Source organism: Nothobranchius furzeri, chromosome 5, assembly GCF_043380555.1.
Source record: "Nothobranchius furzeri strain GRZ-AD chromosome 5, NfurGRZ-RIMD1, whole genome shotgun sequence".
In the NCBI taxonomy this organism is placed as follows: domain Eukaryota; kingdom Metazoa; phylum Chordata; class Actinopteri; order Cyprinodontiformes; family Nothobranchiidae; genus Nothobranchius; species Nothobranchius furzeri.
The window spans coordinates 70578138-70722316 of record NC_091745.1 but is presented as its reverse complement, the minus strand read 5'-3'; the positions used below and the strand labels follow the sequence as shown (position 1 = coordinate 70722316).

The window sequence follows — 144179 nt, the reverse complement described above, 5'->3', positions numbered from 1 at the left end:
ACAGCCATTGTAATATACTCTTTGATGACTTGATTATTATTGTTATTCTGAGCTACTACAGCAATCAATTTCCCTCTGGGATCAATAAAGTATTTTTGAATTTGAAATAAGGCCAAGGATGATGAATGCATCGCTCATCCAAACCTGCAGCATTTCTCAGGCCACTGTCGTCATCCATGTTGTTAGTTAGTGTTGTAAATGCTGTTAAAATGTTCTGTGTAGATGTAATGATGTAGGTGACTGATTATAATAAGTTACATAATTTCATGAATATACAGTTGTGTTGAAATGTCTATTTGAAATGTACATGTGTAAGGTGTAAGAGCTAGTGTCTCGCGAGAATACCCTTAACGAGAGTACACGAGACTTTTTCATGGACTGTGAGGAAGCAGATGTCTCTCATGAAGCGATTTTAAGCTAAAGGTTTACTAAAGGAAAGGGCAACACAAGGACTTAAGGACCTCTTCTCAGGACAAGCAGCCAACGAGGTATTTGTCATTTGAGAAATGTTTTATTCGTGTTTGGACTTAATATGTGTACTGTAAAGTTGCTAATTGGTTTGTATTGTTCACTCGTGATCAGTTCTCATGGCTCATTGGTGTAATGGTGAAGCCAAGGAGCCCAAGTAATAAATGCCCGTTTCAATTCAATTCAATTCAAAAATACTTTATTAATCCCAGAGGGAAATTGAAAGAACCGACCTGTGTCTGTGTTGTCGTGAAGAGAGCTACACGTGTTGTTCTGAGTCTCAAACCGCGCTTCCACTGGACTCCTTCTCGCCACACCGTTGATTTTCCCTCTGTTTTGTTCCGACAGTTACGTATAGACGTCATCAACATACATGTAATACGTGCAGTACGTGAGGTAAATGTCGAAGTAACGAGACCATTTTGAAAATGTAAAGAGTAGAAAGTACAGATATTTGGGCTCAAATGTAGGGAGTAAAAGTAAAAAGTTGTCAGAAAAAAAATACTCAAGTAAAACACAGATACCTAAAAAAACTACTCAAGTACAGTAACGAAGTATTTGTACTTCGTTACTTCCCACCTCTGCCGTACAGAGGAAGTAGCGGCGACGACGGTAGTTTTGACTGCTCCCACAAAAATCTTTCAACATCCGTCTGGCAACATTTTTGTTTCGGTCGCTGCTGCTGACTTCTGCCGGCCGCTACCCGCTGTTCCCGCTTCAACATTTTGAGTCATCCTCCATTTCCTCAATCTCTCTTCTTGTTACAGTTCGTAGCGCAGCATTTCAAAGGAACATGAACATCGGCGATCTACACACATCTTTCTTTTTTTAAAAGCCTAATATATTGACACAGGCAAAATTACGTTGGTAATAGAAATACATTTTGGTACTGGTAAAATTTCGGAATATCACCCACCTCTACATTCAAGCAAGCTACTTTGTGAAAATACACAATTCTAAGGTCCAACCCCCTTTCTTCAGGCCCCTCCCCTTAGCTGTGTCACCAGAATACAGGAACATGTCGTGCTTGTGGGATGCGATGAGTATTTCAAGCAAAAATGCTCCAGAAAAAGATCTTGCACACCACTTTTAATTAAAAAGACATGTCTCAGTGTTCACTTACAGGGCAGCGATCGTTCACGACGGTGGGTTTACAGGACTGCAGCAGCAACTCCGTCCAGAAGTCCATCGTTTCCTGTTTGGGAGATTTCACTTCAGGCAGCTTCGCAAACTGACGGTACAAGATGAACGTCTCCATAATGGACACCAAATACCTACAGGACACACAATGAAATTCACCACATACAGCCATAAACGTATCATCTCTAATTTTCTAGATTCTGGTGAGGAGAATAAATCTGCTGCAGACCTAAATCCTAACTGCAGATGTGTGCACATAACGTGAACCAAAAAAAAAAGGTGTCAAATCTCACCAAACTGGGGCTTTTAGTCTGTAGAGCTTCTCTGAGGCATCGATTACTTTCCTGTGATCGTTGGAAAGGATGTTTGCTCCGAAATAGAAACCTACATCCCAGTAGTCATTCATCTTCTCCAAACTGCCCTTTCTACCAAGCAGCGTGTTTATCGTCACACCTAGACATGAACGTAATCACAAAGAGAAGATCTCATTACTGGATGAACAGATAAGGACGCTGTGCACAGCCATAGAGCCAGAAGGACAAATCCAGATATCCGTATTGAATGGTGGTGCCCAAGCTTCATGCCAACATAATACTGTATGTGTGCACCAACATGGGCTTAGAATAGCTGCCACTTCTTTTAGAAGCAAAATCTCAAACTTTATTGCACAAGAAGGTTTAAAGTTAAAGTTCAAGTCCCATCAGTTGTCACACACACTGATGTGTGTGCAAAATTTGTTCTCCGCATTTGACCCATCCCCTGGGGGAGCGGTGAGCTGCAGACAAGCCACGCACTGGAACCATTTGGTGGTTTAACCCCCCAGTCCAACCTCTAAATGCTGAATGTTGAGCAGGGAGGCATTGGGTCCCATTTTTTCAAAGTATTTGGTATGATCCGACATGGAATTGAACCCTGATCTCCCAGTCTCAGGGCGGACACTCTACCACTAGGCCACTGAGCTGGTTTATAGGAGTTCTGAGCAGAAACACTTCTGAACACTCATCTCTGATGGATAGAAGTCAGTTTCATTTGAGAAAAATCCATGCCAGGTTGTACCCATCCACCATGAACAATTTTTTAAAGCAAAACGAGTACTTGGGAGTACTTTTCTGGCATAGCTTTCTAAATATCCTCATAAATTCTACAATGTTTGAAGAGTATTTGTATACTTACATAACCAACCTGGATTCATATAGAAACATATCTGACCCCTAAACTAGCTGAAACATTCTTGACTAGAAGAACTGTAGTCAAGCTTTTATGATGACTGATAAAAAGTCTCAGACACACTGGAAAGTTTTTCAGTTTGAATGACCTTTATTAAGGTCAAAGGTCAGAAATTCTCCTTCAGGATTTTCTTGTAGAGACTAGAGTAGGGTACTGGTGGGAGTTGGACTCTGCCAAGGCTGCTCTTTGTGACCGATTCCGTTCACTTTTATGGACTGGATTTCTAGGAGCAGCAGTTAGGAGCAGAGTGTGACCCCAGATAAGCGAACAATAATGGATGGATGGGATGGAGGACACTTCATGACCTTCATGACCACCAGGATGTATTTTTTTGCAAACATGAGTCAGAACTTTGTTTCCCTCTTAGAACGTTGCTGCGATGCCATTTTTGCCCCAGTCTCTTTCAACCTGCTGATTCATCACCTCTGAAAATAACTTTAACCAAGCAAGGACAGCAGTGGTTTAGATGTTATTCCGGCATTTTTTCTAAACTCTTGAATTTGTTGAGATAGATGTATGATATGTTAGCCTAGGAATCTAGACCAACAGTAGCAAGAGTAAAAAGAATTTGCTCTACAGATACATCTAGCCAAGCTCTACTGCAGCCTCAGCAGGTCTATCATTGGCTTAGCTAAGTTTAAGTTGGGCCAATCACCAGAGGTGTGACCAAGTTACTGCTTTGCAACTCACAAGTAAGTCACAAGTCTTTCCAGTCAAGTCTCGAGTCAAGTCCAAGTCAAACAAGTCCAAGTCGAGTCCATAGTCAATGAAGTGGAAGTCCAAGTCAAGTCCAAGTCCTTAACTTTGAATTTTCAAGTCATAATCAATCCATCTGTCAAACTTCAATTTAATGACAATGATTATAAATAAATTCCAGAAATAAAGCTTCTTATAGCTTCATTTATTTGCTCAAACAAGCAGAAAGTGCAACTGAAGTTTATTCCAAACAAAGAGCTGCTGCATTCAGCAGTAAATCAAACCCAGAACCAAGAATGACTTATGATTTTTGTCCATGTTGTGCCACTTTTGTGCTAAAATATCAAATATGCTCAAGTCATCATCATGTCCACAGATGCATGTCAATTCAAGTCGCAAGTCAATGGCGTTCAAGTCCGAGTCAAGTCGTAAGTTTTTGTAGATTTTATCAAGTCAAGTCAGAAGTCATTAAAATAATGACTCAAGTCAGCGCCTTGGGCTTCCCGGCAGGGTTGCGGAAGGCGCTTTATAAATAAAGCATTGATTGATTGATTGATTGATTGATTGACTCAAGTCCAAGTTGTGTGACTCGAGTCCACACCTCTGCCAATCACAATGATCTACATTTGTTGGGTGGGCTTAGCACCAAGAAAAACGACAAGATGGCGTTGACTCGGGAGCGGCACTCGTTTGAAACAGCTTTGGCATCACATTTGGATGATTTAGACTTGAGCTGGTCTAAGGCTACCTTCACACTGCAGGCAAAAGAGCATCAAATCCGCTTCTGCACATGCCGCTTTTGTGCCGTGAAGCGTTCACACTGGAGAGTTTGATGTTGCATTTCAATCATAGTGTGAACAGCCACACACACACACACAAAAAATCAGATTTACTCAAAAAATCGGAATTGAGCATTTTTCTTTTTTAGGATTTTGTTTCTTGCACCTATTTTGCGCATCTCAATAGAAGTCTCAAAGTCATGCCCAGCTGCCATCAGGAGGACCATGACGTTGATGCCCGAGTGGAGAGTCGGCTCTGCCTCAAAAGCTTTTCCATACCTAAAAGAAAAAAAAAGAAAAGAAATTTCACTCTTGACAATTTAGGCGTAAATGACCACCTCTGAAATTCAGATTTGAATGTTGTGTGGTAGAACGACCCAAAAAAGCACATTTCATTTGGTTTGTTTACAACACTGCTTGTACCAATAGCAGGACTGCTCTCTGCTGAGTGTGTCGGAGAACTTCGAGCTCATAAACAAATCTTTGAAGATCCGTCCACACAGGCAGTAGAAGTCTGACGCCACTTTCTCTCCTGACTGGACAATCGGAAGAATCTCTTTCAAAGCCTTGTCACGATCTTCGCCGTGATTTCTCCTGATGTGGAACAATGAGATCATTAAGTACATGAAACGTCAACAAACGCCCTTTGTACTTTGCAATCAATGCAAATTAACGGTACAAAGCACACGACCCCATGTTGACCGTACAGTGGACATAGCAGCAGGAGCACCGGTACCTGTTCAAAGCAAATATGTAGTGAAACTTGATATTCTGATGCTTTGCCACCTGACACATCTGCAGCTTATTCAGATTTTCCACCAGTTTGATCATGGCGTCGTAGTCCTGAAAAAGACAACCACATGAACTGAATCACGTAGTTGAGGTCAGATTTATCATACTTTATTGTGAACTACCGTAAATCCTCTAATACAGGCCTGTATTCAATTAATGGCCGGGTCTCATATTTTGGCCGGTGTCGGAGTCGGCGGAGGTGAATAATGGCCGGTTTCTTATTGTGGCCGGGTGAAATGTGGTAACAAGCAAGTACGGGGGTCGGTTGTGTCATCCGTCTCACTTTTGATTTGCCAGTGATTTGCCAGCGAGGGTAACTTTAACCGTGCGGAGACGAAGAGGAGGCGAAAATTTGATATCAAGTTCAAAGAGAACGTGCGCTGCAGAACACTGGGGAGCAGTAGCAGGGGTTGTATGAACTAGTCGACTTCAGTGCCTTTTTATGCCTGTCATCAATTAGTCGCTGTCACATGATAATGACCGGCAAGATGCAGCCCTCGGAAAAGACAGCAGCCTGCTGTCAGCAGGTGACAAGCTCCTGCGCGTCGGGGGGGCAACGCGCTGTGCCAGAGCGTCGGTACTGACACGCGATCGTTCATGTCGGCTCATTTCCTTTAATGTTTTCTGTCTTTTATTTGCACCTGATGCGTTTCGCTGTGGAGCGGGGCGCATCACCTTGTCCTCCGGTGACGCACCGATCACTGATGCGGCCGCCAAGCAGGGAGCACTCCGCTGTTTTTGCGGTCGGTAGATCTTTTAGAACTGCAGTTCAAAGGTAACTCATAAGGTGAATATATATGAACCCAGGTAGCAGTTTTCCTTTAGGATTGAGAGGAGATGCAGGAAGATAATAAACAGAGACAGGACAGAAAAATAGTCAAATAAAAACAAGTTAGTTTTTGTACCTGCTGGTTGCAACAAACAGACACCATTGAAGGTAATCAGAAGTGAGGAACAGAAAATGAAATAATTATTTTAATGTTTAGAGCAGCAGGAACTCCGAGAGGCTGCAGGCGCATCAGTGAGTTTGCGGCCGCTGCGCAGGGGGAGGGGGGAGAGGGCTGAAGCAGGGGGAGGGGGGAGAAAGGCTGAAGCAGGGGGAGGGGGGAGATGGCTGAAGCAGGGGGAGGGGGGAGATGGCTGAAGCAGGGGGAGGGGGGAGAAAGGCTGAAGCAGGGGGAGGGGGGAGATGGCTGAAGCAGGGGGAGGGGGGAGAGGGCTGAAGCAGAAACTACCGTTGTTAAAAGAAATGTGTTTAACTTTGAAAATGTGGGCGCAATTTTAATTGTCAAAAACTCCAGCGAACCATTTGTTCATTTTGCTCAAATAGAAATAGAGGCCTGCCTCAAATTCTGGTCCTCCTTCCAATAAAGGCCTGGAGCTTGATGAGCTCGAGTCAAATACAGGCCCGGGACTGTATTAGAGGATTTACGGTAATTAAAATCAAAGTATCATTGCTAAAATTAATTTGCTCACACGTTACAAAATGATGTAAAAACATAAACACGCACCTGAACGTCCCTGTAGGACAAGAGCAGGTTCATGACTATATCAGGTGTGAGCAGGTCCACGCTATCCAGGCGTTCCTGGATGCGGCCCAGCTCCTCTCTCAGTGCGTCTCCACTGAACCGCTCCCGTGCCAAACGGATCTCATGCCTGACTGTCTCCCGAAAATACTCGCTGTCAGACAAAAGCAGCCGAGTGAAACCTGAACTTTAGACGACGTGGGTTTGAACACGAAAGACACAATGATGATGGCGTCAACGCGAGGCTCACCTGGACTGAACGTGGACACTGCTCAGCAGATGCACCAGTCTCTCCACCAGCGGGGTGAGAATGGGCTCCAGCTGGATGCTGGGCTGCATCAGCTCTTGGATCCCAGACATCATGGTGGCATCACAAGCAAACACTTTGCCGTGAGGTGACACCAAGTAAGGGATGAAGGTGTAACTCCCACATTGCTCCTGGAGGAAAACAACACATGCAGGGCTGTAATGGATCTGTGGCGCGTTTACTGGCCCTAAAGCACCAGAGCATACCTGTGAGGCTGTAAAGCATAGAATAATGTCTGGATTACACCATGGTTCCAATTTTTACAAATATGTTTATGTGAGACGTGTACTGTAATATTCTGTATGGGACATAGATTTTAAATACCCAAATTAAATAAAAATTTGGGTTGTTTTAAAGTTTATTTATTAGGAATTTAAGGTGATGCATTCAATTAACACATATGAAAAATAATAAATGCTTTAAAAACTGTATATTCTAAAATTAATAATTAATAAATAATATTTTATTTAGTATTTCTATTTTCTCTGTTAATTTAACCTTTTACAATAATTTTGAACCAAACAATATATGTTAATTACGCATCTATTTTTACTTCTGTAAAAATTTTGTCTTTCCCTTTTAACCCCACAAGCTCGTTTATTTCCATTTCCTTTTTACATTCCTTTTTACATTCCATGCATGCATTTCTGCTGTGTAAGAAGTGTTTTTCTATGGCGTGTTGTCAGCATTAATTTAAAACCTTTGGTTTTGCTAACGTAGTGCATCTTTCTAACATTTTTCTCACTTAATAACTTGCCAAAATATAAAAATGTGGACAAAACTATTGGTGCCCTTCAGTCAGCGGCACTCCATCCAATAGAAAGTTTTTATGTGGCCATCCGCCACTTGCATTTGAGTACCTCTGGTCTAAAAATCTTTAGCCGGTCACACAGTGCGACGTAATCGGCAGACTCGGGTCCTTGAGCTAATCTGGCACCCTGATCTCATCTGGTACCTACAACGTCTCATCTCATCCTGGAAGGCACTGAACACTTCAGGAATTAAGCTGCTGAAAACTAGCTGGCAAGCCATCCTTTATTAGTGAATTTACTGTCAGGTCCATAAATATTGGGACATCAACACAATGCTAACATTTTTGGCTCTATACACCACCACAATGGATATCAAATGAAACGAACAAGATGTGCTTTAACTGCAGACTGTCAGCTTTTATTTGAGGGTATTTAAATCCAAATCAGGTGAACGGTGTAGGAATTACAACAGTTTGCATTTGTGCCTCCCACTTGTTAAGGGACCAAAAGTAATGGGACAGAATAAGAACCATAAATCAAACTTATACATTTCAATACTTGGCTGCAAATCCTTTGCAGTCAATTACAGCCTGAAGTCTGGAACACATATGGGCCATTCCCATCTGTACCGGGTCGGACCGGGCCGGGTAGCAGGTTGTTTACATATCTGGGTGGCCTGGTATTTTTCCGGGCCAACCAAGGCTCATTCTCAGCCCTCTTCTCGAGGGGGTCTGCTTCAGGCCGACCAGGGCCAACACACCCACTGCTGACAGCAAATTCACACCTTCCATTAGAGCTAGCCTCTGATTGGTGGGTAGAATCAGCCCACATGGGCTTAAGACAAGGATGTGTGGAATCAACCGGGCCAGGCTGGGGCCGACCGGGGCTACCCAGCCCGGGCCGACCCGGTACAGATGGGAATGGCCCAATAGGCATCACCAGATGTTGGATTTCATCCCTGGTGATGCTCTGCCAGGCCTCTACTGCAACAGTCTTCAGTTCCTGCTTGTTCCTGGAGCATTTTCCCTTCAGTTTTGTCTTCAGCAAGTGAAATGCACGCTCAATCGGATTCAGGTCAGGTGATTGACTTGGCCATTTCAAAAGAGTCCACTTCTTTCCCTTCAAAAACTCTTTGGCTGCTTTTACAGTATGCTTTGGGTCATTGTCCATCTGCACTGTGAAGCGCCGTCCAATGAGTCCAAGCAAACTGTTGTGAAGGGTGTTTTCTGAGGCATTTGGCTGAATATGAGCAGATAATATTGCCTGAAACACGTCAGAATTCATCGTGCTGCTTTTGTCAGCAGTCACATCATCAATAAATACAAGAGAACCAGATCCACTGGCAGCCATACATGCCCACGCCATGACACTTCCACCACCATGCTTCACTGATGAGGTGGTATGCTTAGGATCATGAGCAGTTCCTCTCCGTCTCCAGACTCTTCTCTTCCCATCACTCTGGCACAAGTTGATCTTGGTCTCATCTGTCCATAGGATGTTGTTCCAGGACTGTGTGAAGGCTTTTTTAGATGTTGTTTGGCAAACTCTAATCTGGCCTTCCTGTTTTTGGGGCTCACCAATGGTTTACATCTTGTGGTGAACCCTCTGTATTCACACTGGTGGAGTCTTCTCTTGATTGTTGACTTTGACACAGATACGCCTGCCTCCTGGAGAGTGTTCTTGATCTGCGGGGTCAGCGGCCTAAGCAGGGAGGCCCAGACTTCCCTCTCCCCAGGCGCTTGGGCAGTTCCTCCAGGGGAATCCCAAGGTGTTTCCCGGCCAGCTGAGAGACGTAGTCCCTCCAGCATGTCCTGGGTCTTCCTATAGGTCTCCTCCCGGTTGGATGTGCCTGGAAAATCTCAGTCTGGCTAGCATGGCTAGACCCACCTGCGGAGCAAAATCATTTTGCTGCTACAGTCCGTCTAGATTTCCAGGCTAGCTGAAATCCACCTTTATTGGGGTGATTTTGTGCAAAGAACTTAATGAACATGTTTGTACCGACCATATAATAACTTGAAAAGTCAAGTCCCCTTAAATCTCTCAAAATAAATGTAGTGGTGACAGCAGTTATGTGCATTTTGTACTATTTTACATCATTTAGTCAGATCCTTGATGTGCATCTTAAAGTCTGAACTCCACCCAGTCAGTGATCCATCCATCAGATGGCGTTTACCTTGACAGCCTGCAGGTCACTCTCTGGCTTGAACCCATACAGGATGATGTTGTTCGTCATGCTGCTGAAGCCCTCTCTCACTGCCAGGTGGTAGAAGAGGGACGGCTGGCAGAAGGAGTCACTCATCTCCACCACTGCGACATCTGCACACACAGTAAACAATGAGAAGTTCCAGAGAACTCCTAAAGTTGCCTCCAGCCGGCCGGCGTGCCCGCACTTGCCTGCGTTATAGAAACAATCCAGGATGTCTGTGGTTCCTACTGATATCTTATCGAATGAAATGGTCTTTAGAGTCGCGTGCGCGTCCGCGCAGGCTTCCTTTAAACATTTCAGCGACAAGTTCTCCTCCGTCTGCGGCACCGACGCGTCTTCGTTGACGATGTAAGCCACGGTCCGACTGCGTGGAGAGACGAGTTGTTTACCGGAGCCGTTGCAGGCGCTGAGCTCCAGCGCCAGCGCGTCCTGCCAAAAACTTCCAGCGGACACCCGGATGGGATCCCTCCTCTTCGACTGGCGCAGGCTCACGCGCCTACGCTCCGTGGTGTACATTTTATTATTTTTTATTGAATTCTGTGAAGATTCAACACATGAGCCCCATTTAGGAGTTTGGTTAGATAAAGAAGGCACCACGGTAGCTCTGGTCGCTAGGTGCGGCACCGCCTCCGCTCATTCCACACCTCCATAAAACTCCCAACCAGAACTCCCCTCGACCCGCCCTCGTCCCCTCTCCCTCACGCTGACGTCACTTGTTCCAACGCATTATGTAAAAAAAAAAATCCCCAAAGTTGTAAAAAATAGCCTGTTTTAGACTCTTAGAATAACCGAGAGCGATGGAAAACTCCAAATTTGGGGTTGAAAGCACCTTATTTTCCAGAAACAGCCTTAAAAACCGTTTATAATTAAAATAAATAAATAAAAATTAGGCAAAAACTGGGATTATGCGGAAACCCCCAAAATACAAAAATAACTTAAATTTTTCAAAAATTGATAGAAAGTAAGTGTAAATGTTCTATAAAAAAGAAGGGTGGAGTTTTATTATTCTCTTCCTTCTCTAACAAAAAGTTTTATTTCCCCTATTTTACAAGTGGTGTTCTGCATGGATCAGTCCTTGGACTCCTGTTTGTTGCCTTTTATACATTTCATAAAGACTAAAAGATTGTTTGTTTAATGTCTTAAATGTGAAAAAATACTGCAAAGTAAAGTACTTGTGGTTTTTAAACTTTATTTTTTATTCAACTATGAAACTTTTTGGGCCCGACAGCTGTGGGCCCTTAGAATCTTCCTAATCTTTCACCGCTTTACGGCGCCCCTGATTAGATGAAAAAGGGAGGAGGGCATTTTTTTTTCAAGGAGGCGAGCGGCTCAGAGCGCTAAAACGTGTCAAATCAGCAGAGGAGTGGCTGAGCCAGGTGGAGGTGCAGCTGCCTCACCTGGAGACCAGTGTGGTACAGCCACATAGCACTTTGCTGAGAACGTCTCGTTTTTCAGCTTAGCCATCAGCCACAGCTGGTTCTACATAAATGTGGAGCAGAGGTTTTAACCAAAAGATGGAGATATAATTATGGTTTTGGGCTGAAGTATCAAATTTTAAGTAAGACGCACTAAACTGCTAACCTAGTGAACTAGACCAAATTCTTGCTTTGCAAAGTAAATAATACATTTATTTAGTCTGGCTTGCCAGGCTACTAAACTGCCACATTAATGATTACACGTGTGTACAGCCCCATTAGACACTCATCTGTGCAAGTTATCAGCACAAAAAAAAATAGTTAATTTAGGCGTTACTTGCTCTTTAATAACAATCACAGAGATTTTTTTTAATAATCTATATTTTAATTTACAGTAGAAAAATGAACTCTTACTATCAATACACCTGAACTGACAAAATCAAACAGGGAAGTTTTTGTATAAATGATGCAGAAACACATAGCATCAAGTATTTCCCCTCCACTACAAAAAAAAGCAAAAAATAAAAATACAATTATTATATTCTGTGTATTTATGTTCATTAAGTCAATAAGAAATGCTTTCCTAAACATAAGGTTGGTTTTCCAATGATGTACCCTGACATAACACATGAGATCAGCCATGCATTAATCCTGAGAAAGGAGGTCTACTTGGAGACAGGTGTGGCAGGTTTAAGCAAGAGTTCAATATTTACACAATATACATAACAATCCAACCACGTGGTGTGAATTCCCACGCACAAGATACATCGCTCCACTTTCTAACATTCTCATTGGTCTTATCCATCATAAATGAATTTAGGCACAAACACATTGGGAGTAATTTACTCAAGACCCTCGTCTTCTTCTTCTTCCTGCTTTGCATCAACTTCGCTCGTGTCGGAGAATTCGTGCAATAGGACGTATTCGCGGCTGCTAAAGCCAAACTTGAGAACGTCTTTTTCTTTGAGCTCGTAGTAGCGCTGAGACTCGATCCGCTGGTTGTTCAGGTAGGTACCGTTGCCAGAAGCGAGGTCGATGATATAAGGCCTTACCCTGCGGCCAGTGGTGCCGTCTTTTCGAGTGTACTCCACTAACCTGCAGAATAAACAGAATCCTTAGTTGTATATTTTCCCCACAAATCTAATTAATCACACAGTGAAAACATTTACATACAACATACCTGTATTGGAATACTGCATGTTGCTTGGAGCAGGATGGGTGGTCGATGGGGATATCAGCGATCTTTCTTTGCCGCCCCAACAAATAGGCACTCTGTCTGTGAATGTACATGACAGGAAGGGGTTCATCATTCTTGAAAGGGTACAATCGCCACCTGCGCTTTGGAATTCGAGCTTCCTGTGGCTCGTTGTACTTGATCACCACCCCACGGAACGTGTTGGTGTCCTCTGTGAGAGCCCCTGACAATTCAAAGTTGGGCTTCTCTTTATCAGCAGGCGGTGCCCCCGAGTCGCTGCCGTCTCCCTCAGCTTGTCCAAACTCCTGTTCTTGATTTTCTTCACGCCGCCGCCGATTTTCCCTACGCCGCTCATCGTGCTGCCGCCGCTCAGCTTGCTGAGTCACTTGGGAGTTTCGCTCACGATGCCTCTCTCCATCCCGGTCCCCGGACCTGTTATGTTCCCACCTGCTTCGTCTTTCATCTGGCTGCTCGTTCCTCCTCCTCCGCTCATCGCCGCTAGATCTATGCTCATCACGCTCCTAAAACAAAAACACAAAACCTTCATGACTACAAGTTGAGACAAGTCAGTTTCAGTTTAGAATTTTATAATCACCCTCTTTATTCTAGAGTCACTGCTACAATGAGGGCTGTGATTTCTCTTGTTTCTGGGAGATCTGCTGTTTCGTCTAACAGGAGAGGTCTCCCTTCTGCCTGGTGAGCGGTCTCTTGTCCTCACGGGTGACCTGTGTGAGGAGCACAAAAGAGAAAACACTCTTAAGCCACTCGTATCAGTTAGGCAGCATTTACAAACTAAAATAGTAATAAAGTCATCTTTCAGTGTTAGAGATTGTAAGAGATCAGGTGTGGGAATTAAACAAGATTAATCAATACTTTGACTTTGCATTAAATATCCAAAATGTGTGTAGAGGATCTAAGATGTTAGTTTTTGATACCAATTAATAAAGTTTTGATTAGCTAAAACGCATGTTTTAGCTAATTGCCATTGGATTTTAGAATATTACTACACATTATAAGAAATTTAAATAAATGTAGCTATATAAACTATATATTTAGATGCTTTTGATTGTTTCTTGATTTGTACTCATTCGAGTAAGACAGGAGCTTGGTTAATAATCTAACTGACGTACTATAGGCACTTGAAGCTGAACGTGATATAGTTGTAAATACACGTGTTAATAACAATCTACTTACTGTGATATAAAGAAATAACGTAAATTATCTGAACTTTTTTTTTCTAAAAAGCATTTCCTTTGAAGATGTGTCAACTTAAGTCACATTTAAATTCAGTTATTAGAAAATAAAGAACATCAGATCTGAATATTATCACCTTGGTGGTGCTCAAAGGGCGACAAACGCGTGTTTACCTGCTGGTTCTTCTCCTCTGTGGACTGGAGTTGTCTGTGGATCTCGACCTCGAGCGGCGTGATTTCTGCGGCCTACTCGGACTCAATTTCTCCTGTTTTACTTTCACTTCCGGCTCTCGCGTGGGAGAATCTCTTCTCTTGTGTCGCTTCTCTTTGGCCATTTTTGAACAAAATCCGTCAACTTTTTGTGGCTACGCAAGCATAGTTAGCCACAGAAGCAAACAAACGCAAAACCCACCAAACGGTTGCTAAAGTTGCGTTCCGTTTCCGTTTGGCGCGCTGACAATTTCTTCCGACGTGGTATATGTGCTTTCAACTAAACGTTCCGCTATGATGACTTCCGTTCCGTTTAAAGATAACACGGATTAAATCATGAAAACTACAGATATTTTTATGAAGCCGTAAATTCAACTCCAAGTGGATTTGAGCTATTTTTCTTTTTTAAATTGCGCTTAGATCTTTTTTTTTCTGTTTTCCGGCAAACGCCCGAACGTTACCATGACAACATAAACAGCTATTTCTGTACATAAAGGCGTCAGGATGATTGAATTAGACGATTCTCTCTTGAAATATGACGATCCCGTTTTGGTTAAGAGGACAGCCTCAAGCTCAACCAAAGTAAGTCGGACAAACCCTAAAGGTGTGGATTGAAGGGGTACCATTAACGGAAGTTGTTGGAAGAAACACAGAGCAAAGAGATCCAGACTTTTTGTGCCCTACATTTTATTTATTTATTTCTACTCTGTACGGAAAAGGGAATAGAGCCACTGACAAGGGAAAAAACAACAACTGCTGCCCATCTCACAAACCAGAGCGGAAAAAAGCACATCGGCTTAAATTATACAGATGGGAAATAACGCCAGTTAATTACTTAAGTGTTGTTTGTGTGCTTGTTGTTCAGTAGCTAATGCTATAATTAATATAATCTGGCTTTTTTCATAAACCCCACACACTGTGCGTGATGCGCTTTTGGCAAGGCCGGATTATAATATGGGCAAACTGGGCACAGGCCCAGGGGCCCACAGCCACAAGGGGGCCCACGCAAGCAGCAGTCTTTTTTTTTGTGTGTGTGCAGCAGTCTCACTCGCCCCCACTGTCCCACAGATTGACAACATTTTTGTTAGTACAGACAGAAGAGAAGACAGGAGTGCTGTGAGGAAGAGAGACAGAAAAAGAGGAGAAAAGAGAGAGGACAGAGGAAGAAAGACACATGAGTGAGGCACAACAGGAAAATCATCAGGCATGAGTGTTAAGGGCTCAACACACGGGAGGCGACATCACCTCTCCTCCATTCATTTTCAATGAGACATGCGCGACAAAGCGATAATCGGGGGTCTCTCTCCTACTAAGCGAAACGCGAAAAACGTGCGTGTGAAATTTTGCACTCGTGCACGTGTCGTGCACGGACGACCCAGCGACGCGATCCCAGAAAGTTGAAACATTTTCAACTTTTCATCGCTGTCGCTCAGACGAGGACCAATCAACGGAGGTTTCATTCACTGACCAATGAGCGGACAGGATGCTCTATACACCTCCGAGCAAACATGAAGGAGAAGTTGATTATTATTATGTTTTATAGTAAAATCACAAGTAAGATTTCACATAACTCTAGCAACAACTTGTGAAACATCATATCTACCGCTTTATTAACTCTGAACTGCTTAAATAACCTTAATTACCTCCAACCTGACACAGCCAAACAAAACAACGGAAGTTTCGATTTCGCCATGGAACAGAACGCGTAGACGGCTTTGCCGCTGGCCGCAGATCGCCTCCCGTGTGACAGGTCATAAAAGCGACAGCGACAAATTTCACTGATCGCGGTCGTTTGTCGCCTCCCGTGTGTCGAGCCCATTAGTGATTAGGTTATATAACTATTTTGACCTGGAGGTAAATGCTTTTGTATCAACATAAGTAAGCGATTTTTAATTTTGACAATGTTATGAAATGTCTAAAAAGTGCTTCTGGGTAACACTAATGTTGGGGGAGGCCGGGTGGGTTGGGTGGCCCTAAGCACATTGTGCCCAGGGGCCCCTGCAATGATAATCCGGCCCTGGCGTTTGGGGAGCACAGGCGCTAGTTTAGCGTGAGAGCTTGGAGGTGAAGTGTGAGTGCATGTGAAGAGGGTCAAATGCGTGTGTTGGCAGCCCTGTTTACCCTCCTCTGTTAAATAAATGCAAACTAAAAGTTTATGTCTAATAAAGTTTTTCACATTTGAATGTTTAATATAAAGCACATGTCATACCAGGGTCGCCATTTAAGACTGAGCCCTCAGCAGTCTATTGACTCTGCTCCAACTCCACCACCACCCAGATCAACATCCACCTCATTCCAGGCCAAGCAGGAAAACGGCATCCTGATCACCTTTCCACCAAGGTACAGACTTCCTCTAACGGGGTGGTTCCTCGAGAGCCGCCCACATTGATTACAAACTTTATACGGAGTTCTGATTGATACTGGGTACAATGTCGGGATTTTGCAAGTGTAGTGTTTACAAATCTTGGTAATAGCCACATTTTGGTAGCCTGGCAAGCCAGACTAAATAAATGTATTATTTTGTCTGGCCATGCTCCATTGACGGCTCTCGGTTGTGGGGCGGGTTCTACCGTTGTCTTTCAAATGATCTCCGCATTCCACTGGACAATGAATGTGACATACTCTTGTTTCACTCTGTTGCATCATCCCACCCACCAGGCATATAGAGTGCCCTGATTGGCCCACAAAGCGGATAAAGCTCTGTGATTTGTTCACTAAGCAGATAGAGCACTATGATTGGCCCACCATTATGGACCAATCACAGCTCTTTATGTGTTTGAACCCCCTCTAGAGAGCTGTGATTGGCTAGCCAGAGTCCTAGTAGGAGCTGCTGAGGTTCCAATAGAGCTCCGGACCCCACGTGACTCTCAGTTAGTGGACGCCATTTTGGCATGCAAAAAAGGTAAACAAACACAGATGTAACCATGAACATGAACGGGATCCGCTTGGATTTTACTTCGTCGGAGTTTACTTCACACTTTAAAACAGAAGAAATCGTTTTATATAGTCAGACATTAAATAGACTAAACATCTCCGACCCTTACCGTGCCCCTGGGATACTTTTTAAAAACGCCAGAAACTGTCGGAGCAGACTTCTTTGCAAAGCAAGAATTTGGTCTAGTTGACTAGGCTAACATTTTGGGGGTTCCCCCTGCAATTTCTTGTGACCCCCCTTGGGGGTTGTGGACCCCAGATTGGGAACCACTACTTCAGGCTGCCTAACCTCTCATAATGCAGGAAATGGGACAATGGGAATCAGCTGTGGGTGCAGCAGGTATCCAGGGCTCCCTCTGGCAGGGCAGATGTTCAGCAGCTGGTGAAACTTCTGGACACAAAGCTGCAGCAGAGACAAGCCAAACCCACGGGAATCTGTCCTCTTCGCAGAGAGCTTTATTCTCAGTGTTTTGGTAAGGAGAAGCATAGATCACAGCTGGAGTTGAATGGTTATCATCTTAACTCTACTGCCCTTTTCTCCATTTTTTAAGATGAAGTCATCAGACAGGTAGACAACAACTGTGCTGTGAGGGCTCTGCTGCTGGCAGAAGTTAGATATGAGATGAATAGGATTATTGCCATCTACAAGGTGCAGTACGAGGACGGCCTTGCTTTTGGGATAAGGAAGGCTCTGCAGGCTGAGGATGAAGAAAACGATATGGAACAAAGAGTAAGGACGTACCGTTATTACGCACGAGGACAAGCCACGTTTTTAAAATGGCTGTTCATTGATTCACTAAAGTTTAGGAAACAGTTAAGCTGCACTTTGGTTTTTCATCCAGCAAAGAGTGCAATTTATTTAGTTTACGAAAGAGACTTGTGCCTTACAACTGCTTTTGTTAAAATCACAACCACAGATTTCAGAGCTGGAGGAGGAGATCGAGACCCGGAGAAAGCTACTTAACAAAGAAAAAGCTCATAATGATGAAAATAAACAGAGACAGGCTGATGAGACACGAGTGGAACAACAGAACCTCAGTGAAGAGATCCAGTGTTTGAAGGAGATCCATCAACAATACCAGGTAATGCTGTTTAAAGACAGACCGGGAGATGGAACCATTCACTGTTTGGTGGATAATTTAAAATTTATTTTGTTTTTGTCTTTTTTAGGCGCTGCTGGAAAGTCTACTGACACCAAAGTAAAAACTGGAGGCATCGTGTCTGTTTTACCAGCTCCTATAAAAAAAGCTACCCCCCACCCCCCCACCCCCACCCACCCACCCACCCATTTCATCATCAATACAAGCTTCTGCCCACATTTCATTTTATTTTTGTAAGAAGTATATTTCAAACATGAACATCAAGGAAGTGAAGCACTTGCGAAAGATGGAAACAGTTCTGGGTTGGAAAGAAACAAAATGACCGAGACACCGAGTCAAGCTGAGGCACCCGACAAAAACTATTCAATATTCAGCTTTTCTGGTTTTGTCAAATCAATAAAATGTGTGTATTTGGTTAATTTTAAAATTGTGTGTGTAAGTTCAGCCTAGTGCTTTGATCTTTTAGCCCTCTGACCCTCTGTGACGGTCGCTGGGATTTTTCTGTTCTTATTCTTGTTCTTAACGTTATGCGTTTCATAGTAACGCGAGCCAACTTTCTTCACTCTGTTCGCCCGCTCCAACGCTCTTTTCTGTGGAGAAAAACAAAAAACAAAGACAAGCTTTTCAGCATTAAATAATCAGAAGACGTTTATAGTCCAACTCAGGCAGACAAACCTGTTTAGATGTAAGTCTGGGAGCCTCCGTGGACTCTTCATCCTTAGCTTTTCTCTTCTTGCTCTTCTGGTTTACATCTAGATTTGAAGACACATGAATAAACTCAACTGACAGAAGCTTTCCTCCACATCAAATCTCATAACCAGAAATGGACGAACCTGCTGATGGACTCCCTCGCTTCTGTGCTTGTTTACCAGCTCCTTGTTTTGCCTTCAAGTTGGTGAACACCTTATCAGAGAGCGCCTTAGGTATTCTGTTCAAGAGATAATAACGCCACTGAGCAATCTACTCATTCTGAAATATTCTGTCAAACTAAACGGGACTGACCCGGCCGTTCCGCTGGATGCATAAGCAGCTGCGTAGTAGTGATGTAATAATGATGAGTTTGTTGTGATGAAATGTTTAGAAAGAGACGCAGCTTTATCTCAGATATTAGCTTGAATACTTTAATAAACCACTGCTAATGACAAATTGCTGATCTGACTCTTTAATGCAGCAGAAATGTTAGATTATGAAATTATCTCATCACGTGTTTCTCCTCCAGCGTCCTTAAATCTTCTGGTGCCCAGATCCATTTACTGGAGTTTGTTTTAAACGAGTGAGGCTGTAGCATACTGGTGGCCGTTTCTTACCAGAAATAGTACTTATGTTAGTAATATTACTGGTGGTGTTTACTCTGAACTCAACTCCAAAACAAAACAAAAAAACACGCCCAGCCTCGGGAAAAATCTATAAAGGTAAATCTGCTAAAGTCCCTGACTGAAAACTCTTATTTAGTGGTGATTTTGTTCTGGTTGATGAACTTTAAGGTCAAAACCGCCGCGAGACGTTGTAGCGACAGCACTCACACTCACTCCGAGTGCCGCTCTGCCTCATCGTCTGCAGCGTGCTGTCTCTGACTGTGATTGGTCAAATGACATGTGACTAACACACTGGAACAAAGATTGTATGTGAACAGGAATCCCCTCTCCTTTCTCTGATTGATTTCCAAAAGAGTGACTGAAACCAAACATAAGACCCCCTCCCCCCTTAAAGAAAGAAAAAAACTCTGGATCTACACGATTCACGTCAACGCTACATTTGGCTTCTAAAACGGCGATTTTTGCTGAAAAGCGACAAGTTTGCAGGTATGGTAATTGGAGCGTTTTACCCACAAGCGCAGTGACACGTCCCTACCCACAGGTGGCATTCACAGGGTATCTGCAGGTTTAGGGGAGCCAAATTTAAGACATTTTAAGACCCTTTTTAAGGCCACTTTGACCAAATTTAAGCTATTTTTAAAATTAAATTTAAGCTATAATTTCCAGCTATTGCCTGGAACCGGTGCTAACCACGTCGCGAACGTGGGATCAACCATCCAGTTACCATTAACCTTCCCCATGGCTCAAGCTCCCACTAGCTTAACCAGCTAATGTGCTCATCTAAACATAGCCCCCTTTCACAACCAGCTGAATGTGTACGGTTCCGCTTACACCAACATCACACACAAAAAATCCTGCACTAACTAGAAATTCATGAAAATTTTATAGAAATAAAAGAATCTTGTTTATTGGGTCTTTGTTAATTTAAGACCTTTGGAAACTGTATTTAAGGATTATTTGTCATTTTTAAGGATTTTTAAGGCCTTAAATTTGGAAAAGCTAATTTAAGACTTTTAAGGACCCGCGGATACCCTGGTTTCAAGACAGTCTCGCAAGATCACAAAATCACCAAAGAATTGAAAAAACTTTGCGTGATTTCTGTAGCTTACGAGATGACACGCAGATTTAAACGTATCCAAAAAGGTCCGTGGGACTTTGGCTACAACGGTCTCACGGGTGATGACAGACGAATTTTTTTAACAAGTTAAGCAGCTGGAAATCTTTTATTTTTCCAAGTTTCTGGATGTTTGACACTGCTCTTGTGTTTGAATGGACACATTAGCAAGTAAAATGTAGACTCCAAAACGCGCCGCTTCACAGCTGGTAGAAAAAACACCCATCCACCTTTGAAGCGGCTGACTCCTGCAGACTACGCTTCACCGACGCGTCCAGTGGAAAGGCTCGGTTAAGCAAATTTAAAAGCTGTCGTCTGCTGGACAAGACATGCGTGTTAGAAACTGACCTCTGACGAGCTAAAACGCCACTCCTGAATCGGTGTGCACAGATCACCTCCTTTGCACCGCCTGCCATCTTACTGCCAGATCAACTAAAGAGGGGTGGTGTGCAGACTGACACGTAGGATAACATAAGAACTCACCGAATTGCAGAGAAGCGCTTGGATTTAGCTTGGTCCAGGAACTGCTTATACTTGGCGATTTTCTCATCAAGCTCCCGTATGACCTCTCGTGAACTCTTTTTGACTTGTGCTCTATCAGTCTGAGAAGTCACAGCCTCAGAGACCCCCTCCTCTTCATCAGCTGGCTTTGCGATGGCTTCATCTTCCTCTCCATCACCTTCGTCAGCATCAGAGCCAGAGAAGTCGGACACGTCCAGGTCAGGCATGTCCACTGGAATCAGGTCTTCCTCGCTGAACTCCGGAGCTACGTTGATCTTGCCAAAGTTTTGTCGGACGTTAGCGAGGATCTTCTGGACCTGCTCTTTCTGTCTCTGCTGCTGTTCTGACTGTTCCTCAGAGACGGTGTCCAGATTTTCTGGCTGCTCTTCCTGCACCTTCTCCACTACAGCAGTAGGTGCTTCAACTGGCAACGGTTTTCCATCCTAAAGAAGTCCGATACAAAAGAATCAAATAAAAGCAACAGGCTGCTGATGAGACCAAATACACATTAAAGTTTTAACTCCGTTAACTCTTACTTCTTCTTCTCCCTCAGGACCCGGCGGCTTCACAAAAAAGGGAATTCGTCCCCTCTGCCAGTCATTTAACACCATTTTGGAGACCGTGCTGAGATCAGGCTCACCCCTCTGCATGACACAAACAAAACAATGTTTCTGTTAATAAATGCATGCTGCACACATAAATAACAAACACACACACTGCATTAAAACAGATTCAGCACTAAACCAAACTGAAATCTTGCACAACGAGACACAGAAAATGAAAAAACCAATGGGCGACCTTGAGAAGTTTGCCCGTGCGAAACGCCAGCTTCTCCAGGAAGTCTTGAGCAGATGTCCATGCAGGGACACGGTAGGTCTTCTGAATGTACTCGGGCTTGGCTCGCTCCAGCACCGCCCCTATATGGTCCTCTGGGTTCTTGATCTTCTCCACCTGAACCTTTGTGACAAAGAGGAAAAAAAAATTAAATCTACAATAACTTCGTTGTGAGTTACAGCGACTACAGTGATCCTCTGAATTAGGGGTCAGATTTATCGGTCTGGCCAACCCGAAATGGTGCAAGTACTCAAAAAGGCCCGCTACTCTTGTAGAGCTTGTAGTTAAAGTTGAAGTTGAAGTCCAGTCAGTTGTCACACACACAGATGTGTGTGCGAAATTTGTTCTTCACATTTGACCCCCCCGGGGGGAGCGGTGAGCTGCAGACACAGCTGCACTTGGGAACCATTTGGTGGTTTAACCCCCCAATCCAACCCTTAATGCTGAGTGTCCTGCAGGGAGGCATTGGGTCCCATTTTTTCTAAGTCTTTAGTATGACCCGACCAGGAATCGAACCCTGATCTCCCAGTCTCAGGGCGGACACTCTACCACTAGGCCGCTGAGCTGGGTAACTCATGCTGATTGGTTGCAACTCAGTAGGAAATGGCCTCAGCAGATGTCGCCAAACAATTTTTGCAAATTCGGAACTGCTGGTGAAGAAGAATGTAACGTAAATAAACAATATTCACTCTGCTTTTAAATCGCCGTGGCCTCAGTGGCCTAGTGGTAGAGTGTCTGCCCTGAGATCGGGAGATCAGGGGTTCGATTCCTGGTCGGGTCATACCAAAGACTTTGAAAAAAATGGGACCCAATGCCTCCCTGCTTGACACGCAGCATTAAGGGGTTGGATTGGGGGGTTAAACCACCAAATAGTTCCCGAGCGCGGCTTGTCTGCAGCTCACCGCTCCCCCAGGGGATGGGTCAAATGCGGAGAATAAATTTCACCACACACCTGTGTGTGTGACGACTAAATGGGACTTAAAAAAAAAAAACAGCAGAAACCCCCCAGAAAAATTTAATTAACAACAGAAAACGGCGCTTCTTCTGGTCACTGAACGCTTTTAACGTCACGCAGCCACTCTTCCATCCTCCGACCGGATGAAATTATGACGCACGTTGACAGAAAAAGACTGCTGAATTTGCGGTGGCCTCTAGCAGGAATGAATGTCTTGTAAGAGCTCAGGTGCGACAGTTTCTGCGTGGAGAATTCAGCCAGGGGAGAAAGTAACGTCAGACGGCAGGATCTGAGTCTTATTTCCTGATATTTGGACATCTCGCCTCGGACTGTATAACAGCAACGCAACTCCACCACTGATTTGCAACGTGGATGCTTATATGCACAAATATCACAAGCCTGGTGGAATACTGCTGTGTGGTGGCATTGCTAATGCTAACGGTTAGCTTCTACTAGTCGAGGCATTCTCTGCTGTTTCCTGGATGCTAAACCAACAATGGCCTTCCCCATCGTGAGTCAAGATGGGTGAGTCCAAACTCAGAGAGACCGATCATTTTCAAAAATAATAAATAAACAATGGTTTCTCGGCGAAGGCTCTTTAATGGTATTAATGTTCGTGGATGTCTTGTGGTGCTGGGGCCGGCGAGATTTCTGTGGCTTACTCGGAGACGACAGCTGAAAGTACCGAGCCATCACATCTCTTGGCCACTTTTCTCCCTCCCAGAAATGTCCTAGAACTCCTTCAGTGGGAACGGCTTGAGTTGAACAAAAGACCTGGCAGTTCTGGCTTGCTTTTAGCACCCCCTAGTGTCCGTTTAGTAAAACCAGAAGCAAAAGTTATCTCCTAGCTGGGGCTGGGTGATATTAGCCCAGCCTGCCAGGCTTGTCCCCTGTCTGTTCTACACAGAGGATGAGTCTGGATACTGAGCGCCCAGTGAGGGGCGGGACTAGCCAGCTCAAAAATAACCAATCAGTAAAAAGGCGGAAATGACAACTGCATCGCGCTATACTGTAGTTTTTTAGCTGTAGTCAAAGATGGAGTCTGGTGATGGCACAAACAAATTTCTTTACAAGAAAGGCTTTTAGCGCTTCATCTTATGGTTTTAAAGACACGTCCAAGTGGGATCCTCACTGTAACGTACCAAAAGGGCCAATTTTCACCTAGACATTGATCAACATAATAACCTTTCATCTACAGAAATAAATCCAATTTCTATTTGGCCTTCCAGAACCAGAAGGTTCTGCTTAGTGTGTGTTGACATTCCATCAAGACAAAACATTCAAACATTCTCACCCAAGGTTCTTACGCTCTCTGTGTGAACGCCAGACATCAACATTCTTCACTCTGAATGAGTGAAGACTCCATGATTTTACAGTTATAAGTTAAATAATCATATGTGATGAATGAACAAGAAGGCGTGGCTTTCTCAGGGATGTCTTGGTAAAGCCTTCCAGTCATGGCACATTCTGATTTGCCAGAATACGCCAGAAATTATAAATAATGAGTTTATTAAAACGAGAATTACTTCCCGAGTAATTCAGATTCCAGCTGACCCCCCGATTCGGCCAAATCGGGAAAGAAGCCTCTTCTGAAACAAATGTGTTTGGCCTTAAGTCAAAACCTTTCTGCAACGCTGCAAGTGATTAAAGACACAACAGCTCTTTTCAGAGCTACTTGAACTCAGACATCCACCTTGGACACCTAATCTGCAGACCCCGGGTTGCATCTCATGGCTGGGGAAGCTGAGCTCAGAGGAAGCTACTAATCTCGGAGTCTTTTGGTTTCGACGTCCGGTGACCTCACCACTCAACCACACCCCTCTGGACCACCAGGAGCAACTCATACAAGGGTATCGTAAGCCTGCATACTGGTGTCCGATGAGGTTTATAAATAAACAATTCTCTAGTTTATAACAAACAACAAATTCTTTTACACCGAGATTTAACAATTTCTCTCAGATACAAAGAACGGTTGCTACAACATCTAGCTTCCATCACAACACCTCAAATCCACCACACCACATCTCCTTATTCATATCTTGTCATCTATCATTAGTTTAGGAAAAAGAATGAAACTCATTTTATGAACTATATACTGACTCTGTCTGAATTAATACGAAGTGTGTTTATGGTCCCTGAACAAGCAAAGAACCCTAGAATCTTCCGATTAAACATTCAAAGATCAATCAGATAGATATTTCATATTTGTATGGAATATCACATCTTATTGGTCGTAATTAATATGTATTAATTGCTACATCACTAAATAAAACAAATAAGCTGTGTTCATGACCTAAAACATGCAAGAAATGTGCTGGAAGCAGACCGCAGCACCAGGCATGTAATTTTTTCTAAGTCCACAAGTGGCGGCCAGTCTGAAGTTGCAGATGCGTAGGGGGCAGCGGGGGTATGAGTACCATTGCAATAACCCTGTAAAAAGGGTTATTTCAGCACATATTGGCTCAAGAAAATTATTTTTAAAAAAAAAGAAAAAGTTGCTAAGTATCCCGATGCTGGATGGACCATGTCTCCTGTAAAGTATTTTCTTCCACTGAAACGAAATCCCTCATGACTGCACCGTTCTTTAAACACCTGGAGAATTGTTCTAAAATGATTAAATACGGGGGTTAGTCGAGACGTCAACACTAGATCAATGAGACTTACCACTCCTTTCAGGACAATGTCAGATTCGCTGTCCTCAGATGGGTAGACTACACCGGGACAATCAATCAGAAAGATGCGCCTCATCAAAGTGATGTACTGCCACACCTAGAGTCAGGAGAAAGGTATTAACCATTGGTGGTGCAAGTATGATGCAAGAAAAGGAAATAATAATAAAACTTTAGAGAAAACCAGGAGTGTCTCTCCTTCATTTTAAGGTTTTTGTCTAGTTGGACTTTTTTTGTCAATTGTAAATATTTGCATACAAAAACAAAAAAATCAAAAATAGAGTATTTTGTCTCTTTCAGGGTATCTGCAGGTTTAAGGGAGCCAAATTTAAGACCTTTTAAGACCTTTTCTTAAGGCCACTTTGACCAAATTGAAGCTATTTTTTAAAATAAATTTAAGCTATAATTTCCAGTAGGGATGTCCCGATCACATGCTAGGAAATCGGCCCCGATCACGTGGTTTCAGACTGATCGGGACTCGGGCTTTACTTCCCGATCCGGACTGGGATACTGGGCTCAAATTACAGGAGAGCAACTTGGTTCTCCTTAAAGGTCGTCAGGCTCCCCTGATGTCCTTAACTTACACACCCAGAAGGAGCACAACAAAGATCCAGTTTCTACCTATTTTATATTATTTATATGGACTCAGTGTAGCGGGGATTCTTTAGAGCAGAGATGCAGAGAGCAGCAGGCAGACCGCTGATTATTCATGAACTCCAGCTGCGTTCTGCACACGGCCACAGTAACATTTTCTAAGTTTCGAAGTGGCGTCACCCAAAAATATATAATTAATACACAGTCATTCGTGTCCGTTCATTTTCTCTCTGGTAAGTTCTGTCTGTATTCGAGCATGACGTGTGGACGTGCCCCCGCTGCAGCACTCGTCGCTGGAGCTGCCAGGCAGCGCGGCGCACACTCCGCTTTTTTTGCGGTCAATAGATTAATTTGATCTGCTGGTTAAAAAGTTACTTGTGAGGTGAATACGAAGGAAGCAGGCAGGAGTGTTTCTGGAGGACTGGGAGATGCAGGAAGATCAGAGACAGACAGGACAGGAAGACAGGAAAATAAAAACCAAGAAAACAAAACAAAGTTCTAACAAAATAAAATCTAGGTAGATTGATCCCACTAAATGTTTTTACCTGTATAAACCAATAATTTATCAGCATGTAGTATTTATATAGTTGTTACAATTCAGATCATCTTCAAAACTCCGTCCCATGCCCAGGGACGTATCTAAGCCTTTTGGGGGCCGAGGCAAAATACCCTGCCAGGTATTTTAGGTTGAAGTTGAAGTGCTATCTGTTTTTATATTAGACTTTTTATATTTGCAATAAAGTCCAAAAGTGAAGAATTTATGTTATTTATTACTTGATTGTTCAAGCTACCTCACAGAAGTGATCTGTTGTTAAAAATTAAAATAAAAAGGTAATTAAATAAAAGTCATTAGTATTTACTGACTCATCGTCTATACCTTTCCCACCATTTCAATACAAAATAAGACAAACACAATTTATAAAATTAATTTAAAAGCAAAGTCAATTTCTATTTTGGATTTCAGGTTCTTTGTCTCTTGGGACAACTGGACTGTACCTTAGTCTCTCCTGCGATAGGCGCCACATTGCACACCTTCTTGGACCGCAGAGTGTTGATGACTGAGCTCTTTCCCACATTTGGATAGCCAATAAAACCCACACTTATCTGTTTCTTGTCTGTGTGAAGCTGAAAAAGACAAGAAAGAAAACCTCTGCATTGTTTTGTGACAAATGACTTGATTGACCCCAAAATTCCACCATCGCCGCTCCGGCACGAACTCCGCAGCAAAAACGGTCCCGTTGTAGTCAATCAGAGCAATTCCACTACTGCGGTCGTGCGGCGCACTGCGCCGCCCTCCGTTCCGTCATCCGGCAAAAATAGGATCGATTCTATTTTTGCCGGACGCCGGAGCACCTCCGCAGTAAATGGACAGAAATCACAACCACCCAACAGGAAAGGGAGCAAGCACAGCTTCCGTTATTTCACAATAAATCGATAACAAAAAGCGTTTTTTGTTTCAAATGCACAGGTTTAACAACTTTTAACAACGCGGTTGAACTTTAAATGCACAAAAATAAGCCATAAATACCGTTTCCACTATCAACGTAGTCACACTTTGTTGATTCAAACACTGCTGATCTCTCAACACAAATGATGGGCGGATTAAACGGTTCTTTTCGATGCTTCTCCCACACAACGGGTGTTTGGATCTAACTTCCGCGTTTATTGCTCGGACTGTATCACAAGATCTCAAAAATCCCGCGCATGCCTGTTTGCGCAACTCAGGTCTCCGCACCGGAGCGGAGCCGTTGTAGAGCGGGTACAGTATAATCTGAGTTCGGAAGCGAGCGGCAGCGGAGGGCGGGGGCGGAGATAGTGGAATTTTGGGGTTAAGAGCTGTAATTTTAGATTGGTCCCCTGTTGTCATCACAATAACAACATAGATGTTATTACTCATGAACTTAAAACACAAGAGCAGACCGGTGCAGCAAACTGGAATGTGATATTTTAAAGATGAAGCTGTCATCTTGATAGAATACAGAAGAAAGCCTCATCATTCAACACAAACCACATCATTCTTCAAACCCGCTGGAAGCAGAGTTCAGGTGGAGCAGCTGACAGAGAAACTGATTGCTGCTTATTGATAAATGTGAGTAATGATGGAGAGAAAAAGTGAAAATGTTTCACAGATTTACTCAACTGCTTCAAAAGCAGGAGAGAAAAACTAAAGCAGATGAATATAAATGCAAATAGTTCATAAAAAGCAACCTGAATAACTTTATGGAAAGAAAGAACATTTCCTTAGGATTAAAGTATAATAATGCTCGTGTGAAGAGACCGTGAAGGGTTCTCGTGAGAGATTGTTGTCTGAATTTTATCAACTATTTGATGTGTCAATCAACAATATACTTCACTGCAACTGGTTTGAGCAACGCAGGTGAGATTAGGGGGCGGTGCTTCTGACCTATCGGCCAACAGCTGATGCAGCAGAGGGGGTACCCCATTACCTGTTGGACTAGAAAGATCTTGCAGCTAATAAGAGGATGCTAATGAAGGTTATTGTGGCATCCAGAATTGGTCAGTTCTTCATCTACAGTTTGACCTCTTCAGTATCCGGTCTTAAGGAGTCGGAGCTGCGTCAGCTTTATTCTGAAGGAACCGTTTGCGGTCAGCTGTAGCGTGCGATGGGAGAAGAGTTGTCCTCCGATGGCCAGTCCAGAGTTCAGCTCAACTGACGCACGAGGAAGTGAGTTCTGTTTTAATAATCGCCATATTTTGACTTACTGACAAATCAGAATTTGACACGTAAAGGGGGTTTGTCAACAAACCTCAGAAACCACACCTTGCATCAGATACAGGAGCTCTATTTGTGGACCAGAAAGCAATGTGTCATGAGATTACTGCAACCTTGTCATCGTCATGTGTGTGAGTGTGTGAGCTGTCAGTAGATGAATGATTCACTTGTTAAATCAAACTTTACTGATCACAACATAAAAATATTCATTTCAACTTCAGTAATTTAAGCACAGATTAATCAAAACGTCGTTATTATTCTTCAGCCATTATTGTTCATTCAACCATATGATTATTTACGTATTTCATTACATCATCCAGTATTCGTTATAGCGGTTCATTCTTATAAAAGTTCATTCTTCTTGTTCTGCGAAGCAAAGCAGATAAAGAGGAAACTTGAGAGGGACCTTGGTCAAGCAACAGTATCCTTCTTGCAGATTAAAGGCTCCAGTTAAGACTTACGTCTCCATATGACCGGATACTGAAGAGGTCAAACCGTAGATGAAAAACTGACCATTTCTGGACGCTACATGATGGCGAGTGGAATCTAAAGGAAATGTGGACGTTTTAGTGGTGTTAAATTATTTAATGTAGACTGGAGGTTAATTACTTTATTGGACCCTTGTGGACCAAGATAGTTCTGTTGTGTCGGTGATAAGAAGCTTCGAAAAGTGAGTTACATATTACCTAGAAATTGCAGAGTTGGTGTGTCTAGTTACTGGGGATGTAAGAAAATCTCCATATGGCAATATATCGCAATACTTTTTTCCTGCAATATTATATAAATTTTCAACAGCCATGTTTTGAATTTTCGGAAGAATTTACATGCAAACACTTGTGTATTTTCTTTTATTTTTGGTGCAATTCAGGCACCAATCGCTAGGTGGCAGCAGTGCACACTGGGTTTTGTTTCCACCACTGAAATGTAAATCCCTCAATTATGGTTCAGATACCTCATGTTAAAAATGTTACGTATCAGTTTGGACTGTTTATTGAATTTTCCTACAATAAATTCAGGTTAAAAAACTAAAACAAAAGCTAATACCGCCTGGCTGAATGTATCGCAGTATATCGTGATATGAATTGTACTGTTAGAATTAGTACACATCCATACTAGTTACAGTTGTATCCTTGTTTGGGTAAGTGACAAGAATCCTAAAGAGTGGTTTGACCTGCACGTAGGTAATGTCCGACCCACAAGGCTAATTCATAGGCATGAAAGACGCCTCTAGAAGAACAATCGGTGAAGGGCTCAGCCTACTGGCAGAGGGCAATTAAATCCCCAACCTTAGGATACTGAGCCACTCTCAAAAGCTTAACTCAACATGTTTTTCCCTAAAATCCACAAAATAAAAAGCAACTGAAGGAGGCTAGTGATGACAAACAAAGAGTAAGAAGTTTGGGGAAAACAGGACACTGACTTCATCTTAGAGCAAGAAAATGTACCCAGAATAAGCCAATTTGCACAAATTACCCACATTTTAAACTTGGTTTTGCCCACATAAGGTGGATTACAAATTTTAGATTATTATTTGTGGCGAGTAAAACGCTTTACTGGAATCCAAGCAGGTCGAAATAACCATCTCTCCTATAACATAGATGTGTTTCTGTTTTAGTTCAATCACAGGTCACTCACTTTCTGGCTAGAGGTTTAAACTGAGACCAAAGTGATCAAGATTTTACCAAATAACTTTATATGTGACCTCTCACTCTATGGCACGATCTTAAAATATCAGTTAGCACTGTCTGCTCCTCAAACATGAATTTTAGTTGCTTAGTTGGAGAATTCACTGATTTAAAGGCATTTGTCACATTTTCTTTAGGTGATTATCTGCAGTGGCCATTTTAGATTGGGTCAACTCCAAAAGAGGTGTACAGCCAATAATGACTTTGAGAGTAGTCAGCAGGTGACGGTGACTCAAAACAGAACCAAAAGGGTCAATTCTCTGGATTTTTTCCTGTCACTATATTCTTGAAGTTTGTTTTTGCTTAAGACATGATTAGCTCTTAGACGGGGTTTACCTTCCCAAACTGCCTCAGGAGCTGGATGAGGGAGCCTTTACCAAAAGAGTTAGTCAGACTGGCGTGGAAAGCTAGAGTCGGATACTCTTGGGACAAAACAGCTACCCAACGTTTCTGGTTCAAAAGTAAAAAGAGGAGAGGCAAATGGTTACAACTTCATCATATTTATGGATATCTACAGGATGAATTCAGTTAGTTCCAGTCCAACCCCAGCAAACATCTCACCGTGACCCAGGTGGGGATGAGGTCACACTTGTTCAACACAAAGATCAAATGTTTCCAGGGTTTCTCCTTCTTCAGATAAGTCTCGATGCTCTTGGAGCGCGTTCCCATGGGATCCCGAGCATCCAGCACTTGGATGACGACATCAGACGAGTCAATCACCTGTTAATGATAGGGATGTGAGAGAACACTGATGTACCGGAACTTCACAATATTTTGTGAGGAGCTGTTACGTTTAAAAGCTGTTTATCAATTTTTTCATTGAGAACTTATGTGCAAACAATTCCACCTCCCACTGCTAGGTGGCAGCAGTTTTTATCGTCCTTCAGTCTTGTGGAACAACGAGATCTCGCAACAACGATGGATGTGTGTTCCTGGAAGGGTCTGGCCTGAGTTTTACAATTAAATTCAATCTTGAAAATTGCAAATATCGCCTGGCTTTTAGTATCGCAAAATATTTTATCGTCTTGCCAATACATGCTCCTAATTAAGAATAACAGTAAACAAGAATGATGAAACAGTCCATCCATACAACCCCAACCCACCAACATGACCATTACTGTCCACCATTAAACATAACAGCTGACTTTCTTTTACGTGTGAAACAGCACAACAATGCGTCCCAAGTGTGATACACACATAATTACGTGCATTTGGCCCAGCTACCTCCGCTGTGTTAGCATTAGCATGCTAAATGCTTACTTTTCGCACACGCTGTGGGGTTATTGTGTAGCAGTGAAATGGGTCCCGGCTGAAACACTTTCCCACTGTGAATGTTTCAGACGTTGTCTAGGCTATTCACCAAAATATATGATATGTAGCGTACGGAATGACCAAGCGTATGAAATTTTCATATAATAAATTGGTGTACTGCACAGGCCTAGCTACGATTGATTACTGGGACTCTTGGCCCTATTCCCAATTTTGACTATTTTGAAAGGGACAAATCATTAAAGGAGGATAAAAACAATCTCCTTGTAGTAGGGATGTGAGAAAATAATGATATGGCAATCTATCGTGATTTTTTTCCAGCGACATATCGATATTCAAAAGCCGTGTATCTAATTTTTGGAAGAATTTTCATGCAAACATTTGTGTATTTTCTTTTGTATTGGCGCAATTCAGACACCGTCTGCTAGTTAGCAGCAGTGTGCAATGGGTTTTGTTTCCACCATTGAGATGTTTATCCCTCAATTATGGTTCAGATACCTCATGCTAAACATGTTAGGTATCAGTTTGGACTGATTATTGAACTTTCCTACAATAAATTCAGTCAAAAAAAAATCTCTAATATCGTCTGACTGAATGCATCTCAATATATCGTGCTATATTGTATCGTTTACCCTGTATTTTATCGCCAGAATTTCACCAATACACATCCCTACCTTGTAGAGTTCTCCCCAGATCCTCTTGGACTGACCCTTCTTGAAAATCTCCTCGCGGACTTCGTCCCTGTTGCAGAACCATGATTAAAAAATAATCATCTTCAAACCTTAAAATTGGAGACTCCCAACAACTCCTGAGCACTTACCGGACCCCTGAGTCTTCTGTCACCAAGTCTTTGTCTTTGTCGGCGTCGTAGCTCAGAGCCGAGGCCTCGGCTCTCTCCAACAGGTCCTTCACATCCTCAACCACGAGACTGGGCCGTTTCCTCTGAGCCTTGGGTCCAAATGTGGTCTCGAAACCTTCCGTGTCTAAAATGTGTACCTTTGAATTCTGTACAAAAAAAAAAAAAAAAAAAGAAATAAGACTAAACTGCATTTTACAAGTTTCTCTACACAGTCCAGTGCAGGAGACATATCTAATAGTACAGAAATTTGATCAACAATGCTGTAGTTACCGTATTTTCCGGACTATAAGTCACCCCGGAGTACAAGTTATACCAGCCATAAAATGTACAATGAAGAAGAAAAAAGCATCTATAAGTCGCATTTTTGGGGAAAATTTTATTATTTTTCTTACAAAATCTGAGACCAAGCATTTTACATTGCAAGACAAGTACCGGTAAGTAAGTAAGTAAGTAAAAGTTTATTTTTAGAGCGCCTTTCACAGATATAAATCACAAAGCGCTGTACAACATGATAAAGATCAGGGCAAATACCTCTAACCAATAAAAAAAAATCAGAAAAACAATAGCAGTGATAAAATAGAAAATAAAATCATGAGTATAAACAAAGTGAAGGTGTGAACCCGAACAATAACAATGACAGAATAAACAACCAGGGCGCAGCGGCGCACCACGGTCTCCAGCAGAGGATGGCGGTGTTTCAAACCCTCCCAGCGGGACAGGGGAGCTCATTCCTGGGTCGGAGCCGGCCCGCAGCAGCTCGCCACAGGCGCCAGCAGGTGATGGCGGAGCAGAGGAGCTGAAACCTGGACCGGAGCCGGCCCGCAGCAGCGCGGTTTACATAATTTGGTATATAAGTCACTTTGGTATACAAGTCGCAGGACCAGCCGGACTATGAAAAAAAGTGCGACTTATAGTCCGGAAAATACGGTATGTGCATTAAGCTAAAGATGGAATTAAGTCACAGTGATGGCTGCAGAGTTCTATCCACAGCAAACTGATGTCAAATCAGAGTAAATTCTGGCTTTCCTGAATTAGAACCAGCTTGGATAAAGTCACAGTGATTAAGGGACATACAGGGTACGGTAAACCGAGCACCCAAAAATGCAACAATAGGGCCAGAGACAGAGCTAGAACTGTGCTAATTAAGTGTTCCACTGATCTTAAAACTAAAGCCATACTTCTGTTGCAACAGAGGGTTACAGGTTACAGGGTTCAACAACAGCAACACCTTGAGGCAGGAATCCAAACTAATTCCCCCCACACAGAATTACAGAACCCATAAACAGGTTAGTGTACCCTTCATTTTTACAAGATGTTTCTTTTCATGAAAAAAATGACAGCACATGGCAAAAGAACCAAGACAGCTTTGGTTTAAATAGATGAGACAAAGAAGGCTGGCAACAAAAGAAGTGTCTAATAAAATGCCAGAAGTAAATGATGATTAAAGACAGCCATAAGTTCATCTCACCTCATAAAATGCAATGAAACGAGTTCATGAAAATGCACCGAAAACAACTCGGAATGCTTGATAGGAGCCAGAATGTCAAACATTAGAAACGGGATAAAGCTTCCTGTGCCAAAACCGGTAAAATAAATGACACCCCCTTTGGACAAGCTTACCTGTACCAGCTAGCAGAATGATACCAGAACGGAAAAAGAAAGAGAGGATGCCGTTTAAGGGATGAAGGGTTTATAGTTTGTTTATACTCACGTGGGCTTTGACTCGGTCATGTAAAAGAGACATGGGCAGTTTGCTTTGCCTCATCACCACACGGTATGGATCCTTCTGGACGGCTCCCATCTCATCCTGGAACTTCTGTAGGGATGACTGTTTGATCACTCGGGTATTAACTGGAGAAAAATACAATTTCCTGCTATTAATCACATTCATTAGCCTAGAAATCTGGTCAACGACAAACACTTTACTCTACAGGTTAATCTAGCCACCACTGTATCCTCAGCAGGCCCAACACATTTTAGTTCAGGGCAATCGCAGCCCTCAATGTTTGTAGAAGGACATTGGTTAAGTTTAGCACCAGAGCAGCCACGGAGAAAAACTACAAAGATGGCTCAGGAATATTGGACGTTTGAAACAGCATTGGCATCAACTCCGGATGGTTTAGACTTGGGCTGTTCTTTGAGACATAAGCAGATAGAGGTACCATACTTTAGTTCTTTTCTTTTAAAACAAAGGACACATTTGCTTTATCTTCTTCTTCTACAGGGTATGACGGACTGCCCGATTGACTAATGGGCCATTCCCATCTGTACCGGGTCGGCCCGGGCCGGGTAGCCCCAGTCGGCCCCAGCCTGGCCCGGTTGATTCCACACATCCTTGCCTTAAGTCCATGTGGGCTGATTCTACCCACCAATCAGGGGCTTGCTCTAGTGGAAGGTGCGAATTTGCTGTCAGCAGTGGGTGTGTTGGCCCTGGTCGGCCTGAAGCAGACCCCCTCGAGAAGAGGGCTGAGTATGAGCCTTGGTTGGCCCGGAAAAATACCAGGCCACCCAGATATATAAACAACCTACGCTACCCGGCCCGGTCCGACCCGGTACAGATGGGAATGGCCCATTACTTTCATAGAAATGAATACTTCGTGTTATTTGTTGCTCTCATTGGTTCCAACGCTGTCCAATTGCATGCAAACGCAGTCTGAAAGGCAACCAAAGATTCCTTCCCACACTTTGAGCTCTGTCTATGGGTCGTAGCTGACATGTCTTATTACTAAAGATCATATGTAGGCTAAACGGTTTATTTTACCTAGTTGTACTCAGCTGCCTGTGACACTTTCCTTTTAAGTAGCTTCTTAAATGTTCTTTACTATTAACTAGGGATGCACCAATAAGATTTCTTTGGGCAGATATTACCAATATTAATATCACTTTTATGGCTGATAACCGATATTTATTGGACTGATACTGATACAATAAAAATGGCTAACATCGGCCGATACCTCGATATGATGAGAAAGTTTCAAGGAAACACCAGATCAAATACTGGGAAAGAATGTTCTGTAAGCTTTAGAGGAGAAATGTGACAAAGACGCGATCACAGACCAAATCAGGCCACGTGATGAGACGTTTTACAAATCACACCACAACACCGTAGGCAACAGTAAGAACTTATACTCACCAAACCATTTGATGTTCGGTTCAACCCTCGCTACTGTCCCTGGAGCTACAGTGGACTGGAACTGTAACGGTTTGATGACTTTTCCATGTTTGTTACTGTTGAATGAAGCACAGGATCAGTAGCTATATTTAACTCAAGAATGCCCCAGAAATGTTGTTCTAGTATGTTATTTATTACCATCTTTGCTTCTGTCTGTACATGTTCAGACGCTTGACGGTGGCTCGATCCCTCATGTTGCTCCCTCCAGCACCCTTGGGTCGATCTGCAGAATCCATTCAGTAGAGCTGATTTGTAATTATGTTGTATGCATTAAACATGCACTGGACTTTTCAACAAAATCCATCTTTAGGGGAAATTGTAATGTTATTTATTATTGAACCATCAAGCTCCTCCATATCTGTGTGAACTTGTCCATTACTACAATCCGCCGCGTGCTCTCAGGTCCGAAGATAAGCTCCTTCTAGCTGTTCCGAATGCACGTTTAAAAAGCTGTGGAGAAAGGGCTTTCTCTGTCTGTGCACCCAAGCTGTGGAACGCATTACCACTACTAGTGAGGCAAGCACCAACAGCTAGCATTTTTAAATCACGCTTGAAAACTCACTACTTCAACCTAGTGTATACCACATAATTATGAACCTCACTTACAACTACATTGTTTAAAAATGGAATGCACAATATCAACTTCCGTATTATTGGGGTTATTTTTAAAATGTTTTCTTATTTTTTATATTCTCCCTGTGTTTTATTGATTTTTAACTGCTAGTTCTAAGAATTTTGTTGTTTTTTCTTTTTATCTTTTATCTCTGTTCTACATGACTGTCTGACGCCGGTTTAATTAACTAACATTTTTAGTGTACAGCGCCTTGTTTGGTTGTAATGCCTTGTTGAATGCGCTTTATAAATAAAATGGTATGGTATTGTGTAACTGCGTGGCAACTTTTAAGTGACATCATCAGACTCAAGGAACAAGTTTGGCATATTTTATCTTATAGATTTTGCATCTACAATCTTAATCTGACTTCGGCAAATTTTGGGTTTGTTTAATTTACTCTTAAAAGCCTAAACCAGTGTAGACATCCTCACACTGATGTTACGTTGAAATATGTTCCCCATCAAAAATTGAACCTCCATCTGTCTAGATTTCCAGCCTTTGGGACGCATGGATAAAGCAAAAAGACACAATTTTAAATGTAAGGGAACAAAAATCTGAGGATGAGTATTTCATTAAGTAAATAATTAAAGCGTCTGTGCTGTCTCTACTGAACACAGGGGGAAAGATGTCAACAAGATGTTCCCGGTGCAACAATAGATAAAAAATAACTCGAAAACTAAATTATAATCTTCTCTTTTATCAGTTTTCTTAAAATACGGTCACTTAAAACAATATCGTTTGCGGGGAAAACGCCACGAAGCCTGTGGAAAAACACTGTTTTTGACCGGGGAACAGATTTTGGTGTAACACCAGCTAGCATTTTAGCATTGAGTGTAAACAAACTGTGAAGCTCACCGGGGTTGGAGCTGGACGACGATGGGTTTATCGTGCTCTTTCCCTTAAACCGAGCCTTCACCATGTTGGCCGCTTTTCTGGCAAAGCCCCCTAAAAACAGAAACACCCGGAGAGCTGAAAGACAAGTGTAAAGTCGAAGGTTTGTTGTTTTATCCTCCTCAGCTCAGATGTTCAGAGCCGCACGTGTCCTCACGGTGAAACAGGAAGACGTCATCACAGGAGGAACGGAACCAATCAGAAAGCTTCCGGAACTTCAAGGGAGAAGTGCTGAACAAATAAGTTATTCGGTTTTAAATATAAATTTGAAAGTCATTAAAATTATAACAGTTAGATTTACTAAGTAATCACGATTCTACATTGAGACAGTTTTGTATGACTTACAGTATTATGTTCCTCCACAAGAGGGCGCTAGTCCATTAGATCAGGACTTCTGAGCTTGAACTTTTAAGTTAGCACAGAATATTGATAATAATAGAAGAGAAGAAGAAAATATCATTTCTATAGCGCCTCTCAAGATAAAAATCACGAGGCGCTTCACAAAAACAAAAAATGTTAAAATATAAAAAAGCATTTAGAAAATGTATATATATATATATATATATATAAATAAAATGAGCAAAAAAATGCAATTGGTATTTAAAAGAAAAATGTTAAGAAAGAGAGAGAATGAATAGGAAAGAGGGAAATCAGTGGATCCTGAGGAAGGTGGAATAGGTGGGAAGAGCAGAATAAAGAGAGAGGGGATGAAGAGGTAAAATAGAAGAAGAGAGAAAAATAGAGGTATAAAGACGAATTTAATAGGGAATTATGGAGATGCATTAAATTGTAGATAAAAATAAAGTAATTAAAATTTTTACTTTTATATCTGTTCAATAAACTGTGTATTAAGCATTATCAGGGTGATTTACTTTTATACAGATGTGTTCAGTCAGGGGAATAAATGATTAATATTTGTCAAAATTCCGAAATAAAATTTTTAAATCATTTTAAATTTTTACTTTACCCCCCCCCCTCCCCCCAAAAAATAAAAGATCCACTCAAAGAAAAGAGGAATGCCATTTAGTTAAGGAATTTTTCAGTAACACTTTACAATAAGAGTCCCTTTATCAATGTTACTTTGTGCATAATTAAGCATGAATAAACAGAGGATCCTTTGATTAACTTTACCATTATGGTTAACTATTAGGTGTTCTTAAGGTTAGGGCAAAGGACCGGGGGGTGTCTACATAGTAATGCATTACATAATATGGTTAAGCAGCTGTTAATATTTTATTTAATAGTTGATTCATGCTTAATAATGCACTAAGTAACTTTAATAAAGGGGCCCTTATTGTTAGTTGCTCAAACATTTGCACTCTTTTCATGCTTTAACAGAAGTAAACTTAAGGAGCAAGTCACCCTCAAATGAACTTTTTTAGCTGATAAACTATATAAATGAGCATCTAATCTTTCTATAGGCATGTGTAGTGAATAATTTGGCACTTTAGTGCATCTTATTTAAAATTTAACTATTCTGCCTAAAACTGTCAGTGTTTCGCCGTCTTCAGGTAAAAACTGCACTCAATTTGAATTTAAATCTGCCATCGCCATTGGCTAAGAGGTACACAATGATATTAGCTGGTACATTACGATGTCACAATGTTGTTGTCAGCCTGTGTGTGTGTATTTGTTAGCATCTACACCCTCTCGGTCTTCCAGACAACAGTGTTTGTTGCATTTTTCAAGCAGGAAACGGGAGTGGGGGTAAGACTCTGGTAGGGGGTGACTTGCTCTTTAACTTCTCTGCACTCTTCATTTGCATTTTTGGTTACCATAAACTTGAAGAATCTGCAAAGGAATGTTAACCGATTAATGTAATTATTATTCCTCTTTTACCCGAGCACATTCTCCTTTTTTGGCAATCCACTCGCAGCACTTAAGTAGCACGTCAAGTCTTGAACGGCACAGACCTAAAATGTTCTGCCAACATCTCTGAAGTGTGCAGCAGCAGTTGGCTTTCCATGTGATTTTACACCTGATTCACATCAACCTGCAGTTTGATTAATTACTATTGTTGCAAAGTACAGGAAATAGTAAATTCTCAGGTTGGGTTGCCATGGAGTCTGTTTTCTATATCATAAAAACTTTCCAAGTTAATCTGTAAAAATACAAACGAGAACTTTAAATAGTTGATTAACTTGTTATATTACAATGAACATTTAACATTTTGTCACGTTGTGGGCTGGAGGAGTTGGACCCAATGTGCAGACACCCAGAACGACACAAGGCAGGAGAGGATGTAAAAGAAAACATTCTTTATTTAGAATGAAGCCAAAAACCTAGTAGGGCACGAAAGCCAAAAACCTAGAGACCTAGGGAGGAAGGGAGGGAGGGAGAGAGTGAGTGAGTGAGTGAGTGAGTGAGTGAGGGAGGGCAAAACAACGCTGACAAGGACAATGGACCAACAACACACTGTTACACAGACAGGGTTTTATACACAGGGACAGGATGATTGGGAGATTACTGTAGCTGCAGGTGCGTGGGGAGAGAGAAACCGAGGAAACCTGGTGAAATCAATTTACTAATCAGGGAGAGGAATCTAAGCTGAGGAGGGGAAATAAAACATAACCTATGAATAATAACCAAACCTAAAGACTAGAAGAACCAGATAAATAACTAATTATCTTAGGAGAAAGGGAGAACTAATAAACCGGTGGGGAAGAAACAGGGAAGGAACCTAAAAGAAAACCTGAACCTATGAAATCTACAGGGAAAAAATAGCTAGATAATATAAATACAAAGAGATCTAAAGAATAAGTGAACCTGGGAAACCTGGTGGGAGCTGGAGACAAGAAGGGGCACAGGAAGCTTGGGTACACATGAGGGGGATCCTACAGGAACATCTGGAGGGGTTGGAGACCGAAAGGGGCACAGAAACCTAAGGGGAGAACCTGGAGTGGGCTGGAGAACATATGAGGGGAACGCAGGATGCAGACCATGACACATTTACGCTCCCCCTAAAGTTTTTATTGTGGTTATACATTTCACAGCTGGGATACCAACTTGTTGGCTGAACCTGATCTAACCCTCCCCATATGATTTGCATTGAAATGTCTAATTTTTGTTAGACAGGGAACTTAAACAGAAGTTTCCAATTTTTTTTCAGCATGAATAATCTGTTTAAAGAGCAAGTCACCCCCAAATTAACTTTTTTTTTGCCAATAATCTATATAAACGAGTGTAACTGTGCTGCAGAAATGCGTTATGAATCATTTGGCACTTCAGTGCATCTTAGTCAAAATTTAAATTTTCTGCCTAAAACTGTCAGTGTTGTGCCGTCTTCAGGTAAAAACTCTGCACTGCATTTGGATTTGAATCCACCATTGCTATTGGCTAAGAGGTACACTATGACTTAGCTGGTACATTATGATGTCACAATGTCATTGTGAGCCTGTCTGTGTTTGTGTATTTGTTAGTGGCTCTGCCTTCGTGCTCTGCCAGGCAACAGCAGTTGTTGCGTTTTTCAAACAGGAAGTGGGAGTGGAGTAAGACTCTGGTAGGGGGTGACTTGCTCTTTAGGCCAAGATCAAATATTCTCCCTTAAAATTTTCTGCGAGAGAGACAAATTCATGATCCATTAATTACATCAGTTACCACATCATACCACTACCATGTCTAACTTAGTCTGGTAGGCCTTTTCTGAAATGTTTTACACCAGATTGTGGCGTCATGAAGGGCCTCTAATTTGTGACAAACGTCACATTTTCCCAGCTGGGTCAGACTGTAACTTTTAGTTCCACAGATTAATCGAGGAGTCCTGATGTCTGCTGAATACCATCCTTTATCTGCTGCTGTTCCATCCCAGAAGACTGACACTTCAAGTTCACGATAATAATTTAAATAATAATTTTAATAAACTCTTTGACTTTATTGAGGTTTATTATAATCATCATAAATAATCACTTGGTTCAGTATAAATGCATTTTTAATTACTGAAATGAATTATTATGCTTTGGGTATAATTGTGGTTATGGTTGATGATCAGTAATGTGTGTTCAGCAAATCAGAAGGTCAACTTCCACCTTATCCATCTAACACAGAGTTTATCCAGAGTAAAGGGTAACTGCCATCACATGTTTTTAGACTCATGACCAAAGCTTTCTTGCTCTGAGAGGGCGTGTTCTGAGGGGCTTGTTAAACTAAATTTCCAGAAGAGAAACTTCAGTTCGTGAACCAACCACCATCACTGAGGATACGGGAATGGCCGTCCCTAACCTCCACCTGCTGTTCTGTCACGCTGATAAGAATAGCTTTGAATAAACACAACTGTAACCAGCTGATGAAAAAACTCCTTCAGAGTTATTGACTAGGAGTCGCAAATAGTTCCACCAGTTGAGTGACCCAAGGAGACATCTCAGGACCGATTTGGTCGCACCAGAAGTCCTTCTACCAACCTCGTGCCTGGAGGAAACCATCTCCACCTGACACTTTGGATCCAAAAAGGGGGTCTTCTATACTGGGTGAGGTAGACATTCTGACAGACATTCTGACATCCACGCATCCAAAAACTCTCATTTCATTTTAGCTTTCCATCCAGACACAGGTTTGCCTTTTAAACAAGTTTAATATCAAAGCTGGTAAATTGTCATCTATGAATTGTCAATTTTAATTGTAATTTTTAATTGTCATAAATTGTCGTTTCAAATCGTCAAGTTTAAAATTGTTAGTAATAAATCATGCATTTTTAAACTGCCTCATTCTTTGAAATGAAACACAGAAAGTTATAAATATTTCTGGTTATTGAAAAAGCAAAGATTCCTAACTTCTTATTCAAAAATAAACATTTGCTATTAAATTTAATTATCTTAAATTAAACATTAATCTTTGGATTAAAAATAGACCAAACAGGTTGGTGTATGAACTTAAATCGATTATATAAGTATCCTGGATATTTATACAAGATGTAAGCGTCATATGCTTATCTGCTCGGTCATTCTCAGTATCTACAACTGATAGCAAACAGTGTGATTTAAGTATGTAGTAATACCCTATATAATTGGTCAGAGCCAGCCAGTCTTATTCAATAATTTGGCAAAAAATTCTTTTTCAGATGAAAACATGCTATTTCTGTGTTTTATTTTCAATATTTTACTAAAAACGGGAGTTGTGTCACCTTAATTTTCTTCCTTCGGAAACTGGAGGACGAGGCAAGATGGCGGCCTGAGCAGTTCTACCTTATCTGTGCTCCTGGTTACTTTCCTCAGAATTACTGCTTAAAACTTGTATTTCCCACCGAATTACATTGGATTTTATAGAGCTAAATAGGGCAGTCTATTAAGATGTCTAAGCTGAAAGCCAACACTCCAGTGACTGCTCGGAAACAAGTGGACCACGAATATGCCATGGATATGGACCGCCAAAGTGATAAAAGACCCCGAGATGCGTCGGCTCCCTCCACACCATCTAAAGTTACCACCTGTAAGGTACCGAAACCGAATGATGACGAGGTATCAGGTTCCGTGATCTTGGCTGCTATCAACAAACTCACGGTCAAATTTGAGTCGCAGGAAGAGCGCATGAAAGACCTTGATGCTAAGCTAACACAAAACTGTGCTATGCTACTTAACGTGGCTAAAGCGACCGAGTTCAATGCGGCTGAAATTAAAGACTGTAAGCAGAAAGTGAACGACATAGAAAACGAAGTGGCCGGTTTGAAATCTGAACTCACGCTGTGGAAAGAAAAATGTCGTGAACTTGATAATTACAAAAGGAGATGGAACATCAAAATTAAAGGTTTGAAAGAATCTGCCAACGAAGACACACGTCAGGTTGTGGTAGACCTTCTCAAGAAGATTGCGCCGCAGTGGGCAGAGAAAATGGATGAGATTGTGGATACTGTACACCGCGTCGGTCAGAGGGAAAATGGAAGAGTGAGAGATGTCATCATTCAATTTCCTAAATGACACCATAAAACCACACCTTTTGGAAGATGACAAAAAATTCAAAGATCTGCCAAGATGCAGGCATCAGGTTCGCTGAAGACCTCACCAAGGAGGTTAAAGAAGCAAGGGAGGTGCTGTGGCCACGGATCAAGCAAGCACGTCAGGAGGGGAAGAAGGCCTACTTCCGTGGTCCTTATGGATATATCAACGGTCGGTGTATTACATAGTGTGGGAATCTTTATGTATGAGGAAAAACCAGACTTATCCTTCTTTTTCCTAGAAGAACTCTACGTGACTTTCGCTCTCTTTGTTATCTTTTGTTGTGAGTTTAAGCTGCTGCGAGGTTACCCAGCAGATGAATGTGTTAAAAGAAACTTTAAACTTTGGTTCTCTTAATTCTAGGGGTATTAAGGACAACTTAAAACGGAAAGCAGTGTTCTTACACTGTAAAGGAAGGAACTACCAATGTGTTCTTCTACAAGAAACTCACTCCTGTGCTTCTGATGCCACCTACTGGACAGCGCAATGGGGAGATAAAATTCTCTTCAGCCATGGAAGCAACCACTCAGCTGGAGTTGCTATATGCTTCAACAAATGTCCCGGTAATGTTATCTCTTTCAGATCGGACAATAATGGCCACTGGTTGACTGCGGTTTTAAAGATTGACAATGCATACATAATTCTAACCAATGTTTATGGATATAATAATGCCACACAGAATAGGAAGTTGTTCCTAGAAATCAGTAACGTTGTTTCTGACTACAAAACTCTTTATCACACAGACTTAATTCTGTTTGGAGGAGATTTTAATCTCGCACCTGATGATTATTTGGACAGAGACCCATCCAAATTTAATGTTCCGCACGTTAATCCAATTTTGAATGATTTATGTAACTCTTTCTCATTGATTGATATTTGGAGAAACAATAATCCTAACACCAAGCAATTCTCATGGATTAAACCTAATGGAATGATAAGATCAAGAATTGCTCTATGGCTGGTTTCCCCACCATTAGCCAACATAGCTACAGACGTTTTTATCTCTAATGCACCTCTAACTGATCATTGCCTAATTTCTATTAAATTAACTCCAGAGATAAACACAGAGAAAAAAAATGTGTTTTGGAAATTCAACTCTGATCTTTTAAAAGACAGTGAATTTTGCGACTTGATTAATAATCTAATGTTAGAAATTAGATATGATGTCACAATAGGAAGTTATTGCAATAGATGGGAATTTTTCAAATTTAAAGTAAGGCAATCTGCAATAACTTTTGGAATTAAGAGAAGTAAATCCTTGAGAGAAAAAGAAATTAAATTGATACATGAACTTGACGAATACTGTATGAAAACTCCAATGTTAAATGCAGACAGAGCCACTTATATAAACCTTAAATCTAAGTTGGATGAGATGAGCTCTCGGAAAGCTAGAGGTGCTTTTATTAGATCAAGAGCAAAATGGCTTGAGGAAGGTGAACGCAATACCGCATATTTCTGTGGTCTTGAAAAAAGACGACAGGAGAGGAATTTAATTAATTCACTTATTATCAACGATGTAGAATGCACGGATACCAAAATTATTGCTGAAGAAGTTTATACATTTTATAAAGACCTTTATTCATCATCTAGTGGCAATGAATCAAACCTATTGGATAATATTACACATCTCATCCCAAAAATCAGTCAGGAATTTAAAATGATATGTGATGCAGAGATTGAGATTTTTGAAGTAGAGGCAGCAGTCAAACAACTTTCCGCTGGGAAATCCCCTGGTCAAGATGGTCTGACATCTGACTTTTATAAACATTTTTGGAACAATATAAAAGATCTTCTCTTTTTTGCATTACAAGTATGTATCCAAACTAAATCTTTGATGCCGTCTATGAAACAAGGACTCATCTCTTTGATTCCGAAGAATGGCAAAGATAACAAAATTCTAAGCAATATAAGACCAATTACGCTCCTTAATGTGGACTAAAAAATACTCGCTCATGTTGTGGCTAATAGGCTCAAAGAAGGTATTTTACAAATCATCAGCGATTCCCAATCTGGGTTTATCAGGGGTCGCTCCATACATAACAACATTAGGTTGGTCCTAGAGTTGTTAGATTACAGGGACACAATTGAGGATGATGGCTTTGTTCTTTTTTTGGATTTCTGCAAAGCCTTTGACCGAGTCAACCATTCCTTCATGATAGACACGTTACGCCATTTTGGCTTTGGAACAAAGTTGTGTGAAATTGTTCAAACCTTATACACAGATATTAATAGTACTGTACTGTTGCCATCTGGAACCTGCAAACGTTTCAACATTGAAAGAGGCATCCGACAGGGGTGTCCAGCCTCCCCTCTTCTTTTTATCATGGTCGTGGAAATTCTCAGCATCATGATTAAGAATAGTCAGATAGAGAAATTAGATGTTTTTGGTAATTCGTTAGCTATAATTCAACTGGCAGACGATACTACGCTCTTCCTTAAAAATAAGGAACAGATCCCAATTGCTCTACAAGTAGTTAATTGTTTATCAGAAGCCTCAGACCTTTATTTAAACATAGATAAATGTGAATTAATGGCCATTCATGATCATCCTCAAACAACTCTGCATGGCATACCTGTTAAAGATCAAGTCAAGTATTTGGGGATTACAATCTCAAAAAACTTAGAAACGAGAGTAAAATGTAATTTTGAAAGCTGAATTAAAAAGAGTAAAAGTATTTTAAACATATGGCTACAAAGAGATCTCTCAATTTTTGGTAGATTACTTCTATCCAAGATGGAAGGATTGTCAAGAATTATCTACCCGGCTTATTCTCTAAGAATTCCTCAAAATATTATTAAAGAAATTAACCAAAACAATTTTAACTTCATATGGAAAAACAGACATCATTATATAAGAAGGAATGACATCATCAAATCAATAGAGGAAGGGGGTCTCAATGCAATCGATTTGGTATAATGAATGGTGCACTTAAGTTAAAATGGCTACAAAATTTTATAAAGAATATAAATATGTTGTGGTTTAATCTTCCTGCTAAAATTTTCTCCAGTGTAGGCGGAATCCAATTGCTTCTTCAATGTGACTTTGAATTATCCAAACTCCCTATTAAGTTATCCAAATTTCACAAGCAAGTTCTACAATACTGGAAATTAATGTATACACATAACTTCACACTGCACAACACGCCAATATGGAACAACCGTTATATCCTGATTAAAAGGAAATCTTTTTATTTTAATGATTGGCATCTCCATGGAGTATGGTCCGTTTTGCATTTGATGGACCAGAATGGAGAATTTCTTAATTTTACGGCTTTCAATCACAAATTTAACCTAACTTGTTCTTCTAAGCAATATGCCGAGGTAATCAAGGCAATCCCACCATATGCTAATTTGAAAGGCACTTTGTTGTACTCTCACCGTATTCCAATAATGCCTCCTTTAACAATTAAGAACTGTTCTTTTGTGGACAGGAACTGCAATAATAAAATCCTTAGATGTTGGCTCACTGACACCCTCTTTCCCTTACCTCTTAGAAGACGGGAATTAGTACGTCAATTTAGTAATTCTGATGTTAAAAACATTAGATGCAACTATCTCAAATTCCCAATCCCTCCTAAAGCCAAGGAAGTTCATTTTAAAATTATAAACAGTATTTATCCTTGCAAAGATTTCTTGCAGTCTAAATTTAATATTGGAGAGAACGATTGTGCCTTTTGCACTTCTAATATAGAAACTGAGATACATTAATTCTTCACATGCATCTTTACCAAATATTTCTGGGATAGTTTTCACTCGTGGTTAACGCATAATAATTTCATTATACGCTCCTTATCTTTTTCTGACATCAAGTATGGTATTATTTTGGAAAATAAAAAGCAGCAATTCACTGTCAATAATTTGATTATTTTCGCTAAATTCTTTATACACAAATGTAAATTTGGCAATATCAAACCGATCTTTATTGTTTTTTTGAAAGAACTTGCAACCTTTATGGATTCTCTTAAATTATGTAGTTCCAAGAAAGCCATTTGGCTCTATAACAATTTGGTGAACGTTTCCTTTACCCCTAATGTTGTTTGATGTAATAGATGTATATATGTTGTTTTTTGTTATGATTTCTGCAGGTTGATATTGAGCTAGATTAATTTTATTGTTTCTGTTTGTACACCTGCTTTTTTTTTGTCATGCTCAGAATTCAACTGTAAATATTGATTCTTATGTAAGCCTGTAAGCTTCATTGGTTAAATAAAACTTGTTAAAAAAAAACAACAAAAAAAAAAAATCCTTCGGAAACTTCCGGGAGGGAAGCTTTTTACAGTAACACCGACTCCGGCAAACATCCGGCAGTACGTGACACAGCGATTAATCCACAGGTCTGTGGGACTGTTTAAATACATCCTAATTGCTGAAGTAAGTGAATGTGTTGTTTGATTGTGTGTTTGAGTGTGTTTGAACGTTTATTCCATCTTGACACGTAGTGTCTTCTGATAGAGAATCCATTCTCTCTCCTCACGCTAGCAAAGCTAGTAGCTACTCAGCCCTACACGGCAAGAATAGCACCCTGTTCTCCATTATAGCTTAAAAGCATTTATCTTAAGCTCTCGGGAACACCAGACGTAGTCTGATAGAGTGGTTGTGAAAGCAAATTTCGTCACTCCGCTCCTATGCGCGCACCTGCTAGTTTAAAACGAACAAAGAAGTTAGGTTTTAGACAAGATAGCAGCAATAGCTCCGCGTCTAAACCCCGCAAAAAACAGCTTAAACCAACTTAAGTCGACGTCAGCCAGTACACGGTGTGCCGCAGCTGAAGTAGGATCAACTTTCCGAAGGGAAATCCTAAATCCTTTGGGTAAATATTCGGTCTTAAAACCACCGTGTTTTAGCCAAAAACAAGAGTTTAGCTTCAATAGCTTAGCTCGTCCATGAATCTGGTTGAAGGAGAGCAAAGCACTAGGCCTCGCTCCATTAACCACATTTCCTTAGCTGATCGATGCTGCCGTCTTGTGGCGGTTTTAACGCCCGGCTCAATAAAGTTCAATTTCCTTTCTGTTCTTTGTTGTTTTCACTAATAAGCTTATTTCTCAAAATAAGGCTTCTAGTGCAACAACACAATTAAACCTGCAAAGTTGATGTGGCAGTGTGAGCACCCTGTCACAGTGTCCCGATTGATCATGCGCCCTGGCTACTTGGCCAAGGGGATGTCCCTTTGGCTGACTGATTAGTGCGTGTGACTCTCACTCGGGAGTCTGGGGACTGAATCCCGCCTGGGCCCTCGTTTCTCCACCTTGCCACATTCAGTTCCCAAAATATTTTCCCAAAAGACTTGGAGATCATGATGAATATATTTTTCTTGGAAAATATGAAAGGGGCATTTGTGTTCTTTTTGGTAAGCTGAGCTTTGGATTTGCAACTCTCCCATGGAGACCCCGTCTTTTTCTTAACCTTAAATTACTGAGGCCTGTTGATGTTGCTCTTGGTTCTTTCTTTTTGTAATCACCAGAGAGGGGCATGACAAGTTGCTTTTTGAGATCTTTTAGCCTACTTAATTTTGTCAGACAGGTTCCATATACTATGATTGTTTAATTTAGTGTTAGTTTATTATTTGGTTACTGCAGCAAATTTTTCTAAATAAAATGTCACTTTCTCACTACCGTTCCGTGAGTTTCATGACTGTTGCCAGCTACAAATCAACACCAGAAGATTCTAGATGACAATCAAGATGACTCATACACAGTAAGTTGATAAGTAGATAAATACTTTGTTATATCTGGCTTTAGCATTCTTGGCTGTTTTATTGTAGGGAGCACTTACTATACTTATTACGGTAATATGCTTGCCTCTGGCACTAGAGGTAGCATGGTTGCTGTTAGCTTGCTGTTATTGCTCTGAACAACTCATTAAAGGAAGTAAAACACCATGATTGACTCAATATTTTCTGCACACATACATTTAACTTTGATATTGAGTTGTTTGTAAATGAAAGAGTAGCTTGAGATAGTTTTAGAGCATACTATTTTGCTTTTAATTCACCGTTAGCATTGTTAACTCAACGTTAGCGTCTAGCCTGCTTCACCCAATATTAGAGTAAACAAAAAAGATGCAGTGGTTTCTTAGGGGCACAAGAAACAGCTTTCAGGTTGCCCCGGTTTTACTAGCTTCAATTCTTTAAACAATTCTGAGGTGTTTTGCCTGCTGGTGTTGAATTACAAATGCAGCATTATCTCGGCGCCAACTCGACAACCCCACGGGCTCACTGATTGTAAACAGTAACTACGTCCCTCTTTAGTTTTTTTTTTTTTGAAAGGAGAAAAAATAGACAAGTCTCCAGCCGGCTGAGAATGAAATCAGTTTCAGTATAGCCTTCCTTCCGACATGGCTGAGACATTAGGCTGTTTTGTGATTATTTCTCTGTAGAATCCTTACATGTTGCTCCTTTAAGCACATTGCAGATTTAGTTTTTTTTACCAAAGTTGATCAAATTGATTTTTTGTTAATTAATCTTTTTTTTACACATGCATGCAAACATGCTGTGTAAAGATATTAAAGAAAAATCTAACTTTGCAACAGTCACATATCTACAGTGGGTTGTAAAATCACAGTCCCTAAAACTGTAAACATTAAGTTATTACTTCCTCACAATTGCTCAGCAAGGATTTAAAAAGCTGTGGCAGGAATCACAAACATTTGCTTTAAAACTGTTTCACATTCCTCATTTGCTTTTAGAGAAATACCAGATGCAGATTTCAGCAGGTGTACAGGACATTATGACAGAAATCTGTAAAATCTGCAGGTTAGTGAGACGGGTGCTGCGTGGCTACTAAGAGCACTGAAGCTCCCGGTAACTAGCCACGTTATTGTGAGCTTTTGTGGATAATATTTCAGCCTGGCTCCTTTGCAGAGTCAACACAAGAACACGAGCTAAATGACGGAGCACAGACTCCGGTGAGCCTGACTAAACAAAAAGAGAAAAATTAATCAAGGCGTAAAGGGCACTCCCGTTTACTTTACTGTTAAGAATGTGCTGCTAATGGGTCTCTCTTTTGCATTTTTTATTCGGACAAAATGACATCATAGTTGATCAGATTTTATTTTGTCCAGCCAAAAGCTCAGACTGATCAACCCAATAATGGTTTACATGAGTGCAGCTTCCGCCTAGTCTGAGGGGCCCATTTGCAGAAATATGCCAACACATGTGATGGAGATTGTACTAACTGGTTGCCCCACCAGTAATTTCATATTTACAAGGAAAACCTCTTTGATCTGTTGATGAATTCAGTTTAAACACAAAATAAATTTTCTGCTTTGAGTCTGAGCCAGGCAGCATGCTCCTGATTTTACCCAGAACACGTTGTGCTTTTCCACGGTGGCCAAGGAACGCCTTGGGATCGAGCCGGTGGAGCTGGTGGAGAGGTCGGTTTGAGCTGCTACCTGCATGACCCAGACCAAAAGAAGTGGATGAAAACTGACTGGATTTCATCGTTGCACTGTCACCAACAGCATCGGACATCCAAGCAAAATGAATTTTTCCATACATGTTTTCCATTTCACTAAAGGCCCACTAATCCTATCCAGCTCAATAATTAACTCCTATTGTTACATAAATTGTCCTTTTAAACTTTTTTATAATTAGACTTTTTTTTTTTAAAGTACAGCATGAGTGAGCTGAAATTTCTGACCGGGTCTTTCCACCAGACATGTAAGCACAGCTGAATTCTGATTTTCCACTAGACGTGAAAGCGGCGTGCAATGAAATAATGGCGTTTTACCCCTGAGTTGCCTTCCAACTAAGAGTGATGCTGCCGCAAAACGGGAGCCGCTGGTCCAACCAAGTCACAAAATAACGGGAGAATGGCAACACCACGCATAATTTCAGAAGTCCGCACAACAAACATGGAGAAAGACCGCATGTATCCAAAACGATCTTTGGTTTATTTTTTGTTCCGTTTACATCAGCTATAAGAGTTTCACAGGAAATCACAAACGTTTATCTGCACTTGATTTTTAGTTTGAAAGTTTCCGGATGTTTTACACTGCTTTCATGTTTGACTTCCTGTCTGGCCCAATCGAAATTGTGGAGTTTGATGTGTTTTGAAAGTGTAGCGCGTAAAAAATAAACTCAAAATGCAATGATAGCATCCCTTCACTTCTGGAGCAAGTTCAAACCGTTACACTTTGCTGATGGGGGAAAGACACCAGTTGACTATAATGGGGGATGATTGCCACAAAGTATGTTTCGCTGCCTTTTAGTGATGCTTTCACGAATGGTGAAAAGCTGGGGCAACACCCGGGAAACGCAGTACGCAGCAGTTAGCTCCGTTTCCACTGGCTACGCAGATTCATAGGGATGCGTTGTTTCGAGTCTATTTTTTCCCCGCAATGTTTTCAGAACGTGTCAGTCGCTGCAGTTCAGATCAGGTCAGACAGGAAGACAGACACGAAAGCAGTGTAATACATTCGGACATTTTCGAAATAAAAATAATGCGCAGATTTCCAGTCTTTCAACTAGTTAATAAAGTACAAAATTTTCTAAAAAACGTAGTCAATGTCAACAGAACAGAAAATAAACCACATAACTTTTTGGATGTGTTGCCATCTTTATCTTGCTTATTATCGCGTGAACTGGCACAATTACACATGTTGCTGCAATTCTCCCATGCGTTAATGAGCTAGCGGGACCAGTTGTGTGGAACACTTTGCTGCTGTTTTGCATCTGATGCTCCCGGTGGGAAGGGAGCTCGCGGGTAAAACACATCTATTACGTTATGTGCTGCTACGCATCCAGTGGAAAGGTGGGTAAGATGCACATAGAAGAACAGGAAGTATTCCATTTAGGATCAAAGTCCTCATTTTATGTACCTAAACAAAGCAACTTGAGGCTCAAAATAAGAGTAAATAAGAAAACGAGAAGATAGATTTTGTAATAATTTCTAGAGTCAAACATCTGTGTTGCTCAGTCTACCATATTCAATTAACTGATTTTATTAAAACAGAGAGACAATCACAACTAAATGTTGTATACCAAAACATCAATTATTTAATGTTAATTTACCAATTGTTTATTATATGACAATTTAATAGTAATTAAAAAAATTAAATTGTCACCCATAGCTCCTCCACCAGCGGGCAGTAGACATGTATAGGACTAGATGTGGCAGGTTTTTGATAAAGGTACTCATCCTAATACTGCAGCTTTCAGGCCATTGTTTTGATAGGAATTTGTGACAATAGACTGTATGTATGTGTTTGGCCATTTATCAGGGTTCCTGATAAATAGAGGCTAACGACCCTGACGACTCATCAGGAGGTAGGGAGGAGAGGCATTCATAGGTAGTTTCTGCTCGTTTATTAACAACAGACAGCTACAGTTTACAAGCTTGTCTTTCACATATTCCCGTCAGAATTGACAAAGCTCCTCGGATGAGAAGCGAAATGTCTTCAAGAAACCAAAAAAGTCCATTTGCCTTCATTTGAATCCCGTTGATGGCTCAGAACCTGCAGCAAATCAGGGCACCTGGGCCTTTTTGAACACCACCAAAGTTTCATATGCCACATAAAGGCTCTAAAAGCAGTTTCCAATAGTAAAAAAAGTTGTTCTAAAACTAAAGCAACAACAAACCAATAATCACCTCAGTGTACTAATAATCTGCATTTCTCATCTTAATAAATACTTCAGTTTCTTTCCTTATAAAGTGTTTTTATTATGACATGTTTGCTGATGTTTCAGACAAATTTGAAATACATTTTGATATTATTATTGTGACAGCTGAGGAAATGTAACATTCTGTGACAGTTAAAGGCAAAAGCTGTCCTTGCTAAATGATCACCAATGTTTTCAACACGTTGCCCAGGACAAATCAGAATGAACCATGATGGAATATACATATTTGCATCATGTTGGTGTACCACTGGCTGTAACATTAGTTAGGATCTTGGTCATGTTGGACATACGCATTTCCCATTAAAACCAGTCTAAAGACTTCCTGTTGGAGCTGGGTTGGAGTGGTGCCATTACAAAAGAACTGCAGAAGTTCTACTCGATTCATTCTTTAGGCCATCTTTCCTTTAGTTTGTTGGTTTTGGATTGAACCTGTCACGTTTTTGGCAAAACCTAACTTGTTATTGCTGCAAACCAGATTAGTTTCAGCGGTCGGGCATGATCTCACAATCTGATAGAGAATGAGCAAACTTCTAATTTTAGTTTCTGCTATCATTTAAATTTGTTCCACATTTTCAAAACTGAACATCCAGATGATACATTTGTGATTTCAAAGAACAAAGGAGCTGTTCTTGAAAGTCTTGCCATACAAATAGCCTACACTTCATTTATAATGGAGATGTTCCACTGACAGTTCAAAGAATGAATAGGGAAAAATGATCTCGTAAAATGGAGACAAACGAAAAGCCAACGTCAGCCAGAGGCGAGGTGATTTAATGAATTGTTTATTAGTGATGCGCGGTATCCCCATTGTTTATCTCCCCCTAACCCAAATCTTCCATTTATTTTGCTCACAGCTTGTCACTGCCACAAGTTTCACACTACATTAATCACGCATAATCTGTCGGCAGCGACCTTTGAGAGCCGCGTGCGGAGCCCTCTAATGAATGGTGTTTATGAGTGCTAATCTGTGGCATGTAAACCACCCTTTTTGGGATGAGATAAGCCACAACAAGGTGAAAATGGATCCCTCGCTACATTCAGAGCAGGCACACTCACTGAACTTGGCTCACAAGTCATGCTGATGTTCAGCTGGAAGAACGGCGCACATGTGAGGCCAACGTATTTATTGTTTTCTGATGTTACTGAAAACCTTCACGTAAAAAATTAGGAAAGATTTAGAAGAACGCATGCGTTAATATTATACTGTTGGCGTTTAAAAGACAAACAATCATAGATGTTTAAAAACCACCAATGCATTGGTAATCTCACTGCCAAGCCTCCAGGTGAAGCCAGTCACTTCATTTGCTTTCATGGAAAAGTTGATTTTTACAAGAACTCATCTGGTTACCTGTAACAACTTTTAAGAAATAAGATAAGATTGACATCTCTGGCACAGCATGTGGAAACTATTGAGGGAAAAAGTCCTAAAAGGTCTAAATAACCATGGTTTGAAGGGGTTTTAAATGGAGGGTTGTTAAGAACAGCAATAAGTGTAAAGCAATTCAAATGAGTTGCTAAAAGACGTCTAATTGTTTCCATAAAAGCAGAAGGTAAGCGACAAAACCTCCCAAAATGACAGAAACAAGGTACCGGTTTGTTTATTTTTTATTTATTTTTAGGGGCGTTCTTTAAACCACCTTTCAGTCGTACGTTTATTTCACAAAAAGACGTGAGCAGAATCAGTCATGGTGTTAAACCGATCAATAAATGACTAAAATATTTGTGTCAGAGGGTTCACTCGTTTAGCCAATACACTTGCAGTGGTCCTTTGTGGGAATGAATGTCTTGTAAGTCATTTTCAAGTGAGGGCAAAAACACAGGTGCACCATTTCCAGGATCTAGAAGTGAGCCACATCACAGCTGAGCTTCAGACGGCAGGTTTGAGTCTAATTTCCTGATATTTGGACATCTCGCCCCAGATTTGACAACAGCAATGCGACTCTACCACTGACTCGCTGCATTCATGATTTATCTCCTCTGTCATGTTCTGTGTCCCCTTGTTCCCCAGCCCCTCCAGTTCCCACTCCAGGTTTCCCTCTTGTGTCCCATTATTATCCCCAGCCCTCTGTAGACTTCCCTCAGGTGTCTTTCTCATCATTCCCCATTCCTAATCTATCTTTATTTAGTCCTCCTTATCCCAGTTATTAGTTGTTTATTTTTGGCCCTCAGTCTTTAGGTTTAGTTTTGTGTTTTATAGTTTTAGGTTTATCTGCCCTCCTCTGGTTCTGTTCCCCATTTAGATATTTGTATTCACCTGCTTTCCCTCCAGCTTCACTCCACACACCTGCTGCCTGTTTCCCTAATTGCTCCTCTATGTGTATATAAGCCTTGTCTTGTCATTCAGTGTTTGTTGGTCCATTGTTTGTATGTCAGCATTTTCTGATGCTCTGTGTGAGCTTTGTGTCTCGTCCCAGTTTTGTGCTCTAGGTGAGCTTTTGTTCTGGTTTTGGATTTTTGGCTTCCTGCCTTCGGATTTATTTTTGTTTCATCCCACAAATAAAATGATTTATTCTTATTTCAACTCCTGCCTCGTGTCATCCTGGGTATCTGCATTTTTGGGTCCCAACCATCCCCATAACATGACATCCACAAATAACACAAGCCTGGAGGAGTTCTGCCATGTCGTGAAGTTGCTAATGCTAGCGGTTAGCTTCTACCAGCCAAGACATTCTAAGGAAATAAGACTCCAAATTCTGTCGTCTTCTACCCCTCTCTCCTCCAGCTGACTCCTCCATGCTTATTCAGACGCTTCTGGGCTTTTCTTCTCGAGTACGACTTACAAGGCATTCATTCCTACTGGAGACCACTGCAAATGTATTGATTAAACAAGTGTTCAACACCTTTAAGGGGGTCAGAATTTCAAAGTTAAGAGGCTGTTATCATAAAGAAACACCAATTATTTGCACATGCTAAAAAAAAAACTCATCTAAACTAAGCCCCAGAACCTCTTCAATCCTAAACCCACCTCTGGTGCTGCGTGCTTTCATCACGTTGCTTTCTAATTGGCTACGTTTCATTTTCAACAGGCAACACACTATTGAACCGAAACAACCCGACATGTTTTAAAGTCTGGATTTCGGACCACGACGCTCCTAACACACCACAGGCAGGAACATCAGATTAAATAATTTTTAGAGCAATTATGGTAATCGGGTGCATCTTTAAGGCTGTCAACAGGATAATCATGTCGATTTTGACCCAATTCTCCCATTCTGTGGGACCTGGGCTTACTCTGGGCTTACTCTCAACGCTGACAAATTATGAACATTTGTAAGGGAGTTTCCAAAATGTCTTTAAATGTTTGCAAAAGTTCTCAATTTTCTTGAATGAGTCGCAGGGTATTGCTCTTTTATCACAGGGAATTTGAACATGTGACAAAAATGGTGAACGAGTTTCTTATATTAATTTATTTTCTGTGAGTCTGAAACTATAAAACAGCCAAAACAACTTGGGTGTTGCAGACAAGTCACCAACAAAATTATGGTAAGTTTGTGACATTATAAATTTTGTGACCAAATTAAAACACGACCATTTTCGCAACAGTTGCATGACTTTTAAAATGTTTTTTGTTATAAACCATATACAAAAGTGTCAAGCAAAGCAGCTTTATCTGCTTATAACATGGTTTCAATGTGCTTTTCAGGTGCAAGAAGAAAAAAATAAACTGAGAACATGAAACAGTTGATTTGAAAATCTAATTTAACATGCACAAATAAAATGAAATTTAAAGCAGTTGGTGCAGAAGGTGCAGCATAAGAACTGCATGTATGTACCAATTCAGTTATTTTCTTAATGAAAATTTTCTTGCCAATAGCTGCAACCCAGTTCAGCAACAACAGACGTTGGGTTGGACTCAAATCTGCCGTGTGTTGCAATTAAACTAAGTAAAAGTGACAGTGTGTATTTTCCCTGGCGATAGGGGTCAGTACATATCTAACTCATTGCAGTTAAGCAGTATTTTTTGTTTGAGTAAGAATTTACCAATGGATGGCCATTAGGGTCAAATTTCCCTGAGAGCGCAACCTCCAGCATGACGAGCACTTCAGACTCCCCTTTCATCACTGGCAACAAGCAGAGGCAAATATGTAAAATAACAATGTTTATGAACGGTGAAAGTTTTGTAACCGTTTGTTATAAATCAGTAGACTGGCCTGCCAGACTCGTCCTCTGTTTTATTCTGCACAGAGAATGAGTCTGGTAACTCACAGGCAGAGAGGCACTTGAGGGGCGGGACTAGGATAGCTAAAAAATTACCAGTTCAGGAAAAAGAAGGAAATCCCAACTGTGACGCACGACGCGGTAGATCTCTAGTTGTATTTAAAAAAAATAGCGTCTGGCAATGGCGCAAACGTCTTTTTTTTAAATTTTTTTAGAAGAAATGCTTTTAGCGCTTCTACTTGTGGTTTTAAAGATATTTGAGTCATTTAGAACCGAGGAAAGAGCCGCAGCGAACTCCACCGCTGTCTTCGTTGTTTATAAGAAACTGAGCATCGCTGTGTGTGACGTCTGCGACGCTGTAGTTTTTTTGGAGTCTGGTGACAGCGCAAACATCTTTGTTTAGAAAAAAGGCTTTTAGCGCTTCTACTTGTTGTGGTTTTAAAGACATGTTCAAATCTTTTAGAACAAAGGAAAGAGCCGCAGCAAACTCCACTTCAGTCACCATGTTTATGATAAAACTCGACATTGTGGTGTGTGATGTACGATACTCAGCGCTGATTGGCTCGGTTAGAATTCTCACGGGGTGGGGTTATTTGAACAGGAGAGTTCCCAGACCCTTTCTCTGTGCAGAATTAAACAGAGGAGGAGTCTGGCAGGCCAGGCTAATAAATCAGTAAATGCGTTTTGTCCTCACGGGCTCTCGTAGAAAGGAACATGGTGTCTGGTATGGCGTCGCCCAGAGACTCAGACCTACTTCCATGTATTTTAGACCCGATTTTCATGGCTGAATGTCATGAAATTGCCAATTTTTTCAGTAACTGGGCATCACTTAATTCACTTTCAACAACATTTTTGATGGACGTTTCCAGAGATTAATGTTAAAAACTACGTAGACATTGTCCCTGTAAAACAAACCATTAGGATTGCTTCTTACAAACGTTTGTTTTACTTGATTAATCTCTAAACATATTCACTAGCCCCTGTCAGCTCATGCTAGCATTTAACTAGCCAGCATTCAGCCAGCTGTTTTTCTGGGTATTTCTCAATGCTAAGGAACCTTGCCTTGATGTCTTGGCCCCGCCCCGGTTGCATAGGAGATACGTCATCAGGAGTCGCCAAAACGTGTTCCAATGTTCATGTTCCACCAAGGTGTGTGTTCTCCATTTGTTAGCCGTTTAGCTAGCTGAGCGAGGATACACGAGAGGTATCTTGTAGCCTAGCCTTGGTCAAAAATTACCCAGAATACACCGTGGTACTTTCAAAAGGACGGCGGATCAGAAGCCAGCAGCTACTTCGGGGACAGTTTTCAAGTTTAAAAGTAAGTCAACTAATTTAAAATGTTTTCTAGATCCAAAGAAGTTATCTATTGTTAGTTGCTTAGTAGTTGCGGTGTCGGTGGCTAGCGAGTAGTAACTCGCTTATATTTTTAATTTAATAAACATATACATAATTTAAAAAGTAAAAGGCTCGTTACATATTTATTTTGAAACTAATACGTATAAAATATAACATTATCTCCCGTGTCACGTGACGTTACGTGACCGCCGTGGAAGCCGCGGTCACGTAATGCAAGTCTGTTCCATGTAACCGTTTTCGTTGACCAAGGAAGGACAGTGTCCTCGTAAGCAAAGCGCCTGGCCTCGCAAGGCCAGGTGCCTTGACAATGAGAAACCGTCTCTGTCACCCAAGTCTTTCTGCATTGGTTGAATACCCATAATCCTTCACTCTGCAGAGGGTGAGATTGATGCACCCGAATACCTTCGTGCAACTATGTCCCAGGCCTAACAAGGCTGTTTGTTGGCCACAATGTAAACTTAAAGGATCAGCTAAATATAAATCTTGCACGGATAGTTTTGGGTAGGCCGTGTGCCACGGTCCTTCCTGCCAACAATTTCCCCCCTTTTGAATCGGAATAGTGTTCACTGCAGGAGGGCAGCACCACCCCTCTCACTTGTTTTTCTGTGGCTCACTGAGGCAGCTTGTCTCCTAGGTTTATCTGCTGCCCTTTCAATTAGATAGGGACAACACAGAGGCCTATTTGAACAGAGGTCTGTGTCACCTCAGGGCTATGGCTGCCACTGCTGAGGTCATGCTACGAAAGGGAAATGGAGCGCTACTGTTTCCCACCCCCGAGAACTCTGAAACACAAATGATTACACTGATGGATCTGTTCAAGAGACCCCGGTTACCGAGGATCAAAGGAAGTCTGCAGACCACCTGGAACTTCTCTTGGTGTGTAGAAGGAAGAGGCGCTCTGGGAAATGGAGCAGAAGCCCCGATCCTCTGATTCTGACCCTGATCTCCATGAGAACGGTGGCTGTTTAACTTCCTTTCCTATCACTGCTCTTTTCCCTAAGCTTTCAGGGAGACATTTAAATTTATGATAATGGAGACAAGACAAACTAGAGAATCAGGCAGTGAAAACTGGCCTTGCTGATCCCTGGTTTTAGTCATTTATTGGATGGTTTGCCTCGTATTTTACATTTTGAGTTCCTAGTGGGTCTCTTTCACATAAACCACAAATCTTTATGCTTTTTATGGCCCAAGCACAACATGAAGGAGATCCATCTCCAGACCTTTAACGGCCACAGCAACACTTTTATGACTGTACCATGACAATTGCAGCTTTGTGTATAATCAGTACATCTTTTAAATTCATGGTGGGCTTTCATCAAGCAATCCTCTAAAACAACAATCCCATTCTAAACTAGTTCTGTTATTCAAAAATAAACTAATCAAAAGAGAAATTCTCACCTTTCTGGGAAACACTAAAAAGAGAAAAATATAATTGAAACACAGATAACACCTTATTTCTGCAAACTAAATTATTTACAGCAGATGCGGCTCAATGAGACGGTTGTAGCAGGTTGTGATGAGGAGAGGGAGACGATGTCTTCACCTCAGCAGATTTTATAAAACTTTGCGTAGAATTCTTCTGTAAAACTGAAGCTGCGCACGGGTAAACGGCTTTTCTCTGGTGTCACAGGGGATGACAGATATTCCAGATCTAAGTGTGGCAGGGTGGAGAAACGTGGGCCCGGGCGGGATTCAATCCCCAGAATCCCGGGTGAGAGTCATACGCACTAACCAGTCAGCCAAAGGGACATCCCCTCGGCCAAGTAGCCAGGGCACATGATCACACTGCCACATCTGCCCCCTCTTTCCACAAGCACGTCCTCGTGCCCCCGAGCAGGGTGCCACAAACTTCACATCCACAAACCTACATGGATCCTGCGGACAACGCCAAATGTGGCAAGGTGGAGAAACGAGGGCCCGGGCGGGATTCGATACCCAGACTCCTGGGTGAGATTCATACGCGCTAACCAGTTAGCCAAAGGGACATCCCCTTGGCCAAGTAGCCAGGGCGCATGATCAATCAGGAAACTGTGACAGGACTCTCACACTGCCACATCAGAGTAACATTTATATTCACATTGCAAAATATCTTAGAATGGTCAACAACTGCAGGGGATGTACATGACAGTTTTCTCAATTAGCAATTTTTCATGACATTTTATGTTTTCTAAACATTTTAGTCAAAGTGACTGACAGAAGTGTGGCAGTGAGGTGAGTGAAGTGTTCTGTCCAAGTACACAATGGCAGAAGGTCTAGGAATGAGGTGCGATCAAACCAGCAACCATGATTACTGGATGACCTGCTCTACTTCCTGAGCCACAGCTGCCCAATCATTTTAGAAAGCAAGACTGTTATGCCTATTTCTTAGATTTCACTGGGTATAATGGTTCTTCTTAAATGCATACTTGCATGGTGGCGTTGGCACACTGCTGCGAGAAGGTTGCAGGTTTGAATCCCAGCTGCATGGGTGAGCTTTCTTTGGGAATTCCTCACATGAACCAAAACATGCATGTTAAAATGGTAAAATGGCCTGTGTTTGATAAAGCGCCTTCTTGAGTCCTGGAACCCCCCCAAGGCGCTTTACAACACAATCAGTCATTCACCCATTCGTACACATATTCACACGCTGGTGGGGATGAGCTACAATGTAGCTACAGCTGCCCTAGGGTGCACTGGCAGAGGCAAGGCTGCTGAGCACTGACGCCACCGGTCCCTCTGAACACCACCAGCAGGCAACAAGGGTTCAGTGTCTTGCCCAAGGACACTATGACAGCGACAAACTGAGCAGGGCTCGAACCTGCAACCTTCCGATTACGGGGTGAGCACTTAACTCCTGTGCCAATGGGAACCCTAAATTCTTCTATAGGTGTGAGTGAGTATCGCAAGGACGGCTAATGGCGTTGCGTGCTTCCGTCTTGACGCAGACGGAGAAGTACAACTTGGGCTTTAGATGTGCGTGTGAACGCATCGATTGTGATGGACTGGAGACCTGTCCACGGTGTTCCCTGAGGTCTGGGATGACAAATTAGAAAGAATTTCAAAAATAAAGTAAAACACTTTTCTATGACTGAGATTCCTACATGTGGGCCAGTCCTGTTGCTTGGCGGACACGGTACTCCTCTTCTGCGCTATGACAAACATACCCAAATGTTTACCAAGTACATGAAAGACATTTGTGGTGAATCACAGTGTGCGTCCAATTGGCAGAGTTGGGTTCTTTTGTAGAACAGATTTCAAACAAATTGTGTCTAAGCTCTTTAAAGCAGAACTCTGACAGGACATTTTTGCCCGTTTTACGGTTTTATGGTACGTCACCTATGTTATGATTATCCCTGAAATTGTTTCTTTATGAGCATCTTTCCTGTGAAACTCATGTTCCAATTTGGCCTACAGAAGGGAATCTGTGTCAGCTCGACCTTGTTGGCTGTAATAAGAGCTGAAAAAATAAACAAACAGAACATTTTGCTTAGCAGTTTCTGAGAAAAGACAATAAAACATCACAATCTAGGAATGTTAAAAACCTCTAGGAAAAAGTGAGACTATCTAAACTTCAAAAGATGGGGCAGAACGAATTATTTAGTTTATTTCTAGTTCCACAGCATCCACCCATGACTCTGACACTAAAGCTGAACATGAGCGGAAGTTATTGCTTAATATCTTGTTGAGTTACCAGTGGGAAACAAAGCGCATGTTGGTTTCCACCAGCTCAAGTCTTTAATAGAAGAAGAAGAAAATATCATTTCTATAGCGCCTCTCAAGATAAAAATCACGAGGTGCTTCACAAAAACAAAAACAAAAAATATAAATATTGTAAAAATATAAAAAAGCATTTCGAAAATGTTTAAAAATATATTTAAAATGAGCAAGAATAAGCAATTGCGATTTAAAAGAAAAAATGTTAAGAAAGAAAGAGAGTGAATAGGAAAGAGGGAAATCAGTGGATCCTGAGGAAGGTGGAAAAGGTGGGGAGAGCAGAATAAAGAGAGGGGTTGAAGAAGGTCATACAAAAGCCAGCTTGAACAAGTGAGTCTTCAGCTGCTTTTTAAAGGAGACCACTGAGCCCACTGATCCCAGGCTCAGGCTAATCTGTGTCCCCTCGTTGATGCAATTGTTCCCCAACCCTGTGTCCTTGGTAAACTGTCGTTGTGGTTCAAATGTTACATTTAAGCTAGTTCACCGTTACAGATCTGTCCGCTCCACACCTCACCCTGTGTGTACAAGCAGGCAGTTTGCATGTTTGCATTGATATCTATGGGGCTCAGCACTGCCCCATCAGTGCTTGTTTATAGCCGCTTAGAAGACTAAATTTGTCACACTCAGTCATTATAGATATATATATATATATATGTGTGAATACATATATTAGACAGACTGTAGAACGTCATCGTGTGCAGCACATTTGAAATTAACCATTTATGTTGGCGATATAAAGACAAACAGCAGTGAGCATGCACCAACGTCCTGTTTAAGTGAGTGTGTGTGGCGCTGCTCCACAAGAACGGAGGCAGCTCTCATCTCTGCCTCCAGAGGGCGCATCATTTGGAATTGTAGGATGCCCAAGGAAGATCCCGCCTCGCATTTCAGTCATAATGTGAGAAGCCAAACAAAAAATTCAGATTTACCCAAAAAAACCTGAATTGAGCATCGACGCCTGCAGTGTGAACGTAGCCTTAGACCCGCTGCCTTTGTATTTTCGACCCAACATTTATGGTTATATGTTACAAAGCCAGTAATATTTATCAAAACCTGGACATCATTTTATTCATTTTCAACAACATTTTGATGGATATTTGCAGAGATTCAAAGTAAAAATGCACATCGTCTCTTTACAGGAGAAAGTTTCCCGTCCTACTAGTATCTAATCTGTGGCAAGACAAGACAAAAAAAAAAAAAAGACAAGTCCCCGTGATTTGTCTTGTTGAGCATCTTTCAGTGCTTAATTAAAAATTTGCAGTCAGTTTTGTCTGTAGCAGCAGTACATTAGCCTAGTGAACTAGACCAAATTCTTGCTTTGCAAAGTTTATATAAATAATACATTTATTTAGTCTGGCTCGCCAGGCTAGCAGTACATTACACCTGAAGCCCTTTCTTAAGAGTAAAAGTATGTCGGTTTAACACATATCAACATGCTCTCAAGATAAGTTGAGTCGATCTGTAACAAGCTTAGGGTGTTGACTGCAAATATAAACACTGAGTTTTTCTGATCTGAGACCGACTTTATTGAACCCAAACCGATTACCAAGATTATTCTTCAATGAGACCTTAAATGCGTTTGAAATGTGTTTTGATGCACAATTGGACTTTAGTCAACAATAAAATCCTAATTTCAGAAAAAATGGTCTAAAATTGTGAGCACTTGAAGTGCTGGCACCCTGCCAAGAGATGTATGAGATTTGGAATATTGACTTCAGTGGCGGGAGGTTGGGACAAAGCCTACTTGCATCCGTCTCCAAGAGGAACTGAACCTGACTCTGTAGGAATGTTCCAGACCATAGAGAGATTCTGTGGTGCAAATCAAAACCCAGATGCACAGACCATTGTGCTGGGATTATTAGTTCCCATGTAGTCTTTACATCATTAAATCCCTTTCTTTTACATCCCGACATCCGTCTTTGTGTCTGAATCTCCTCCCTGGGTCCACAGAAGTGGGTAAATTAGGCTTTGCTTTTTAAAGATTCATGCTCATTAACAACCCGATTCAACATCTGTTGGTTTGGTTTATCAAACGGATGTTTGAAAAAAATGTTTCCATGACATTGACCTAAAAGGGCTTAAGAATGTCTTGTTTTCCCGACAACACGTTGGACCATAATTCTTTATGCGCCTTATCTTTCCTTTTGAGTGGTTTTCATTGTACCATACCTGGAGAGAACAGACCAATTTGCCATTGAGGCAGACTTAGTCAACCACAGAAAACCTGTTAGTCAGAAGCCCATTTTGACAAGAAAATGTGTAAAATGTAAGCATCTCCAGATGTCTAGAAAACTGAGGTGTGTACAGCTCAGTGCTAACAAAGAGACATGAGGTCAGGTTCAAGTCATTAATAATTCTAATATATGGAGTATGGGTTTCCCAACAAATAAAAATTTTAGATACATAAATGAGTATTTAACCCTTAAAGTGGCGGTGCATATTTTCCCATACTGAAATCATTGCAAGCAAGCAGTATTTTTATGGTTGAGTAAAGCCTGATTTATGCTTCTCCGTCTGCGTCAGTGAGGAGACACGCAACGCCATTATCTGTCCTTGCGTAGGGCTGCGGCATGCACGCAAGTACGTACGGAGTCGAGCCCACTTTTTTAAACATCCGTCGAACGAGACGGATTACGCAAGCTTGTGATTGGTCAGGACGCCGCTGTTGTTTACAGCGCCGCCATTGCAAAGAGAGCCGAGTTTAACTAGCGGCAGACACGGAGAAGCTTGAAGAATACCTCGCGAAAAAACTCTAAAAATATGAACGTTTCATCCTCCCGTGACTGGAGGAGTGAAAAGATGCGCAGCAAGCATTTTATTTGTGGACGGAAATGACAGAAAACGTGGGTTTAGAGGTGGGGAGCGCATGAAGCGTTGGGAGAATGAAAGACAAATATGTCCGTGTTAAAAGTCTCTTATATAAGCTGCCGGCCCAGACGATGGTGCAGTTTTACACGGCCATCATTGAGTCCATCCTCACCTCCTCCATCGCTGTGTGGTATGCTGGAGCCACAGTGAGGGACAAAAATAGACTGCAGCGCATTGTGCGCTCCGCTGAGAAGGTGATTGGCTGCAGCCTTCCATCTCTCCATGACCTGTACGTCTCCAGAACTCGGGGGCGTGCAGGCCGGATAGCAGCTGACCCTTCTCACCCGGGACACAGACTTTTCGAGCCGCTTCCCTCAGGCAGGAGGTTACGGTCCATCCAGACCAGAACCTCCCGCCATAAGAACAGCTTCTTTCCATCTGCCGTTAGACTTGTGAACAGCTTATAAATAGACAACCATGTTCGTCTGCTGTACTTGACATAACGTCACGTTATCGGCCATATTGCCATTACCTGCCTTTTCTATAGCTGAATGTTTTATGCTAGTTTTATTATATTTATTCTACTTATTCTATTTTTGAAATTTATTATTCATGTTATATGTAGCACATTAGTACCGAAACAAGTTCCTAGTTTGTGAATTGCTTGTTCACTGACAATGGCAATAAACCTTTTCTGATTCTGATTCTGATTCTGATATACACAAAAAACACAATATAAACACACGATCTTGGACTAATACATGACAGGATACCACAGAACAGCGCTACGCCCTCTGTTGTCCTGCCGGGCAATTGCTTTGCAACACTCTCCAGGAGACGGAGAAGTAAAAGAGCAAAACGCTTCCATCAGTCCGTGCGTGTCTGTCCCTTGCGGAGCTGACGGAGAAGCATAAACCAGGCTTAAGACCTTACCAAGGGACGGTCATTAGGGTCAAAATTCTCTGTGTGCACAATTTTCAATTGTCTCCTTCGTCAGATGGTTCAACCTCCAGCAAAATGACAAGCACACCAGACTCCCTTTCATCACTGGCAACGAATGAAGAGGTAAATGTGTGAAACAACATTTATGAATGGCAAAAGTTTTGTAACTGTTAGTTATAAATCAGTAAATGCATTTTGTCCTCACAGGTAGAGCCCTGCGCGGGACTGTTTTTTTCATCCCATTCCCGCTGAATTTCTGACCATTACCGCCCGCAACGTGTGTGTTACACTCCCGCCCACACCCGCAGTGAGCATGTCTACTCCCGCCCACACCCGCAAAACTCGGAGAAATTATTACCTCACAATAAAAGAGATGTATTGAGTTTGTGTCCTCTCTGGTCCTGGAGAAAACATGTCATTTTATAGGCTATACCAGGGGTCGGCAACCTGCGGCTCTTCCATCCATGTGATGTGGCTCTCGGTGCTTGTAAAATAATGAATGGATATTTAAATAAAATGCTTTATATTTTACTGAATTAATTTTATACCTGTATGTCAATTCTAAATGTGAAGATTGTCTGAGTAAACCTGAACAGTTCCAACCCGGTCTTAGTGTGAGACCGGGTTGATGGGTCACGCTCGTGCGTAATAGGCGCTTTCTGAGCTGAAGAGGATGTGAGATTCTGGGATTCTCCTCAGACAGGCTCATGGATGTGTCGCCACATTGGAGACAGGAACAAGCGCTATTCAGCCAAAATTTCATGATCAGGGAACATTTTCTAAGTGACAAGTCTGTCTGAGAGACAGGGTTTGGAAAACACTCGCTTCAGTGGGAGGAACCTTCCCGCATGCGCTCTGGTTCTGCGACGCGCTCCAAGCCCCTCTCCACATCTTCAGTTTGCTGTGCACCGTACGCACGCGCTGACAGCGAGCTGCGCTGAGCAGTGTCCAGCTCAGATGTTTAGATGGGAATCTTTTCTTGGGTGATTTAGTTACATCTGCGATGTTCGTAACAAATAAAATGTCAGTTTGTCTGCATGCGTCGGGGTAATTCTTTCTATTCTTTCTCCGTCAAAATAAACGGTCAAACACGGGAACTATCCGGTCAACACAACACAAAGCCCTGCTTTTGACTGTTCTGTTTTCTTGTGAAAATTGTTGGAAAGAGATATTTTAACTTGATAACCACCAGAGCCCCACTGTGCCGTTATCTCCGTGACTGTAAATGAGAGAAAAACAAAATGATCGGATCCTGCACGTCTTTTAACACATTGGTCAGGATTGACGCACTTTATTTTCATTTAGTTTTTAACCCTTTAACGCTGATGCATCACCAGAATCATCGGTGATGCCTGGCGCATATGATTTCAAATAACTCCTCACTACTTAAACTATAAAATCCTTAAAAAAACATAAAGGAGCTACCATGGTGCTTAAAGGGTTAATGAAATCAAGGCCGTTTCATACTCTATTCTCCTCTGTAATCAGGCAGTGATCAGGTCGCTTTTCTAAGAGAGACCACAATGAGAAATATTAACACAATCGGAGAAACTCCTCCAAATGTCTGACTTGCCTTGCTTTGGTTTTTGTGTCATGAAGACCTTGTTTCAGCTTCTTTTCAACATCAGTTGCTGACTCCATCATACTCATCCTGATCCCGCACAGTTTCTTTTAGCCAACCGTTCCCGCCCGTAGCAAAATTCACACCGCCCGCCCCCGCAAGATTTGTGTTGGGTCCCGTGGGACCCGGCGGGACCCAATCCCGATGCAGCCCTCTACTCACAGGCTCACGTAGAAGAAAACATTGCATCTAATATGGCGTCACCCAGAGACAGGGGTGGACTGGGACTAAAAACAGCCCTGGACTTTGACTAGCCCCGGCCCAAAGTAATTGGCTCGCGGAAATTCGGCAGCAAATATATGTGGTCAAACCATCAAAATTGGCAACAGTGCTAATGTTGACTATATGTTGTATTAAAAGCTGTATTACTGATAAGCTTAATAATTTATGCAACAATTAATCTTCTTACTGCACAAATAATACCACATCTAAATGAAAATGCAACATTACAAAAGTAACTTCTGTATTTAAGATTTTCAACGTTTGTGAGCAGTAACTGTAACACTACTACCAACCTTTTTACGAAAAACCACAACATATTTCTTATTACCCACTGCATGTGGCCTTTTACAGCTAAAATGTTGAAATTTAGCTGTTATCATAAAATAAAATTGCAAACTAAACATGAATTCTTAACATCAATCCTTTCAAATGTTTCTCCTCTTACATTCCATACTTACTTCCCCTGGATCTGCCTGTGGAACCAGCACATCTTTCTCTCCCTCATTACTGCTGGCATGTTGCTGTGTAGCTATCTGCCTGACTTCTTCACTGCTGTGAACCTGCTGCGAGGTGCTGCTGCTGGCTGTGCTGCTAAATGTGTCAGTTAATTTGTGACATTTAGAGGCTTCAGCATCTAATGCCCGCAATTTTTTTTCTCTTGCCATCTCAGCCCCACCCTTTTCTTTCCTTTTTTTTTTTACTAGCGGCTGGATTTTGCATCTTTTTTTCTACTGCCTTTGCCTCCTCTCCACTTCAGCTTCTTCTTCTCATTGCCTGGTGGCCATAGCCAATGTAGCTGGCATCCAACTTGCAGGTGCAGTGCTGCCACCTAGTGTGCTGGAGCATGCAAGAGCTTGGGGGGGGGGGGGGGGGTGGCAGGTGTTGAAAGCGTGCTTGGAGAGTGGTGGGCCGGCCAACCAGCCGTCCTGGAGTACCGGCCGTTCTGTGATTCTCCAGAATCCACAGATGGCCAGTCCGCCCCTGCCCAGAGATGTAGGGTGTTTCTCAATGCCAAGTAACCTTGCCTTGATGTCTTGGCCCCGCCCCGGTTGCCTAGGAGATATGTCATCGTGAGCCGCCAAGACATGTTTGAATGTTCATGTTCTACCGAGGCGTGTGTTCTCCTTTTGTTAGCCGTTTAGCTAGCTGAGCGAGGATACACGGGAGGTGTCTTGTAGCCTAGCCTTGGTCAAAAATTACCCAGAATACACCGCGGTATTTTCAAAAGGATGGCGGATCAGAAGCCAGCAGCTACTTCGGGGACAATTTTCAAGTTTAAAAGTAAGTCAACTAATTTCAAATGTTTTTTTTTTTAGATCCAAAGGTATCTATTCAATTCAATTCAATTCAAGTTTATTTATATAGCGCCAAATCACGACAAGAGTCGTCTCAAGGCACTTCACATAATAAAAATTCCAATTCAGGTCAGTTCATTAAGCCAATCAGAAATAATGTTTCCTATATAAGGAACCCAGCAAATTGCATCAAGTCACTGACTAGTGTCAGTGACTATACAGCAATCCTCATACCAAGCAAGCATAAAGCGACAGTGGAGAGGAAAACTCACTTTTAACAGGAAGAAACCTCCAGGGAATCCTGGCTCAGTATAAGCAGCCATCCTCCACGACTCACTGGGGATCGAGAAGACAGAGCACACACACACACACGCACACGCACGCACACACACACACACACATTGTGTCTACAGTTCTACTGTGATGTCTTAGTAAATATTCTATTTGGTGAAAGATAAACTTTATTGTATTTATCCTAGTGGATCTATAATTAAATGGATAAACTAGTAGTAGCACATCAAAAGTCAAGGAAACCAAAAAGTTATTATCAGGAGAGAGAGAATGTTTAAGTGGTTAGCAGCAGTGTGCTAGTCGATGGCCCCCTCCATGAGGCCACCACAGCTCAGCAGAACGTCATTGTCGCATCTTCTGGGGAGAAAAACACTTACAGAGAAAATAAAGTTAACAGCTGAAATTGCACAAAATAGTACAGTTAAAGAGCAGACTGTAGAATAAAGCAGTAGAGTGTGAGAAGTGGTCAGTGTATCCTCCAGCAGTCTAAGCCTATAGCAGCATAACTACAGAGATAACTCTGGATAATCTATCCTATTTAGATGTAGGCATGTTGGAGGCAGGGCAAGGGAGAGCCGTCTTTACCGACTGTACACTCCACCTCCCTGTACTCCCCCACTTGTCCAGATTTAGGCTAACATCAGATTTTAACCATAGGCCCTATCAAATAAAAATGTTTTAAGCCTATTCTTAAAAGTAGACAAGGTGTCTGCCTCACGGACTAAGGCTGGGAGCTGGTTCCACAGGAGAGGAGCCTGATAACTAAAAGATCTGCCTCCCATCCTAATTTTAGATATTCTTGGAACCACCAGTAGACCTGCAGTCTGAGAGCGAAGTGCTCGGTTAGGAACATATGGAATCTATGGTTGGTTAGTTGCTTAGTAGTTGCAGCTTCGGTGGCTAGTGGGTAGTAACTCACATATTTTTTATTTTTCAAACATATACACAATTTAAAAAGTAAAAGGCTCGTTATATATTTATATTGAAACTAATACGTATAAAATATAATGTTGTCTTCCGTATCACGTGACGTTATGTGACCGCCATGGAAGCCGCGGTCACGTGATGCAAGTCCGTTCCATTTAACCGTTTTCTTTGACCAAGGAAGGACAGTGTCCTCCCAAGGACGTTACCAAGCTGTCAATATTTTTTTTAACAACGAGGCATATGATTCATTTTCAAAAACATTTAGATAGATATTTCTAGAGATTAATGGTAAAAAAAAAAAAACACAGTAACTTTAAATGTAACAGAAAGCAAAGATGAAATGAAAGAAGCTCGGACTGGTTTTCTAGCCAAGTAGTTGGAGTTGTTGCACCATATCTACTATAGTGGTGTTTAAAGCTGCAATAACAAATTTGGAAATAAGCTAGATTAAAACATTTTTTGCGTCCTAACAACCTTCTAACATAGTGTTGCTACAAGTATATTGTGGAGATTAAAAAACAAGCAAACAAAAAAAAAAGAATGAAGTGGTTCTCTTGCATTTTTCTTTTAACCTCCAATAACATGTTTCTGACCGAAAGCAACTACTGGACCATCGGTTGTCGGTCTAGCTGAACTGCTACACATCCCTGGGTTCTCCACTCATTACGTGCTCATGTATTTAGCAACAGAACACCCCTGGTGTTAGAGGTTCTCAGCTCAATAATATCAGAAATGGTGAAACAGCCGGCTGTTACCCCTTCAAATTTAGAAAAACCTACCAGAGTCCCAAAAAGAAAAACACCTTTTGAAGTTGTGAACAACAAAAGACGTTTGGACCTAGAAATGGCGACTGGTGTTTAGCGCTCTCTCATTTACTCTGACAATGGAGGTTTCTGGTTCTGGTGGATGCAGAACCAGTGAACATACCTAAGGGGAAGGCGGGTGCTCCTTGACCGCATTTGCGCTCAAAAGCCTAGCTTGTGAAAAGCCCAGCTTTAACCCTGGTCCTCGAGGGCCACGGTCTTGCATATTTGAGATGATTCTCTGCTTCAGCACAGCTAATTCAAAATAAGCAGACTTGTGCTAAACTTGCCGAGAAGGTACTTTGACCACTGAATCAGATGTGTTGATGCAAGGAAAAGACACGCAGGACTGTAAATTCATATGGTTTGTAGAAATCAGCCCGTGTGTTTACAAAATTACTTGAATCCAAGTTTAATTTAAAAATGATGGTGTTAGAGGGTGGGGCTTCATATAGTATTTGGGTCAACTTGGCTATGTCTGTTTGCATTGAGATGAAGACACTTTGCTTTACACTGCGGCAGTGTTGCATTGAGCCTTTCCCAAAGTCTGTGGCTTGTAGCCTATTTCAGAATCAGAATCAGAATAGGTTTATTGCCATTGTCAGTGAACAAACAATTCACAAACTAGGAACTTGCTTCGGTACTAATGTGCTACATATAACATGAATAATAAGATTAAAAATAGAATGAAATATAATAAAAAAACTAGAATAAAACTTTCAGCTATAAAAAATGGCAGGTAATGGTAACATGGCCGATAACGTGACGTTGTGTCGAGTACAGAAGACCAGCATGGCTGTGTGTTTATAAGCTGTTCACAAGTCTATGGTCTCTTTCATGCCTCACAAACTTTCAAAACATTCCATCATTTGTGCACCATTAAGTTTTCTGTGGATGGATGCGAGATTCCCCGGACCACTCTTCCCAGCCTCCAAATCTCAGATGCAATTTTTGACATGTTTGTGCCTGCATTTCTCCTCATTGGTCAGACAGTGTGCAAGGAAGGGAACATAAAGTCAACAAAACCTCTGGTGAAGTCTTTTCTGTGCTGTATTTATGTCAACATCTGCAACATAAAATAAAATAAATGGCTGACGGTAATAAAGCACTTCCTTGCTAATCAGTTTCTGTGTAAACATGGAATCTTTTTGTTGATCATAAGAAACCACGGAGTACAAACAGTGGCTACTTTTGAATCTGCAAACAAACCTTTTGTTGTATGTGCTCTAAATATTGTTTAGGGTCAGCTGGGACTTAATCAGATCAGAACCTCTAAAGCCTCATTTACACTGAGTGTGGGGCGGACGCAGACTTTGCGACTTCTGGACAGACTGACGTTTACACCGGCTGTGGATTGTGTGTGGAACGTCTTCACAACATTGCCTGCGAATCCACGTGATAACTACATGTGTAGAGAGGAGCTGGTAAAGAAAAGTCACACTCATCTTGTGATTTCTTCAGCTTTATGACGATCCGCATGCGGCGTACGGGAAAGACGGAAACCATCAGCTCCGCATCCAGACCTCCTCTGCATTGCAGCAGATGTGAATGCTCTGATTGGGCTCCGTGATTTTTGGTCTTTGCGGAAGCTGCACAGATTCTGATCCCAGTCCGTTTTGCGCTCAGTAGCCGTTTTTTACAAAACAGTGCCATCGATTTGCTGCATTGCTGAAGTAGCATCAGGGAGCCTTAGGTCATTTATAAGTGGTCAGACAGACAATTACCACAATATTACTACCAAGCGATATCTTCAAGATATCAAAATAATAACGTTCCGAAAAACTTGGAGAAGTAATTGACCGTGTGTTAACAGGAAAATTCCAGTCCAGTGGTACTTTTACACTAAAATCAAGTCCACATCTTTTTCAAACTTAGGTTAAATCTAGTGTTATGTCTGCAGCTAGAATGCACAAAATAAATTTTTAAATACTTTGGAAAAAGAAAAGAATTCATTAAAAATAAAGATTAACCATTGAAATCTGCGTGTTGCTTTTAATGAAAGCCAGGACGAGCTTTCGTACGTGCTGCAATGGTGTGTTGTGAAACGACAACGCAAAACAAAACAACAAATACTGTTAAACAACGCCAAGAGGACGGAGACAGGACGCAGTAGTATTTCGATAGATTACATCAGCAGCATAATCTAAGATAGGAAATAAGAGTTGATTTCTCACTTTAAAATCAAAGCAATTAATCGATTGATACAAAGTTTTTAGTTGATAATTTACCTTATTAGTAATGGATTGGACATGAGTCTTAAAGGAAAGTGTTTCCCAATCCTGGTCCTCATGGACCACTGTCCTACATGTTTTCCATGCCTCTGCTTCAGCACACCTGATTTACATTGGCTCCTCAGGAGGACATCAAGTGCTGCAGATACCGGTTAATCACTTATTCATTTAAGTCAGGTGTGTGGCTGCAGAGACATACTGGTGTTTGAAAGAGCAACATGGAAAACATGCAGTCATTCTGAGCTACACAAGCAGGGTGAATGTAAAAATAACCCTATTTCCTGCATTAGCTGCTGACAGAAAACAGATGAAAGATGCTCGGATTAGAAAAAGTCAGTCTGAAAAGGACCATTCATGGACTCACCCACCTTGGCTCATGACAGGAGAGCATTCAGGTGAAAATTGAGTGCATCTTGGCTTGTCAAAGCTAACCATTAGCTTTAGCAACTCCACAGTGTGGGAGAAGCCCTTCAGTCTTGGGTTATTTGTTACTGAAACATGAGCATCTGAGCTGTTTTCCCCACAAAGATCGACATTCATGTATACTAGAGACCACAGCCAATGCATTAAAATCAAGTGAACTTGGTGTTTAACAGATATTTCTTTATTCTGGTGGTGGTCGGAGGGACCAGTGCTTGGCAGCCTTGCCTCTGTCAGTGTGCCCCTGGGCAGCTGTTGCTACAGTGTAGCTCATCATCACCAAGGTGTGAATGGCTGAATGACTCTAGGACTCTAGAAGGCATTATTTAGGTTTTTATACATCAAAAGTCTTGGTGACACTACAGTGATGATACTGAACGACAGCTGTCCACAGCATGATGCATCCTGCTGATGTAACAGCAGAGAGCATTTGGTGGAACGGCATCAGAGATGTGGAAATATCTCATTGGACGTCTAACAGAACACCTTGCACGCTGAATTATGACACAACACTAAATGTTACCCTGTGCAGTTTTGACTTGAATGCCAAAGGACTTTAACAATGTGTTGGATCCATTCTCGTTCTTCCTTTTTTATGATCTGTTTTGAGCAAAGGCAGGCCAAAGCCGTTTGTTTGCACACTAATCCCCCAAAACAACAGTCCCACCATTTCTTTGCTTTTTTAAAAAATATACCTGCATTTGCATGAAGGCTCAGCATTCCTATTGGTCATCTGAAAATCCATCGGCTCTGATGTGAGCTCCAAACACATCACCTTTGTCCTAAAAGGTCATGCCAGCATGTACAGTGATCTCTGCGAGCAGCTTTTAAATTTGTTCTTTGGCTCAAACAAACAATGTGCGACCTATCAGCGGCATTCAATACGGTTGACCATAACATTCTGCTAACCAGGCTGGAATCTTTTGTTGGAGTCACAGGGACCACGCTAAACTGGTTTCAATCTTATCTGTCTGATAGGAGTTTCAGCATTCACATAGGCGATTGCTCTTCTCCTTTTGTCCGACTCCCCTGGGGAGTTCCCCAGGGCTCTATTCTAGGTCCACTCCTCTCTTCTATAGATTCTTCCACTGGGAAACATCATTTCTAAACGGGGCTTACATTATCACATTACATTATCGCTGATGACTGTCAAATTTATATGGCTTTAAATCAGTCAAGTTCCATTACTCAGCTCTCAGAATGTCTGTCAGAAATTAAAACCTGGCTAGCTTCCAATTTCCTGAAGTTCAATGAAAATAAGGCCGAGGCCATTCTTTTCAAACCAAAACATAATCTGCATACTTCTGCTGCCTTTGATCTCTCCCCCCTCAACCTTAATTCCTGTGTGACCAGCCTCGGGGTTAAACTGGATGCTGCACATTTTAATGCCACTGTTCTCTCCGGCTTCTTCCAGCTTCGTCGCCTTACCCGACTAAAGCCCATTCGTAAGAGGCCACACTTAGAATCTGTTATTCATGCATTTATCACTTCCAGACTCGACTTTTCCAACTCAGTTCTTATTGGTGCAAATGTATCTGTCCTAAATCGTCTGCAGAAAGTCCAGAATGCTGCAGCCAGATTTCTTTCCAATGCAAATATATGCTGTCACATCACTCCCATTCTGGCTGATCTACACTGGATTCCTGTGCACTTTTGAATACAATACAAAGTTCTAACTTTTGCCTACAAAGCCCTGAATGGTCAATCCCCCTGTTACTTGTCAGAGCTGCTCACCCCCTACATCCCCCCCCCCCTCCCCCAGTCACTAAGGTCTACTGAGTGACCATCTACTGCTCATAGTCCCTAAAATTAAATATAAAGCTCGTGGGGAGCGTGCGTTTGCCTTTGCTCTGGAACACACCCTCTGGTGGTACGCCAGGCTTCCTCACTGGCACAGTTTAAATCCAGCCTAAAGACACATTTCTTTAATTTAGCTTTTGGCCAATGATCATTCTTTTATGCTGTGCCTCTCTTCTAGTTTTACCGACTTCTGTTTTCATTGACTTCTGTTTTTATTGGCTGTTTTAACTTTTGTTTTGATTTTAGGTGTTTCTATTTATGACAGTTTTTAATTTGTGTTTTATGTAAATGTATGTGAATTTGAATGGCTTTTTAGGTTTAACTCTGTGCAGGGCTTTGGTCAGCTGACATGGTGTTTTTAAATGCGCTATATAAATAAAATTGGATTGGAATATTTGTGGCTTTGCAGAACACAGTGTTCTTAATAAAACAACTTCTTGTGATCTTTATAAATACAGCACTCTTGTTTTTGTTTTGGTGAGCGATGAACTCTCAGGAGAGGACTTTTATTTATTTATTATGACGGGTACAACCGAGCAAATGTTACCAGGACAGAGACAAACGTAAAGGGAACATGGAAGCTCAAAGCCCAGACATCCACACAAAAGATCTTGGTTGCTCCAAACTCATTCCAGCTGTTTTGACCATCATCCTTATTAAGGTAGATAAAAAGCTTTCTTGTGTAGATCATTAGACTGGCTAAAGAGTTAAATGTAAAAGTTTTTCTTTAATATGATGAAAATTCTGAATGATTTTGGAATCAAGGAGATCCCCGGGTCAACCCAGGACACACCGGAGGCATAAAATCCGCGTTTTCACTATAAGAGTACCGTGAAATTTCTGGGAGGGGGGAAGGTGACAGAGAAAACACCCCTGGCTCAAGTCCTCTTAGCCGTCGTGTCTTCATACAAAATCAGCTCTTGCTTTGCTCAGGATATTGCGATCGTTTCATCAGTAGGCGATTTGCTTTTTATTAGGGTCACCATTAGTTTCCACTGAGGTGGTTATGAACAGTCCTGGGGTCTGAGTCACAAAATGTAAAATACCAACCTTAAAGGCCAACTTCACTGAAAAGCATGTTTTGATTGGTTTATTGATTCTTTCTGATTATAATCAGTCACTTTGAGTTTGTTATGCGGACTGAACATGAATAGTTTTCTATCCTCATTTCCTGCATTCTGATAAAAAATAAACAGTGAAACTCTAGGATTTGAACCGTCATACTGTCACTTAACATTCATGGACTCACCCATCTTTACTCGCAACGAGGATGGCTGATGTTGGTTTAGCGTCGAGGACACAGCAGAGAATGTCGTAGCAAGTAGAAGCTAACCGTTAGCTTCTGACATTTAACAGAGGCTACGATAAAGTGTGATGCATTTCAACACTTGTAGAATATCGATATCCTGGGCCATATAACTGAGCAATATTCAATATGAGACAAGTCCAACGATGGTATGTCAACCCTAATCCTAACTCTTTCTGAATTGTAAGTCGTAATTTAGTCCATTTAGGGGACCGTGAAAGTAGCTGTGTGATGCAAAAAGCTGTGTTCAATGACCAGAATAAATGTGGTTTTAACTGCTGCTCCTTCTCCTATAGAGCTGAACCCTAACCCTAAACACGAAGCTGTGAATCACGAAGTCGTGGGGAGGATATTTGTCAATTTTCTCAGCGTTGGGAGTTGTCCTAGCCAATTTACCGGGTCGTTTCCAAGTAGGCCCACATACCTCCTTTCAGGTATTCAAATTGGTTCCTGAAATGGCCAGAAATAATGTCTTTTCAGATCGGCCCGGTGAAATGGAGAGACCTGCATGCCAGCAAGGTCTGATAATATCTGATAACAGAAACAGGTCTGTGTCTCTAGGCTGTCTCAGAAACGCATTAGGGTCCTTCCACAGGAACTAGTTTATTATGGACTGCTGCCCACGCCCCTTCAACCCGGACCCCAATAAGTGTTTAAAGACAAGTAACTGGACATCAAAATTAAAATCCATAACAAAAATCAACATCACATCAAATCCCAAATGTTCATGTTCTGCAGGCTCTCCACTTCTACATTCCTGCTGTGCATTGAGGTGAATTTCACAAATGCAAGCTCATCGTCTGGTTGGCTTCTAACACACTTCAATCCTTTGGGTTGATCTCTACCAGATGGATTTTGTGAGAGAGGTGTGTCAAGAATCAACAATTATCTTTCCCCCCACCAACACATAAAAGCTGCTCTCAAATAAAATGTTAATACAGGAGATTTATCTGTATAGTTCTACTGAAATACTGTGGTTAACATGTGGAGGACAGGGATTCCTGGACCAACTGACTGACTGTACACTGTGATGCCAGCCTAACCAATGTCAAGACCAACACATACAAGCAAACGCTTGAGCATTTACAGAACACCTCAGAGCTTACTGCAGCAAAAACCTTTGGTAATTCAGGCCCTTGATCAAATGAATGACTGTGACATCCAAGAGAATGTGGAATGAGCTTCTGGCTGCTGGGGCATGTTCTCACAAAATATGAGTTTATTGAAATTGGCAGTTTTCATTTTAAATTATGGTTTTTAAATAAATGACCCTACCAAATTGAGCTTATATGCTTATTTGATATTGTTTAACAAAAGCCTTCCCTTTCACATTAAGATTTCCTAAAATATTATTGTGACAATTACTGGAGTTCAAGCAATGAATTGATGGTAATTTTTCTCTCACAACTTGTAAAATAAACGAGACATATCTTAAGTCACTGGTTCCCAAACAGATTACAGGGGTTTGTGAGGTACCAACATTTAAAACACCTGGTTAAAACTTATATCAAAAGTTTAACCAAAACAGAAGGTGTTTAAAACCAGTCAATAAAATTACATCGCCAAGTTAACCTGTAAAACGATCCCTCTGGATCACTCAGAGCTTTACCCTTTAAAAGCTCATCACTCAGAGTTAAAACTACCAAAGCTAAAACTCAGCAAAAGCAAGGGGTTGAAACCAAACTCTGAGGCCTGGAGGACAGCAGAACCCTCGCGCTGCTGAAGGTGCAGCCTTTTTATCCCAGGTGTGGGTCGTCAGAGGGAATTCGTCTCAGCTGTGCTCCTCAGCAGCCTGGAAGAGAGGAGGAGGAGGGGCCTTGTCGGGCTGATCACTGGGGCTGGGTGATCCTGGCTCCTGCATCCAACAAGTGACCAGGCTGGTGCCCATAACAGTCTTCAGCAGGTAAACGATTATAAAACAGGATTATTTATGATCTGTGAAACAATCGCCTCCGTAATGATGCCACGGCCCATGATTTAGGTATAAAAGTAAGGCCTGTGTCTGGGTGTTTCTCGTGTAAATGTGTTGAAAAGTGTATTTATTGGAGTGAGAGTAAGAGTTATTTCAGATGTTTTCAATTCATCAGCCCGAGTGGACATCTGGTTTGGGCCTGACCAAGAGATGGACTTAACTCGCAAAAATGTGTTTATTTTGGAGAGCGTTCTCAATGGCCTCTCCAATCCTAACAAGTTGTCAAGTATATGAAAAAGGCAGGAAACTGTGCAGTGCTGGCATCAGGTGCTGTTCAAGTTTGTGATCACAACTTTAAAAGAAGGAAATAAGCTTGATGAAAAACTGAAACAAAATTGGGTAAAAGCAGGTTTTCTGTTAGAGGTTCTAAAATGAATTGCTTCACCACAGAAAAGATCACATTGGATTGTTTTCTGTTCTAAAACTGAGTGACAGTATTATGGTAAGAACATGTGGCTGTTAAGAGTAATTTGATGGTTTATTAAGCGGTTTAACGGACGTGTGATTTTGAGAAACGATCTGGCCCAACAATCCTGAAATCTGGATTTCTACTTAAATAACTTTCTGCCTTAATCACACTAAAAGCCCTTGACATCTAAAGCTGCTGATGTGAAGTGAAACTTTCAAAGTTTGTTTGAACGTGCAAGTTATCAGCGATGATCACCGGGCACGGAAAACAAAAGAATGCGAAGGGAAAGGGGTGAAATTACTCCACGATAAAGGAAAAGAAGGAAGATTTATAATAATCTGGAGGTGGAAAATGCTTCAGATTGAGTCACAGTTTCCTCAGATATGCGTAAAGCAGTTTGGTAGTGAGGCTCTTTCCACAGAACTATTATTTATCACGTATCACTACAATATAAACAAATATGAAGAGAGGAAGTACTTCTTATTGTAACCAGATGAGTTTAAAATAAATATAAAAAAACATGTTTTTCAGAGGAAGGTTTGACAAACAGAAATTATGAAAGTTTAGATGTTTCAATGCATATAATTGTAAAATACTTCTTATACAGTAAAATTATGACATTATTTAACTTTTTTGGGTAAAAAATTGTGTTTAACAATAATACTGAAATAAAATAAAAGTTTTTTTGTTTTTTTACACAAAGAATTTGGTTGTAATCATTCTGCAACTTTCTTAAAGTCATGATGTGTAGCTTCCCTGGCGATAGGGGGGAGTATATACCTAAATCATTCCAAGAAAGCAGTATTTATGTGTTCGAGGAAGACGTTACTAACGGATGGCCATTAGGGTAAAAAATCCCTGGGAGTGGAACCTCCAGCAAAATGACGAAGATCAGACTCCCTTTCATCACTGGCAACAAGTGAGGAGGTACATGTGTAAAATTACAATGTTTGTGAATGGTGAAAGTTTTGTAACTGTTTCTTACAAATCAGTAAATGTGTTTTGTCCTCACGGGCTCCCGTAGAAGTAAACATTGCTTCAAATTTGGCGCCTTCCAGAGACTTAGACCCAGTCCCATGTATTTTAGACCAGAGTTTTATGGTTACATGTTAAGAAGTTGCCACTATTTTTCAACAACTGGGCATCATTTAATTAATTTTCAACAATATTTCAATGGATATTTGCAGAGATTAAAACTACACATTGTCCCTTTAAATGGTCACGCCTCAGGTTAAGGGACTGCAGTTGGTTACAGGGTCAACCCATGTTTTTCAGGTGATAAAAACATCCAAACAGTTAAAATCTTCTCTCAGATCACATTTACATGACAAACAAATAGAAACTGGATTAATTGTGCTTTTAAAAGATCTGGTAATTAAATAATTGCTGTGCATAAAAACGGGGGCTGGGGTCTCCATGCCCTGGGTGGCATTTTGGGAATGGAGGTGCTTATTGGGGCCAGTGGGGGAGCTGGCTCCCTGGAGGGCTTAGGCCAACCAGACATTCCTCCCCAACCCCATACATTTTTCTCCTCCTTCTCCTTCACATCATCACACAATCATGCACATAGGACCTTGGGGGGAAGGCAAATCAGGGGTGCGGGTATGGACCCCATTTCTGTATTCCTGTGGCAGCCTGCCCTCCAATTTTATTTGCACATTAAACACTTTCACCAACAACATTCCACGCAAACACACACACTTAGGACTTTGGGAGTGAGCACACTCAATGGCATTTGGCAAGGGGATTTTTCAGCCTCATCCCGAGTGCCGGTGCCCACTTCCAATTCTAAACTGCAATTAGACACAGAGGGCTGTAGGGGGAAGTGGGGTTGTGTGGTTGCATCAGCTGGCGTAGGCCAGACGATGCCTGCAGTGTCTACTCACCACAGTCATGGAATACACCTCCTCAACATTGGAGCAGGCGGAGGGAGACTAGGGGTCTTAGCACACCTCTGTTGTCGCTTGGCTTCCCGGGGCTGGAGGCTAGGAGGGAGAGCTGGCCGTCATGTTGGGGTCTGGGGTGGTGGGATGCTTTGCTCGGCGTCGGGTGGGGTTGCCCGCTCATCAGCACCCCAGCAGAAAGGGGCGAACTCTAGGAACCGGTGATGATTGTACCCTTTGTGCAGCAGTACCGGGACCAGAGTGAATAGGGTGTGTAAGGGGAGCGCAATTGGATGTCTATGGGCTTAAATAAGGGCCAAAATGTTTGTGTAGTTAAAAGAAAAATTTGAAATTGAAAATATGTAAACTGAAAGCAAAAGTCACATTTTTAGAGTGAACTTTGAAAAAGAAAGACCTGGATTTAAAATAAAATCAAACGTTTGGAATATTTGTAAGAACTGAAACCCCAATGATATTTTTATTTAGAATTTTTCTGAGTAAACTTTACTAAAGAATTTTCAGTAATTTTTTTTAATTATTGTTTTTTTAAAAATCCATTCAGTCTCAGATTAAATTTTTCACATTCAGATCCTTTAAATTAATGTACAAAAAATTTCTTCAGGTTCAGATTTTTCTTTCAGCTTCAGATTTTTTTTTTCACTTTTGGATCTGTATTTTTCAGTTACAGACTTTTGGCCCTGTTTTGGCCTGGTGGGCGTGGCTACACAGAGAGGGGCGGGGAATCATGAGTGACAGCAGGCCGCTGGAGGCTGAAGACGGCCCATTTTTCATGTTGCCTTCAGGAAACCTGGGAATAAACACAATTTATCAAACACCTCCTGCACTGTATTATTTGATAATGGTTAGATAACATGTCATGCATAACTGCTTAAACTCAGTTACTAAAGCTCTTTCAATCAGTAATGTGTACAAATTACGCAGTGACTGATCAATTATGAGAAGTTTTCCCAACCACTACGTGAGAAGTGATCATTTCCCATGCTCTCAAAGTAGCATACGTGGGTGCTGCTGTTGTGCCTCAGGGAACGATGGCGTCGTCATCCAACAACACTGCTGGTGCGAACAGTCAGGTGAGTGTTTAAGTTTGGAAAAGTTACACTGCAGTCTGTGAATGCTAAGAATTTACGAAGTGGCTATTGTTACGGTTAAAAGTAAGATTCATTTTTCGGCTATTCTGTTTTTTTATTTAATTTTCATGGTGAAATCAGTAGCCGTTTTAGGCACGGACAGACAGGGCAGTTGTCCGGGGGCGGCATTTTTTCATGACACAAAAGGGACGCACAAGCGCTGAGTAAAAAAATAAAAAAGAAAGAAATCTGCGCCGCACCGAGGTTTATATTCAATCTGTCATATCACAGAGTCTGGATTGGAAACAGCAAGTTGGCGCCCCCTGCAGCTGCAGGCGCTCCTGCTGACTGAGAGGGTTCAGGTGGGTGCACCGTGTGTGTATGAAGAAGAGGAAGGGGAGGGGTGCGGCGGGGGAATTCACCTCTGGGTCTTTCCCAGGCCCCCACAATGCGGCTGGTGGTTTTAGCTTTTTCATGTTCATCTCTTCTGTTTGGCTCTTGACTCAATAAGTTTCCTTTAGTCAGGACTAAACAATTTGACCTGGGTGGGTGACCACAAAATCGTTTTGTTTTTCCTATTTTTATTCGGCCATTTCACACAATTCAGAAAAACCTGAAAGAATGATAGGCCTGTGTTTATGATATTATGAATGAAATGTGTGTTAAATGGAAGAACATCAAGATGTGATTGACTTTAGCCATGTTAATACAGTTGATTCAGCCCCTACCCGCTCATTTCATTTGGGAAAGACCCAGAGGTGAATTCCCCCGCCGCGCCCCTCCCATTCCTCTTCTTCATACACGCACAGTGCACCTGAACCCTCTCAGTCAGCAGGAGCGCCTGCAGCTGCAGGGGGCGCCAACTTGTTGTTTCCAATCCAGACTCTGTGATATGACAGATAGAATAGAAAACCTCGGTGCGGCGCAGATTTCTTTCTTTTTAATTTTTTTACTCAGCGCTTGTGCGTCCCTTTTGTGTCATGAAAAAATGCCGCCCCGGACAACTTCCCTGTCTGTCCGTGCCTAAAACTGCTACTGATTTCACCATAAAAATTAAATAAAAAAACAGAATAGCCGAAAAATGAATCTTACTTTTAACCATAACAATAGCCACTTCGTAAATACTTAGTATTCACAGACTGCAGTGTAACTTTTCCAAACTTAAACACTCACCTGATTGTTTGCGCCAGCAGTGTTGTTGGAAGACGACACCATCGTTCCCTGAGGCACAACAGCAGCACCCACGCATTTGAGAGCTATGAGAGCATGGGAAATGATCACTTCTCACGTAGTGGTTTGGAAAACTTCTCATAATTGATCAGTCACTGCGTAATTTGTACACATTACTGATTGAAAGAGCTTTAGTAACTGAGTTTAAGCAGTTATGCATGACATGTTATCTAACCATTATCAAATAATACAGTGCAGGAGGTGTTTGATAAATTGTGTTTATTCCCAGGTTTCCTGAAGGCAACATGAAAAATGGGCCGTCTTCAGCCTCCAGCGGCCTGCTGTCACTCATGATTCCCCGCCCCTCTCTGTGTAGCCACGCCCACCAGGCCAAAACAGGGCCAAAAGTCTGTAACTGAAAAATACAGATCCGAAAGTGAAAAAAAAAAAATCTGAAGCTGAAAGAAAAATCTGAACCTGAAGAAATTTTTTGTACATTAATTAAAACGATCTGAATGTGAAAAAATGTAATCTGAGACTGAATGGATTTAAAAAAAAACAATAATAAAAAAAATACTGAAAACTCTTTAGTAAAGTTTACTCAGAAAAATTCTAAATAAAAATACCATTGGGGTTTCAGTTCTTACAAATATTCCAAACGTTTGATTTTATTTAAATCCAAGTCTTTCTTTTTCAAAGTTCACTCTAAAAATGTGACTTTTGCTTTCAGTTTACATATTTTCAATTTCAAATTTTTCTTTTAACTACACAAACATTATGGCCCTTATTAAAGCCCATATCAGGGTGGGGTCTTGGACTCCTCCCCTCTCCTGGGACTTCTTGTGCTACTATACATCTTCGCTTCCCCTCCCCCTGCCACATTTGGGATGGAGTGTGGTGCCGTGGTCTGCCTGATTGTTCGTGGCTCCTGGGTCAGGGGGTTTAAAATTTTTGTAGTCTGCCTGATTGATCCTGGTGGCTGCCTGGTGGGATCTGAGTCCCTGGGCTCTGTTGAGTCCCCAGTGGGGCTGCTCGCCCCTGGGTCCCGGGTCGCTGGGTTCCGGGCTCGGCCGGCTTGGGGGTGGGAGGCTGCGTGCAGGCCTGTGGGCTTGCTGCTGATATCTCCCAGGACTCTGCCGGCTGCTGGTTGTGACCCCCCGGGTTTTGTTTTTTCCTTTCTCTTTCACCTCTGTCTCCATGTCTGGTCGGAATTTTAAAGCATTCAAAAAACAATAAAGTTTTAAGTATCAGATGTGACATCAAAGCAGAAACTTTGATGCTCCACCTTAGAGTAAATCTGTAAAGATTGTCACTAGCATTCATACATAAATTCTGTTTGCTTCACAAACTGCTCAAGAGAAGCAGCAGAAGATGCAGCAGCAAAAAAAAAAAAGAACAGAAAATATACAGTGACTTAGTTTAAACCTGAACGGGGGGGGGGGGGGGGGGGGGGGGGGGGCTGTTGAGCGATGGAGGAGTAAGACGTGTTCGGCCGAGCTCTGATATCTTTATCCTAAAAAAAACACTAAATTTCTTCAAATCTGCTCTTAAGATACGGGGAACAACTTAAGAAGATACAGAAGTACATAATCGAGGCCAAGGAGGAAAAAGTCATGTCGAAAAAGGTGAAAATCAAGAAGAATGACCAACAAGATGAAGACCCCGGCCAACCCTCGGACCTGAGTGACGCACCTCTACCCGGGGATATGAGAGTCGAAACGGATCCTCCCAACCGGGAAATACTAGCTGCCATTGCTAATTTTCGCAGGGAAGTAGCCCAGATAAAGAATGATATATCTGTCATTTCCACCTAACGACCACACTGTCTCTGCACGAATATCAAACTGCCTTTCTGACATATCAAAATGGATGAAATCCCACCATTTCCAACTCAACCTCTCTAAAACTGAAGTACTTGTCATCCCAGCAAAACCATCCATACAGCACAATATCTCAATCCAAAATGACTTCCTATCTTTGGCTCCTTCAAAGGCCGTTCGAAATCTGGGTGTTGTGATTGATGAACACCTGACCTTTAAAGATCATGTTGCCTCTGCTGCTCGTTCATGCCGCTTTGCGCTGTATAACATACAAAAGATCAGACCATACCTAACACAACATGCCACCCAGCTCCTGGTGCGATCTACTGTCATCTCCTGCCTCGATTACTGCAATTCCCTTCTAACTGGTCTTCCAGCCTGTACTGTGAGACCTCTTCAAATGGTCCAGAACGCAACGGTGCGTCTGGCCTTCAATCAGCCAAAAAGAGCACACGTCACCCCTCTGTTCATTGAGCTCCACTGGCTACCGCTAGCAGCACGCATCAAATTCAAATTGCTAACACTAGCATACAAAGTCCGAGATGGTATGGCTCCCATCTACCTGAATCCTCTTGCACAGGCTTACGTCTCGGCCCGACTGCTCCGGTCATCACAGGATCGTCGGCTAGCAGTGCCTACACCATGCTCAGGACAATCCAGACTCTTCTCATGCATCGTTCCACAAATGTGGAAAGACCTTCCAAGCACTACCAGAACAGGGGCTTCCTTTTCAATTTTCAAGAAACTCCTGAAGACCCTGCTCTTCAGAGAGCATCTTCTTAACTAGCACCCTCCCTGCACCCGTCCCCCCTCTCTACCATCCACTCCTTTGTTCCCTCCTCTCCATGATTGATGTCAAGTTGTTGTTATTGTTGTTGTTAGCCTCAAGGGCAACATGCCGATTATCACTTGTAAGTCGCTTTGGACAAAAGCGTCTGCTAAATACATAAACATATATGTGCCACCATAGATGCATGTATAGAAATGGTCTACGCGGAGCTGAGAGGGGAGCTAGCTGGAGCTAAGAGGGAAATTCAGACCTCTATTACAACCCTTGAAGAAGCCGCGACCTCGCACGGGAAGACTTAAAGAGCTGGAAAAGTCAGCCTCGCTCCACTCTGATGATGTACTCGCTCTCCAACGCCAGGTAACAAGACCAAACTCCGAAGTGGGGAAATTAACTGAAAAGTGTGAGGACTTGGAAGATTGATCAAGGAGACAAAATATCAGAATTACTGGAGCCCCGGAAGGGGCAGAAGGATCTTGTCCCCGGGACTATGTAGCAGACCTGCTAAAAGACGTGCTTTCTCTAGACGAGAAGCCACTTATTGACAGAGTGCATAGGACTGCAGAGAAGTCCTGACCCCCGAGAACCTCTGAGACCCATCATCCCGAGGCTACACTACTACCATATGCGTGAGGACATCCTACGGAAAGCCAGCGCGACGAAACAACTTTTATTCAAAGACAAGAAGATTCAAGTATTTCCTGACTACCCTCCATCCATGGCTAAGCAAAGAGCTCTGTTTAACCGCGCCAGGGAAATGCTGCGCGATAAACCCGGACTCAGGTATGGCCTGCTCCACCCTGCAAGACTATTAATCACTCACAATGCCACACAGACGTCCTTCACTGATCCTAAAAAGCTGGAGTACGTGGAATGCCTTTCTGATTCAGGGTCATCTGCAGGGACTGCGGACTGATGGACACGAGCTCCCGGAGCGACTCTCTTCACCGGGAGCAAGCTAACTAGCCTTGGTGGCTAACAATAACATTCACTGCAACCTGAAAATTAGCAAGCGCCAATTCAACTAGCACTCCATTGCAGGTCGGTAAAAAGCTATGTGCAGATTAATGGTCATGTTCTCTACGATTTAGAGGCCGTAACGTTTCGGTCCAGCCATACAGTGGGGCAAAAATGTATTTAGTCAGCCACCGATTGTGCAGGTTCTCCCACTTAAAATGATGACAGAGGTCAGTAATTTACATCATATGTACACTTCAACTGTGAGAGACAGAATGTGAAAAAAAAATCCATGAATTCACATGGCAGGATTTTTAAAGAATTTATTTCAAAAGAATTTCAAAAATTATAATAGGGAAAAAAGTCATCCTTAGGAGGTGGAAGAGTGAAAAACCTCCAACAGGTAAAATGTGGCTGGAGGAATTAACGGATACATTACATTTGGAAAGAATAAGATAGGTTTTGAAGGACAAACTCCAATATTTTGATGCAACTTGGCAACCCTTTATACAGTACCTTGCTAATATTAAACCGATTTAACCTTGCTCTTCTAATTATTTAGCAGGGTCCTGGAGACACTATAAAACAAGGTCTTTGTTGGGATGGAGGGGATGGAGGGGTGGGTTAAGTCTCCCATTTTCATTAGTTTTAGCCTTGTCTTATTTCCCTAATGTGGTTAACCTGTCAGGTTCTGTTTTCTTTGTTGTTATGCATGTGTTTTGCTATAATAAGTTTGTATGCTTACACTGTAAAAGCTTAATAAAATAGCGGGAAAAACAAAAACCTGAACAAAGGAAGTTACAAAGCGTGATTTTAAAGTATTTTGCAGGAAGACCATGGTCTTGATGCCAGGAAACACAATCTTGCTAAATCTATCAAGGGAAAATAACTGGACTGAACTACAAAGTATGGACAATTGTGTCAAGAGTGTGGGCACAAAAACACCTCAGATTTACTCAAATTTAGAGGGACAAAATATAATTCCATACACTTTATAATCTCATGAAGAACAGTAATATTTGCATAATCTGATTTAATGGACAGATAAACTTTAACATCATCAACATAGCAGTGATGATATTCTGTAAAAACTGTACCAAGGGGGATATAAAATGGATAAAATAAAACAGGACTAAGAACAGAGCCCTGAGGCACCCCTCATCAGATCTGCCACAAAAAAAAAAAAAAAACAACAACAACTCAGTTGGACTTTGCAGGTTTCTTTAGAATTTTTAGGTTAGAATGTGCATCTAAAAGTCATAATACAAATTTATTCAACAAAAGATATTTCTGTAAAATCACTGGTAGCAATTTTGAAAGCAAAAATTATCAAGAAATTATACTTATTAAAACAAACTCTAACAATTCTGTCATATTTGCTCCTGGGAAAAAACATTAAGTCTTTACTTTACTTTTGAGAAACACAAACCAACTTCTTTCTAAAACTTTAATAAGCTTAAGGCAACAGACACAACAGATTTTCAGTATGAAAGCTCTTCACATTTCTTATTTTGTGTGGGATTAAAACAGAAATTGTGATTCCCAGAGAGTTTATAAACAAGTTTAATCTTGGAAAGATCTCATTGGTTGGACGAGCCAAGTTGGGAAATTAAATTTCACTCCATCAGTCAGAATCTGAAAGTCTACGCTCTGCTCGCTCAGCATGACATGTAAATAACATCTGGATGATTTATTTAGAAAGTTTTGCACCGTGATCATGCTTTTTTAGATTTTACATTAGATATTTTGTTACAAAAGTGAAAGAGGCACACCACATGTGATTTCACACATTAGACTTATTTGTGTGCAAAAAACAAATTGATCAAACAACCAGCCAGTTTTTTTTATTTTAGCACAGCTTGACCAGTCAATCTGACTTGAAGTGAGACTAGCCGGACTGCCTCATCAGATTTATTTCCAGGTGTGACTCGATCAACTCGGAGCTGCTGACTCGCATTTGGATAACATTTTTTTCTTTTACACCATGTGTGAACCGCCTCTAAGAGGCTCCCTTTTTACAATAGCAAGTGTTGATGAACTCATTAGCCCCTGAATGGGAAAAACACACAAGCCTTTTTGAGGTGTTTCAGGTTGAAGTGACGCCAGGCTTCTTCGCACCACTTAGGACGTTACTTGTGATTAACACACTGGATAGTTCCAGAACATCTGTGGGAGGTGAACTGTGCTTGAGTTAAACATAAACAATATTGGTCAGAGAGAAGAAGCATGACTGGAGCTGTGTAATCCGTGCACCATGCGGGGAGGGGGGATGACAGTAAACCACAGAGAGCCAGTTTCACTAGAACAAAGCTGAGAAGGACCGTCAATACCATTTAGATTATTTCAACCTCACTTGCTTCAGTTGCTAACAGATAGTGCAGGTCGTTACAGTGTTGTGAGATTGCAAAAATGTGTTCTTTTGAAGATGTGACCAAAATGCCTACAAGTCCATAATTTTTCAAAATAAGATAATCCTAATTTATATATTTATATTTCATATTTTTAGTGGTTTCTAGTAGGAATGACTGTTTTAAGTCATACTCTGAGGTAGAAAAAGCTCTGGTGCACCTGTCCCAGGATATAGAAGAGTGCCAGACCAGAGGAGCGCTTCAGATGGCAGGATTTGGAGTTTTATTTCCTGATATTTTGATATCTCACTCCTGATTGGCTAACAGCAATGCAACTCGAACACTGACATGAACGTTGGTGTTTTATCTCTACAAATATCGCAAGACTGAAGGAGTTCTGCCGTGTGGTGAAGCTGCTAATGCCAAGATGTTCTCTGCTGTTTCCTGGACGCTAAACCAACAAACTGCCTTCCCCGTCGTGAGTCAAGATGGGTGAGTCCATGATTGTTGAGTGACAGTGTGATGTCACACTGTCAGGCTTTTCAAATCCTAGAGTTTCACTGTCTGTTTTCTCTCAGAAGCTCAAACATAAAATAGGTGTAGAGACTTTTTCCACATTCAGCCTGCATGAGAAACTCAGAATATGTAAAACATGTTTTTTCTGTGAAGGACCTCTTCAAAACTATGGTATGAAAGGTAGCAATTGATGTGAGAATAATAAAAGCGATAGTAACTTCAAATGAACTACAGGGATAAGCTAGGAAACGACAAGGAAATTAAAAATAAGGACTAAACCAGGAGCTTAAGTACTGAGGCGGGTAATTACTGAATGTGAGACAGGTGAGCTGATGATTGAATGGGAATCAGGTGAGAGGAAGTAAACAACAAGGAAGGCTAATGAGATCCATGGCTGTGAACATAAATAAGCTTTTAATACAATGAAATGGACAACAAGCAGAGGTGTGAACGTGATACATACAATATCACCGAGCCAGAAATCTTGCAGCGAGGCTGTCGACAGAGCAGGCTGTGCACCCTCAGCAGCTTATTGTGGTCCTCAGTAATCTGTATTTGTTTGAAATGTACTGCATGTTTTGGTACCCAGTTTTACCATTTTCTAAGCAAATGCAGATGTTCATTTTGGGTTCATTGTGTGTTACTTCATGTTTTTTGTTCTGATGTCCGCTCTAATGTTGATCCAATGATCCCAAGCATACGGTCAAAGATGAAGAAAATAGGGTCGTTCCATCAAACCCAAATTTTCCCCCTACTTAGGCAATCATCTACATCCAATCACAGCAATAGGAATGGAACAAAGATGCATTATTAACGACTGGAGCAGTGACATGAAGCTCCATGTGAATCTTTTGCACTCAATCCTGTGCCTTCCAGTACTTGGACTTTTCTGGTTTAATGCCATCTACACAACGTCTCTATGTCGGCTTGACGTGATAGGAAAATTGCAAATTGGGGTTATTCAGCCAAGAGAAACACAACAAAAAGCTACTATCTGAACTTATCTCACATTGCACTGTGCATAGCCCCCATCTTTGGTCCCCAAAGGCTGCTGAGATGATGTAATCTGAGCCAATTTGTGTTTTTCATCCCTTTCATCATCCTACACAGTTTGTCTTCTTCTATTATTATGTTTGCTCGGTGATATAGAACATTACAGAACATTATATCACCGAGCAAACATAATAACAGAAAAGAGAGACCGTAAACAAGAAGACAAACACATACAACACGCTTTAAAGACCTGCAGATACCCTACATGGGCGATAAACAAAGGAAAACAACAAACAAAAACAGAAAGCAAAGAACAACCCAAAAAAAGAACCAGAAACCCAGAAAGACAAGAACCAAAACCAGTGATAACCCTACCGTACATCAGAGGCATAATGGAAAAAATAAGAGCAACAATGAAAAAACACAACATAAACACACCAACAAAGCCATACACAACAGTTAGAAACAGACTAGTACACCCAAAAGACAAAATATCAGCTGGACAAAAATGTGGAGTCATCTACGAAATCCCATGCAAAATATGCAATAAAACATACATAGGAGAAACCGGACGCCAACTCAATACACGGACAATAGAACACAGAAAGGAGTGCGAGAAAGAGGCAAATCGTAAACACACAAGAGCAGCAAAAGAAGAAGCAGAAAGTACAATAAAAAAGTCAGCCGTAACAGATCATTGCTTAAGAGAAAACCATATAATGGACTGGGACAGCACACGGATCATAACCACCGAACAACAAAAATACAAAAGATGGATCAAGGAAGCAATCGAGATAAGGAGACGTGGATGTGGGACCATGAACAGGGACGACGGAGTTTACACGCTGGACCACGCATGGGACTGCATCGTCGGAGAGGGGAGAGCAGGCAGTAGAGGGCGACAACGTCCTCTGCTGCCCGCAGATAAACGGAGAAGGAAGTGACGCGCCACCATCAGCGTCAGCCTGAAGAAGCCGGCAGCCGTCGGCGAAACTGTAGCTACAAAACAGGTAAACAAAACTGTTTCTGTGTTTAAAAAGAACAAAAGCATGGGACATGGATTTTCTGCTTCCTGATCCCGTGACGTGTGACGTGCGCAGAAGAAGATCAGCTTTAGAGCTGTGATGTTTGTTCTTGTGGTGAGGGGGCTCGTTCTGGCGGCTGCCCAGTAAAAAAATGCAAATGACGACTTTTGTTGTCAATGGCAGTGAATGAGTTAAAGTCTTTAGGGGCAATTCAAACCAGCCGTGACGTGGAAATTTTCAGAAGCGGCTTGCTGTGCCGCCAAAGATAGAATTGGGTTCTAGCAAGCTTCTGGGAAATGTCAATTTCCACAGTTGACATAGGGCAATCTGCTAAGTAGCAACATTTTTTTTTACCATTTTCATTCTTATATTACCTTTTACCTTTACCTGCCATTTTTTATAGCAAAGTTTTATGCTAGTTTATTATATTTTATTCTACTTTATTCTATTTTTTAATTATATTATTCATGTTATATGTAGCACATTAGTACCGAAGCAAGTTCCTAGTTTGTGAATTGTTTGTTCACTGACAATGGCAATAAACCTTTTCTGAATCTGATTCTGATTCTTATGAAACAAGATCTTGTGATAACACTGGATGTGACTTGGAAGCATCTGACCTGAATTTTCCAATTAAATCCACTCTTAAATATTGCAAATGTTGTCTGGTTTTTAGAATCAAAATGTATTGTATCGTCTCCCCTGCATTGCGATATTTATCATATCGCCAGATTCTTGCCAATACACACAATTACCTGCAACAGAGCGACTCATTTCCATATTTATGAGTGAATTTGTGTATTGATGTTGATTTGTGTTGATAGGTGCATTTAAACATGTGACTGAAGGTCAAGGAGATCTGCATCCATGTTGCATTTGTGCCACGATGCAACAGGGACAAACACAAGTCTGTCATGTGACACAATACCGTAAAAAAAAACCTTTATAAGCAGTTTTTGACTGTAAATTTCACATCTGGATCCTTCAAACATCTGTTGCAGATGGGTTTGTCTCACTTTGTGGGCCTCTTTCTCTCTTTGGCCCTGTGATATTCTAGTCTTTAACATTACCTAATGCCCCTGAAAATAAAACGTATATTTTCTGTAACTGAAATCAGATGGAGCAGGATCAGACTACAGATGAAAATTCAAAACATTTTCTACCAAGTAAATTCAATTTATTTTGCTTTAGTATTTTTCTCTCAGTCACAGTTATAAAACTTGCTGCTCACTGGGTTCAGATTGCCTGAAAATAACACAAAATGTTTGTTTCTACCCAAGTGTTCCACAAAAAAGAGGATTTGAAACACATGATTTGTTGTGTGAAATAAAAGTCAGTTATTTCAGTTTCAAAGATGTTAAATGGACAAAGCACAATTACACACCGATGCAATTGTAAATCTTGTAAAAAATTGACATTTCTTAGGTGAGATCGTGATAAAGACCAAAAATATGGAACACTGACTGCATTTAAGATTGATTAAAGGACGCGTGTAAGCTATACAAGCTATCATGCGATGTCCTGAATAGCATCAAACATCCTCTCAGAAGAGCCACATGACTCACGTGTACAAGTGTAAGGTGATATTTCAGTTGCTCGTTTGAGGACCAATATGGCAAACACATGTTGGCAGCAGCTACATCTCTTGGCACGTTGCTTCAACTGTGATCAATCTTTATTTTCACAATTTTGGGAAGGGTTTCAAAGAAAAGGCTTCCCGAAACCTTTGAGGTATACATACATCTTCTGTTCACTTGACAGGGTGGCTTTCGCCGAAGTATTCTCAGTCGTAATGTTGATGTTAAATAAATTGACTTGATAAATAGCTGTGTGCGTGGTGTTTATCCCTGCTCAGATGGCTGTAAATGTATTGCAGGTACAAAAATGAAAGAGTTATTTTTCTTCAGTAAACTACCTTGGGACGGGGTTTCATATATAACATTACAGTGAAGACTAACGTTTAAATAGGGAAAATCTTTGAAACCAAAGTCATGAATACACAGCCGCTGCAAAAAGTTTAAAGGTTTTAGAAGAGGGTGTGGTGTCAAGAAAGGCAGCAAAGAACATTTCTAAGAATAAAACATGAGACCAACTTGTGCTAAGTGGACTGGGTCTGAACTGGCAAGGACATGGAGAAACGCATTTCATCTGATGAATCCCATTTTTAATTGGTTGGGAGATCAGGAAAAGGGAGAAGAAGGTTGCTTCTCAAACAAGGAAGTGGACTCACTCAAACATAAACACAGGTCAATTTTGGCGGCAATGTTAATTTTTTGAACAACGTAACTATTGATAACAACAATAAACAACTTACCAGTGCTGTTAAATAGCAAAAAGACAGAAAACAGAACATATGAATGAGAAAAATATAAAGACGATAACTACTTCCTTGTAACACTGGGTGCAGTCATCTTTAAATTTGGGATCTTGGGATCCTCTGAAAACTACGAGTTCGAAATTCCGAGTTCGTTGCGTCATTTCCGGCTAACTTATCTCGGAAAAGCGAGTCCCGAGAACAACTGGAACGCACCATTATTCTGGCGTTATCCCCTTAGTGCTTGCTGGGAACTGGAAAGCACTCTCATTGATTACGCAACTTAATTGGTCATTTGGTCACACAGTGAGAATGTGTGTGCTTTTTTTTTTAGATGAGTAACAGTTAGTTTGGTTGCATGTTTAAATTTTTTTCCTACCATACCTGATTGCATGTTTTGCATTAATTATGAGAGTGGACTCGGACATGGACAGTGATTACTGACGACAAGTTACCTGTTAAGTGGTGGGTGTGCCTGGAAGCAGGCGACAGTGGCTAATGAGGGTGGTGGTAATGGACAGAATAGAATAGAACAGAACAGAATAGAATAGCCTTTAGTGTTTTTTTACAAGGTACAGCGAAATTTGAGTGCCACTCCCTTTGGTGCAAATTGTAAAAGAATACAGGAAAATAATACAGAATAAAATAAATGTAAAATCAACAGTAATATTTATAAATGTATACAGAGTAGCAGCATTTATGATGTAGCAGCACTATTGTAAGCAGAATTTTAGCATATTGAGTAAATGCAAATAGCCCATATAAATGTTACTGCACATGATCTATATTGAAACAGTAAGTGTGTAGTTCGGATTTACACGATCATTTGGTTTTGTTGTTGTTTACTACGGTGATAACTCTGGGAAAGAAGCTATCCCTGAATCTATTTGTCCTGGTTTTATGTGACTTGTACCGTCGGCCTGACGGTAACAGGTCAAATAGATGGTTACTGGGGTGAGAATAGTTCTTGATGATATTGCCTGCTCTACTGAGGTAACGAGAGTTGGCATTGTCCTCCAGGACAGGAAGAAGCACAGGATGAGGTGTGTGTTGGCGGACCAAGCAGAAAAGTGGGTTTAAACAAAGAGCCAAACTGTGGATCGCCAGGAGGAGCAGCTCGCCTTGGGATTGTAGCAGCGACAAGTGGGAGCAACGTGTGAGAATGACAGGGGGGCAGAGGGCGGACCTCTGCCCGCATCCGTGATTAGAGTTTCCACTGTCCCACACACAGAGTGATGCAGGGGCAGATCTGAGAGAGATTATCTGGGCCGGTTTTCCAAACCAGGTTTCTGTCTACCCACTGTCTTGTGCTCAGCATTGAGGAGCGGCGTGAGAGGCCCCCGGGGACCACCGCAGAGGAGATCGCTGGACGGGAGCGATGGAGGGAGAAAAGGCTAGACGTGGAAGTCCGGAGCTCGTCCCCGCCCACTCCTGGAAACGTCCGTGTGACAGCATCCACCTTCAAGGGTCCTTGGTCTCAGCCTCAAGCAGATTAGAGTTGTTCCTTCCATGAGGTCTGACTGTTTTATGGACCTTCATAATTTTTTTATAAGACATTTTAGTCAATTTAGAATTTGTCTTTTAAACTGGGGTTTTAGCCGAAATAGATCTTGCACAACTTTATTGGAATAAAGCCATCTGAACCAGTAGTCCTCTTCTCCCTCTGTCTTTCGGGTTCTGACACTTGCCGTAGTCCCTCCTTGGCGCGGCGCTCGAGCCTCTCAGCTCCAGTGTCGCCCTGGTAACAAATACTTTAAGCTCAAGTAAATTACTTGTTTTGCTGTAGAGGTCAGGAGACGGACTTAGGGCAAATATAAAGTATGAAAAATGATCTACTTTCTATAATAGAGCATGGTCAAGTAAAGCATTTTTAAGTTAAATTTTAGACTACGTACTCAAGGTTTAATGCTGTGGAGCACTTTTAACTATCCTCATTTTTTACCCTTTAAAATAGAAAACACTCATTCATGTGAGAATAGAAATACTTCAAAAGATCACGTTGATGAGTTGGAGCGGTTGGCGACAGTGGGTGTTTTAAGTAAAATAATGAGCTTCCAAGAAAACAAAGAAGGGATGAAAAGCTTTAAATTTGAGAAAGAATCACACGTTCCGTCTTGTTTTGGAGTTCCTGCTGATGCGTTTTGTTCGGGTGAATGAAGTTTTATCCTGGTATCTGAGCTCAGTGTACTCACATGAGGGATTCAAAGTTTGGATGTACTTTAGTGAAAATGGTTGGGGAGTTAGGAGTTTCTGTCCTAATGACTGGTGAGATGTCTGACTTGGAAAACAACCTCAGAGACGTTTGAGTCATACTGCGGCACGGAACAACAAAAGGAAATACGTAAACAATATTTGTACAATTGCTCTTTATGAATCTTGCATCAACTAGCAGGTTTTGAAACAATTATCAGGGCAATATGGGTTAAAACTGTTTTTGATTAAAAAAAATCTAATCAAGAGCATTTTGCAAATTAGATAATAAAACATGATTATATTTTCTTTCCTAAACTGTAACATTATAATTATTATGTGTCTATGGTTTACCTGTGGTCTTTGGTTTAGGCCAGGGGTCGGCAACCTGTTCCCATCAAAGAGCCATTATTACCCGTTTCCCACAGTAAAGAAAACACTGGGAGCCACAGCAGCCTCGGCGTTGTGGGCGGGGCCTACCCTCAGACAGCAGAGAGCTGCTTTAACCAATCACAACAGGTGACAGCAGCCGGTACCGGTCGCTCGTGTATGTCAAAGTTATCTTTCATAAGAAGACAATCAATAAAACGATTTATATAAAGTGGATCCAGAAGTTGTAGCCCGTCTCTGCCTACAATATTTTGATATTTTTCACCCTGTTGGTGGTTTTACTGAGCAGGTGCCACTTTTGTCATACGTTTATCTTTAAAACATGTTTAGACTGTTCAGAATACAAATCCAGGCTCTGTGACATTTGATTGTTGTAATTAAACTTTGTAGGTGGGGAAGGTCAGAAAAGGATCCGATCATTTTGTTTTTCCCTTGTTTACAGTGACGGAGATAACGGCACAGTGCGCCTGGCTCTATTGTTAACCAAGTTAAATTATATCTCTTTGCAACAATTTTCACAAGAAAACAGAACCGTTAAAAGCAGGGCTTGTGTTGTGTTGACCGTATAGTTCCTGGATTTGGCCGTTTATTTTTGACGGAGAAAGAATAGAAAGAATTACCCCGACGCATGCAGACGAACTGACATTTTATTCATTTCGCACATCGCAGATGTAGCTAAATCACTCAAGAAAAGATTCCCATCTGAAGATCTGAGCTGGACACTGCTCAGCGCAGCTCACTATCAGTGCGTACATAAGGTGCACAGCGAGCTGAAGATGTGGAGAGGGGCTTGGAGCGCGTCGCAGAACCAAAGCGCATGCAGGAAGATTCCTCCGACTGAAGCGAGTATTTTCCAAACCTGGTCTCTCAGAGAGACTTGTCACTTAGAAAATGTTCCGTGATCATGAAACTTTGGCTGAATTGTGCTTGTTCCTGTCTCCAATGTGGCGTCGCATCCATGAGCCTGTCTGAGGAGAATCCCAGAATCTCATATCCTCTTCAGCTCAGAATGCACATATGATTACGCACAAGCGTGACCCGTCAACCTGGTCTCACAGTCAGACTGGGTTGGACCTGTTCAGGTTCACGCAGACAATCTTTACATTTAGAATTAGCGTACAGATGTAAAATTTATGCAGTAAAATATAAAGCATTTTATTTAAATATCCAGTCATTATTTTAGAAGCACAGAGAGCCGCATCAGATGGATGGAAGAGCCGCATGCGGCTCCAGAGACGCGGGTTGCCGACCCCCGGTTTAGGCAAAATGTTCTTTGATGTTTTCTGGATGCAAAATTAACTACAGCCTTTGCCGCAAGTCAAGATGGGTGAGTTCATAATCGTTAAGTGACAGTATGACATAGATCTGTCAGGCTTTTCATCCGATGATAAAGCAGGAGATAGGTGTAGGAAACAATTTTCATGTTTAGCCTGCATGAAAAACTCAAGAGTGACCAAATATAATTGTCCCGGACAAGCCCCCATTTAGCCCCGAGTGTGAAGCAGCTGGGATGAGAATCTTAATCCGAGACCATGGTCTTGGGTAGGAAAATGGTCAGGGATGAGGTCCTGCTCCAAGTGGGCAAGTTAAAGTATCTCAAAGGTTCGGGGTGCGAAAGATTGCTAGGTGGATTGGTGCTGCGTCTGCGGCATCGACATATATACTGGACAATTCGTGTCCATAGACTCCAATTATAAGTTTTTGTGTCAAAATGGGAGGTTCCCACCACCGCCATTTTGACCGTGTCACAGGTTCCATCAAGCCCAGACAATTCCAAAAAAGGGAAATGAGGTGGAGCTGAGGGTGGTGTTGTAAGGCTGGGATCAAATGACGACACCTATCGAACTGAAGTGATGTAGCTACAAGCTAACCCAAAGCTAACGCGGAGGTGGGAGCTAAGCTAACGGAGGTAGCTACCTAGCTACAACCGGCGTTAACTGTGCACAACATCGGAGCTTCTGAGTCAGAGATACGCCGGGCTGACCTTTAGGTAAAACCGGGTGGAACACAGAGGTCTTCCGAGAGCTCCACAAGCTGGCATTCGCGCAGCAGACAGGCGCCGCTGTGATCAGAGATGCGCCGAGCTGCCGCTGAGGGGAGGGGACCGTACCGATAGTCGGAATCCAGCCCCACCAACATGTCATATTTCAACTCATTTTCAAAAATGCAGCATCTTGTTAAATGCACTGGGTTTACCCTATTACATTTAAATTTCATGGTTAAACAGTACATGTTAACATCTAAGCTCAGCTAGTGCATGAGCAGCAGTGACCTAAAATCATAGACATAAATGCATAAATATAATTTTACTTACCAAAAAAATAAAAATGAAGTTGAGACTCCTTGGATGCTCTATTCATGCAATTAATACCACAGCAAGTCATTTTGTCCAACAGTTGCACAAATAGTATCCAAAAAGAATGCACAAATGGCACAACTAAAGTTCTAAGTTGAGAGACTGAAAATGACGGAACAGTTTTCAGGCTGAGGCCTTTCCACGGAGCTAGCTCTGCAGTCAAGTGGGTCTGATGCTCATTAAGTGTTCAGAATTTTAGGCTTTTAATACACTTAAACAGAATAGTGAGAAAAAATTCACCCCCCTCAGAGTTGTCATGAGTGTAAACTAGATCATTTAAACCTAAAACATGTTTTGGAACCAGGCTGTAAACATGTTTATTTCTGCTGTGAAACTGGTATTTTTAACATGGGAGTCAATGAGGATTTGCTCGCTTCTGACACCAGCCCCCAGTAGATGAGGGTGGAACTGCAATTTTTGTCACTTCCGTGTTGGCTTCATTTTCATACCAGTATTATGGGGGTTTCGTCTGCGGTGACGCAGGCATTGTACCGGTTTATCATGGTGAAGAAGGAGATGAGCCGAAAGGCTAAGCTCTTGATTTACCGGTCGATCTACGATCCTAACCTCATCTATGGCCACAAGCTTTGGGTAGTGACCGAAAGAACGAGATTGTGGATACAAGCGGCCAAAATAAGTTTTCTCAGCAGGGTGTCTTGGCTCTCCCTTAGAGATGGGGTTAGAAGCTCGGTCATCCAGGATGGGCTCAGAGGAGACCCGCTGCTCCTTCACAAGAAGAGGAGCCACTTGATATGGCTCTGGTATCTGGTCAGGATGCGTCATAGATGCTTCGCTGGTGAGGTTTTACAGGCCTGTTCACCTGAGAGGAGACCTAAAGGACGGCCCAGGACACACTGGAGGGACTATGTTTCTAGGCTGGCCAGGAAATGCCTTAGGGTTCCGGTTCCCCCGGAAGAGCTGGCCTAAGTGGCTGGGAAGAGGGAAGTCTGGGCCTCCCTGCTTAGGCTTCTGCCCCCGCCACCCAACTCCAGATAAGCAGATGAAAATACTCATCTTGTCTTGTGGTTTAAAGGTCAACATAACTCATATTTGAATACGTTTACAGCTCTATGAATACCAGATACTACTTTATTTTATTTATCCTGGTTTATTCCGACTCGATGTAGCTTAATTTATAGAATAAAATCCAATATTTTTGTCTTCTTTTTGCATGACTGTTTCAATGGATGTCGTGAAGCTGAAGTGGGATTTTGTTCTCAGTCTTCTGGCTCCTGTTAACTTTTTTGTGACTAGACAAAAAAAAAATACGGCAATGTAGCTCAATTCTCATGATAAATCCTTCAGCAGAATAACTCAGTGTGTTTACCCAGTAGTCTTTCTTGTTGTAAGTCAGCTGATTAATGGCTTCAACTCAAAACAAGGAATGCTGCTGAAGGTGATCTCCAAGAAAAGTTGTTTATGGTCCCCTGATGGACAATAAGGAAAGGGGGGAGGGGTTCTTCGAATGGTCTAATCGTTGTTTTATGTGCAGTTGTCTGTTCAGATTTGGATTTATTGTATTATTTTCATGAAGATTTATTTTGATTTATTTATAATGAGTGTCATGCACAGAGGAAAAGACTTTGTAGAGCTTTTTTTTCTTTAACACTAAATTTAAAATTAAAATTTAAGGTAAGCTCTTTTAAAAAAAATTCTTTAAATTCTGACTTGTGGCGCATTGAAAACAACACAGACTAACTGTCATGATCCTGCCATGCCCCGACCTCCATGCACCATCATTCATGTCATCAGCCTTCATTCATCACACCTGGTCCCCTCATCAAGCTCAAGCCACACACCTGCCTCTCCTGCTATACAAGATCCAGCCTGCTCTCCAACACTGCCAGATTATTGAACGCTCTTGCTTGTAGATCTTCCTTCCTTCCTTCCTTCCTTCCTTCCTTCCTTCCTTCCTTCCTGATCCATCGCTCATCCACCTTGTTTCCCTCCTCCACCTCGCTTCACGTCTGACCCTCGGCTGGAACCCTACCTGCATTCACTACACCCGCCTGTCCTCTACCACGTCTCTCGCCTGCTCCACGGACGTCTTACAGATCTTCCTGGTTCTGACCCATGCCTGTTCACAGGCTCTGTCTCTAGTCTCGCCCTACACATGTAACGCCACGTCTTAGCTTTTTGCTAATAAAGACTTTTAAAGTGCCTTACTGTGCCTCGGGCTCCTTACGGGTCTTCAAGTCCGGTCATTACACTAACATACTGTTGCATTATTATTACTATTATTAGTAATGCACTAATATGAAAATGTAGGCCGATCAAAATATCCAATCATAAAATCACTGTTATTTTTGATCATCGATATTTATGTAAAGATGTAAGAAATTGACAATACCCTGAAATATTGCAAAATTTCGTGTTTAGATATTGAATCGATATATAAAAGCAGTGAATTGATTTTGTTATTTTTTTGAGGATTTTTATGCAAACATTTACTATTTTTTTTGTGGGTACAATTCAGAGTTCAGCTAGGCTGCAGCAGATTTTACCACCTTTATTCTGACGGAACAAGATCTTGGATAAAGCTGGATGTTTTTTTTTAGACATGTCTGACCTAAGTCTTTCAATTAAAATCTCTCTTTTTGGAGTATTTCTCTTATCTGATGGCGCCATCGAGTGGCTGACAAGCATATCACACAAAGAATTTCTCCTTCCGTTTTTTTAAGATGCCGACTTCACCTTTCTGGTTTATAAATGTGCTTCTGTATCCGATAAACGGGGCAAAAACACATTATTGTACAAGTATTATGCTCATGCCATATTGTGTTCTCATATATTTATATTTTAAAGACTTTCTTGTCTGTGAAAAGTTCATCAACTCTGCGTCAGTCGAGGTATTCCTTAAATTTGAAGCATGTAAGCGGTAGTCTAACGCTATTGGTTAGCTCTGGTTGGCGCTCAGTTTCCTATTGCACGGAGGTCAGCGGGTCAGGGGGCGTGCTTAGCAAAAAAAAAAAAGACGTATTGCTGACATCACAGTACACGATAAGACAACCATCCATCCATCCATTTTCTGAACCCGCTCTGCCCACACAGGGTCGCGGGGGGCTGTTGCCTATCTCCAGCAGCCAACGGGCAATCAGGCGGGGTACACCCTGGACAGAGAGCCAGTCCATCGCAGGGCAACACAGAGACGCACAGGACAAACAATCATGCACACACACACTCACACCTAAGGACAATTTAGACAGACCAGTCAACCTAACAGTCATGTTTTTGGACTGTGGGAGGAAGCCGAAGTACCCGGAGAGAACCCACGCATGCACAGGGAGAACATGCAAACTCCATGCAGAAAGATCCCAGGCTGGGAAGAGAACCCAGGACCTTCTTGATGCAAGGCAACAGCTCTAACCACTGTGCCACTGCGCAGCCCTGATAAGACAACCACTTTTACAAATTTCTGAAAAATCATACATAATTTCTGAAAGGGTAAAAATTCAGAAATATACTTTAATTTCAGTCTAAAAAACTTGCAAATATTGTTTGACTTTTAGTATCGCTATATATTTTATTCTCTATCTAACCAAGTCAAGTCCAAATCCTAAACCTGGAATTTTAAGTCAGTCGACCAAGTGTGAATTTTTTTTTACAGCATGAAGAAATAACTCCTGGAATTTACAAGTAATTCTGAAAATGTCAGAATGGTTCTTGGACAAAACAAGCAGCAAAAACAACCAAACTCAATCAGAAAGGGAATGCTGATCAAACATTTAAATAAATACCGGGTATTATGTTTTTTTTCCTCAAGTCAGTAGTTCACAAGTCATTGCCGTCTTATTGTTTCTTCAAGTAAAGCCAAAGTCATCAGAATGATGACTCAAGTCCAAGTCACGTGACTCAATATGATTTATACTACTAATAATAGTTGTTTATCTATTTTAATATTGATTTTGATATTGTTCATGAGTGAGGGAAAGATCGACAGGCCAATTGGTGCTGCATCTGCAGTAATGCGGGCGTTGGACCGATCTGTGGAGGAGAGAGAGCTGAGCCGGAAGGCAAAGCTCTTGATTTACTGACCGATCTATGTTCTCATCTGTGGTCAGGCGCTTTGGGTAGTGAAAGAACGAGATTGTGGATACAAGCAGCCTAAATTAGTTTTCTCCGCAGGGTGGCTGTGCTGCCCCTTAGAGATAGGGTGAGAAGCTCGGTCATCCGGGAGGGGCTCGGAGTAGACCCGCTGCTCCTCCAAATCGAGAGAAGCCAGTTGAGGTGGCTAAGGTATGTAGTTAGGATGCCTCCTGGACGCCTCCCTGGTGAGGTTTTCCAGACACGTCCGACCGGTAGGAGACCTAAAGGAAGACCCAGGACACGCAGGAGTGACTGTCTCTCAGCTGGCCCTGGAACACTTTAGGATTCCCCAGAGGAGCTGGCATAGGTGGCTGGGGAGAGGGAATTCTGGGCCTCCCTGCTTAGGCTGGCGCCCCTGCGACCTGACCCTAGATAAGCAGCCAAAAATGGATGGATGGATGGATATTGAGTGAGAAAACATTAAATAATACAATTTTATAAAATTATACGTGACAAGGTGGAGTAACGAGGGCCCGGGCAGTTTGTTATTCCACCTTGCCACATATAGAGTAAATGTTTCAATCCTAATCATGCATTCATAGCTCTCTTCAACTTTTCTCCATCCTTTCTTACAGTATCTGTTCCAGATTCTGAAATTAAGATTTATTAATCTATAAAGTCTTACTAAACATTTGATCTACGCTGTTTTTATACAACACATGACACAAAATGAAGTTCAGTCTATGGCCTCAAGTCCTAGAGTGTTTCTAAAGGAGAGTCTAAATGGGCGTGGTCTGTTTATAGAAGATTATTTACAAATTGGAGACGTTCAAGTGACAAGTTCTGTCCAATGGCTATTTATTTTTCTATTTGTTTGGAGTTTATCATAAACAAAATCCAGCAAACTAAAGCTATCAGTTTATTACATGACATTACGTTCATTGTTCTTCTCAACCCAAATTTCAATAGCTCCTCTGTCAACTCCCAGTTTTCCCAGCTGCTGGGATCTTTCCACCATCCACGCATTTTCCCTATCCGGTGCGTGTCTGCGTCAAAGGGACACGAACTTCTGCTCAAGTCCCTGACTAACAGTGTGTGTGTTTTAGTGTTGACGTTGTTTGAATGGGCTGCATTTTAAGCAGCAGCTGGCCAAGCCGCGCAAGCTCCCGCGGCGGGGGAATCGTTCTTGGCAGACCATCACTTTATGGCACAACACCCCAAAGTGGGTTCAAAAAGCGCACCACGCAGGAGTCTGAGCGCAGACGGGGTTCAGACTTCACAGGACGAAGGAGCGTCACTTGGCGGATTATAAACACACCTCCCTCTCGCTTTGAGTCTTTAAGTCCCCCCAAAAATAGCCCTTTTGGAGCGAATTTGTGGCGTAACTGAACATGCCCGCGACATATAGAAGAATATTTGCGTAAGTAACGGATTTTACCTTAAAACACAGAAAACGGAAACGATCAGCCTGACTGACGCACAGGTGAGTTAAAATTTGAAACTTCTGAGAATTAATTTCACAATTGATATTTTCATTATTATACATTTTATTATTAGAAACTAGGTTCAAAATGTCTCATTTTTTTTAAAGCTTGAATAGTTTTCTGTCATCCATTTCCTCCTAAGAATATCCACAATTTCTATCATGCTTTGAGTTTTTGCAGGATTAGTGACTGTGCACAAAATCCAGCGTTTAACATAAACGTGTATCTGAGATTATTGCAAGTTATGCAGCACTCAGGCGCAGATATGACACTCCATGGAGAAGGTTTTAAAAAGCCATTATGAACCAGATGAAGAGCAGAGATGCTTTGACAAGGGACAGGTGGAAGGTCTGGACTTGATTTTCCTTCCTTCCTTTCAGTGTGTTGTAATCCATGTTGTGCAAGCCTCTGGGGGAGGAAAGCTGACCTGTGTTCATCTGAGTTGTGCAGGACCAGCCCACAGTGCTGGAGCCGACCAGAACTTCAGGAGTCTGGTGGTGATTTGAGTTAAGGGTTGTGCCAGTGGGGCTCTGTTTGCCACATGAAGGTGTTACAAGTGCTTAAAACCGCTGGATGTGGGTGTGTAGCCAGGTGTTTATTGTCTAAAACTTCTTACTTACATTTTTCTCCAGTTTTTCCATCTTCTGTGTATCAAGTCTGGGATTTAAGTAAATTAATTCACCCATGAATGAAAGAAAATTAACCTAAAATGTAAATTTTTCAGGTTTAAATTGTCCATTTATTGCAAGTTAGACGTTGAAATAAAAGAAAGGACTATATTGACATTGTGGATGTGAAAAATATGCTTGAAGTGTCGCAAATTAGTAAAGTCACTGCAGAAATTCCCATTTTCATGATGTTTTTCCAGGTCTGACTGCGATAGAAGTTATTTGATGCACGTTTTATTCAGAGACTATCTTAGTTCAGCTCTCAGATTGACCAGCAGGTTTAGTTACAGGAATAAAGTTCAACAGGCATTTGCAACTCTGCGCTCAGAGTTGTTGCACCTACTCAATCACAACAAATTCCCAGAGTGAGAGCTCCTTTTCAGGATCTGACTAATTGATGGATCAAACTTGGGGCTTACAAAGAAGGCAATTTAATCTCCTGATTATTCAATGAGCTGAACTTGGTTTCACTGGGCTCGGCTCAGTGTAGCTCATCCACGAAGAACGATGAAAGCGCTAAACGGCGACTCTTAAAGAGTAACACAGTCGCCTTATGAAATGACTGTTGGTGAGTGTCATGGTTAAAAATGGGGGGATGGACCACGAGCTGACAAAAACCTTCCCCTGACTGCAGTCCAGCCGTGTGTTTATCTCAGCAGCTCACATAGACAGGCTGAGCCGACCTTTCAGTTTCTGTAGAAATTTTGGGGTTTGAAAGAATGTGGGAAGGCTGGGCTCTAACTCAATTGGAGATTTTACATTTCCCATTATTGAATCAGAAAAGACTCCACAAACAAACAACAAATGGGTTGTGACCAGGCTTAGACTGGGCAGAAAATTTGGGCCTGGGATTATACCTTCCAGCTGGCCATGAGAGCGTGAAGGGGTGCAACTCGCGTACGTCTCTTAATTCTACAGGCTGTCTTTGCGGAAGAAGTAGGAGGGGGGCCCACTTTGCCCACAGTGGGCAACGGTCCACCAGAAAATGCCCGATATGCCAGATATCCTGTCCGCTCCTGGTTGTGCCCATGTACGTTTTTGTAAAGTTGAATGAAATTATGATTTTATCAGTGTAGGGTTAGGTAAATTGAGAACTTTAGGAGCTCAATATATATATATATTAACTCTACTTGGGACCAATAAGCTGTGATACTCTATCTAAATATAGAATATCACCCTGCCTGGTCTTTATTGTGTTTAATCAGAAGATTCTAGGATTCTTTATTTATTAGGGGATTGTACACACTTTGTTTTGTTTCAGAAAACAGTCAAGTTTACAAAAGTAAGAATTTATTTTACAAACAATTAAAACTTGACAAATTGGTTAACTATTATTTACTATAGTGGATGGAACTAAAGGTGATGTCTGCGTACTTAAAATTCTATTTAAATGAATAAAATCCATTATTATAATAATTTCTTTATTCAAAAAAATTAATGAAACAAATGATAATTTTTTCTCTCAGCTGTGTTGTTGTGGCTTTAATGGGGCCCAATGTTATACTATTCCCCGAGGCCCCAAATCTCTAGCAACACCCCTGAAGATGATTTATTAAACTATAAAATATTCTTTAAATTGTTTTTAAAAGAGTGTGTTTATTCTTGACCAACGCTACTTTCATGACACAATATAAATCATCACTTTCATGAAAATGTAAGTTCTTTAGTCATCTCGTAAGTTAATTATCCATGATGATAATTTTTAGTATTTCTAATTGAAAATAATAAAAACATGTTTTTTGTGAATTTCGTGTTTAAAAAAACATCAAAATACATTTTATTAGTATTTTTTTGTAATCATACAAATTAAATATAAACATTTATTTTAATTGCAGCCAAAACTGCTAATGATATTTTAGTTCTACAAGTTAAAACCTGAATTTATTTGGATTTAAAATGCACCGTTGCCTGCTGGATTATTCCGACCCAGCAAATGTTATTGTCAGCGTGATTCAGAGCCAAATATGGTCCTGGTTGTCTTTTATTGAGCTGCGAGGGAGGACCTCCCATTGCTCAGATATGAACGTGTCCTCTTCACACTGGAGCTGTAAATGCAGGCGATGCCTGACAATATCTAAAAAAAGATCTCAGCACCAAATAAGACAAAAGCTTTCAGTGTGAGCTGGTGCAGCACTTCGCATCCATGTCACTTCATTTCTTTAGAGATAAGCAGAATCTTTTAGTGACCCGGGGTCAGACGTGTCACGAACTTCAACAATGTCCATGGCCTTTGGTTTTCCTCGTGGTGGATTATTTCCCCATGAGTCAGATTATTTTAGATGGGTGGAAGTGGCACAAAGAGTGCAGCTCAGGACACGTTTTATAGATATAATTTTTTCACATCTGGTTAGGATTTATCGTCACTTGTTAAAAGTGTTGACATCGGGACGATCCAACTGTTTTTCCACTTTAAAACATTAGTGTTAAAATGTTATATCAAGCTAATCAATGAGATCACTCTCATGTGCCACCAATTTAAAGCTCAGGGTTACAGCATTGCATATAAAGCAGATAAAGGTCATTTTTTGGGTTTAATGAGGGGTGAAGCAGGGGGCTAGTTTTTGGCCAGTCGCAACTATTTCTTCAGTTTCTCTGCAGCTTTTGAGATTCTGGGCAACAACAAGGAAATACTTTGTGGAGTGATCACACCTGGCCAAACTTTTCATTTTAACAAGACTATTTTATTCTGATTTAGCAGGAAATATTGTGCTAATGAGTGAGCTTTAGAGCTAAAAGGCTTTACAATTTTGCTTTTTATGATGTATGGAAGAGGATTAGGGCCACTGAAGATTTTTTTCTCAGAACTGACATTGATCTCAAAATTCAGACTTTAATCTCAAAAATCAGAACTCTGACTTAAATCTCAGCAGTCAAATTTTTTCTCAGAATTGTGAGATTAAAGCCAGACATTAATCAGAAGTGAGACTTCTGAGATTAAAGTCGCAATTCTGATTTTAATCTCAAAACTCTGACTTTAATCTCAAAAGTCAAAATCCTGACTTAAATCTCAGGATTCTCACAATTTTCTCAGAATTGTGAGATTAAAGTCAGACTTCAATCTTTCTGACCTTAATCTCAGAAGTGAGAATTTTGAGATTAAACTCGCGATTCTGACTTCAATCTCATAATTTTGACTATAATCTCAGATCTCTGATTTTAATCTCATAATTTTGACTTTAACCTCAAAAGTCATTATTCTGAGACTTCTGATTTGAAAGTTGGACTTCGAAATTTAATCTTAGAATTCTGACTTTAATCTCAAAGTCATAACCCTGAGTTTATAGTCAGAATTCTAACTTTATTCTCAAAATTATGACTTGAATCTCAAAAGTCATAATTCCGAAATTAAAGGCAGAATTTTGACAATGAAGTTAAAATTCTGATTTTAATCTCCAGTCATAAATCTGAGATTAAAGTCAGACTTCTTCCTTTAATCTGAAAATTCTCACTTTTATCCAAGAATTCTGACGTTGATTTTAAAAAATTCTAATCTGAGAACTTTGAGATTGATTTCAGAAGGCAGAATTCTGAGAAGAAGAGGCAAAAACACAGAGATTATTGTCCTTATGAGTCTTTAGATTGAAGTAAAGATTCTAAGATTAAAGTGAGAATTATTATTTTTGTCTTTAATTACATTTTTACTGGCAGTCAGGCGATTTGTGCAACTCAGGGGAATAGAAGCTGGGCCTTTGCTTTTTAAACGTGTAAACATTTACTTTCCGTTTTCCTGACACTTGATCTGTCATGCATTATTTTCCATATTAAAACCCAGCAAAACCTTTTTTCTCTTTGTTTTCCCGGCTTTGTTTTTCTCAGCAGGCCTCAGTTCGAGCAAATGTGTTGTCACACATAGTCTGAAACCTCCATCCGTCTTTTGCACACCCCCCCATTTTTCGGAGTGGCACGCGTTTGTGAGTTCACACACTCGATGACAGCAAACCTGCCTAAAACAGATGGCTTCCCGCTCGCCTTAAAGCTCTTCATAAATTTCATGGGTTGAACCACGAGCGCTTCAACACGCCTCTGTCTTCGGTGCCTGCAATACCCCTTGACCCCCTCCTCCTCATTCTGTCACCACCATCTGTTTGCGCCACCACCAGAAGGATGACTTGCTGTGCTTCGGGCTTGTCCGGATGTGCAGTTGCAGTCTGCAGCTCAGACTCGTGGAAAAAACAGCCAGTAGAGTGAGAGTCACAGAGAGCCCGGGAAACTGAAGGAAAGAAGATCAGAGGGATCCACCTGTCCCACAAAGGAAGGGGGACCACCCCCTACCTGATCCATCTGTTTGCAGGGGGGACCTTGCACAGCCAGGAAGGCAACAGGGACTATGCAGCTGGGTCTAGTGGCGCTGGCGATGATCATTCTCAGCTCCATGGGTCACAGCGATGTTCTCAAGCTCTCCAAGGCGAGAAGGCAGACAAGGGGTGAGTTCACACTTACTCTGTATTCTCGTTTCTTTTTCTTTCCTCTTCCATTGCAGCAATCCTGCTTTTCATTTCTAACATCTGACTCATTGTGGTGGATGTGTTATAAACATGTAATAAGCAAAGTAAAGCTAACATTTTGTTTATTTTCCCATCATTCCTATTTGTTTTTTCAAGGCGGGTTATGTTAGGTTCAGAGTTTCCCCGGAATGGCTCAGCTGTCTTGCTCTTTTGAGATTATGCCTCACTGAGTTTATGTAAAACTTTTAATCGGTATTAGAGTTGTTTAGAGAAGGATTTTTGATGGATTCCCTCTCAAAGCCTCTGCTCGTTTCGTGTCTGGCTGCGTGGGCACGTAATAGAGTACCTGACAGTTCTAAGCCCTCACTTGGAACATGCTGCCGGTCTTGTTGCAAGCATTTTTCTGACCTCACGCAGATACAATGACAGCGTTCAGTACATCACAGGCCTCAGAATTTATTCTTCTTTTGCACACGAGGAGCTTTTAGCAAAGGTCAAGCTCGACCCACCTCTCGTAGCCAAAATACATTCAATACCGCCATAGGCCACAGTAACAGCTGTCCCTCTAAAATAAATCACACATACTGGGACGGGATACCTATGAAAGCTGGATAATTTAGCAAAATATGGTAAACACACAACCGCAGAGTGATGATGCCAGAGGGTAACTGCCAACACTCATGATTCCCTTTAAAGGGTATCTTTTGTGCAGCTACGCAGGTCTCTATTCCCTCTATAAACACTCCAAACATAAAAGTAAAAAAGAAAATCGTCCCCTGTTTAGGTTGGATTTGAAAGACTATGTACCTAAAACAGTTGGTTTCAAAAAGTCCTCGTTTGTGATGTCACAAACAGGGAAATAGCAGCGAATCTACTCCAAGCCTCTCCCAAATGTCTTAGCTTCTCAGCTTATAGCAGCCTAAGTGGGGGGTGTGGTCAGCAATAACTTGCTTTCTTAAAGGTGCAATTTGTAAAAATGATATCCTGTAGTCAAATTAGGTACCTGCAGTCCATTTTTCTAAGCAATACATTTACTTTCATGACTGTTGCTAGTTAGGATTAGTGCCAGAAGATTCTAGTTGACAATGAAAGACAATTCATACACCATATGTTGATAAGTAGATAAATGCATTGTTATATCTGGTGTTGGCAGTCGGGTGTTTTATGTTACGGAGCATTTTCTACACGTATTACGGTAATATTTCTCCAGCACTGGAAGTACAATTGTTTGCCATTTTGCTGTTAGCTTGCTGATATAGTTCTGAACGACTCATTAAAGGAAGTAAAACGCCACAGTTGACTCATTATTCACTTCACACACACATTTCACTGTAATATTGAGTTGTTAGTAATTAAAAGAAAAGCTTGAGATGTTTTTAGAACAGACTATTTGCTTCTAATTTACCATTAGCATAGTTAGCTCAACATTAGCCTCTAGCTTTCTTTACCCGATATTAGAGTAAAACAAAACGATGATGTGGCTTCTTAGGGGTACAAGAAATAACTTCTGGGTTGCTCCAGTATATTGGATTTGGTTCTTTAAACAACTCTGGTGTTTTTTGCTTGCTGAATTACAAATGTCTGGCTGTGATGCTGTGTTAGCTTACTACAGATCTGGCAAACTCCGAGTGAAAGCAGTAACTATGTCCTGCTTTCATTTATTTAGAAAGAAGAAAAACTGAAAACACCCCAGCCGGCTGAATTAAATCTGTTTCAATATAACCTTCTGTCCAACATGATTGAGACATTAGACTGTTTTGTGAATATTTTGCAGTAGAATTCTTACAAATTGCACCTTTAAAGTGGCAGAGCCCTGAAACAGCTTATTCTGGAAGGCACTGAAAATGTCAAGAATAAAACTGCTATCAGGCTTGTGACAGCTTCCAGGATCACCCAGAGTCAATGGAAGTCGCTGCACGTCTGAAACTGAAGGACCAGATCAATGCAGTGGCAGAAACAGCTTCTTATGAATCTCTGCTTTGTAATATAAAACTTTTAACTGAACCCTTTAAACTGTCACACCAAGCTGAAGCTGATTAGCTTCCAAATATCCAAGATGTTTGTAATTTACACGTCTGATTTACTGCTTTTATGTCTTTTGTGTGATCAGATTCACTTATTGTCAACGGCACCCCCGGGTAGGAAAACAGCTGACAATTGAAAATCCTCATGCATTATTTGTATTGTTCCTCGCCAGCCTCTTGTGTTAAATCTCAGAATGAATTCAGTTGCACACAGAGATCTAAGACGTCTCATTCTCAGCTGTGAGTTTTGATTTCACCACATTACTCATGATTTGTAACCAATAAAACTTGGCTCTATTATTAATGCCCGTTGCTATTAATCAGGCATGGAGTAATCAGTTCCTGGAAGGACACTTTAACACATTTTGCCTTTGACTTATCTGTGGGAGGCAGCGGCGCGGTAGATTGATTGCCGTATGAGAGTCAGTAGAGCTGATAGCGAGGGGCAATGAATCAACTGTTGTTTTAGTTCATGAAAGTTCAGGATGTGCACTGTAACACTCGTTTCCTAGAAACGATCTGGACTACTGTTTCTCCGTGCCTCCGTTTAATTTCTTTTAGAGGATGAGGGGATGATGAAAAAGACATGTTAATGTGCTGCGTGTTCCACTGGAAGACATTTACTGATTTTTTGCCTGAAAGCACTTGTTCTGCACTCGTCCTCGTACTGTTGTAATTCTTTTTACACCCCCAGCCGTTTCTAGAGCCAACCAGCTGACTCTTGTTTAAATGTCAGCCGTACTTCTTCTGCGTTTCTGTACAGTTTTGAAATAAACAACAAGCAACTGTTCAAACAAAGATGTTTGGCCTGCCTTGCTCAAAGTGAGCTGTTTTCCTAGGCTCTTTAAAATTCTGGCTTTACTACGACTATTAGTGAAGACGGAACAAAATATTAAAGTTGCACAGTTTTATAAGCTGTGGATGACTTCCCGGTCTCATTTCCTATTAAAAGTTTGTTTTCATGTGATGATACAACTCGTTCCATTGCATCACTGTGATCCCTGGTTTTTCTGTGCATTTGTTTTCCACAGTTAGTACTGAAGGACCACCATCTTGCCCCAAAGGCTGTGACCGATGCTCTGAGTACAATGGCTGCATTAAATGTAAGCCCAAGCTCTTTATCTTCCTGGAGCGCAATGACATCCGACAGATAGGAGTGTGCCTCCCCTCCTGCCCTGTGGGATACTATGGCACGAGGAATCCAGAAGACAACAACAGATGCACACGTGAGTTTTGTGAACAGGATGTGAGTGAGCATGCATGTGCACGAGCGGTCCTTGTTCTTAACGCCAATGGATGTCAACTCAAACCTGTCTGACTATGTGTGCATTTGTTCAGTGCTGTATAGAGTTTGTGTATTTAGTTTGATTATTTAGTATATCTTTGTTTATTATTACATAGACCTGAGGGGTCAAACTCAAGCTAGTGTGGAACTAACTGGGCTGCAACTTGTGTCAGCAAATTCCCAATGGTAGTTTGTCCAGAATGTGCAACTTTGAAGATACATTTCGTGTCAAAATAGTTGGCAGTCATTGTGTGCATCAGGAACCTGACTTAAATGTTTTTCAATTTAGTCTCCATAAGACAAGCGCATCAGATGAAACTACTTTTGGGACAAGTATGATAAAATAATCAGTGCGAATGAAACTGAGATAATTTGCAAAACAAAGAGAACTAAGGAAGGCCTTTTGTGGCTTAAAAGCTGCAATAGCAAATCTGCAAAACGAGTTAGCATAAAACCTTTTTCTCATGCTTCTTAAAATTCTAACATGTACAATAATAATTAATTAATGAAGTCATTCTCTTGCATTTGTCTGAAAACCTCCCGGTCTCACTGGGCCAACGTGCTTACAGATTTACCTGGGTCCTCTACTCATAACACGCGGGCGTATTTAGCACCAGAACACCACTGGTGTAAGAGGTTCTCCACTCAATAACATCAGAGAAGGAGAAACAGCCGGCTGCTACCACTTCAGCTTTAGAGTCCCAAAAAAGAAAAACACCATTTGAAGTCAGACAACAAAAGACATTTGGATCTAGAAAATGGCAACCGTCACCTTACCGTTGTGGAGGAGTTTGAGTGCCCTAATGATCCTAGGAGCTATGTTGTCTGGGGCACTTTGTTCCCCTGGTAGGGTCTCCCATGACAAATGGATGTTAGGTGAAGGGTGAGACAAAGAACGGTTCAGAAGATCTTTCATGGAAGTAAAAACAAAGAGTCGGAGTACCTGGCCCAGAGGGTTACCGGGGTCCAACCCTGGAGCCAGGCCTGGGGTTGGGGCCCATGAGCGAGCGCCTGGTGGCCGGGCTTTCGCCCACGGGGCCCGGCTGGGCCCAGCCCGAACCGGATACATGGGCTCATCCAACTGTGGACCCACCACCCGCAGGAGGAACATGAAGGGTCCGGTGCAGAGTGGATCGGGTGGCAGATCGAGGCGAGAGCCTTGGCGGTCCGACCCCCAGACAAGGAAACTGGTTATTGGGACATGGAACCTCACCTCGTTGGCGGGGAAGGAGCAGGAGCTTGTGGCAGAGGTTTAGCGGTACCGGCTAGATATAGTCGGACTCACCTCGACACATAGCATTGGCTCTGGAACCCAAGTCCTTGAGAGGGGTTGGACACTCTCCTTTGCTGGAGTTGCTCTGGGTGAGAGGCGGAGGGCTGGGGTTGGCTTTTTGTTAGCCCCAAGACTCTCTGCCTGTGTGTTGGGGTTTACCCCGGGGGATGAGAGGGTAGCTTCCCTGCGCCTTCGGGTTGGGGAACGGGTCCTGACTGTTGTTTGTGCTTATGCGCCAAATATCAGTTCAGATTACCCACCCTTTTTAGAGTCCCTGCTAGAGTGCTAGATAGTGCTCCATCAGGGGACTCCATTGTCCTGCTGGGGGACTTCAATGCTCACGTGGGCAATGACAGCATGACCTGGAGGGGTGTGATTGGGAGGAACGGCCCACCTGATCTGAACTCGAGTGGTGTTTCGTTATTGGACTTCTGTGCAAGCCGCAGTTTGGCCATAACGAACACCATGTTCGAACATAAGGATGCCCATCGGTACACTTGGTACCAGGGCAGCCTAGGTCACAGGTCAATGATAGACTTTGTAGTTGTATCACCTGACCTATGGCCATATGTTTTGGACACCCGAGTGAAGAGAGGAGCGGAGCTGTCAACTGATTGCCACTTAGTGGTGAGTTGGATCAGATGGCAGGGGAGGATGCCGTGTAGACCAGGCAGACCCAAACGCATAGTGAGGGTCGGCTGGGAACGCTTGGCAGAAGAACCTGTCAAGACGGTCTTCAACTCCCACCTCCGGCAGAGCTTCGACCGCGTCCCGGGAGCAGTGGGGGACATCCACTCCGAGTGGGCCTTGTTCCACTCTGCGATTGTTGAGGCAGCTGTTGCTAGCTGTGGTCGCAAGGTGGCTGGTGCCAGTTGGGGTGTCAACCCCCGTACCCACCAGTGGACACCAGAGGTTCGGGGAGCCGTCAGGCTGAAGAAGGATGCCTACAGGGCGTGGCTGGTCTGTGGGTCTCCGGAGGCAGCAGACGGGTACCGGATAGCCAAGCGGGGTGCAGCAGTGGCAGTTGCCGAGTCAAAATCTCGGGCGTGGGAGGAGTTTGGTGAGACCATGGAGAAAGACTATCGAGCAGCACCAAAGAGGTTCTGGCAAACTATCCAGCGCCTCAGGAGGGGAGGCAGCAGCTCGCTCACACCATTTACAGTGGGGATGGGGAGATGCTGACATAAACTGGGGCTATAGTCGGGCGGTGGAAGGAACACTTTGAGGAGCTCCTCAGTCCCACCTACTCGCATTTCGAAGAGGAGCCAGAGCCGGGAGACCTGGGGATGGACTGTTCAATCTTGGGGGCAGAAGTTGCTGAGGTAGTCAAACAACTACACAGCGGCGGAGCCTCAGGGGTGGATGAGATTCGTCCTGGGTATCTCAAGGCTATGGATGTTGTAGGGCTGTCGTGGTTGACACGTCCCTGCAAAATTGCGTGGTCATCGGGGGCAGTTCCTGTGGAGTGGCAGACCGGGGTGGTGGTCCCCATCTTTAAGGAGGGTGACCTGAGGGTGTGTTCCAAATACAGGGGGATCACACTCCTCAGCCTCCCTGGAAAGGTCTACGCCAAGGTACTGGAGAGGAGGGTCCGATCGATAGTTGAATTTCAGATTGAGGAGGAACAATGTGGTTTTCGTCCTGGCCGTGGAACTGTGGACCAGCTCTATACCCTTGCAAGGGTGATGGAGGGGGCATGGGAGTTTGCCCAACCAATCCACATGTGTTTTGTGGATTTGGAGAAGGCTTATGACCGTGTCCCCAGGGGCACCCTGTGGGGGACGCTCCAGGAGTATGGAGTGGGTGGCTTTCTGTTAAGGGCCATTCAGTCCCTTTACCAGAGGAGCGTGAGTTTGGTCCGCATAGGCGGTAGTAAGTTGGACCTGTTCCCGGTGAAGGTTGGACTCTGCCAGGGCTGCCCTTTGTCACCGGTTCTGTTCATAACCTTTATGGACAGGATTTCTAGGCACAGTCTTGGTGTGGAATGTGTCGAGTTTGGTGGCAGGAGAATTTCGTCTCTGCTTTTTGCGGATGATGTGGTCCTCCTAGCTTCATCCAGCTTTGACCTTCACCTCTTGCTGGGTAGGTTCACGGCGGAGTGTGAAGCGGCTGGGATGAGGATCAGCACCTCCAAATCTGAGACCATGGTTCTCGACTGGAAAAGGGTGGCTTGCCAACTCTGGGTCAGGCAAGAGTTCCTACCTCAAGTGGAGGAGTTTAAGTATCTCAGGGTCTTGTTCACGAGTGAGGGTAGGAGGGATCGGGAGATCAACAGGCGGATTGGTTCAGCGTCTGCAGTGATGCGGACGCTGAGCCGATTTGTCGTGGTGAAGAGGGAACTGAGCCAGAAAGCCAGGCTCTCGATTTACTGGTCGATCTACGTCCCAGTCCTCACCTATGGTCATGAGCTTTGGGTAGTGACCGAAAGAACGAGTTCGCGGATACAAGCGGCTGAAATGAGTTTCCTCCGTAGGGTGGCCAGGCTCAGCCTTAGAGACGGGGTGAGGAGCTCGGACATTCGGAAGGGACTCAGAGTAGACCCGCTGCTCCTCTGGATCGAAAGGAGTCAGTTGAGATGTTTTGGGCATCTGGTCAGGATGCCTCCTGGATGCCTCCCTGGGGAGGTGTTTCAGGTATGTCCTGCCGGCAGGAGGCCCCCGGGTCGACCCAGGACACGTTGGAGAGGTTACATCTCCAGTCTGGTCCGGGAACGACTTGGGGTCCTGCTGGAGGGACTGGTGGAGTTGGCTGGGGAGAGGACGGTCTGGAGCTCCCTAGTTGGGATGCTGCCCCTGCGACCCGGACCCGGATAAGCGGAGGAAGACGACGACGACGAAAATGGCAACTGACGTTTAGCACTCATTTACCAAGGCAATGTGGGTTCCGGTTTCTTGCTGATGTGGCCTGGGGATGATAACTGATGGGATGGGTGGGAGTTCTGTGACCATGTTTGTGTTTAAAAGTTTGCTTTTTTTGCAGATTCAATGAAAAAAATTTGCACGACATTCACAGTAAATGTTGCACAAATATGACCATTCATTAGCATTTTAACATAATTCGTGTTTTCTCATATGCATGTGACAAAAAACGTCCATTCATTCATTTTTCCACTCAAGACGCTGATAACTGTCTCTCATGTCATTGTCTGTTGTGGGAGTGGTTCCAGAAATTTTAACTACTGTCCCACAACATTAGCACCATAAAGACTCACAACCCTAAATACAGCTGGTTGAACTGAACCAACCTTTCCAAATAACCTAAATCAGGAGGCTCACAATAAGAAACACAAGTGTTTTCAACTATCAACTAAAAAATATTTGATTAGGAATTTATTTTCAGTTCAGCATAATGCATGGAGGACCCTGGGAGGTGCGGAAGTGCTGTGGTTTGGCGAGACCCACAATTGTTTGGTCCTATAGTTACTTTTGGTCTGAAATATGTTACTGGCAGAGGTTTTTAGACAAATGTGAGGTAACGACTTTTTATTAAACACCACAATATATTTATATCTAAACTATGTCAATTTGTTAAGTGGCATGAAAAAAGTGTTTTAAGCCAACTTGTTCTCCAAATTTGCAATAACAGCTTTAAGAATCCACAAGTACAACAGAAACATTTGTTAAAATAAAGCCTTTTTGTATTTGTTTTGTGATATCTTTTGAGAAGAACCAGCATATACTCCAGTAATTCAGTTACTGTCGAACCTTTATTCTGCTGCTTTCACAGGGAACTCACCATACAACAACTAAGCTTCTTCCTCTGGTCTACCTAGAGGTCACAAAGAACTAACCGGCACAACAATGCTCCCCCTAGTGACTCTTAGCCACAAAACACTTTATAGTCACTTAACTACATCCCCCTCCCCCTGACAAAATCAGTTCGAAATCAACCCGGTAAGGAGGATAAAAGTCACAACAAAAACAATCCTTACTCCTTAAGGAAACCAACTAGACTACCAGGTTAAATTTTACTCTGTTACCTTCGTATATCTACATAACCAAAACAGGAAAGAAAAAAAAAATTCACTCCCAGGCTAAACAAAGTCCTTTAAGTGAGCAGGAGCCTTCCTGCTCCTCTGTGACCTCCTCATCTGAGGCTCTTCACTCCTTGGTGTAATCTCCACGTTTTCTTGTTGTGATCCCCCAGCAGTAGCCTCCTCTGGCTCAGCGTGGACCAGTTGCTTACTGTTGCCCTGGGAGACAGCTTCAACTTCTGCGTTCCCTGCCGTTGTTATTTTGAAGATGTCATTGTAGCGTCCACATGCCTGTGACGCACCTGATCAATATGTCTTCTCACTCTTTGTACTAAGTGTTACTTGGTATGAAACTGGACCAGTTTTTGTTGACACCACTCTTGGTATCCAGGCAGCACCAGAGCTGAAGTTCTTTGTGAGAACAAAGTCCCCCTCATCTAGACTCCTGGCCTTAGAATGAAGATCATGGAAATGCTTCTGCTCCATCTGTTTACTGATCACCCGACTCTTGAAGTCTGGATGTATCAAATCCAGCGTCGATATGAGCTTCCTTCCACACAAGAGTTCTGCTGGAGATTTCCCGGTAGTAGACTGTGGGGATATTCGATAGCCAAAAAGAGCTCTGGCTTGGTTTCCACTGACTCCCCCACACTTTTCTTCATCAGATTTTTGAAAGTCTCCATAGCTCTCTCGGCTAGCACATTTGAGGCAGCATGGTACGGCGCTATTTTTATATGCCTAATACCGTTCTTCAGGGCGAACTCTTGGAACTCTTCACTTGTAAAACACGTACCATCATCCGACACGAGGACTTCTGGTAGTCTATAACGACGAAAAGTCTCCCTTAGACACTTGATGGTTGCGGCAGATGTGGAGTTGTTCACTGCGTGTACTTAAGTCCACTTGGAAAAAGCATCCACTTGGATCAGGAACATTTTGTCCATGAAGGGGCCTGCATAATCATTGTGGATTCGTTGCCAATGTCGAGCAGGAACCTCCCATGGATGTAATGGAGCCATTGCCGGATTATTCCTATTTTCCCTGAAAAATGGTACAGGTCTTTACTAGCATCTCCACCTCTTTATCCATGTTTGGCCACCACATGCAGCTGCGAGCCAATCCTTTCATTCTTGTTATTCCAGGGATGGGAGTCATGAAGTTGTTGTAGGAGTGCTGCATGGCCCTGTGGGCAAATAATTACTCTTCCTCCCCACAATATACAACCCTCCTGAGTGCTCTTTTCTTTGGAAATAGGGTGTCAGTGCCGACTCCTCCACTGCTCTGGGCTGCCCTCTTAGTATGAACTCCTGCACCTGGCTCATGACCGGATCCTTCTCTGTCCCTTCTTTTATCTGGGCTGCACTCACCAGTGGAACATCACTGTCCTGGAACATCAACACACGCTCTTCTTCTCCTGTGGTTTCCTTAGTTTCTTCCTCCCTTGGACATAACGGCAACCTGCTCAAGGCATCTGCATTGCCATGGTCTTTACCCACTTTGTACACAATGGTAAAGTCGTAAGCTCCCAGGGTCACTGCCCACCTCTGAATACGTGGTGAAGCCATCTGTGGCGCTGCCCTCATTTAATTAAATAATGAAATCAGTGGTTGATGGTCAGTGACGATGGTGAACTGATGTCCATTGAGGTACCTGTGGCACCTCTTAACGCCAAACACCACCGCTAGGCCCTCTTTGTCCAACTGTGATTAATTCTTTTCCGCTGACTCGAGTGTCCTTGAGACAAACCCTATGGGTTGTTCTGACCCATCCAGCATTCCATGCGAAAGCACTGCCCCTATTCCATATTCTTAGTGCTGAGCCAGCCTCCTCAACTCAGCCACATATTCAGCCACAGTTTCTCCGGTCTTTTGCATTCTGGAGTTGAATTTAAATCTCTGCACAATCTGGCTTGGCTTGGGGCTGAAATGAGTCTGGAGTATTTGTATGAGCTCATCATAAGTTTTATCTTTCGGCGTTTCCGGGCTTAACAAGCTCCTCAGCAAGCTGTATGTAGCCGAACCCACTCCACTTAACAAAACAGCTTTCTTTTATCAGCGTCATCTATCTCATTTGCCTCGAAAAAAAAAAAACCTCCAGCATCTCTCTGTATTCCTCCCAAGACTGGGATTCTCTGGCAAAAGGACTCACCGTTCCTATCGCGGCCGCCATGGTTTTGTTTCCTTTTTTCTTTTTTCCTTTTTTTTTTCACTTTTTCCCCCTCTGAAGCAGCTCCTCCGGTCGCCGGCACTTCCTTGCCTCGCCGCGCCCTGTAGCTCCGCTGTTTCTTTCCAGCTGTCGCTTCTTTATCCTCATCCCCAATTTATGTGATATCTTGGGGGAAGAACCAGCGTATACTCCAGTAACTCAGTTACTGTTGAACCTTTATGCTGCTGCGTTCACAGGGAACTCACATACAACAACTACGCGTCTTCTTCTGGTCTACCCAGAGGTCACAAAGAACTAACCGGCACAACAATGCTCCCCCTAGTGGCTCTTAGCCACAAAACACTTTTTAGACACCACTACAGTTTCATGACTATTTGCTGCATACCCAGTTCAAAATAATCCCATAAAAGCCAAATCCAATAGAATTTGGGCATTGTAACGATCCTCGCGGTGGTAACGAGCAGGTTTGGCTCACTAAGACATCGGCTAGAACAATGGCCACGCTCCAAGATGTTAATAAACTACTTTCATTCTCTTACTTGTGGCAGAGAACCCCCCCACACACCCATCCCATGTGTGTGCAGAATCAATGATTGGACTGAAATCTCAATGAAAACACTTTTACTGTGTTGTGTTTGTTTTTAATCAAACTATGTCTGCATTTTTATTTTTTTCGTTTGGCTCTTGTCTGCAGGGCTCATGTGAGGACACGGTGTTTGCTGTGCACAGCGTTTTAGTTTAGTGCCCTCCGTTTCCTAAGACTTGCATTAAACAAAATAATTTAGGCATTTTCTGACATTAAAAAGAAAGTAGAAAACATTTGATTTCATATAATGTAATCCATTTTTTACATTTTAATGAGTGCATCGATTGTTTCCGCCCTAATAAAACGAGGCTTCCTCTTCTGAATAATTACAACCAGCTTAGTTTCTCTTGTATAATAAAGTTTAACAGACAAACCCTCAGGCCTCAATAAAATTTGGCTAAAAAGACGGGATTTTCTCCTGTTAGCAACAAATTCATTCTAATTTGTATTTGTTTTCAATTCAAAATCCATTCAGCATCCAAGTTTGCAGCAACAAAGGGATACATCTTCCTTTTAAGTAGCTTTCCGAGGCACTTGGTTGCTATCTGGATTATTATCCAATCATCTGTCGTTATACATGTCATTCATGAATGTCTTGTTAGCAACATTTGTATCAAATTATGAGGCTACAAACATCAGTGAAGTCAAATTTAGCTGTCAAAGGGCTCAAAGAAAACATAATGGGTAGCAGGAGGCAAAAATATTTGGACTCCACTGAGGCGTTTGATTTTAAATCCTTTCTGAATTTGTCGTCATTTCCAGTGTGGTCATTTTTAGGTTTCGAAGATAGGAATAAAACGAGTCCAGATTTCTGCACATACACTAATTCACAGATGTCTCGGTTTTTATCATTTTTGAAAGAATCATTAGAATAAACATGTTTCTTTAAAGCAAAGTATATTTTGGATTTAGGCCTTGCATTTGAAATGTATTAGAAATCTTTCAAATTGTACTCTTCTCATTTACCAAACGTACTTAGGCTCAGGTCTGTGTGTTTTTCGAGCATAGGGACAATCGTATGCATTGTGTGGTATTTCTCATTTTGTACTTGTGCGTAGAAACGTTCCTAAATGTAAGAACAGCTCTGACCGTGCAAAGGAACAGCAACGGGGAAGAGCAATACCGAATGTCTCAGTCATCCAAATGTGTTTCTCATCCACAAATTTTTTTTATCCAGTATGTAATTTGGAAAAACTGCATTTTTGCACAATTGGTGCTAAAACCAATAAAAGACACCAGTGACCGACAGTAATCTGACATTATGTCATGGCAGTTCTGCGTTATTGGAAGATTTACCAGAACGTGCTGTCTGGAGGGAACGCGTTCTCTGTGAGCGCACTAGGAAATCCTTCCCCTATGCTTGGATTTGGGACCCCTTGTGGTGCAACAGACAAACCTTACAAATTTGATCCCAGTTCATATTTTATTTTAAAACTATGAAAACCTTCCTGAACCTCCTCTGCTCCCAGATCATACACGCCGCGGTGCCAAGGTAACCAGACTGAATGACATCACAGAGGCTGCACTCTCAGACAACATTTCCAAATATAACTCCAAACAGAACGACTCCTTAAATGTAAATGACAACTTTACGATTTATCAAATCCGTTTCTTTGTTTATTTCTAACAGGAACCTCTCCTCTTTCCCGACCACGTTTTTAACCTCTGTAAACCAGTGTTTCGATCTTGTTGTCAATACAGTTTCTTATTTTTAAAAAAAGATAATGAATAAATAAAAAAAAAACAGGGAATCCCCTCATGTGCTGAGGACGTAGCGTGACCAAATATGGTTAATTGAGGGTGTTTCTCTGTGCAAATGGCTGTCAACCAAGGGCGCCCCCAAGGGGTGGCCACCCATAGAAAAATGCTGGCCCCCCAGGAAAAGCCAGTGTTAATGAATCACATTAATGTTCAGTCAAACCATATATTATTCTTGGTTATTCAAGACATAATTGTAAAACAAAATAAAAATATTACAATTAATGAGTAAAGAAATAATCAGAATAAAAAATATGCATATGTTTCTGCTACTCACCATTTTAAAAACCATTTTTGTGAACACAGCAACACAGGTAAATAAACCTAAAAAAATTAAATATTTGATTAAATTTGGGGTAAAATTTTAAAGAACTGAAATGTATTTTTATAAAATGATTGCATTTGTAAAATGTAAGTTAAATGTTTTGGACATGTACTGTTATTTTAACAAAAATGAATAAAGGTGCAACGCAGTACATTGCCACAGGCTAAATTCTCCCAGAGTTACCACAAGGACCAGTTTGGTGTGCCTCCCCAAAAATTTCTTTGGCCCCATCTGGCCACCCCTATCAAAATTTTCTGGAGGCGCCCCTGCTGTCAACAGGCACGAGCACCTGAGTACGCACAAGTGGGATTAATCAACAGCTGATAGCGGAGGAACATCCGTACGAGAGGCCACCGCACATTTCACAATTCAGGCTTTGGGCTGAACATTCTAAATTTCATTTGTAGGATTAAATATAGGAACGTTTCTACGAACGTTTGATGAATTAGGCCCCAGGTTTTGCAGACAGACTGATCCTGTACTAGAAAAAGTTTTAAAAACATTTATTTGAGTACCCAATAAATCTCTGGGAGGGTATTTGTTTTTGCTCTGTCTCTCAAGAATGGTGAATATGAAATATTCATGCTATATCCTGAGAGAACTCAATGAAAACACACTTCTGTGTTTTAGAATGTCATGAACCTTACCCACGCTTTACATAAATTTATATATCTGTAAAAATAGTAACTGTACGATGTGTTTTTTGGGTGAAATACACGTAGGTTTGCATTGTGTAAATGTTATATAGGGTTATTTGTGGATTTTATTGTGTGAGGGCAGCTATTCTCCAGGGGAAACAAAGTATTTCATATTGTTTTCTATCAAATTTAGTCTCTAAATCTAGTCTTGATACATAAACATTATTTTGCAAACTAAAAATGATTCTTTTCATGATCTCTTTTTTGTCTCTGTTTTTCAGAGTGTAAAATAGACAATTGTGAAGCATGTTTCAATCGCAATTTTTGCACAAAATGTAAGGAGGGCTTGTATTCACACAGTGGGCGATGTTATGTCAGCTGCCCTCCAGGCCTGCACACCGACAATGAGACCATGGAGTGCATCGGTGAGTATTTTTACCAAATCGATGTAGTACTTAATCCATATTAGTTCCCACATGCCCTCAGCTGAAGGTATTAAAGCTGCTATAGCAAATCAGGAAAACCAGCGTAAAAGACTTTTTTTCATGCCTCTTAACGTTCTAACATAGCATAGCTATAAATATTATCTAGATGTTTTAAAAAAATACAAAGTAATTAAGTGGTTCTCTCGCATTTGTCTAAAAACCACAGCAAATAAGACGGTTGTGGCAGAGAGCAATGATTGGACCATCTGCTGAATCGCTTTACTTTCCTGGGTCATCCATTCATAACGCTCGCTTATTTAGCACCAGAACACTACTGGTGTGACAGGTTCTCCGCTCATTATTATCCAACACATTCTCACACCCGAAGCGGCTAAAACTAACGATGGGTGACTGAGCATTTGTTTCCAACGCGTCAGGAGGCTCCAGCACGTCGGGAGGCTCCGCATGATGCCAGAACGTCGGTTTTCGAAGCCAGCGGGAAAATGCACATTTTACAGATATTTAACCTCTAACCTTTTGCTATTTAACCTTTCCCTCACCCCCATCCAAACCTTAACCCAGTTTCGCGTTCTAAATTTCTCGTTAACCATGTTTGAGAGGGACGACACAACTAGAAACATAGTTTTGCATGCGCAAGTGGGTTAAGGTTAGGATGGGGGTGATGGGAAGGTTAAATAGCAAGAGGGTAAAAGTCAGGTGTAATCACCCTTTTACAGCGGGCGTCAGAAAGCGACGCTCTGGCACAGCGCTCCCAATGTGCCGGAAACAACAACTTGGTCACCCAACGTAAGTTTTAGCCACTTCGGGTGTGAGAATGTGTTGTAATATCAGTGAAGAAGAAACGTTTTCTGGAGACATATTACCGTAATAAGTGTAGTAAGTGCTCCTTACTGTAACACCCAAGAGCGCTAGCATGAGATATGACAATGTTTTATCTACTTATCAACTTACTGTGTACGGACTCATCTTTGCTCGTAATCTTCTGGTGCCGATCCATAACTGGCAGAGGCCATGAAACTCATGGAACGGCAGTGAGAAAGTAACTTTTTGCTTAGTGCAGCAATCAAATTTGACCACAGGGTGTCATATTTCACCTTTAATGTTAAACAATAATCAAACATGCCCAATTGGTTTGTTATTTCTTTTTAATCAACAACGTTAACTGTGAAACATCCTAGTTTTGCTGCAGAAAACACAACAGCAAAAATCCAAAAGCCTTTTAAGGGTTCTGGCCTTTTGGATTTTTAGCTTTTTCCTTCAAATTAACGCATCCACATTCATCATGAGCACTGTGATGGCAATACATTTTCTGCTTCTTAGCAACCGTCCAAACCCGATCCTATTCCGCTATAAATCCATCAACATTACACTGAGTTAAACTTACTGAGGTATGAAAAGCAGACAGAAAATTTGAAACAAATCTGTGATGCTAAAGTCACGGACCATTCGCTCAGCCGCTTGCATATTTTTTGGTCCCAGGTCAGCGTGCTTCAGAGTGTGAACTGGGAGAATGGAGCCAATGGAGTTCCTGTATGAAGAAGAACAAAACATGTGGATTTAAGAGAGGTTCCCAGTCCCGGGTTCGTTCACCCCTCCCTCAGATTCACAGTCCGGACCCCTCCCCTTCACTTGTGACCTCACAGACGTGCGTCCCAGAGGCTGAACGGAGGCAGTGCAATGTGACCAGAACACCTTGTGTGAGAGGTAAAACCACACCCACCTTTAATGAATGCAAATCATGTTTGAGACTCATGGTATTTAAAAGAAAGGACATTTTAGGCTTTGCAATCAGGCGATTGCTTTCAGACAAATGGAAATTAAAGCAATTCTATTGTTTAAAACCACATTTTCCTTTTTGTTGTTGAATAAAGGCAGCTTGAGGGTTCTGTAGCATACCATTAAGCCTGTGCCGTCTTTGACTTGCTTTCCTACGCCCTTTTTAGAAGACACATCATGCCGGCGTAACACCGCCTTCATCATGTGTATTATGAACACGCCGTGGGGGATGGCGATATGGGAATCTTGTGGCATTCATGTCATTCATTTTGAGCCCCAACAAAGTTCCATATACTTTATAGAGGCTGAAAAATCTAATTATGGAGGGTAATTATTCCTCCTAATTATGGAGGGAGGTTACTACTGTAACTCTCTTTTCACGTGTCTGAGCAGAACCTCCCTGAACCGTCAGCAGGTGGTTCAGAAGGCCTGTGCTCGGCTTCTGACCAAGTCCTCCAAACACACCCGCATCACCCCGCTTCTCCTCCAGCTTAACTGGCTGCCTGTCAACTTCAGGGTTCATTTCAAGATCCTGGTTCTGGTCTAAAGGGCCTTACATGGACAAGCACCATCTTACATTGGTGATCTTCCCAGTCCCTACACCCCCAGTAGGTCCCTGAGGTCCAGTGATCAAAGCCTACTGGTTGTGCAGCGCCAGGCTAAAGACCAAAGGTGACAGATCATTTGCTGCTGTGGCCCCCAGACTCTGGAACTCTCTCCCACTGAGCCTGAGATCAGTGGACTCAGTGGTCTCCTTTAAAAAACAGCTGAAGACTCACTTGTCCAGGATGGTTTTGGTGTGACCTTCTTCACCACTCTCTCTTTATTCTGCTCTCCCCACCTATTCCACTTCCTCAGGATCCACTGATTTCCCTCTTTCCTATTCATTCTCTTTTTCTTTACATTTTTAATCACAATTGTCTATTTTTTGCTCATTTTAAATATATTTTTAATCTTTTTCTAAATTCTTTTTCATATTTTGCTTTTGTGAAGCGTCTCGTGAATTTTATCCTGAGAGGCGCTATAGAAAAGATCTCCTCTTCCTCTTCCTCTTCTTCTTCTTCTTCTTCTTCTTCTTCTTTTTCATCTTCTTCATCTTCTTCTTCTTCTTCTTCTTCATCTTCTTCTTCTTCATCTTCTTCTTCTTCTTCATCTTCTTCTTCATCATCTCCTTCTTCATCTCCTTCTTCTTCTTCTTCATCTCCTTCTTCTTCTTCTTCATCTCCTTCTTCTTCTTCTTCATCTCCTTCTTCTTCTTCATCTTCTTCTTCTTAATCTTCTTCTTCTTCTTCTTCTTCTTCTTTTAATTGTTAAAGAAAAATCCTTGAATAAAAACAACTCATTATTCAAATGCATCATTCTGCCTGTAATCTGCAGTGTGCAGCTGATTGGGCTTTATTTGGCAGAGGACTCTCTTGAAATGACCACATGTCAACAATAAGCTTCATCCTCCAGCCAAGCAGATGAAGGGCGGACATTACGCATCACAAAGCTGGATCTGGATCAGAGCTAGAGAGAGGGGGAGTTGTTTGCTCTGCAGACCCGTGAAACGCGAGGTTTACGTCGTCATGCACAGCAGCTTTCTCCGCAGCAGGTTGTCAGTCTCACCACTCGGCTGCCATTATCTACTTTAAGAACAGTTTATAGGTTTCTCTTGGCCTCATTTGCTGCCGAGGCCATTAGATGACAAATCTGGCAAAACTGTACAGGCCAAGTTGATCGAAAAGTGCAGCTAAAGCAGCAACATTCCTGGTTAATTGCCTTGAATTACTTGATCTAAACAAAATGGAAAAAAAAAACCAAATGACCAGTTTGACCTTTTTAATTTTAAATAACGAGTCTCTTGAGTAATAACTATCTGAAGGCTTTTGCTAATTAGCAGATGACAGCGAATTACCTTGTCTCTAAATGCCCCCATATGTCAGTCTTCTTAACTCAATCCATCAATTTTCACAAGAGCTCCAGCTGTAAAATCGTTTACAAGAGCTAGGAGAACTTTAAAGGAGAAATACTAAAAGCCTTTATTAGACAGTGGCACGCTTAGGAGGATTCGCCCACGGCGGCAGCAGCAACATTTGCACAGTGTTGGCAACAGCGCAGACGTTTCAACATGCAACAGATGACATTTCTGATACGCTGTATGTGAGTAAACACGGTGCAGGTTTGCATATTATGTTACCGTTCTCTAAACTTGGAAAGTTCTTCTGGGGGTTCTGGGTCTAAACAATAGAACATGATCTGACATTGAAGAGGGGTGGGGGGGCTTGTAAATGTCCGACGAAGAGTGGGCTCGTCACTGGATGAGCTTTTACGGCACAACATGAGAAACGAGAAGCGTGTTTATTCCTCCTTCCTGGAACAAAAAACGTCTTTTGAGGTTCAGAACTATAATTACCAGTGAAATATTATAAACTGGCCTTTCTAAACATAGTTCAAATGCAGCTCGTATATGAAAAAAGTCATGTGCTTTTCACATGAGTCGTGTTAATGTGAAGGAGCTTTCTTTTCCAAATTTTTTTATTATTCTGTGCTAAACACGAATGCAAATTGCTGCAAAAATGCAAAAGAATGGATTTACATTTGCAAGATAATTCACGGGGGATGGTGCCTTTACTCCATAGAGCAAGTTCACGTGGGTAAGAGAGAGCACAGCTGTGGATTCATCTGTGGGAGCTGGCTGGCAGGCGGGCTGAATAAAACACAGGGGGCAGATGCTGTACAACATTAGTGATTTAGTAGTCTGCAGATCTCACGCTTTGTGTTGATTTGGCTGCAACTTTCCCCCCACGCACACTCTTTTCCTTTCCTGCAGCTCCACAAAACAGTCTCACGCAAAGGAATTTTCTGGATGTGTTATTGCATTTGTCAAGCAAAGCTGTTTAGTTTGGATGGAGAGGAGGAGTAATCAGCACCGTCATGAACCGGTGGAGTCCCCCTCTCTTGGCTCCAGTAGTGATTTGTTAGAGGAGTAATTAAGTCCTTACACAGTTAGCGCACAAATGTTTTTGAGGACTCTTCAAACGGGCTTCGCTCTTTTACTTTGTGTCTCGTTGAATTTCATTTTCAGCTTTATACAACAGCTTCCATAAATGATCAATTTATTGATAGAAGCCAGTAATTATGAGCTTAGTGACGACTCTGCTAAATTTTAAGCTAATGAGACAAAACCAGCTGTGACTTTGTGTGGCTCAGTGGGGACGGAAAGTTGCCGTTAGGTTTGTCCACTTTCTGCTCCATCAAAAACACATTCCCGCTCTGAAAATGTCCTCTCTCTTTGCAGAGGTGTTTTGTTGACCTTTGAGTAAGGTGTCTTACGCGTCTTGCCCAAGGACACAACAGCAGCATATTCCCGGCACCCACCAGAGAATGCTGCTGTTGTGTCCTTGGGCAAGACACTTAACCCGGCTTGTCTGCTGGTGGTGGCCTCGCCTCTGTCGGTGCGCCCCATGGCAGTTGTGGCTACATCATAGCTCATCCTCACCAGCGTGTGAATGGGTGAATGACTTATTCTGTTGTGAAGTGCCTTGGGCGGTCGTAGTACCTAACCTGAAAGAAGTTCTTTGATCTGTTCCATAGATATCTTCTGCCCCCCCCCCCCCCCCCCCATCCCATTTTTTTAATGTTTGTTTGTTTTTATTTATTTGGCAGACGCTTTTATCCAAAGCGACTTACAATTTATAACCTATAGGGCGTGTTGTGATCTGTGGGGGAAACTGGAGTACCCGGAGGAAACCCACGCATGCATGGGGAGAACACGCAACTCCGTGCAGAAAGGCCGCAGCCGAGTTTCGAACCTGCAACCTTCATGCTGCGAGGCAACAGTGCTAACCACTGCGCCGCCATGCAGCCCATGCAGGAATAGCAGTGCTGTTGACAAATTACAGGAAGTGGCATGCTGACCAATCACAGCCATGCACTCTCCGTACTTTCGACATGCAGTTAGGACATTGGGCATATCTTCATCACCCTCTGTGGGCCTGCTGCTGAGTGCTTGTGTCAGCTGCTTGTGATAATGTTGCTCGTCTCCATGCAGCCGCAGATGGAGAATAAATAACTAAGTTTATGTCAGCCATCTTTAAATTGGCAGTGTGTAGTTTCTTGTCACTAGGGGGAAGTACAGACATTTCAGGATAGTTTCACACCATACCGCCATGACTGTCGCTCGTTTAAAAAAAAAGTTACAGTAAATGTTAACTGTGGAGATGAAAGCATGCAACCTCAGCGTTACTCAGGCCCTGTCCACACGTAGCCAGGGATCTGCCAAAACGTAGATATTTTTCTACGTTTTGGCCTGTCATCCACACGAAAACGGAGTTTTTTCACACAAAAACTGATCTTTTTAAAAACCCCGGCCAAAGTGAAGATCTGCGTTTTCTCCGTTTTGGGTGTCTGCGTGTGGACAGACAAAACCGGAGTTTTAAGGTCCGCAACGTCACTTTCCGCGACAAAAAAATGCTGACATCACGTGTGCGACCTGTGTTTGCACTAGCCGACAGCATGGATGCCCTCAGAGCTGCGCTCGCTTTATCAATTGTCCAAGCGCTTTTTGCTTGCTTGTTTTTGCAAGCCGAATTACTGCTCCTTGCGGAAGACCACAGACGAAGGACGAGGTTAAGAACGGGGGAAGTACTGCCGCCTACAGGTCTGGCATGTCCTTAACAACGTATTTATCCGGGTACGTGTGGACAGAGTTTTTTTTAACAACGAGGTGGTTTTTGGAGGGGCGGATGTTCGTTTAAAAAAACCCGGCTACGTGTGGACTAGGCCTGTCTTTGATGGTCCTTCAGTTAATTGAACCAAGAGAATGCAACGCTGATTGTAGTTTTCTGGCGTTGTAGTTGTCAGATCTGCTTGGGGTCCTGCGCCTGCCGATGATGTCATCACACTACTGCAATACTGCTCGGCCAAAATATATCGCATCGCTGTTCTTTCACATATGTTTTGGAAAGAGTTTAGCAGTTTTGCCTGCTGGTGGTGGTCGGAGGGACCGGTGGCGCCAGTGTTCAGCAGGCCTCGCCTCTGTCAGTGCGCCCCAGGGCAGCTGTAGCTACATCGTAGCTCATCCCCACCATTGTGTGACTGTGTGTGTGTGAATGACTGAATATGCCTTGGGGGGGGGGGGGGGGGGGGGGGTTGTAAAACCCTAAGAAGGCGCTATACAATTACAGGTCATTTACCATTTAAATGTTTTTGAATGTGTTAACGTAACTTCCGCAAGTTGTAACTTCAGCCAATCATCTAGTGTGACGTCATCAACAGGCGCAGGACCAGGAGCTGGCCATGAGGAAAGAAAGAAAAGAAAGAAAACGATCTTTTATATAGTGCCTCTCAAGATAAAAATCACGAGGCGCTTCACAAATAAATATTTAAAAAATAAATTATCAAAAATATTTCAAATAAATGATTAAAAATATGTTTAAAATGACAGAAAAAAGGTAAAAATTGCGATTAAAATAATGTAAGGAAAGGAAGAGAGAACATGAATAGGAATGAGGGAAATCAGTGGATCGCAGGGGAAACGTGGCGTCTAAAATAACGCCCCACAAAAACGCCAGACCTACGCCCTATGTACCTTAGACTCAATTTTTATGGTTATGTTACGAAACCGAATGACTTAATGATTTAATTCATTTTCAACAACATTTTGATGGATGTTTCCAGAGATTAACGGTAAAAACTACATAGTCTCTTTAATTGGACTGACTGTCCATAATGAATCAGTTGCACGGGAATAAGCAGCAAATCGTTTCTGAAAGTTTCATTGGCTTATGTCAATAAATAGTAAATTAAGTCACTCATACACAAAGGCATAGGTCACTTTTTGGTGGTGACAACATAGCTGACAAACTGCTACACCAACAGGATTTTAGGAAGGTCAGACATTTACCGAATACTGGAGCTTTTGGCACTCATTCACTTTCTTCTCTCTTTGTAAAGAGACTTTCTGCACATATGATCCCAACAAACATCATTCACATTACCTACATTTCCTTAGATACACAAAATAAAAAAAACTTCATTGTGTTAAAACTTCACTGGCTCTTCAGGTTGCCGCTGAAAATTACTGGACTCTTGGCAATGTTTATCTCATTACGACTGTGATTTTAAGGTGATTTAGTCACACAACTCTTCTCTCTCAGTCTGTTGAAAATCAAGTCACAATGCCGTTTGTGTTTTTTTGTAGCAATTATACTCTTTAGAGTTTGGGGGACAGATGTGAGCCAGAAAGCAAGCAGAGATGAGAATGGAGGGGGTTTGAGGGTGTGTCAAGTGGGAAGTAGAAACTGAAATTAAACAGATGGAGAGACTACAAACAGATTGGCCCCATGTGTTAAACTACAGCCGTGCTTTGAGGTGACTGTTAATGTTGACATGCTAACACGCTATGAAAGCTCTAGTTTGCTTAGAGACAGTCAAGGCTGCAGGTGTTTTAGTTGTTATTTGCAAACAGAACGTGGAAACCTGAATGCTCCTCCTCTCATTGTATAATGATTTGTGCTGCAGATAAAAAGTAAGTAAGTAAGTAAATTTTATTTATATAGCACTAATCACAGACATGGAATCACAAAGTGTTCACATTGATCAAAACAAAATAAAACAAAGTCATAAAATCATAAATAGATTAACATCATAAAATTAAAATCCTCTCAAAACAGAATCAGATTAACGCCAGAAAAAAATAAAGTCATAAAATTATAAAATTTCATAAACAGATGAAAGATTAAAGGTTTGAGTTAAAGATAAGAAGACTAAAGATTTAGGTAAAAGCAGCTTTAAATAAAAGGGTCTTCAGCTGTTTTTTAAAAGTGTCCAGACTGTCAATGCTGCGTAAGGATAAAGGAAGATCGTTCCAGAGTCGGGGTGCAACAGTCTGGAAGGAGCGATCACCTCGACTTTTATATCTGGTCTTTGGAACTTCTAGAAGGTTCTGGTGTGTGGACCCGAGGGCTCGGGTTGGAGCATAAGGCTTTAACAATTCAGTAGCCTGACCATGTAGAGCCCTGAAAGTTCTAGTCAGGATTCTAAAATGAACTCTAAAGTTAACGGGTAACCAGTGCAGAGACGTCAGAATAGGAGTGATGTGAGCTCTTCTGTTTGCTCCAGTTAGGAGCCTCGCTGCAGAGTTCTGGACCAACTGAAGGCGGTCAAGGGCTTTTTTGTTAAAACATGTGAAGAGTGTGTTACAGTAATCTAGACGGCAGGAGATAAAGGCCTTGATAACTATTTCAAGTTCATGTTTTGACACCAACCTTTGCAGTTTGGAGATATTTCTTAAATGATGAAAACAGTTTCGGACCAATGTTTTTCAGTGACTTTCAAGAGACTTTTATTGGTCAAAAATAACACCCAAATTACTTAAGTTTGTCTGGACGGCAGAGGATAAATGACCAAGTTTTAGACTAATCAGGGGAACCATGCTCTCAGGGGCAATGATCATTCAGTCTTTTCAGAGTTTAACTGAAGGAAGTTATCTTCTATCCAGCTGGTGATAGCTGATAGACACTAGTAATAAAAAGCTGTCCGTCAAAGAAATTTAACTGTTTTACACATCGTTTAAGGAGCAGGCTCACTGAGAAACAATTTTTTACTTGTTTTTGAAAATGATCATGTAGGCTGAACATGCAAATAGTCATCTACTAGCTTCTGTTAAAAATTTGACAGAAAAACATTTAGTTTGGAAAGGCTTGACAGATCTATGTCACGCTGTCACTTAACATTCCTGGACTCAAACATCTTGACTCGCGATAGTAGGGTGCTTTACTGTTCAGGAAACAGTGACATCTCAGCAGGTTGTCTTAGCTTACAGAAGCGAATCATTAGCATTAGCAACTCCACCACGCAGCAGATCTCCTTCAAACTTGAGTTATTTGTAGAGATAAAACATCAGTGATGCAGAGCAAATGGAGTTAGTGGTGGAGTCACATTGATGTTAGCCAATCAGAGGAGAGATGTCCAAATATCAGGAAATAAGACTCCAAATCTTGTTGTCTGAAGCTACTTCCTCCAGCTGTCCTCAAACAGGAGCACCAGAGTTTTTTTCCCATAGAGAACAACTTAAATAGGCATTCATTCCTACTAGAGACCGCTGCAAATATATTAAAAATGAATAAATATGACCTTTAATTGTTTTTAATTGTGCATAAAGCACATTTAAATATGTCCACGCTTCCATGTACGTAGATCTACAAAGCAAACTAGGTTTGGATTCAGTGGAACTGATAAAAGTCCCATTTAAATGAACAAAGTCAATGAAAGCAGGGAAGAGGAAACAATTACAACAAAATATTAATTAATTTTGTGTTTGAAAGACTAAACAATTTGTATTTTTTTCCACTTTTGTTATTTGTATTGGTAATCAAACACTATTAGGGATGCATCATGCAAAACTCACCTTTTGCATCGTTTTTTGCTGCCATGTAGGTCCCCATCCATTTTCAGTCAGCATTTAGTTTTAGGAACCATGTCCCTAAAACGAGCCGTTTCAAAAAGTTCTCATTTATGTCACAAAAGCAGAAATTAGAACAAAACCACCTTTCACGTGGAAGAGAGCTGCTGCTGGAAGAGCAGCAGCTCTACTCCGAGCCCTCTGGGATGTCAGAGCTTCTCAGCTTATAGCTGCCCGTTTTCTTAAAGTGACAGAACCTTGAAAAAGTTGGAAGGTACTAAAGGTAATAACACTGCTGAAATCGCTTGTGAGAGGGATTTTTTTCAAAGCTGAACATTTCATTTTCTTTAAGGATGTGTTTTTCCTTCTCGTTGATCAATTATTTTGTTTCAGCCACATGAATTGAGTGTTTAAGGTCCAAGGGAAGACATTCTCCTTTAGTGTTTTCTAGTAGACAGCAGAAGTTATGGCTCCATTAATTACAGCTAGTGGTCCAAGTCCTGAAGCAGCAAAGGAGCCCCAAACCATCGCACCATCACCACCATGTTTTACTTCTGGTGTGATGTTTTTCTCTGAAACTGATATTAGTTTTACTCCAGTCCATAGAATATTTTCCCAAATGCTTTAGAGGTCAACATGATATTTTTATTTTTGGTAAACTGAGACAGACCTTTGTGATATTTTGAGGATTTGGCTGTGGAACACTCCCATGGATGCCCTTCTTCCCCCCCTTGTACGTTTATTATTGTCTAATCTGATCTCAACTTCAAGCAAGTGAGACACTCGATGTCAGCTCAGTGGTCTAGTGGTATGAGCGTCTGCCCTGAGACTTGGAGATCGAGGTTCAAATCCCAATCGAGTCTCCAAAAACTTAGAAAAAATGCAACCCAATGCCTTCTCGCTTGACAGTCAGCATTAAGGGGTTGGATTGGGGTGTTAACTACCAAATGGTTCCCGAGCGTGGCTGTGTCTGCAGCTTACAGCTCCCCCAGGGGATGGGTGAAATGTGGAGAAGAAATTTCACAGACAACAGTGTGCGATGACTGGTGAGACTTTACATTTTAGATTTTATTCAGGGTTTCTTTTGATTTAGACTTTATTAAAAAAAATAAAAACATGGCACAATGTGTTGCATTTTGAGATCTTTTAGCCAACTTTATGTTGCCAGGTGCTATGCCAGGTGCTATTGATGTGTTAGTTCTATTGAACTGGCAGGAGTCCAGCCTGATTATGGCAAGTGAAAACTGTGGTTAAAGTTTACTTTAAGAAGAATTGTTTAATTGTCTAGACTACCATTATTATTATTGTTATGATTACGATTTTCTTTGGTCATAAGGTTGTTGAATTGGAGTTTTTTCTACATATTGAATGTTAAACTGTTAGTGAAAAATAGGGGCGGGCTTGAATAAGCTTGGCTTCCGCCCACTCCCTTTCGAACATGCCTACAACAATGTCAACTTGATTTATTATTGATTTATCTTGTGAGGTTTATTATTGATTTATATCCTGTTGTTAATTATGATGTTATTGGCATGTTGGAAATAATGATGATGATGATGATGATTTAACAAAGGGTGTGGCTACTTTTCCACACAGGGCCAGGTTGGACAGCTCTTTCCCCTCAATAAGTGAAATCATAATTTGAAAAGTGTTTTGGTCTGATATAGAAACTTGTTTACTGATCTGAAACATTTAAGTTTGATCAAAAATGATGCAATAATTTTTTCACAGTGCTGTAACTGAAGGATTGGAGCTTAGAATGGTTTTTCTTTAAAAAAAAACATAAAACCATACTTTCTGGTGCGCTGATCTCATATCTTCACTCATGGTTTTTTTGTTTATCCAAGCAGAAGCCCTGCTGCACAAATATAAATGTTGTAAATAAAAAAAGGTCAATAAATGTTGTGCAAGTCTTTCTTTGAAAAAGACTTAAACAGGTGTTTTCTGTGCATTTTCATTCCAGAGAGGAAAAACAAGGGAACTAGATCGGATGATGAAAAAAAGAGGGACAAGGGGAACGCACGTGGGCGAGGACGAGATGGTAGCAGAGGAGGAGGAGGAGGAGGAGGGAAGAGGAGGAAAGGTCAGAGCAGGACGACCACTGCTCCCAGTATCACAACCAGTGCTGTCACCTAAACGCTGAGACCTCGCCCCGGTGAGGCTTAAACCAAAACTGAGCCCGTGCCTCACCAAACAGCACCAGCCACACACAAAGAATCACTGCTGCTACGCTGCATTGTCCAAGATAAAACGAGAACTGGAGGACCGCTGCAACAAAAGAAGCTTTCTGAACATATCTTGTGGAGACTTGTCTTTGTGTTACGTTGACTCAGTGGTTTGGAGTTGAGATCACAGTGGGATAGCAAAGCCACACAGAAAACTGGTTGGATTTGGTTTGTGTCGTGAACGGACTGACAGATCTCGCTTTTCAAATGCAGAATTCTTGCTGGAAGGTCGATGCTGAAGGAAGGCTTCCTGAAGACCAATGGTGTATTTTATTCCAGCCCGTTTTTAATCACAGTAATCTGTATTTCATTTGTTTTAGTGTGATTTTTTTTTAACTTTTTTTTTTTTGGAGAGGCAGCAGATGGAGTTCCTCAACAGTCACAGGATGTGATGTATAAACAATGAACAGTATTAAGTCTTGATTCCATTATTTCCCAATGTGAGATGAAACCAAAATGAAGGCACTGGAAATGTTTTGGGGTTGTGAGGGTTTTTAGGAGGTAATCTGGAAGCATCACTCCTCAACCCATATCTGTCTGTGATTTATGTGTTTAAAAAAACAGCTTTTTTCGAGGGTTTTTCTCTTGGTTTGGAACAAAATTTTGTTTTGATCTGACAAAATATCTGCACAGAAACAAATATTTGCATGATTTTATGCTGCGTGTGTGTGCGCTTGTGTGTGTGTGTGTGTGTGTGTGTGTGTGTGTGTGTGTATGTCTGTCTAAACCCAAAGTCTTGGCTTTTAACATGCATTTCTGCACAGATTCAAGTTGGTCATTGGCATATTTTGTACACCTGCATTTACATTTGCACATGCGATGTGTCATAAAACTTGTCTTGTTGAACAAAAGAACAAAAAAAATGGACATGCACAATGATATATTAAATCCAAGTTACTATTACATAAGCCATCCAATCATCAGCTTTTCAGTTATCAGCATGTTTGCAACAGGGTCTGACAATTTTGCACAACTTTAACTTCTCCCACTGCTCATATTTCAGAACAATCAGTGTTTTACAAACATTTCCAAAAAGATGGCTTCATGACACAGGATGAAAAAAAAAAGTTTCTTCTGAGGTTATCCAAGTTTGAAATGTACATTTCTGGAAGAGGTTTCATGCTACATTATTCAATTTTTTTGTACTCTGGATTGTAAAAGTGAATATGTCAAGCTGTCTTATCAGTATTAGTATCATCATGTATTCTGTGAAAGCTTAAATAAAATTGAAGCTGGTGATGTTTCAGCTGCATTTTCTTTATATGCATTATATATATTTAATTAAGTTACAAGAAACTGATAGAAAATGTAAATGACTTAAAAATTTCTCTCTATATATTTTTTAGTTTAGGTCTTAATTTTGCCATCTATGATAAATGGCCTGTATTGCATATAGCACCATCTAGAGTCCTGGAACCCCCCAAGGTGTTTTACAACACAATCAGTCATTCACGCACATATTCACACCCTGGTGGGGATGAGCGACGATGTAGCCACAGCTGCATGAGGCACACTGACGGAGGCGAGGCTGCCTTGCACTGGCGCCACCGGTCCCTCCAACCACCACCAGATATGTACTCCTCCTCAGTGGCCTAGTGACATAGTGTCCGCCCTGGGACCGGGAGATCTGGGTTCAAATCCACAGTCGCCTCATACCAAAGACTTCAAAAAAATGGGACCCAGTGCCTGCCCACTTGACCCTCAGCTTTAAGGGGTTGGATTGGGGGGTTAAGCCACCAAATAGTTCCCGAGCACGGCCATATCTGCAGCTCGCTGCTCCCCACGAGGATAGGTCAAGTGCAGAGATGTAATTTCACCATTGTGTGATGACTAATGGGCCTTTAACTTAATCTCTCCTTGATCACGTCACACTACGGACCACAGCTATAATCAGGGTAAGATTTGGCTCATGTCCCAAAAGACAAAAGTTTCAGATGCAAGGGGCTGGAATGGGCTTCCTGCATAGGGTGGCTGAGTTCAGCCTTAAAAACAATCTGATGAGCTCCATCATCAGAGTCAGCTGAGAAGGTTCAGACATCTTATTGATGTTTCTTTGTTGTCTCCCTCAGGAGGTTTTCCTGGCACGTCCCACTGGAGCAGACCGTGGAGTAGACAGAGAACTCATGGGAATTTTCAGTCAAATTTTTATTTTATAGAATGGATTATTTACGCAACATACAAGGATTTTTTTGTGAGAAATGTTAGGTGCAAAGAAGTTGAATTTGTTTGGGATTTTGTTCCTATAAACAGGGACATACTCACACTACGGACCACAGCGTCATCTGGAGGCTTAGGTCCAATTCAGATATTTACCAAAAAAATGAGTCATGCCAAAGATTCTAGAACATCTTTTAACTTGACAAGGCCAAGACTAAAAAACGTTACGTTAGTGACCCTGATTGATTGCAGCTGGTAGATTTTCCTTGCTGCAGAAAAAAGATGGGATTGACCAATACTCAGAACATTGGAAGACAAAAGGTTCTGAGGAGAACTGCAGATTTACTCACGTTTCTGAACAATTTCAGGTTCCAAGATTAAAGTGACAGTGTGTATTTTCCCTGGTGATAGGGGGCAGTAGATACCTAAATCACTGAGCAGTATTTCTGTGTTTGAGTAAGACCTTACCAACAGATGGCCATTAGGGTCCAAAATTCCTGGGAGTGCAACCTCCAGCAAAAGACATCAGACTCCCTTTCATCACTGGCAACAAGTGAAGAGGTAAATGTGTAAAACAACGTTTATGAATGGTGAAAGTTTTGTAATCGTTTGTTACAAATCAGTAAATGCATTTTGTCCTCACGGGCGTCACCTGCAGACTTAGGCCCAATTCCAATACTCGCACTTCCACCCTTGCGCCCTTCAACTGCACAATCCTGACCAGGGGTGTGAATGAGTGGTGTGTGCCGATTCTCAAGTCTGGAAGTTGATCACGCCCTTTTTACCCTCTTGATCCGTGCTTCACCCAAGTGAATTGTATTACCTATAATCCATTGCCGCGGGAGAAAAGGCTCAAGTTCCTTGTCTGAAAATATGTATTTTCTAATAAAATTTTGTTTTAGGACGATTAGTTGATACTCTGAATGTTTTAGACAAAGCAGCAACGAATGTAACTTTATTTCAAATAACTGTTTGGCTGTTGGTTTGAAAGTTGTTAGTTAAGGTTTTTGAACAAAGTATCACAGTGACCAGCATCCCGGCATGCGTTGCAATCGATGACGCAAAACTCCCCGTCTCAATTCTGCAAAAATTTGCACACTTGTGTACCACATACACAAAGCCTTACTGCGCACTTTCTCCAAGTGCACTTTGCTGAAGACCGCAGGGCGCAGTGCTTGGGGTGTGTCCAAATTCAGGGGTTGCATGTTCGTGAGTACCCGTCGTCACTGGTCTCAGGAGAATGTGTTCTTCCGTGACCAGTTAGACCAGATGTTAACAGCTGTATTTTTGGACAGTCTAGCCTTAAATAACAGTCCTGGCCCTACTTTGGCGATGTCCTCCTGTTACCTAGCAACCGCTACAGCACTAAGACGAAGCTGCAGAAATGGAGCTCACGTTTTAAACCATTTCCTTGTTTTGTTACTGTTTGAAGAGCTACAGCTGATGTAGCCCCGGCATATTTTGTATGTCAGGCTGAGACGTAATGATACGCTGCTATAGTGTTATTTGCCCTTTTTTAAGTCTAAAAGCTCTTTTCAATTTCATGTCAACTTAAGCTAGCTTCATGACATGAGTACATTGGGGTACTGAAAAACATGAACACGCTACTGTATTTCATATCCATCTGTGTGATATCCCACAGTGTTTCTTGGGATTTATAGTGGTTAAGGAAACAACACCGCACCTATTCTCAAAATCAGGGGAAAGAAGAACTGATATTAAGACCACATTCTGAGCACTCGTTGAATTTGGACAGTTTTTGCCGCGGCGCTGTGGCATCACTGGTCTCAACATCCTACCTTATGAGCATGCATCCCCTGAATTTGGACACAGCCTTGGGCTCGCTCCCATGTATTTTAGACTCGATTTTTCTGGTTATACATATACTTTTAGATAACTGGGCATCATTTATTCAATCTTCACCAACATTTCGATAGATGTTTCCAGAGATTTTACAGTAAAAACTACACATTTTCTCTTTAATTTGAAAAACAAATGTACATAAACCATAGTAATTTGGATACCACCACTTTGCCACAGTCTGAAAAAAGAAAAAATTATGCAAATAAAATGAAAATTTGATCGTTTAGGATGCTTAAATGGAGGAACCACCGAGGCTGAAGTCTACATGTCCTGGACAATGTTGGAACTTCAATGTCAATATCCAAATGTTTTTGGATATTGACACAAGTTTGAAAGAAATTGACAGTGTCCATTTTTTTTCCAGGAAGTGTCAAAGTGAGTAATTCTAACAAAAGAACACAACAGTTGTGCACAATGATGGCAGCACAATGGATGGATGGATAGTTGTGCAGTTGCAAAATTATAGCTTTGTTCAACAAGCCCGCCTTTCATTCAAATTTTAGATGGTCTGACTGAGTCTTTGGTAAATTAACAATTTATTTTTTGTCACTTTGGTTCTGTTTCTGTACACCTAAAATTATTCTCCCCATTCTTTCCCCATGCAGATGGTTGTTTATAGCAGGTATGGGCAATCCTGGTCCTCAGATGAAGCTATCCAGCATAGTTTAGTTGTTTCCCTGTTTCAACACATTTGATTTTAATCTGTAGGTCATCAACAGGCTTATGCAGAACTTGATAAGCTGCTGAACAGGTGATTCATCCATTGAATTAGGTGTGTTGGAGCAGGAAAACAACTAAAACATGCTGGATAGCAGCACTCGAGGATGAGGATTGTCTGGTTTTTAGATTGTAGAAAATGCAAGAAAATAGAGTCCAGTTTTGGCAAATTTGAATAATTTTGAGAATTTTTTGTAGTAAAGCTAACCAGACCAGAAATCCACCAACCCCCCTCCCAAATAACCCAGTGAATAAAAAAAAACTCCCTCTGGTAATGCTTTTCCCCCAATTAAAAAGACTTCAGCAGTTCTGGTTTTCTTTGGGGTACAAGGAGCCATCTTAGGAGGTGAAAGAACTCACTTGGTGTGATAGGATGGCCTCGATCCCTGGCCAAAGCTGGCGCCTGGGCAGGGGTCGTAAAAGCAGAGACAGAAATAAAAACTAATGGTGTGTCATCGCCAGATGGGACTGGGTGGGGGGGGGGGGGTACCAAGCATTGGCCCCGCAACAAAACAGCCGTTTCTCATTACTAAAAGGGAGGGCAGGGGGAATGGTAGAGCATGCACCGTAAATTACGCATTCATCGTTCTTCCTGGCCATAAATTTTTGTCCTGGCTCCGCTGGACGAAGCTCCCGCTCACCTCCCACTCTCTCTGCATATTCTTCTCCCTCTCTCCTCCGTTCCTCCAAGTTTTCCAAGTGAAACCATTGGTAAAATCCCTGGAAAACATAGATGCAGTTGAATCGCCAAGATCCTTAATGCATTATGATTTTATTACTTGAGGCTGAACTTTCTAACCAAAGCCAAGAGCATGTGTCGTGTTAGTGGGGAACACTGTGTGAATGCACACAAGCACAGCCCTGGACACTGATATAATCAAATGGGTAACATCACAAAAACCACATCCTTAAATCACTTAAGCTGTAAGATGCAGGGTTGCAGCCAGGGATTCTGGGCCCTATGACAAAATATCTTGTGTCACATACTATTAATTTTTTTAAACAAATGTAATAAAAATAAAACAAAAAATTTTGGGCCTCTTGCCAGTCATGGGCCCTTAGAATCATCAAACAATCCCCCTCCAATTACATAACCAACCCCTGGTTAGACACGACTAAAAGGGGCAAAGAGCGAACACTTATGATTAGTGTTTAATTAAGAGCGTCAGAACATTTTTATTTGAAATAATATAAAAACTATTAAAATTATTTGTGCATCATAAGACAAGAAAATTTGATCAGTTATGTAACTCTGATCAAACTCTGAGATTCTTATCATATCTGAAAATCATTAGCAACTCTGAGTTTAACATGCAGGTTGAACATGAACCCGTTGTGGATTTAGTGCCCAGGAAACAGCAGAGCAGCTAACCGTTAGCATTAACAATCATGAAAATAGCAGGATGTGGAGTCATTAAAGCAGTTAAACACTTTCCTAATCAATGTGTTTGCAGTGGTCTCTAGTAGTAATCAATGCCTTGATAGTCGTACTGGGGTGTGTGGTGCAGAAGTGCTCAACACCGAGAAGTCAGCTGGAAATAAGCATAGCTCCAGAAGGCATGTTTGGAGTCTTATTTCCTGGACATTTCACCTCGGACTGCTTAACAGCAACGCAGCTCTGCCGCAGACTCTGTTTGTGTTGCAATGTTGAGGTTTTATCCCCACAAATAACACAAGCCTGAAGGAGTTTTGCTGTGTTGTGGACTTGCTAATGCTAACGGTTAGCTTCTGCTAGCCAGGACAGTCTCTGCAGTTTCTTGGAAGCTAACCCTACCACTCGTTTTCTATGAGAAGCTAATGCAGAAGATAGGTGTAGGAGACTGTTTTCCTGTTCAGCCTGCGCGAAAAACTCAGTAGTAAAAAATGTTTTAGTGTTCCAGACCTTTAATTTTCATGATATGCAAACTTGTCTCGCCTCTGATTGGCCAACAGTAACGCAGCTCTTCCATTACCTACATTCAGTCTTCTGTCTTGGGTAAATAAATGCAACGCTGATGTTTTATCTCCACAAATAACACAAGCCTGAATGTATGTCCTAGAGTTGCTAATGCTAACAGTTAGCTTCTACAAGCCAAGACGCTTCGTTTTCTCCTGGCCGCTAAAACAACACAGCCTTGCTCAGTTGTGAGCCAGTGAGCGGAGCCATGAATGCCTAGTTTCCCTGTGAAGTATAAGAGACAGGCTTTTTATGACAACATCATTTTCCTGTCCATTTCCTTTCTATTGGGCCATTCCCATCTGTACCGGGTCGGCCCGGGCCGGGTAGCCCCAGTCGGCCCCAGCCTGGCCCGGTTGATTCCACACATCCTAGTCTTAAGCCCATGTGGGCTGATTCTACCCACCAATCAGAGGCTTGCTCTAATGGAAGGTGTGAATTTGCTGTCAGCACTGGGTGTGTTGGCCCTGGTCGACCTGAAGCAGACCCCCTCGAGAAGAGGGCTGAGAATGAGCCTTGGTTGGCCCGGAAAAATACCAGGCCACCCAGATATGTAAGCAACCTACGCTACCCGGCCCGGGCTGACCCGGTACAGATGGGAATGGACCATTAGGTTAATGGTGGAAATATGGGTTGAAGTAAAGTTTCACGAGACATCAAAGTTTGAAAATTTTCATAAAACTGCACTGCTGCCATGTTGGTGAATAATACACTTTCGGGATTGGGACCACCAAAATGTCTAAGTTACCAACAGTTTATCATGGTTTCTCATTCTCAGCTTTTAAGATTGGAATGTGCTGATGTCCCATCAGCAATCTGGCTGATTTGTGATCATTTCCACATCTAAATCCCCTCAAGCGACTTTTCCTCATGGCTCAAGATCTGAGGGGTTGAATCTGGAAGCCTACAAAGAGAAAATGTCCTCTCCAGAGAGAGCAGAGCAGAGAATTCTGCATCAGCACTGAACTGTTTGATCAGCAACAGATATTTGTAAAAACAGCAAAACAAAAACGCTATTTAATGTCTAAATAAGCCAAAACTGAAATAAGAAAATGGATGAAATACGAATCTGCATCTAATAATACTTCAAAGATTTATACATCACCCTGAAATTGAGATCAAAACTATAACAGCTCAGTGGCGTGCTGAGGAAGAGCTCACTTTAATCTGTGAACATAAGCTGCATGTTTAGTGACAGAAAATGTGTTGTGCAGCTGAAGCTGCCTGCTCACACTGCAAATA

The 144179-nt window shown here is 41.8% G+C and overlaps 5 protein-coding genes across 8 annotated transcripts in view; 2 read left to right on the top strand and 3 right to left on the bottom strand.

Moving 5' to 3' along the window:
* si:ch211-1i11.3 (mitogen-activated protein kinase kinase kinase 5) overlaps nucleotides 1-10554 on the bottom strand; it is a 37629-nt gene extending 27075 nt beyond the window's left edge. The window contains exons 1-9 of the mRNA XM_015950068.3: nucleotides 10082-10554; nucleotides 9861-10003; nucleotides 6879-7066; nucleotides 6614-6782; nucleotides 5047-5153; nucleotides 4734-4904; nucleotides 4477-4589; nucleotides 1902-2061; nucleotides 1592-1742 (exon numbers count right to left, since the gene is read on the bottom strand). Coding sequence (XP_015805554.1) covers nucleotides 1592-1742; nucleotides 1902-2061; nucleotides 4477-4589; nucleotides 4734-4904; nucleotides 5047-5153; nucleotides 6614-6782; nucleotides 6879-7066; nucleotides 9861-10003; nucleotides 10082-10409 — 1530 coding nt within the window. The 5' untranslated portion in view covers nucleotides 10410-10554. The remainder of the gene's footprint in view (nucleotides 1-1591; nucleotides 1743-1901; nucleotides 2062-4476; nucleotides 4590-4733; nucleotides 4905-5046; nucleotides 5154-6613; nucleotides 6783-6878; nucleotides 7067-9860; nucleotides 10004-10081) is intronic.
* Nucleotides 10555-11671: 1117 nt separating this feature from the next.
* On the bottom strand, nucleotides 11672-14174 carry snip1 (Smad nuclear interacting protein). The gene is made up of 4 exons (XM_015950065.3): nucleotides 13871-14174; nucleotides 13099-13228; nucleotides 12489-13024; nucleotides 11672-12403 (listed from the first exon to the last, which is right to left on the bottom strand). Exons 1-4 carry the CDS (start codon nucleotides 14029-14031, stop codon nucleotides 12151-12153), a joined length of 1080 nt encoding a protein of 359 aa, XP_015805551.3. The 5' UTR covers nucleotides 14032-14174; the 3' UTR covers nucleotides 11672-12150.
* Nucleotides 14175-14309: 135 nt separating this feature from the next.
* dnali1 (dynein, axonemal, light intermediate chain 1) lies at nucleotides 14310-18177 on the top strand. Of its 2 annotated transcripts, XM_015950066.3 has the most exons (6): nucleotides 14313-14488; nucleotides 16119-16246; nucleotides 17144-17313; nucleotides 17392-17570; nucleotides 17758-17922; nucleotides 18011-18104. In XM_015950066.3, the coding sequence occupies exons 1-6, from the start codon at nucleotides 14411-14413 to the stop codon at nucleotides 18041-18043; spliced, it is 753 nt and encodes a 250-aa protein (XP_015805552.3). In that variant the 5' UTR covers nucleotides 14313-14410; the 3' UTR covers nucleotides 18044-18104. The 2 variants fall into 2 exon arrangements, with proteins under 2 accessions (XP_070407180.1, XP_015805552.3); XM_070551079.1 differs by having other exon boundaries at nucleotides 14310-14488; nucleotides 17758-18177.
* On the bottom strand, nucleotides 18148-37317 carry gnl2 (G protein nucleolar 2). The gene is made up of 16 exons (XM_015950064.3): nucleotides 37111-37317; nucleotides 35781-35865; nucleotides 35604-35698; nucleotides 34182-34321; nucleotides 32432-32616; nucleotides 32286-32352; nucleotides 30904-31062; nucleotides 30679-30792; nucleotides 26920-27048; nucleotides 25325-25429; nucleotides 21670-21828; nucleotides 21408-21515; nucleotides 20854-21314; nucleotides 18774-18868; nucleotides 18616-18692; nucleotides 18148-18530 (listed from the first exon to the last, which is right to left on the bottom strand). Exons 1-16 carry the CDS (start codon nucleotides 37172-37174, stop codon nucleotides 18387-18389), a joined length of 2187 nt encoding a protein of 728 aa, XP_015805550.3. The 5' UTR covers nucleotides 37175-37317; the 3' UTR covers nucleotides 18148-18386.
* A 41083-nt stretch (nucleotides 37318-78400) lies between these two features.
* On the top strand, nucleotides 78401-137510 carry rspo1 (R-spondin 1). 3 transcript variants are annotated; one of them, XM_070551854.1, is made up of 6 exons: nucleotides 78401-78465; nucleotides 108775-109382; nucleotides 112459-112653; nucleotides 123713-123856; nucleotides 125357-125581; nucleotides 136003-137510. In XM_070551854.1, exons 2-6 carry the CDS (start codon nucleotides 109286-109288, stop codon nucleotides 136173-136175), a joined length of 834 nt encoding a protein of 277 aa, XP_070407955.1. In that variant the 5' UTR covers nucleotides 78401-78465; nucleotides 108775-109285; the 3' UTR covers nucleotides 136176-137510. The 3 variants fall into 3 exon arrangements, with proteins under 3 accessions (XP_070407955.1, XP_015805549.1, XP_015805548.1); XM_015950063.3 differs by lacking the exon at nucleotides 78401-78465 and adding an exon at nucleotides 103771-104289 and having other exon boundaries at nucleotides 108778-109382; XM_015950062.3 differs by lacking the exon at nucleotides 78401-78465 and adding an exon at nucleotides 103771-104289.
* Nucleotides 137511-144179: the final 6669 nt, after the last annotated feature.

Excerpts from the sequence above, each read along its gene's own strand:
- snip1 (XM_015950065.3), bottom strand. The coding sequence starts at position 14,031 with ATGGCCAAAGAGAAGCGACACAAGAGAAGAGATTCTCCCACGCGAGAG. Across the intron at positions 13,025-13,098 it reads GTGACTCTAGAATAAAGAGG|GAGCGTGATGAGCATAGATC; the intron begins GTGATTATAAAA and ends TTTTTGTTTTAG. Across the intron at positions 12,404-12,488 it reads CATGCAGTATTCCAATACAG|GTTAGTGGAGTACACTCGAA; the intron begins GTATGTTGTATG and ends TTTATTCTGCAG.
- dnali1 (XM_070551079.1), top strand. The coding sequence starts at position 14,411 with ATGATTGAATTAGACGATTCTCTCTTGAAATATGACGATCCCGTTTTG. Across the intron at positions 16,247-17,143 it reads CTGATCACCTTTCCACCAAG|GAAATGGGACAATGGGAATC; the intron begins GTACAGACTTCC and ends CTCATAATGCAG. Across the intron at positions 17,314-17,391 it reads GCTTTATTCTCAGTGTTTTG|ATGAAGTCATCAGACAGGTA; the intron begins GTAAGGAGAAGC and ends CCATTTTTTAAG.
- gnl2 (XM_015950064.3), bottom strand. The coding sequence starts at position 37,174 with ATGGTGAAGGCTCGGTTTAAGGGAAAGAGCACGATAAACCCATCGTCG. Across the intron at positions 32,353-32,431 it reads ACAGAAGACTCAGGGGTCCG|GGACGAAGTCCGCGAGGAGA; the intron begins GTAAGTGCTCAG and ends GTTCTGCAACAG. Across the intron at positions 21,829-25,324 it reads ACATTGTCCTGAAAGGAGTG|GTTCAGGTGGAGAAGATCAA; the intron begins GTAAGTCTCATT and ends TTTGTCACAAAG.
- rspo1 (XM_070551854.1), top strand. The coding sequence starts at position 109,286 with ATGCAGCTGGGTCTAGTGGCGCTGGCGATGATCATTCTCAGCTCCATG. Across the intron at positions 112,654-123,712 it reads AGACAACAACAGATGCACAC|AGTGTAAAATAGACAATTGT; the intron begins GTGAGTTTTGTG and ends TCTGTTTTTCAG. Across the intron at positions 125,582-136,002 it reads CAGAACACCTTGTGTGAGAG|AGAGGAAAAACAAGGGAACT; the intron begins GTAAAACCACAC and ends TTTTCATTCCAG.